General features: G+C 34.0%; 18 protein-coding genes, 1 long non-coding RNA gene and 3 pseudogenes across 25 annotated transcripts in view; 12 read left to right on the top strand and 10 right to left on the bottom strand.

Moving 5' to 3' along the window:
- The window catches only part of LOC125830832 (serine carboxypeptidase-like 45), a 3335-nt gene extending 2282 nt beyond the window's left edge, over positions 1–1053 (top strand). Inside the window, exons 8-10 of the mRNA XM_049510011.1 lie at positions 71–163; positions 294–411; positions 521–1053. Coding sequence (XP_049365968.1) covers positions 71–163; positions 294–411; positions 521–670 — 361 coding nt within the window. The 3' untranslated portion in view covers positions 671–1053. The remainder of the gene's footprint in view (positions 1–70; positions 164–293; positions 412–520) is intronic.
- A 4427-nt stretch (positions 1054–5480) lies between these two features.
- Positions 5481–9118, top strand: LOC125828982 (transcription factor ICE1-like). The gene is made up of 4 exons (XM_049508277.1): positions 5481–6758; positions 7629–7865; positions 8065–8235; positions 8740–9118. The coding sequence occupies exons 1-4, from the start codon at positions 5655–5657 to the stop codon at positions 8821–8823; spliced, it is 1596 nt and encodes a 531-aa protein (XP_049364234.1). The 5' UTR covers positions 5481–5654; the 3' UTR covers positions 8824–9118.
- Positions 9119–9435: 317 nt separating this feature from the next.
- On the bottom strand, positions 9436–19823 carry LOC125828450 (probable alpha-mannosidase At5g13980). Its single transcript, XM_049507741.1, has 30 exons — positions 19430–19823; positions 18722–18805; positions 18529–18617; positions 18121–18295; positions 17818–17937; positions 17588–17674; positions 17432–17503; positions 16823–16936; positions 16410–16510; positions 16242–16335; positions 15974–16141; positions 15788–15877; positions 15432–15497; positions 15233–15289; positions 13980–14199; positions 13655–13794; positions 13314–13391; positions 13168–13227; positions 13015–13086; positions 12592–12639; positions 12350–12469; positions 12210–12275; positions 11634–11746; positions 11415–11499; positions 10650–10760; positions 10478–10573; positions 10322–10369; positions 10077–10145; positions 9769–9977; positions 9436–9662 (listed from the first exon to the last, which is right to left on the bottom strand). Exons 1-30 carry the CDS (start codon positions 19637–19639, stop codon positions 9638–9640), a joined length of 3087 nt encoding a protein of 1028 aa, XP_049363698.1. The 5' UTR covers positions 19640–19823; the 3' UTR covers positions 9436–9637.
- A 6487-nt stretch (positions 19824–26310) lies between these two features.
- On the top strand, positions 26311–30914 carry LOC125831886 (uncharacterized; annotated as a pseudogene).
- A 1037-nt stretch (positions 30915–31951) lies between these two features.
- LOC125828534 (protein BONZAI 1-like) lies at positions 31952–42462 on the top strand. The gene is made up of 16 exons (XM_049507836.1): positions 31952–32203; positions 35798–35845; positions 36747–36895; positions 36977–37025; positions 38007–38063; positions 38526–38714; positions 38800–38934; positions 39821–39882; positions 39968–40070; positions 40152–40266; positions 40792–40868; positions 40951–41088; positions 41180–41344; positions 41775–41888; positions 41982–42075; positions 42186–42462. Exons 1-16 carry the CDS (start codon positions 32054–32056, stop codon positions 42272–42274), a joined length of 1734 nt encoding a protein of 577 aa, XP_049363793.1. The 5' UTR covers positions 31952–32053; the 3' UTR covers positions 42275–42462.
- Positions 42463–44711: 2249 nt separating this feature from the next.
- Positions 44712–46020, top strand: LOC125828781 (ethylene-responsive transcription factor ERF114-like). The gene is made up of 3 exons (XM_049508107.1): positions 44712–44982; positions 45123–45509; positions 45809–46020. Exons 1-3 carry the CDS (start codon positions 44712–44714, stop codon positions 46018–46020), a joined length of 870 nt encoding a protein of 289 aa, XP_049364064.1.
- Positions 46021–50405: 4385 nt separating this feature from the next.
- LOC125828865 (mitochondrial import inner membrane translocase subunit PAM16 like 2-like) lies at positions 50406–55960 on the bottom strand. 2 transcript variants are annotated; one of them, XM_049508184.1, is made up of 5 exons: positions 55891–55960; positions 54871–54942; positions 51476–51563; positions 50933–51063; positions 50406–50830 (listed from the first exon to the last, which is right to left on the bottom strand). In XM_049508184.1, the coding sequence occupies exons 2-5, from the start codon at positions 54871–54873 to the stop codon at positions 50708–50710; spliced, it is 345 nt and encodes a 114-aa protein (XP_049364141.1). In that variant the 5' UTR covers positions 54874–54942; positions 55891–55960; the 3' UTR covers positions 50406–50707. The 2 variants fall into 2 exon arrangements, with proteins under 2 accessions (XP_049364141.1, XP_049364148.1); XM_049508191.1 differs by having other exon boundaries at positions 54871–54934; positions 55888–55957.
- A 2441-nt stretch (positions 55961–58401) lies between these two features.
- Positions 58402–60920, top strand: LOC125828543 (pentatricopeptide repeat-containing protein At5g50990). 2 transcript variants are annotated; one of them, XR_007443053.1, is made up of 3 exons: positions 58499–58683; positions 59116–60772; positions 60828–60920. XR_007443053.1 is itself a non-coding variant. In XM_049507847.1 (2 exons), exons 1-2 carry the CDS (start codon positions 58530–58532, stop codon positions 60630–60632), a joined length of 1671 nt encoding a protein of 556 aa, XP_049363804.1. In that variant the 5' UTR covers positions 58402–58529; the 3' UTR covers positions 60633–60811. The 2 variants fall into 2 exon arrangements, 1 of the variants encoding a protein (XP_049363804.1); XM_049507847.1 differs by lacking the exon at positions 60828–60920 and having other exon boundaries at positions 58402–58683; positions 59116–60811.
- Positions 60909–62646, top strand: LOC125828962 (uncharacterized). The gene is made up of 2 exons (XR_007443064.1): positions 60909–60967; positions 61828–62646. It is a non-coding gene; the product is annotated as an uncharacterized LOC125828962 (long non-coding RNA).
- LOC125828761 (uncharacterized) lies at positions 61912–64452 on the bottom strand. The gene is made up of 6 exons (XM_049508092.1): positions 63413–64452; positions 63043–63304; positions 62885–62921; positions 62547–62652; positions 62353–62463; positions 61912–62196 (listed from the first exon to the last, which is right to left on the bottom strand). Exons 1-6 carry the CDS (start codon positions 63707–63709, stop codon positions 62080–62082), a joined length of 930 nt encoding a protein of 309 aa, XP_049364049.1. The 5' UTR covers positions 63710–64452; the 3' UTR covers positions 61912–62079.
- A 1559-nt stretch (positions 64453–66011) lies between these two features.
- LOC125828901 (uncharacterized) lies at positions 66012–68416 on the bottom strand. The gene is made up of 3 exons (XM_049508213.1): positions 68265–68416; positions 67040–67074; positions 66012–66272 (listed from the first exon to the last, which is right to left on the bottom strand). Exons 1-3 carry the CDS (start codon positions 68399–68401, stop codon positions 66205–66207), a joined length of 240 nt encoding a protein of 79 aa, XP_049364170.1. The 5' UTR covers positions 68402–68416; the 3' UTR covers positions 66012–66204.
- A 3946-nt stretch (positions 68417–72362) lies between these two features.
- On the bottom strand, positions 72363–73562 carry LOC125831882 (uncharacterized; annotated as a pseudogene).
- A 5373-nt stretch (positions 73563–78935) lies between these two features.
- Positions 78936–82329, top strand: LOC125828703 (probable beta-1,4-xylosyltransferase IRX10L). Its single transcript, XM_049508046.1, has 4 exons — positions 78936–79493; positions 80451–80839; positions 81031–81272; positions 81536–82329. Exons 1-4 carry the CDS (start codon positions 79388–79390, stop codon positions 82047–82049), a joined length of 1251 nt encoding a protein of 416 aa, XP_049364003.1. The 5' UTR covers positions 78936–79387; the 3' UTR covers positions 82050–82329.
- Positions 82330–85527: 3198 nt separating this feature from the next.
- LOC125828810 (chromophore lyase CRL, chloroplastic) lies at positions 85528–88916 on the bottom strand. 2 transcript variants are annotated; one of them, XM_049508139.1, is made up of 9 exons: positions 88535–88916; positions 88387–88436; positions 87548–87608; positions 87419–87454; positions 87140–87190; positions 86559–86651; positions 86193–86297; positions 85988–86083; positions 85528–85849 (listed from the first exon to the last, which is right to left on the bottom strand). In XM_049508139.1, the coding sequence occupies exons 1-9, from the start codon at positions 88730–88732 to the stop codon at positions 85712–85714; spliced, it is 828 nt and encodes a 275-aa protein (XP_049364096.1). In that variant the 5' UTR covers positions 88733–88916; the 3' UTR covers positions 85528–85711. The 2 variants fall into 2 exon arrangements, with proteins under 2 accessions (XP_049364096.1, XP_049364102.1); XM_049508145.1 differs by having other exon boundaries at positions 85988–86080; positions 88535–88889.
- Positions 88917–90997: 2081 nt separating this feature from the next.
- LOC125828826 (uncharacterized protein At4g14100-like) lies at positions 90998–92198 on the bottom strand. The gene is made up of 2 exons (XM_049508154.1): positions 91716–92198; positions 90998–91298 (listed from the first exon to the last, which is right to left on the bottom strand). Exons 1-2 carry the CDS (start codon positions 92182–92184, stop codon positions 91117–91119), a joined length of 651 nt encoding a protein of 216 aa, XP_049364111.1. The 5' UTR covers positions 92185–92198; the 3' UTR covers positions 90998–91116.
- Positions 92199–92969: 771 nt separating this feature from the next.
- LOC125828751 (uncharacterized) lies at positions 92970–95952 on the bottom strand. Its single transcript, XM_049508083.1, has 4 exons — positions 95727–95952; positions 94424–94682; positions 93623–93817; positions 92970–93371 (listed from the first exon to the last, which is right to left on the bottom strand). Exons 1-4 carry the CDS (start codon positions 95816–95818, stop codon positions 92976–92978), a joined length of 942 nt encoding a protein of 313 aa, XP_049364040.1. The 5' UTR covers positions 95819–95952; the 3' UTR covers positions 92970–92975.
- Positions 95953–97758: 1806 nt separating this feature from the next.
- Positions 97759–101159, top strand: LOC125828940 (uncharacterized; annotated as a pseudogene).
- A 2084-nt stretch (positions 101160–103243) lies between these two features.
- On the top strand, positions 103244–109570 carry LOC125828621 (calcium-dependent mitochondrial ATP-magnesium/phosphate carrier protein 2-like). Of its 2 annotated transcripts, none has more exons than XM_049507940.1 (4): positions 103244–103838; positions 107907–108695; positions 108792–108882; positions 109017–109570. In XM_049507940.1, exons 1-4 carry the CDS (start codon positions 103394–103396, stop codon positions 109192–109194), a joined length of 1503 nt encoding a protein of 500 aa, XP_049363897.1. In that variant the 5' UTR covers positions 103244–103393; the 3' UTR covers positions 109195–109570. The 2 variants fall into 2 exon arrangements, with proteins under 2 accessions (XP_049363897.1, XP_049363904.1); XM_049507947.1 differs by having other exon boundaries at positions 103637–103838; positions 107893–108695.
- Positions 109571–111279: 1709 nt separating this feature from the next.
- LOC125828891 (40S ribosomal protein S27-1-like) lies at positions 111280–112099 on the top strand. Its single transcript, XM_049508208.1, has 4 exons — positions 111280–111350; positions 111439–111549; positions 111655–111683; positions 111772–112099. Exons 1-4 carry the CDS (start codon positions 111348–111350, stop codon positions 111914–111916), a joined length of 288 nt encoding a protein of 95 aa, XP_049364165.1. The 5' UTR covers positions 111280–111347; the 3' UTR covers positions 111917–112099.
- Positions 112100–114160: 2061 nt separating this feature from the next.
- LOC125828571 (calnexin homolog 1-like) lies at positions 114161–117269 on the top strand. The gene is made up of 6 exons (XM_049507883.1): positions 114161–114306; positions 114426–114495; positions 115512–116635; positions 116733–116804; positions 116886–117005; positions 117132–117269. The coding sequence occupies exons 1-6, from the start codon at positions 114214–114216 to the stop codon at positions 117267–117269; spliced, it is 1617 nt and encodes a 538-aa protein (XP_049363840.1). The 5' UTR covers positions 114161–114213.
- Positions 117270–117809: 540 nt separating this feature from the next.
- LOC125828598 (uncharacterized) lies at positions 117810–122393 on the bottom strand. 3 transcript variants are annotated; one of them, XM_049507920.1, is made up of 10 exons: positions 122356–122393; positions 120722–120841; positions 120266–120490; positions 120094–120176; positions 119901–120001; positions 119599–119722; positions 119349–119503; positions 118685–118980; positions 118326–118559; positions 117810–118040 (listed from the first exon to the last, which is right to left on the bottom strand). In XM_049507920.1, exons 1-10 carry the CDS (start codon positions 122356–122358, stop codon positions 117900–117902), a joined length of 1482 nt encoding a protein of 493 aa, XP_049363877.1. In that variant the 5' UTR covers positions 122359–122393; the 3' UTR covers positions 117810–117899. The 3 variants fall into 3 exon arrangements, with proteins under 3 accessions (XP_049363877.1, XP_049363870.1, XP_049363886.1); XM_049507913.1 differs by lacking the exon at positions 122356–122393 and adding an exon at positions 120935–121069 and having other exon boundaries at positions 120722–120836; XM_049507929.1 differs by lacking the exon at positions 122356–122393 and adding an exon at positions 120935–121033.
- Positions 122394–123424: 1031 nt separating this feature from the next.
- Positions 123425–129555, bottom strand: LOC125828526 (respiratory burst oxidase homolog protein D). The gene is made up of 12 exons (XM_049507823.1): positions 129042–129555; positions 128749–128911; positions 128589–128637; positions 128340–128453; positions 127821–128249; positions 127092–127475; positions 126840–126935; positions 126627–126742; positions 125967–126069; positions 125526–125584; positions 124048–124553; positions 123425–123582 (listed from the first exon to the last, which is right to left on the bottom strand). Exons 1-12 carry the CDS (start codon positions 129490–129492, stop codon positions 123473–123475), a joined length of 2580 nt encoding a protein of 859 aa, XP_049363780.1. The 5' UTR covers positions 129493–129555; the 3' UTR covers positions 123425–123472.
- Between the last annotated feature and the right edge of the window lie 9929 nt (positions 129556–139484).

Here is a 139484-nt window from a genome sequence, read left to right as displayed (position 1 = left end):
TTTTTGTAGCTTTAAAGGTCCACCTATTTTGTGAGTATTTACTAATTATTTTTTCCTTCTACTGCAACAGCATTCTGGATTATCAATTGCTTGATATAGAGATACCAACCATATCTATAGTAGGATTGCTTGTTAAGGAGAGAATTCCAGTCTTAATTTACAGGTACGTATGGAGTATAACCCGACATTATAATCTTCCATCAAACACCAATGCTAATAAATAGATCTGTCGTTTCTTGAAATCTCTCTTCTGATTCAAGATCGTAGTATAACGTGTAATATCTTGACAACAGTGGGGATCAAGATTCTGTTGTTCCATTGACTGGAAGCCGCTCCGTTGTACATCAACTAGCAAACCAGATGGGACTGAACACAACTGTACCCTATAGAGTTTGGTTTTCAGGACAACAGGTAAACAAATTGCATTTGGTCCATTTTGCGAAATGACAAAAGATAAATTTTAATATTACTTTCATGTAGAAACTCATTTTCTCTTCTTTTTTTGTTTTCATCATTTTAGGTTGGTGGATGGACTCAAGTTTATGATAATATCCTTTCATTTGCAACCATTAGAGGTGCTGCTCATGAAGCTCCTTTCTCTCAGCCAGAGAGATCACTTGTTCTGTTCAGGTCATTTCTTCAAGGCAAGGCACTTCCTGAAGTATTCTAAGTTCCCAAATTGATGATTGGACAGCCAGAGTAAATAGATCTTTCTTGTGCATACACTTCACAGTTAAATGTAAAAGGTTCCTTGTTTTTTTTCGCTTTTGCTCTGAAAGATTAGAGGTTGTGGAGGTGCGCGCAAGCTTGTCAGAACACCACGATTATTTGAAAAGAAATGATTAGAAGAAGACTAGAAGAGTCTGAAAAAAGTATGATATTAGGGCCTCCTTATTGTGAACTTAGTTTTAGTTTTCATTTTCTTTCTTTAAATTTTGGCTGGCATGCAAATGAATGCTGGAAGAGCATCTGTAAGCTTTGTTGAAAGCAAAAGGGTCCACCATCACTAAATATTTGTTCTTTCATAATCCATACTTCATGTGTTGAGTTAGTTGATATCATGTTTGTTCAGTAAGTAAATTTGACTACTTAATATGTGAAATTTATTGAATTTAGAAGTAACTGAAAAAACAACACCAAATTAAACAAAAACCTCAAACTTTATGAAATTTCAACTTATAGGTTTTACAAACTAATCTGATGAAGTACACTAATTATGGATGAACTATTCAATCATCTAGTTTATAAAATACGTACAATATATATATGTATATGTGGGGGACTCTTATGGATATATACCCATTAGTCAACTAGGTTACCAATATGATTGAAATTTACACAATATATCAGTGTATATGTTGTGTATATACATGAGTCAACAACTATGCTTGGTCGAATCCAATTAAAGGTCCAAAATGATGAACAGTCCAGGCCCCTTACTTTATAATGACATGCAAGCCCAAAACTTGAAGGGTCCAAATGGATGGGGTGAAATATGGGCTTCGGGGGGGGTCTTAGATTCGATATTATGTTTCTCGATTGAGTTCATTGTATGAGGGTATGTGGTTTGGGCTATTACACTGAAGCAGGGCTATCCAAAGTGCAATTCAAAAAATAGCAACGGTGAATTTTCTTATTATCCAAAAAAAAATCAAAAAATAGCAACGGTGAATTTCCTTATTATCCAAATAAAAAGGGGAAATTCATCAATATACGAATTCAAAAAATATCAAGCATATTTTGCAGTTTATTAGTTTGGTGTGATTAAATATCAAATGCGTAGAATTTTTTTTACTCAGTTCATTTAATTGTCTCATGCTTGTTTTGGAAATTGGGTAATTTTGAGGAGAAAGAACAACAATATCGCAATTCACGAGCAAAGGGAGGAAATTGTGAAAGCTGCTTCTCTATAATTAATGGTTCTTCTACATCATTGTCCTACGTCCGTTCAAATTATCTATTGTAATTTTTAAAAATAAATATCTCAAATTTTGTATCATTTTAAAAGTTCAACATAATATTCATTATCTTTTCTCGTTTTATACTTAGTATTGAAACTCTCAGTAAAGTAAATATTTAATGGAAAAAGATTATATCTTAAAACATAAATGAAGTTAAAATAATCAAAATCCCATCTTAATTTATATTTATTTACGAACTTGTAAATGAAAATCACGATACATAATTTGGGACATAGGAAGTAATAACTCAATTCTGAAACACAACTATTAATTAAATACCCCACCCCCACCCTGTATGGTTGTTTGAAAAGTTCATAAGTTTTGGCCATAAATCAATTCCCTCTACGACACGATGTAATCCATTTTAATAGCATTTTTTATCCTTTAGTTATTACTAGGATATTATAATTTTAGTCTTTATAATATTAAATTAAAGTATATTTACTCTTTAATTATTGAAATATTTTTTAAATTCTTTTATTTGTAAATATTTTCAATAAAAAGAAAGGTGAGGGAAGTAAAGCAACAAAATCCAGAGAATAAAAGGGTGTTTGATGTATGAAAAAAGAAAAGAAAAAATGAGATGGATGGGGCACCAGAATTTAAGTCTATAATTGAGAAATTGGGTGCGGTAAAATTGAAAGGTCTCACGAGATTCTTGGCTCTTTATAAAAATATTTCCTACTTTGTTTTTAGTAAATAAATTAATTTAGTGGCAAAGGACGGATACAGAATTTGAAATGTATGAATTTTAGATTTTTATCTTTTTAAATTATGAAGTTCTTAATTAACAATATTTTTTTAAATAAATCATAAATTTAATCTAAATCGACCGATTCTATTGTAATCTAAATAAAAACTCACAGTTCATTTGAGTTGTCAAAATTAACTCGAAAAGTAGCCCATCTTTTTTTACTTTGGAATACATGAAGGAAATGAAACTTCTGCGTCCTCTCGTTTTGCGAAATAATCAATTATCCGAGTTAACAACTTGTTGGATCTAAAAGGTCTCGTTAGATTTACGTGAACTTAATAATTTTAAGTATATTTTGTAAATATTTAATTGTTAATTTAATTACTATTATACTATTAACTCGAAAACATTGTAAAAATTAAAATAAATAAATTATTTATTACGTTTTTATACATCCAAAAAACAAGTCAAGCATAACCCATAAGGATAGCTAAGTTGATTGAGCAAGAAATCTCTCACATACATTCTCATCAATCTCGTCTCGCATACGAAATCGCCTAATATTATTTTTCTCAATTATTATATTGAAATGAAGTTTACCCGATATTTATATAATCTACATACTATTACATTGGAGCGAGGTTTATTCCGTTCGTACATGAGGTAATAGCAATTACGATTTGCCTGGTGGTAAAGAAGAAAAAGCACCTTTTATTCTTATTGTGACCAAACATTTGAGATTGGATGGTTCTTTTTGCTAAGACAAGACAATCACATGCACTGGCTGCTACCAAGGAGTTCAGTCTCTATTTTCTTTTGTTCTATCATTTCACATGTTGATTGCTACTTATTCCTATAAAATAATGTTTGCATGACATGACCTATTAAATTACAGCTCACAAAAGAAATGTTGAATTCAAAGTAGAGTGGTAAAAAATTGATTCTATCCAGTAAAAATTAAGTAAATCATAGCGTTAAGAGGTAATTACATCATATTTCTATTCTTTCCTAAATTATAAAAATTCCTAAAAATTATAGAATTTCAAATACATCAAAAAAGTTGTGGATACATAGCTAATAGCTCATGGATTGTGAATGATACATTACTTAATGGAATAAATGTATCAGAGAGGGGGTAGAGATGTATCTGAGTTAATTACATCATATTTCTATTCTTTCCTAAATTATAAAAATCCCTAAAAATTATAGAATTTCAGAGAGGGGATAGGAATTTTTTGTAATTTTTTAAAATGGTAGCAATTTTAGAGATTATGATAAAATAAAACATATATTTATGTAATTTTTCCCTAAAATGTAGCCTATATATAGCGGTGAATTTAAAATCTAATGTTTTTTGGTTTCTATTTTAATCTCAAGTAAATATAAAATAGCAAGTGAGTTTATAATTAAATAAGACTGTATTTATGACACATAACTATAACTTCAAGAAAATTACACAACATAGTAGTTACATTTTGGATTGCATAGAAAATATACACATGCATACTGATATAGTATGTAATGATACTATTTTTTCCCAGTATTTTCAGCTTGATATACTGATTAAAATTCGCTTGCAATAGATGATATCGATCACCTAAATAACAACTTTATAATTGATACTCACTTTATATAACTTTTCCACTTAATATATTAATTATAACTACATTTCATAAATGCACAAATTAAAACTATGTTTCATAGTTCCACTCTAAACTATAGTTATTTAAGAAATTTTCCAATATAAAATTTCATCTAATAATACTAGTGGCAAAATACAGGCATTTGAATTCAAAGTAGCAGTTTTGGTCTTCATGGTGGGGTAATCTGTTTTCTTCATCATTAAAGAGATTTGGCAGTTTGCTAATGATTACTTTACTAATTATTATTACTGATTACAAGAAAATTAAACAGAAAATTCAGATATTAAGCAAACTTTATTCACCTGAAACATCCCAACATTAACACAACTTTAATAATTACGATGTTCGGATATAATGCATGATATTAGCCAGTGTTGTTTAAAACTTAAAGGTAAAATATTTATGTGATTATATATCATTTCATTAAATAATTTTTTTTAAATTAAATTATTATTAAAAATAAAAATGTATCATTTTTCTTTATACTTGCTAAATATAAGTATTACATAAAATGAAACAGAAGAAGCGTCGTATTAAAAATAGGAGTCATTGTAATAAACTAATACTTTCATTCTAATTCATGTGATATTTTTGACTTGATATGAAACTTAAGATTTTTTTTCATTTAATTTTTTTTTTATGATCTAAAACAAGTTCTATATATTTGTGTGATTATAAATTATTTTATTAAGAAAAATTATAAATTTAAAAATTAAACTATTACTCTACGAAATATAAAAATGTACTCCATCTGTCTCATTTTATGTGACATACATTCCTTTTTAATCCATTCAAAAATAATGTTACTTTACAATAATTAGAAATAATTTTGCTTTAAATTTTCTTTTTACAATGATTTATCATCACATAATTTTATTTTTTTAAAATACTACTCTTTTTGTCTTACTCTATATGACTTGCTTTCTTATTTAATCATATTTAACAACAACTTCAAAATGCTTGTTTTAACTTTAATAAAATGATTCCAAACCACACTCTTATTTTAGACCATAAGTCTCAAAAGTTTTTCTTCTATTCTTTCTTAAATTTTATGCGAATTCAAACTAACTCATATAAATTAAGACAGAGAAAATATAAATATGTTAAAATTAAATGATGTCACGTAAAATGAGATGGATGCGTATATTTTTACGTAAATTTTGGGACAGAAGGTGTAATATAATGATGATAAGAGTCTGATTAAAAACGTAACATTCAAAGGTGCTATAAAGTGTCATCTCTAGAAAGGCCATTTCCCTTTTTCCCTCTGCTGCTTACGTCTTCTTTCTTCTTTGCCTTCCATTACTTTCTGTATCCGTTTAACACCCTCATAATCCTTTGAATCTAACCAAAAAAATGCTCTCAAGAGTTAACAGTATGCAGGTTTGGGATATGGAAGGCAAACAAGAAGAGGAAAAAGAAGAAACTTTTACCAACAAGGAGAATACCACTAATGGTGAGCTCGAAAACAAAGAAGATATGGAATTGGGTGCACTTTCTACATTCAAATCCATGTTAGATGGTACAGATGTAGACTGGTATCACAACAACATGCAAAACCATACTGAGAATATCTGTTTCACTCAGAATTTCACTGAATTAGCTGAAAACAGCATGTTTCTACAGCCAGTAGTACCAGTGGATTCTTCATCTTCTTGTTCACCATCTTCAGTTTCTGTTTTCAACAATCTAGACCCATCTCAGGTACATTACTTTTTAGCCCAAAAGGCTATTAACAACAGCCCTTTGGATTATGGTTTTAATTTGGGTTGTGAAAATGGTTTTCTTGAAGCTCAAGGTATGGGTGGTTTGAATAAAGGGGGATTTCTTCTTGCTGGTGGTGGGTTTCATGATTTGAGCTCACAGAACCAAATGGGTAACCCCAATTTGAATTCATTTACTCAATACCCATCATCCCATTTGCCCCAAAATAGTAGTACTACTGGGTTTAGTCCACTAGGGTTTGTTGATGGTTCTGCAAATGAGAACTCTCTGTTTCTCAATAGGTCTAAGTTGTTAAAGCCACTTGATAATTTTGCTTCAAATGGAGCACAACCAACCCTTTTTCAGAAAAGGGCTGCTCTTAGGAAGAACTTAGCTAATAGTACTGCTGGCAGTTTGGGGGATTTTGGAGGTGAAATTGGGCAGAATTCCATCAATGGAGAGGGTGAAAGGAAGAGAAAGTGGGGTAATGGGGAAGAACTTGACGATGTGAGCTTTGATGGGTGCACATTGAGTTATGATTCAGATGATCTTACTGAAAATGTTACTAATAAGGTGGGTGATAGTGTTAAGAATGGTGGAAATAGCTCGAATGCAACTAGCACCGTCACCGGTGGGAATCAGAAAGGAAAGAAGAAGGGACTGCCGGCTAAGAATTTGATGGCTGAACGACGACGTAGGAAGAAGCTAAACGATAGGCTTTACATGTTGAGGTCTGTTGTACCAAGGATTAGCAAGGTAACAAATTTTTTACATCAAATTCTCGTGAATTCCTGTATGATTATATTATTCTAACATGTTTTAGCTATTCAAAATTGTCAGCCTTTAGCTTCCTTTCCCAAGAGAATGAAAAAAAGAAAAGGCGAAATTGAAATACAGTGTTATTATTTCTTCTTTTCTGTTTTGAATGTACTTCATTTACTCTTCTTAAGGTATGCAACTTTGTCCTATGCATAGTTCAAAAAAATATTCTGGATTAAAGCTATTTGATAGTCGCATTAAATTCACTCACATGAACTATATGAAAAGATTTCAAAAGGATCTTTTATTTTGGACCACACAAGAGAATAGACATCACTAACTTTCTGTAAGTCTTTTAGTTTGAGCGGTAACTCTTATATTCTACTTTAATCTCTCTTGTACATATCTGCTTCAACTTGTTTCTTCATCCCTCAGGGGTGGGGGGAGAGTCTATTTGCTGTCCCACTACTCCTCCAACAGCTTGGATTATTGTAAATGGTCATAAATATATGCTTAATTAAGATGTCAAAGTTTATGGTATGGCAACAACATGGTACTTGAATTTCAGCACTATCATGCAGAAACATTTTTACCGCAGCTCTAAGAAACCAAGACATAGGAAGTTATCTTTGATAGACCGCGATGCAGGAAGTAATTGCAATACCTTGAATGCATTCATGCAAATTCTTTCTAAATGAAGTGAAATATGTTTATGCATAACTTGTGGTGATTAGAGCTGAAAGCTAATTTGCGTCTTAATTGAGATTTAATTCCAAACAACCATTGGACTTGATATAAATCTTCCTGACTACCCTAATATCAAAAGCTTCTTCTTGGCATGCAATTTGTGAATGTGCATGTTCACAGATGGACAGGGCTTCAATCTTAGGGGATGCAATCGAGTACTTAAAGGAGCTCCTACAGAAAATCAATGACCTGCATAATGAACTGGAGTCCACGCCGCCTAGCTCCTCATTGACCCAAACAACAAGCTTCTATCCTCTAACACCAACTGGACCAGCTCTGCCAGGCCGCATCAAGGAAGAACTCTATCCGAGTTCATTTGCAAGCCCACTGTCTAGCCCGACTGGACAACCTGCAAGGGTAAAAAATCTTTAACCAACAGTAATGTTTCATCCAGAAGAAACTTATCATAATACAAACATATGTTTCTAGTTAGATGTGTATACATATACATTGATTGCATTGAGCACTATTACGGTGTTCTTCATGGTGGTTAAGTCTAAAAGTCATCATGTTATTGGTTTGAGATGATGTAATGCAGATTTTGTTTTACTTTTAGGTTGAAGTAAAGGCAAGAGATGGAAGAGCTGTGAATATCCATATGTTTTGCAGCCGCAGACCAGGCCTCTTACTCTCAACAATGAGGGCACTCGACAACCTTGAACTGGACATCCAACAAGCTGTTATCAGCTGCTTCAATGGGTTTGCCTTAGATATCTTTAGAGCTGAGGTACTTGATTTTCTGTTTAATTGACAATGTTGGACTCTTCGATTGGAAAATGCTTAGCAGAAGTTCATATATAGAAAATTGAAGTTTATCAATCCCGGTAATGCACATCCTTCTGGAACGAACAGAACCTAAAACCATATTAAGCTTTTAACATGCGAACGTTGAAGATACGTTAAAAGAAAATAATATATAAAAAAATGTGATTAAGAAATAACCTTTTAGAAAGCTGGTAGTCCAAATTACTCATGGTAAGTTGTGGCACCACTTCAATGAGCTCCACCATGATTGCATAGATTCTGATCTGTTCCCTCCTTGATTGAGTATACCAGTCTGCCTCCCTATCCAGAAAGCATGTTTTCTCTTTGCTTGTTCCGACCAGTGTTGGAAAAGATAAAATAGCAAGAGTTAAATGATCTGTGATTTAATTGGATTGTTATCCTTTCCAATTTTATGTGCTGTGGAAGTGAATTCTTCTTTAGATGATCGTTTTTGTTTGTGTCTCAGCAATGCAAAGAAGGTCAAGACTTTCATCCTGATCAAATCAAAGCAGTACTGCTGGATTCCGCTGGTTGCCATGGGATGATATAAGCTTCTATGATTGACAAAGGGAAACAATGTAGCCACAACTTTCAACTTTAGACTCTAGTTGTTGTTCTTAGCCAATTTCCTATGCTCCTTTTGTATTTCTATATTTCATCCAGTAGGCTGTTGTTTTGTGTTACAACTCACTATTTGCTATTCCATGAACCTTTGCTTACCTTTACTAGTTACTTAGCGAACCGATTAACTAGCAGTTTTCTCAATTGTTCTGCAGTTTTAGTGTATAAAAAGCATATGCAAGGAAAATTTGAATGTGTCAATGAAATACACTCATTAATTCTGATATTATCTTGATTTATTTTCCACCTTGGGATGTCGTGAAATAGTTGTATTGCATTCACCTTCAACTATACATCCAGATTCAAGTTCTGGAAATGGAAAGTTTTCCGTTAACTACTGGATGGTTAAAGCAAAAAAGGGAAAAAATTGAAGGGTAATTAATATCCAGGCTTGTTTTTCTACATATACAGTGCTCGGTCATCTTTATTGGGGGATCTAAGATGGTCAAAGTGCTTCTGCATTTTTCTTCACCAGGCCAACAAACCATAAGATGGACTGCATACATAAACTTCTGATCTGCTAAGACATAAATTATTCTCTTCAACATCATTATTATTATCATTATAAGTTTATTGTTCTGTCAAAGAGGTTTTCATTCCATTACAAAAAGGATAACACATCTTCTAACAAGAGACTCAATGCTGCATCCTCAAGGTGATATCAACATAGGCAAATAGGTCCCAAGTAGGTTTCAAGCTGCTCATACCCTTTTGATGTCTTGCCGATTCGGACTGGACTGCTATCATAGGGACATATGTGACTTCGAACTGAAAACAATGCAACAAAATCAGAGTGTGATGAAGTTGGCAAGAATAAATCCATTATTACAGTGTTTTACATGGCGAACGCAATCAAACGGCTTAAGTTTCTTACCCTTCTGGCACGCTCTGGCTGAGATCGATAACAAAGGTGCGGATTTCCATTGGGGCAAGCTCTACCACCAGCTTTGTAGGATCAACAGGTCCTCCTCTAGCCACGTCTCGTGAATCACTAGGAGCCTCTGCTTTCCACTTTAATCTCTTCTTCTCCATTTCTACTCTTTCTTGGTTGGCAGATAAACTCATCTCTTTAATCTTGTTTATCTGGAATAGATGTTTTTAAGGAGTTGGTAGAGTCAAGTGAAACTTGTTTTCCTAATTACAGCCAAGAAATAGGCGGTGAATGGATGCATATTGTTTTACCTTTCTCTTTGGGAACAATCGTTTCAATTCTACACTTGCCTTGGTGGATAGATCCTTATCCTCATCAACCTAGTAAAACGTAATAATTTATCATCACGGAACGCTTGGACTTGGAGCAATTAAGACTCCAAAGAATCACATTATTAATTTGTAACAGTGAATGTCAAGTGACCAAGAAATGAATGAGGAGTGAACCAAAACTTAAACATGTATAATAGAATCATCGCAAGAAGGAACTCATAAACCTCGTATAAATGAGCCAATCTCAGGAGGACGGTGTGATCTTCAAGCTCCTACATTTACCAAGGAAAAAGGTAAATAGGTAGATAACAAATAGTAGTACTACAACACAGAAGTTGCTTCCAAGGTACTAAATAACGCTTCAGATTGACATTAAATACCTGAAGGGTGATAATTGCAACATTATCAGGCAGACTGTAAGATGGATCTATCCCTGTAAAGGTTGGAACTGGAAATTTTGTAAATTTATCTCCATCCTGTAATTATGAAACATCACATGAAAATTAGGTGGGATGCCGCATAAGTGAAGAAAAATGCTGGAATTTCCATAACCTGCTCAGTAAAAGCTAGAAGCAATGGAGAATATATCTCCTGTCCAAATGACCGCCGCCACTTCGCTCCCTCTCCAAGAGAATCAATCCGGATATAGTACTTGCCTTGGACCTGGGGAAATAAGTTAACATGCTTAACGAGTGGGCTGTATTAGATTTAACATACAATGAAAACTAAACATTGTTTACACAAGGGTTTCAGACAATGAGGTTATGGAAATATAGGATAGGGAACATTCCAAACACTACCGATCTATGCTGCAGAAGAACATAAAAGGTGAAAGCCGGGACTACTGTTATTATTTATTAGGAAGAAAAAGGTAAACCAATTTAAAATGGGTAGCCATGCATAAAGAACGGATGGAAACAATATGATAATGGCATTGTATCATATGAAGTTAAAATTATAGATACATACCAGACATTTGAGCGTAGAAAACTAAAGCAATAATATACACAAAACCAACTTTAAATCCACAATATTCCAGTACAGTTAGTGTGTTTTCATTTACTCTCCTACCGAGGAACAAGAAATGTACAAAATATTATGAACATGTCTTTGAAAGTTTACTAGCTTCTTATGCTAACATAGAAATGTTAATATCAATCCTCGATCTCTTAGGCTTCATTGGCTGTCTCTTTATAGGTTTAAGCGAAGAATTTGCAACAAGAAAATAAAGAAAAAATTGCATTCACCATATTAAGCAATAACATCAAGCATAATTAGAGCCACAATCAAATTGAAGTATAGTGTGATGGTGCTCACAGTCAAGCCCATGCATTTTCCAAGAGCACAGACGGTTTCATTCAGTGCTTCAGCAACACCTCTTCCATCGTCATTGAGTAACCTCCTACAAAGAAGAAATGTACAAATCGTTTACTTTGAGATTCTGCTATTGGTAACTTCAAATAGTGATGATTTAACAGAAGAAAGAATGAAATGATAAAAGCGATAAACATAGAATGGGAAATGAGCAGAGCAAACCGGTGAAGCATTAGCTCCAATTGGCCATCAACAAGGCTGGATCCACCTACAGATCTATCAACCAAAACTGAGAACTCGTTGTTGTTATCCTTTAGGAAAAGTCCAAGATTGATCTGTAATGGGTTAGCCAAAATAACATAATTAACATCACCAGTAGGTATTCTAGCACAGAGTAAGTAATAAACAGGCTACTTTATGGGAAAGATTTGTCGAGTTCTCTGAAAGAAATTCTTATGCAAAATAAAGAAAAACATGTATATATAAGAAATTCACAACGATTTGGAGGTGCGAAAATCCCGAGTAGACTTTTCAAAAAAGAACATAGTAAAACGTATGGAAGGTCTAAAATGTAAGCACCTCCATCCCCAACCAAAGGTAGGACAAAGGAACTTCTGCACCACTTCAGGTTTCAAAATGGTTTGCTACAAATATTTGGATAGGCAAGTTTAACTCAGAAACTAGATTAGAAAAATAGTAGATTCAAATCTTGACATGATACTTTAATATCATAAACAAATGCTATCATAGATCAATTTTTTAAAGGAAAACAAACATTTTAAAAGTCTACTAACATACAGGATAATAATTTCCAGCAGCAGGTTGGTTCACTTGAAGATCCCAGTCAGCTCTATAATCCCGAATCTGCAGATATAAATGGAACAAAATTTGTTATTTTTCTAATGACTATTATGCTAGAGGGAGAAAATTCAACTCACCCTTTTGAGGAAATCACGTCCATTAGAGTCGGTGTAAAATGTTTTGTTGCTTTTGATGTCAGTTTGAATCTGAGTCACCAGCTCTTTCCCAATTCCATTGTCAATAGGTATGGGGCCAACCTGAATTCAGGACTGCTTAATCACTGGAGCTTTGAAAGCTTATACATTCAAAGCATTTGGATATCTTATCTCCACCAGTAAGAGAGACAATACAGGTGAAGAAAAAATGAGATTTAACTTACAGTGAACTCAACTTCAACGTGCTCCTTTTCCTTGTACACTCTAGTGATCTGCTCATTTACATGTTAAATCTGTGTTAGAAACATGATTAAGATTGTTCTCAAATTGTTTGTCTATCGTGAGAGTAAGATATTGTTCAGATGACCAGATAATTCTTAATGTTTACCAAGTAGAATATCCAGAGAGATAGATAAAGCGAGCGGAAGAAAGAAATATTGCAACCCGATGTTCTTAGACAATCAATGGGATCACATCCAGAACATATATGCATATTTCAGATACTATAACTACTTCCATTATATTTAAAGGACTCAATGCATCAAATGTCGTCTTTGTTCTTACATTGTACTTCTGTGAATAGGACAAAGAGAACAAGTATAGCAATAAGTCTGTAAAAGCTCTTCGATATTAATTAATTGAACAACCTGATATATCCATGAATTGATATTTTGATGAACTTCATCTAGCAACGGACCTCTTAGAATGGTAACTGGGACCTGATCAAGAATAAACAGCTTTTAGTTATTTACTTGCGAATTTAATGGAGCAAATTTGATGTTTTAAAGGGCCTGGCTAACCTTTCCCTCAGGGTGGATGGGGAATGAGCCATTTGGGCGAAACACATATGCTCCAGAGGCCTTGCAAAATCAGGATAAAACATTTTAGCTTATGTGTGAATGAAATGAGATAATAAGAACAGTACTGAATCATCAGACTCTACTACCTGAATGTCTTTATAAGCATCCTTGCTTCCATCATCTGCAGAATAATAACTGAATGATTGCTCCAGAGAGCTTCTAACCTTCACACACAACATAAAAAAATATTTCCATCATCAGTATCTTCTAGTGTAAGAATGGGAAGCTGAGAAAAGGCTGATGTTGGATGGGGAGTGAGAAGAAGGCAAGCCATCAGCCCACATCTAGCAAAACTATAAAATTCTATCATGTGAATGTTCAAATCTGCATTGCTGGTTATTGTAGAGGAACAGAAAAAGTTTCAAACAAACAGACGACGCCCATTTGAAATAGGACAAGCATATACTGACTGGCCAACAAAAATTACCTGGTTTCTCTTATTAAAATATTGAGTAAACTTTCCCCCATTTGCAGAATATAACAGTTTCAAGTTCCCTGGCCCCACTTCTACAGCATCACTTTGACTTCCATCAGTTTTGTAGAATGTCTGTGGTATTGAAGCAGCAACTGCATGTGTAATGTATACAAGAAGAGATTTATTTTATCAACCCTCTAAACAGCTAGAGACAATTACAATCATCAGTTTGAATGTATTTTATTGTGATATGCTGTTCAGATGCTGAAGAATTGGAAACTATTAAGATCACCAGCTTGCATGTTAACTTTCATGATATACCAATCAGATGTCTAACCTGCTTGTTTACCACTTGTTATAACATAGGAGCTAAAGCCCAAAGGTGGAACAGTAGCTGTAAACACAAGCCAATAATTGGGGCTTGATGTAGGGGATTCACCAACATATGCTGTAGCATAGTAGTTCCTTATTGCTATTGATTCTTTAACTATTGGAAGAAGCTGTGATTCAATTTCTTTTCCAGTGGAATCCTGAACGATGACATTTTTATTGACAACCTGTACAAAATTTATATAAAGGTTGAACAGAGATGTCAGTGATAAATGATGAGTTATCCATTTTATGCATAAACATTATCAAAAGTTGAAAAAAATCAGGACTGTTATCTACAAACAACCATCACACAAAAGATGATAAGGAAAGAGTAATTTTGTGCCAAATAATTTATCAAGTTTTGCTTTCTAGTTTACCACTTCTACTTCAAATATATTTTTCTGGTAATTTCTTCTCTTCATCTGGAACGACAAGACAAATTTCATAATACTGAACCAAGAAATCAAGAGAAATGAAGTGCTCAGAAGGACAAACTGTGATAGCCTGATTATTCCTCTAAAATTTGAACCCAACTAGTTCATTACCCAAAACAGGTCTGGGGCCAACCCTTTAGGACCAACCGCAGACTTTGAAACTTGGAGACAATGGGCCCACTCTACCCTTCTCCACTTATATACTAGGTTTAGTTTGCATGGCGCAGAGCTCAAACATGTGACCTAAGCCACAAGTCCCTCGACCTTTGTTAAACTAAGCCCTGGGGGAATTTTTAAAGTCTATTCTTTTGGTACCATGGGAATTCTTAAAAATCTAAAGATAAGCACCTTGGAATTTTGGTTTGGCTCCTTTGAAAGAGCTTACCCTACTCTCAACTCGAGATTTATTTTTTTGGCTAATTTTATCTCATTCAACATGTTACAAAACATCATTCCAGGAGATCGATGAGCCTATGCGACAAACTGACGCCATTTTCTGTATGTCTTAATAACTCCTGATAATCATATAAATATACTTCTTCCAGGTTTTGTTCAGATAGGTCAACTGATGCTGATTAAGTAAGTATATGCTTTTGTGCAAGAGTTGAGATTCTATGGTGAACGATTGAGATCTAAAGAACTCTTAAATACTGCCATACACCTAGCGCTGCTGCTCAATAGTTAAATGAGAGGACATATTTTTGTGCAGGGAGAATGAGAACCAAAGCAGCAAATACTTTAAAATGGATAATGATCTAGGGAAGGAAAAGATTAAATTACTCACAGGGATTCTGACAACATCTGTTCTTTTCCACCCAAGAGCATTGTACACGACAACCACCTACATAAGTGGAAATAATGATTTGAAAATCTGCTCGTTGTTTTAATTAGAGCTCAGGTAGTTTTCCTCAGTTCCCACCACACAGAAATGTAATGTGAAGGTTTTCAAAAGTATGAAAAGATACTGAAAATAGACTACTCACTAATTTTTTGCCTGGAGCAAGATCAGCTTCGGTTGGTGGACAATAACTTATATTCAACAATGGGCACTGGAAGAGAATAGAGCAACAAAAGAGTTAACTCAGAAAAACAAAAATTAAAATGCCTAAACTGCTTGCTTTGGAATTGAGTTATGCAACATAAGAAGTGTACAATGGAGCCAACCCAGGACACCAACTTGAATGTGCATGAATGAACTCAATCATCAGATGCAATAATGCATTCAGCAGTAGCAGGATAGGATTACTGGGGGGAGAACATGGGGGTATAGCTTAATAAAGACAAATGCAAATTCAATAAGAAGAAAGTCTATATTAAAGAATGGGCTCCAAATGTTTACCTGCTTGAAATTTATCCGAGGATTCTTGCATCCAGATGCTGAAGACGATTCCACCATACAAGCAAGTGAATTAGACACTAAATCCTCAGCCTGCAAGTAGTTTTTGGTAATTATAATCATTTGAAATACAAGTTCACTGAATCCATGCAATCACAAGTTCTTCCTAGGAGTTCGGAGCAAATTCACCTGCTTGTAACCTATGAACAGTCGTTTGGCATAATCATCAGCGACATGCTGCTTTGAAGTGCCACTGACAGCATCATGATGTTGAGCAATGGCTAGGGCATCAGCCAATATTTCGGTTGTTGGTCCTGTCTCAATTCTTCCTTTAAAGAATTCTAATTGCCTTGCTGCCTATATTACAAAAAGGAGCCAAGTGAGAATTGCATATTCAAAATTCTGTAGATGGTACAGCTTCTTAATTTCAGGAAAATGGAAAAGCAGCATGGCCTACCAAGTAATAGCCACTCATCATTCTAACATAGAGTTTGAGAGCAGGCCTACTTGTAAAGTATCCAGTCCAATAAGCATTAATACGGTCTGCGTACCTGATACAAAATATGCATCAAGCTCTATCTACTGAGATTAAAATTACAATAAAATGCTTAGATAGAACACTCACGGGAAATAGTCATCCGTCTTGAGAGGCCATGACTCGTCCAAAGCATATTTTGCATCAGTATAAATTGAAGGGCTCGAATATAAAGCATTGACACGACCATCCTGCGATAATACATATATGAGGAGGAAGGATTTATATAAGAACCTATCTTGACCAAAAATGTAAGCTTTTATTTTCCAGGCTCTCTTATTGATTCCAGTTCAATAATATATGCAGATTCAAGAAATATCAGAGTCCCCAACTTTTATGGTGTATTCATGTATTGCTAACGAAACATGCCAATCCTGATTCTCAATCCATAAAGAAACAGTAGTTTCAGGCTGTTCAACCAAAATGAAAGGAAAATTACAGTGTCCATAGTTGTATGTGATTGTCTAAATTCTGAATTACAGCAATGACAGTGGAAAACTCACTTGGTTTACGTAGTGAATGAGCTTGTCCATATTCCGAAACCATGTATGAGCATATTGGTACTTGAAGTCGGTTCCCATGGTCCACATTATATGATTTGTGCGAGTGATATTGGCCTGCAAGGGAAACAACAAAAAGTTAGGTGCATGAAACTCTTTGGAGAGAGTCTAGAAACAAGATTGGCAGTTTGGCATTAAGGAGTAATCTTGCAATCTCCTTAAGTCTTTACTGTGAACTTTTTTGTTGGACAAATCTTTATAAAGACTTGCAGTCTGACACATAATTCCAACTGCAGTTGAACGTTGGCTTGTCAGTTGAGATTGTTGACTTTTTTACTGACAGAAATATAATAAAGAGTACCAGCCAAGCAACTAGGTGGCTTGTATTCTCACTAACAGAGTTAAAACGAGTCTAAAATACAGTAAGATGCATTAAGCATGTCATGACATACACACAACGCCATGGCATGTTTAACAATCTGTATTTTACTTTGACTCCCTTGCTACCCTCAACTTGATTGCTATCAAATAAGATGAAAGCAGACTATTTGGGAGAAGCAATTCACACTCATACTGACATCTCCTATAACATGGTCTGAGAGTAAAACTTACTTGGGACAAAGCAGCAGCAACAAAGTCATTGACCCGCTCTTGGACATTGTAGTCAAACAGGTTGACATCATCCTTCAGTCAATAAAGAAACACATCATGTGCATGCCCTTGCTTAAAAGTTAAAGAGCCTAATGTCTTAATCTATCAAAGATTTACCTGAACAGGAAGAGAATCATCATCATTCACTTCAAAATAAAATTTACTGGGAGGTTCATAATTCTGAGGGAATGCACCAGAAAATATCTGGTATGAAACAAAAGGTAATAGTCAGTTGCTTAATAAAATCTAGAGAACAAGAGATTTATAAATAAAAATATTAAAAATAAGGAAGAGGAATGACATTAAACATGTATTACAACTTATAAAGATTTGAAAGAAAGGCGTACTTGCGTGGATGAACTAAGACTCTTAGAACCCCTCCAAATGACCTCAAGGCTCTTCTCAATTTTCCTCTTTTCTCTGTCTTGGTAGTCAATGCGTCCAAAGAAAAGAGAGTCGAATCCAACCTAAAGCAGTAAAATGTATAAGGTCAACATAGTTGTTTAAATGTACTTGGATTTTAGTTGCACCATTTTTCAGCAGAATGTTGGGAAATTGCTTATATTTCAAAGGCGGCCTCATTATCAATTAATGAAGCACAAGAGTAACTATTCATATTTCCAATTTAAAACAGTTCTGCAGATTGGCACCTCTGCTCCCAGAAGGTATGCCTGAACAGCAGAATGTCCAAAAGGGTCGATTTGCCAGCCAATTCTAGGAGTAACATTGAACTGTTGTTTGATGTATCTGTGTCCTAGAGTTGTCTGATCTATCATGTCAATATAATGTGTTGCTGCCTCATCATGCATGCACCAACCCCCATTTCTGCATAAATAGTGAATAAGATACCATTTGTCTAAGCATTCCGACAAAGAAGAAGTAATCCACCCACTATCCTACACCTCCAGGAAAAGAAAGAGAAAAAATGTATATGTAAAATCACACAAAACATCAAGATTATCGAGAGTACAAAGCAACTTTTGTCCACAGTACTATAATCCCTCTTTTGATATTTATTTTTTTACAAATGTGTGGTTTTAGCTTCTATAGTTACATACATGAACTCAAGTTGACCCGAGTTGACGAGCTGTCTGACTGTGCTCTGCATTCCGGGGCTCTGATTCCTCCACCAACGCTGGAAAAAAGCCTACATTCCAGTCCGGAGGGAAAAACAAGCATTCATCAGTAGTATATCCCAGAGATACACAAACATTAACACACACTGAGAAAAAGGTGATAGTCAGGACTTACCTGTTCAACATAAATGAACTTTCGGTTTTTATCAGCCAATAATGCTGGAATCAATGAATCCAAGACATTTTGAACACAAGCCACCTGCCACATTACAACTCAATTTTATAACCATGATTAATGAATTTAAGATGAATGAGCACCTGAACTGTTGTCTATATCCATCGAAAGTGGAAATTACTTTTACAGTTTTCACTGCAACTTATGTAATGTATTACTCACTCCGTTTCAATTTGTTTGTGTTGCTTTCCTTTTTAGTCCATTTCAAAAAGAATGTATCTTTACTTCTTAGTCAACTCTTAAATTCTAAATTGCCACATAGCATATTCAAGACCGATTAAAGGGTATTTTGATACATTCAACATATCTTCAGTTTAAGAACACAATATTCAAAAAAAAAATCTTTAATTTGTTGAACTCTATGTCAAGCCAAAAGTAGACAAACAAATTAAAACACACGAGTAGTTACTCACCAAAATCTCAATTTACTACCCACATTGCCTATGAAGGTAATAACTAATTGACATATAGCAGTCTCAAATTCATCAGCTTAAAAGTCAAAACACTGAAGGGAACCTCGGAGAAACAGTAAAAGTATATCCATAAGCAAGCATCAGGATGAGCTACCTTCATAATGCTTCGTGCACCCGGCTACCTTTTTTATAAAATTCAAACAACAATCTGTCAATACTATGAAAAAATAGGTACCTGAATGGAATTGTTGGAACCAACATAGTACTGATCGACAGTTTTCAACCAGCCAACATCATCGTGAGTGTGAGGAACCAAATGAACATTAAGCTTCCCTGAAACAATTCCATGTGATGTATTGTAAACCATATACTTAGCTTCCACTACCCACAACCCACAAACCATCAAAATCAAGAACCAAATTTCAAACTTCCCCATATCTTTCATTTCCACAATTGCTGAGAGTGTTCACTGAAAGAGAATGTACTAAACCATAAAGCCCAAGTCTTTATAAATAGCCTAAATTTTGTAGATAAATCAAGAAAGGGAATCAAAACCAAAGGACCTACAAGATTAATTGGAAAACTTAATAATAAAGGGTCGTTTTCAAAATTCATGATTTGTGAAGTCTTAGATAAGTAATGTATTAATGATTTTGACGATTTTTATATGATGGGTTCTTTGCTTAGGATTGACTTGGGTGCTGACAAAGCTAAGTGTTCATAATTGTTTAAAATAAGGTTAAAAATTACGTCTACTAGGAAATTACTCGCTCCGTTTTAGATGGACACTTTCTATTTTATATTGTGATTAAAAATTATTCATTGCTTTATTATTTTGCTCATCTATATAGAATGGGAAAAGTTAAACTTTTAAGACGACTCTTATCTTATACTCCCTCCATTTCTAATTACTACTAATTTTTGGATTGACACATCTACTAAGAAAATAATTAATAACATAATGATTATTATTTTATCTCTATTAATTATGAAGCGGATAAAAAGTTTTATATTTTTCAAAGTAATTAATCATTTAATTGAGAGTATAATAGGTAAAAAAAAATTGTCATTTCTTAATTTGTCAAAATATACAAGTAATTAGAGATAACTATAAAAAAAAAATGGACAAGTAAATAGAAACAGAGAAAACGAGTGGTGTTTATCCATGCCAGTAGTCCAGTACTATGTCGTATTCAACATATTTTGTTCTTTTCTCCTTACTTTCTTTCTTTATTTTTGCAACTTTTATGGGGTAAAGGGAAAAGGCTATGTCTTTTGCGTTGGATGGCATTTGATTTGTGTGTACTGATAATTGCAGAAATCTTTTATTTTAAGAAGTTCCAAAATTTGCTGCGATTCAAATTATTTCTGACAAAGGCATGTGAATTTATTATAATAATATTATAATAAAAGTACTTTAGGTAAAAAAATAAAAATAATTATAATTATAGCTAAACGATAGTAAATAAAAAAAAAGAAAAAAATTAATTATAATATTAATTTGGTGCAAATGTATTGACCCATGGCATGTGCCTAGTTCTCTGAACGTTTGATCAATGATCTCTTCTTTAATTAGATTTTTAATTTATAAAAGAGCAAAGTATTTATTTAGTTCGTTCCTTTTTATGTGAAGTTTTAAGTTATTACTTATGACATATATTTATTAAAAAAAAATGTTTTGTAATATTTATATAGAGGGGTATTTGTATTTATTATTCATATCTCATCTTTAAATATTTGTCTTGGGTAGAAATAAGTAGATAAGAAAATTTTATTTGATTAAAAAAGAGAGTAATTAACAACTCATATGGTGAAGGTAACATCTCTGTCATTTCACTTAAGAAATTTCGAAATTGTCATTATTTAAAATTAATAAACTTAAGACACGTAATTTTCTCAAAATTTTGTACAAAATTCAATTACTAGAATTGTTAAAGTGAGTTTGGACTACTGGGTCGATATATATTTTTTTTACTTGCCTATATAAGAATAAGACTTTTTAGTACACTTCAAATAAGTTTTTTGACCGGTAAAATAACAAAAGGAAAGGTGTTTAAACTGAAATTGTACTTGGGTCATTATAATAAAAAGTCCCAAAAATGAAGTCTTAAATTTTAAATCAAAATTAAGTTAGAGAAAATGATAATATAAGTACTTAACAAATTAACAATTTTTCTAACTGCTAAAAAAAAATCATTCTTTCTCTCGCAACTACCTTTTTATAGTATTGGAATGATTAAATTATGAACTTAAGACATGATTAACAATACTATGTAATGTTACCTTATACACCCTGAGTCTCATATTAGTTGATCACTTTTTATTTTTATACGGTGCTTGAGAAATGAAGATGATTTTACTAATTCGTCCTTTAAAAACTTGTTAGGAATCTTACAAACAGATGTGAATACTTTAAAAAAGAATTAATTACAAGGGTAATATAAAAAAAATTAATAAGGTGATCAACTAATATGGAATAACTATATTTAGTATAATGATAAACTAATATGGGATGGAAGAAGTATATATTTAAGTTTTTGGGATAAGGGTCTAAAAAATATCCCAACTTTGGTCGGATTTGTTGTTGCGATACTAAACTTTCATGAGGACCTATTACCTCCCTAGACTATTTAATACCGTATTTTAAACATATATATTTGCCCACGTGGACATAAAAAATAATGCAAAATTATAAATAGTAATGTGTCCACGTGGGCACATATATACCTTTAAAATACACTATAAATAGTTCATGGGATAAAAAATACGGTATTAAATAGTCTAGGGAGGTAATAGGTCCTTATGAAAGTTTAGTATCGCAACAACAAATCCAACCAAAGTTGGGGTATTTTTCAGACCTTTATCCCTAAGTTTTTTGTAAGTTTAGGCTAGAAATCATATCATATCATATTATTATTATTATTATTATTATTATTATTATAAGTAGAAAAATTCAAAGCTCAAAGTTGAATTACTATTTTACCCTTATATAAATTAATTAAAAAAAATGTTATAAAATATAATTTATTATTATTATTATTATTATTATTATTATTTATATTAATAAGTGGAAAGATTCAAAGCTCAAAGTTGAATTACCATTTTACCTTTATATAAATTAATTAAAAAAAAGTTATAAAATATAATTAAATATTTAATAAATAACTCATTTAAATCGGTGCATGAATCAAATTCACATAAATAATTAATTTCTCATTTGCTGTAAAGTTCAAAAGTATTTGAAGAGTTTTTCCATTAAATAAATTTGATATGGACTAAAATCATTGAACTAATTTAATGCAAATTAATTTTATCTACTCAAAGGTCATCCTAGCTACTGTTATAAAATGTCTAGCATGGTCTTCATGTAAATGATAAGAGGAGGATGAGAGATTATCAAACAAAAAATTAATCTTGCTCATCATTTTGTATGTGCAATAATTTCCTTTTGTTTTTATCCACTCCTCCTTGTCCAGCCTAAGTATTTTGTATGTCCTTTTTTAATATTTTGATATACTTTCTTATGATTTTGTTTTTCTATTGGAATATCTTGTGTCCTACATGAAGAAATTAGTGATATACAATTCATGTTCCACTATATTTTTTAATTATTGATGAAATTCATAATGAAAGATTAATCAATTAATTTAATATGTGATTCTCGATAGAGTGTTTTACTTTAGTATAAATATATTTTCAAGATTATTATTTATTAGTAGAGAGAGGAATAACTAAATGAGATTTAAAAAAATCCATACCCTAAAATAAAATGGGCCACCGAATTAGAGATAAAGGATGGATCATAATATGTGATTTTGAGGTTGTATTTTTATTTAACTTTTCGTTTATATTGTATAATCTATTGACCTTATTAGTCTATTATTTATTTGTGGAAACATTCATTCCTCAAATTGACCATATATCTAGAATACATCATTTTAAAAAGTTTGTGTTGTTCAATTTATATTTTAATTATTCAAAGAGAATTTTTATGAAAAAAAAGAGTATTATTCTTTTCTCTCCATAAATCATATGTACAGTACTCCTCTAAGGTTAAAAAGAAGATGTATGTGTGATATAATAATAAAAATAATTGACATAATAATTTTGGTGATGTCTGCAAGTGTGTTTCGTAATATATCAAGTGTTTATATCATTTGCATATGTACCAAATTGATGAGGTCTTTTAGAACTTATAAATTATACATCAAACGTCTATTTGCTGTGATGATAAGCTATTTATTGTTGATGTAAAATTTTAACTATGGCTGGAAAATTGTCAACCCTCCAGTCTTCAGATTATTGGCTGGACCCATAAATAGTTAGGTACTCCCTCCGTCCCATTTTATATGTCACCTTTTTACTTTGCACTTGCATTAAGAAATGATGTAGTTTTACCCTTCTACCCTTATTTAATGTTTTCTTAAGTCAACTTTATTAATAAATGACAAGATTAATTAACTATTCTATCAAGGGTATAATAGGCAAAATATGGTAATTTATGCATAAATTTTATAAAATGACAAGTATTATGGTCCAGCTATTTATAAAAAGGGATGACATATAAAATGGGACGGAGGGAGTAGTAATTATCCAAATTAGAATGTTTACTTTTGCCTTAGAGATATTATTTTACTTTAAGAGAATGTGATATTCTTCTGCCTAATTATTGAATGTTAATTTTTACTCACCCATAATTTTTTAAAATTGAAAGTTGAATATGAAGAGTCAATTCTCCACTATTATGTAAAAACACTTTCAAAATTAAAATTTCAATATGTTTTTTAAGAACCAATTTACAAAAATTGATGTTACAATAGGAAGAAAATTGCACAATTCAACATGAGAAGAAAAGAGAATGAGAAACTGCAAATAAAGGATAACAAAAAATGCTCGAGTATATCATCTATTTAATATTCTTCTTCATAGTATATTTTTTATTATTTAATGAATAAAATATAAATGGTAAAACTATTATTGTTAATTTCAGCATTTCCTATTTTATAACTCAACTTTTTAGTAAATAGAAATTTAATAATAAGGGACAAACGTGCAGCGTTCCCGTAAACTAGTACATTAAGAAATGGTGACCAGGCCTGTCCTAGCTCGCGACCCTTGTATGAATGGGTTAGATTGATTGTTTTGAGGCTCACTGAAATAGTGGGCTGACTTAAACTTTGTCCATAAAATATCAGTTTGTTTGGATGAATGCATAACTAAAATTGAGAAAATTTCACAAATAGCAAAGATAACCGATATAATAATGCTTTACAACTATAGTTTTTGTAATTGCGTTCTATAGCTATATTTTTGTTTGCTATGGAGGTTGCAATCTGTATATTTCGCTTGCAAATATACAAACAGGGTAAATATATACAAATGGAGGCTACGTTTGTATATTCGCTTGTCAATATACAAACAAGGTAAGTATATACAAATTCTTTATTTATATGTTTAGGTTCTGCAACGGTAAGAGCACTCTCCATGAAGCTCGTGGTTATAGGCCATCCATGCTAAGCACTTTGGAGTTCATAGACTCGTTGAGATTCCACAATGGGTGGAGGATGAACGTGCTGCATTCTAGTCATATATGGATTCTCCACAGAAGTGGACATCGAGGAATACTTACTAGTCCACGACCTACTGTAGCAATAAAAGAACCCATAACAAGGGATGGATAACCAAGTGGTAAAGACCCTCTACCTCCATATACAAGATTAGTGGTTTGAGTAACCAAGGGAACACAGTGAGGAAGGACAACAGTTGGCTCCTGAGTGGGCAGTTTTGAGGTAGAGTGACCACATACAAAATAATCATAATAATAATGTGACGAATAAAGAAGCCATGATATGTTGTTCAAAAGATCAAAAGAAAAAAGGGAAGCTATGATATGTCTCTTACTAAAACGATATGAAAGAATCACTCATCAACAACAATGTCAGGTGTTTATTGGTCCAAGACTCTAAGTGGTTGTTTGGTTGATCGTATCAGTATAATTTATCTCAACATAAAACCCAGTGTAACTAATGAGGCATTTGGTTGGCCACATAAAAAAAAAAAATCTGCATAACTAATGTAGTGTTTTGTTGGTGGAAATAAATAATATCTGCATTAAGTTACACAAGAATTTACGCATTAATTTATGCAGGATAAAATATGGAACAAGAATATGATACTAACAGTACGAGGATTAAATTATCCAAATACAAAAATGTCCGTTAAGTAAGTAATCCTTGCATAACAATCCCTTCATTATTAGTTACTGCTTAACATTTCCTTCATTATTAATCACTGTATGATTCAAAAAAAAAATATTATTCACTGCATAAACAATCTCTGCAATTTTTATAATACACATATAACTAGTGTCCAAATCAAATAACCTCTAAGTTCAATGGTCAATTATAACATCGGTGTTTGGTAGTCTAAGACACTAAATTATCTACAGAGTAAAATTCAGAAACAAACTAGAATTAGAAATGCATAATCATGTATAAGTTGAGTAAAAGGCAACATATTTGGGATGTAACAATTTAGAAAGTATCTTAATAATATCCCTGGGACTAACAATAACAAGCTACAAACTTACACTGAAGACACTTAAGAGTAAACAGAAGGATGTGGAATAAACTAGCAATGACTTTCTACTGATAGTGACAACATCATAAAAATAAAAGCATCATGTGGCTCAAAGCTTCTTTATCTTTGGTATTATTCACATCAAAGCCTACGTACTTGCACAATGACTTGGAAAGATTGGAGAAGGGAACTTCTTAAGCTTGAGGGATTAAGAGCCAAGCAAATCATAAATGCAAGCAGGATGAATTTAAATCACATTGTGCCCCAAACCCATTTGTTACTATCATCATGCATTAAAAAATCAAGAAGTGGACAAAATTTTAAATAACTGACAGCAAACTGATTTACCTGCGCTGGAAATTTGCCTCCAAAAGCAAGTGGTTCCAAGTTTATTATTCCAGTGGATGTTGCCTCATAAACACCATACAAAAGCTTTACCTCAAAATCAAACAGGAAAAGCTTTGCTCCTGACTTAATCTTTTCTATCCTTTCTTGTTTGTTCGAAGGAAGCCCAAAAACACGGAATTTGTAACAAGCATGCTTTGTATTTCTACCACACATGAATATAAAGATTCCGTGTTTTTGGGTAGAAATACAAAACATGATTGTTATAGATGCCGTGTTTTTGGGCTTCCTTCAAACAAACAAGAACTGATAAAAAAGATTAAGCCAGAAGCAAAGCTTTTCCTGTTTGATTTCGAAGCAAAGCTTCTGTATGGTGTATATGAGGCAACATCCACTGGAGTAATAAACTTGGAACCACTTGCTTTTGGAGGCAAATTTCCAGCGCAGGTAAATCAGTTTGCTGTCAGTTATTTAAAATTTTGTCCACTTCTTGATTTTTTAATGCATGATGATAGTAACAAATGGGTTTGGGGCACAATGTGATTTAAATTCATCCTGCTTGCATTTATGATTTGCTTGGCTCTTAATCCCTCAAGCTTAAGAAGTTCCCTTCTCCAATCTTTCCAAGTCATTGTGCAAGTTCGTAGGCTTTGATGTGAATAATACCAAAGATAAAGAAGCTTTGAGCCACGTGATGCTTTTATTTTTATGATGTTGTCACTATCAGTAGAAAGTCGTTGCTAGTTTATTCCACATCCTTCTGTCTACTCTTATGTGTCTTCAGTGTAAGTTTGTAGCTTGTTATTGTTAGTCACAGGGATATTACTAAGATACTGTCTAAATTGTTACATCCCAAATCTGTTGCCTTTGGCTCAACTTATACATGATTATGCATTTCTAATTCTAGTTTGTTTCTGAATGTTACTCTGTAGATAATTTAGTGTCTTAGACCACCAAACACCGATGTTGTAATTGATCATTGAACTTAGAGGTTATTTGATTTGGACCCTAGTTCTATGTGTATTATAAAAATTGCAGAGATTGTTTATGTAGTGAATAATATTTTTTTTTTGAATCATACCGTGATTAATAATGAAGGAATTGTAAGCAGTAACTATAATGAAGGGATTGTTATGCAAGGATTACTTACTTAAAGGACATTTTTGTATTTGGATAATTTAATCCTTGTACTGTTAATATCATATTCTTGTTCCATATTTTATCCTGCATAAATTAATGCGTAAATTCTTGTGTAACTTAATGCATATATTATTTATTACCACCAACAAAACACTGCATTAGTTATGCAGAGATTTTTTTTTTTTATGTGGCCAACCAAATTCTCATTAGTTACACTGGGTTTTATGTTGAGATAAATTATACTGATACGATCAACCAAACAACCTCTTAGAGTCTTGGACCAATAAATACCTGACATTGTTGTTGATGAGTGATTCTTTCGTATCGTTTTAGTAAGAGACATATTATGGCTTCCCTTTTTTCTTTTGGACAGCATATCATGGCTTCTTTATTTGTTTTGTATGTGGTCACTCTACCCCAAAACTGCCCACTCAGGAGCCAACTGTTGTCCTTCCTCACTTTGTTCCCTTGGTTACTCAAACAACTAATCTTGTATATGGAGGTAGAGGGTCTTTACCACTTGGTTATCCATCCCTTGTTATTGGTTCTTTTGTTGCTGCAGTAGGTCGTGGACTGGTAAGTATTAATTTAGCTATTCGGTTTTTATCTGGTATTATTGACATGCTTGATATATAGGTTGTTTGGATTCACAATTATCACTTCATCCACGTAATTGGCTTATGCAATTAGTTACGAAGATTCATGATACTATTGCTCTCATTCAGGTGAAATTTCGAATTTTTAAGGAATGTCTTCCCCTGCCAGAAGCCTCTTTCAGACACGCTATAAAGGGCAATTATCGTGACAGAAAGTTTGAACCCGAATTAAAAGATCATCAAGTAAGTGATTTCTTTCTTAGAGATGGAGTGCCGATATATTTAGCATTAGTTGGTGTCTTGCAAATGCTTTAAAGCTTGCTGTTCATTAAGGGACTTCAAAAATATACAGGTGAGGAATTTATTATCTTTATTTCATCCCCTACCTGCATCAGTAACAGCAACAGCGGTGCCCCATCCACTGGAAAAAGTGGGCCAGTCTTTTGCTAATGTTGACATGCCAAAGATTACACCCGCTTGGGCTATGGAAGACCGGGTTAAGTTGATGTCCTGTCCCCAGGCAAAAGTGGGTTCATCATTGGCCAATGTTCCACCACCAAATACAATTCCTGCTTTGTATATGGAACATCATGCTAAGTGTTCCTCGATGCCCACTTCTGTGGAGAATCCATATATGACCAGAATGCAGCACGTTCATCCTCCACCCATTGTGGAATCTCAACGAGTCTATGAACTCCAAAGTGCTCAGCATGGATGGCCTAGAACCACGAGCTTCATGGAGAGTGCTCTTACAGTTAACAGTTGACTGCTCCCAGGCATGCATATTCTCATCAACCATATGTCACTCAAGGCATTTCAACTGATATACGGAATCCATATCACAGGTTTTGTGTCCTTTGCCTTCTTTCTTTTCTTTATTCTCTTCCCTTCAGTTCTTTAAGCTGTGATATAAATATAAAACAAATGAACAAAAGTAATACATATTCTTAAAAAGTAACCAAAATAGTATAAACACTATCATGAGTAACGTTTTATCTATTATTTTATTCATAAAAATTAATGGATAAAAAACAGGGAAACCAACTACCGTTAGCATAAATCGTTACTGTTGATAACGTAACATGAAAAACTACACTTTTTGAAAAAGAGATGACAGTTGTACTTGTAATATTTAGTTCACAATATTTTTTAAATAGTGTTAATTAAATATTTTAAATATTTTATTTAAAATAAATTTTATATATATATTTGTGTGGTAATAAATCATTTCAATAATTGTAAAAATAATTATTTGATAAATCTTTTATTAATATTGATAAATTTTAAGTGGTGTTGATTAAATAATTTAAATTTTTTTATCCAAAATATCTCTATATTTATGAATTAAGATAAAGGTAAAAACAAACAACTAACTATACCTTGATTTATTTTTTTAAATGACAACTATTTTGAACCAATTATTTTTCACAAAGACAACAAGTAAAGTGATTGGAATAAAATACAGTGTAATTTTTATTATTTTAAACAATCAAGTCAGTATAATTAAAATCTTAGTAATTAGGTCAAATCTAAAACTACAAAATTTACCTTGAATTAATTTTTTATTTACACCATTTTAAACATAGAGAAACTGATAATATTTTCACAATCCTAACATATGCCAACAAGCATAAACATCGAAGAATTGATATTATTCATATCCATGCTAAAAGTAAACGAATAAAGAAAAAGGATAAATTTAATTAAAAAGGAAAAATTAGAATGCAAGCAACTGACATAAGTTGAAGCAAATTCGTTACTGCTACTAACGTTTTATGTTAACGTCCGTTCTTTTTACACTTTCTGTCCGTCAATTTTTTATGAATAAAATAATAGGTAAAACGTTACTGATGGTAGCGTTTATACTATTTTGGTTATTTCTTTAAAATGTGTATTACTTTTGTTCATCTGTTTTATATTTGTATTACTTTGGTGAAAACTTCGATTTTCAATTGCTTGTTTAACATTAGGATAGTAATACTTCCTGCTGTTAGCAATTGGGTGTATATTTGCTATTCAGCAATGATGTTCTTTCTCTTTTCAAATTATCTTCTTGTTTTTGACATCTTTCTGGCTTTAGTTAAAGAAACTTTCTACCATGTATTAAGTTGACGTTAGAGTACTATTAGCCCATGTTTGAGAGTTTGTCTCAAGTATTCAAGAAGTAAGTGGTAGCAGCAGTGTGTGGTGCTATGATATATCACACTTGACAAACTAGAAACTGGAAGCCGTTTAGAGGTGTAAATGTAAATATCAGTTTGTTAGTGGCACAGATAAAGAAAGAAGTCATATAGAGAATAGAGTTTCTGCAGGGATCTAGGAAAGCTCATAAATGCAGATTACTGATTCAAAGGTTACGTATCTAGTTTTTTGTCTTCAGTCGGATGCCTACTTAATCATATTACCCCTTCCTGAAAGGTGGATATGATGTTAGGTGCTCTTTAGGTGTATTATTATTGTTTGTCTATAGTAATATTTCATAGTTATTACCAAAAACAAAAACAAAAACAAATTGCTCCCCTGTTTCTAGTTTTTTAGTGTATCAGTCCATTTTCAAACTTAATAAATATAGAAGGGTGATCTTAAATTGTCCCATTGGCAGGTATGGATCAATGCAAAGTGGGGTCGTGTCGCAGCCACATCTCATGGTGCTAAATGACAGGAATTACCAATTGTACTCGGGAGTAGAGCGAGGAATGCTGCCACCTCACGAGAGTAGTGCTACACACAACTACTTCTTTGGCCCTTCAGCTCCTTATGCTCCTCCTGTTCTGAAGCAATATGCTTCATCAGAAGCTGTAATACTGGAAGGGACTTCTTCCATGTCATACCAGCGTTCCCTTATAAGGCGTTATGGGTAGAGTTTTGATGATTAGGTTGTTATCGGAATGATATGCATGTGTAAGAATATCACCAATAGTCTCAACTTTCTTTCTGAAGACATCTGTTGTGCCCTGGAGGCAAAATGTAGATTACTTTTAAGAAGCTAGCCCTCTCTGTCTAAAAACTAATATTATCAGTTGTGTGGCTAATAGTGGTAAACTTAGAATTTGCTTTATTGTGATTTGAGGTTGGTATTTTGTTTCTGCTCCTCTGTCTGTCTGGTAATACGAATCTCTAGTGGTTGACCTCTTGCCTGCCAACACAAAGTATTAGAATATGTGGCTATGCTAGTCTGTTAAACATAAATAAGAAAGACAATGATATGTGCAGATTAGATTGCGCAAGTGGGTGGCATTAGTTCAATCAATTAAAAAGTCTGAGCAGTGATTGATATAATTATCATTGTATCATTACATGGGGTCAGAAGATGCTAGTTAAGATTTTTCTTTTTCAATTATAATACTTGTATGAACATGTACATATTAGAGTAAATTTATGTACACCTGTAACGTACCTAACACAAAATAACATAGGAGTTACTAGTTGTATTCCGCAGTTTTAGGCTTTTAACTTTTTCCTAAGGATTTTTTCTCCCAACTTTATTTAAAGAGTCTTCCACAAGTTAAAGCATGGTTTTACATTGCTATTGTAAAAATCAATTGACATGAACCTAAGTTGAACTTGTTGAGTGTTTATGTCTGGTTTAAATGTAATAGTCAATTGGGACTGTTTTCGTTCGAGAAACTCGTAGTCCATTCTTTGACTTGGTGGGCAGCCTCTTGAGTGTGCGGTGGCTATGTTGTGTATAGTCAGGGCTGGCTTTCGCTTTACAATATTGATATTGACAAATGATTGCGTATAGCAAAATGAGCATAACTTTAGTGAATTTAACAAGATTTTCATTTTAACTCCCAAAAAATATTCATTTAACACATAACATAATTGAAAACATTCATTTCTTTAATTCAATTAGTAAGACATCATTTTCAAGAATCTAACTAAGCTTGAAATAAAACCATTGATAATGATAAGCTTAATAACTATAGAAAAGAATCTTATTCTTTGATAATAGATTCGAATTCTTAACGTAGAGATAATTTCAATATATAAACGCGCTTTTATTTTATTACAACTTTTGGACTGACACAGCTAGTGTGGGTCCCGCTCCCTTCTTCCCTTTCTCTCTCTGCCTCTCTGTTCAAAAGTTCCCATTACATTATACAGTAAAGTTCAATTTATTAACCAAAGTTTCTGCGCGCACAGATATTTAGATTTGTAGCTTCCTGAAATTGTAGCAATCGGCGGCAGTAGCAGCCATGGGAAATTGCTGCTCCGACGAGAACGGTGGACATTCGGCGGTCGGCGGTAACGGTGCTTACGCGGCGAATCAAAACAACGGTCATAACGAAGCCGTCGACGCTCTTTTCAAGTCTCGCGGTTACCAAGGCCTCTACTCGCACGTCGAGGTTCTTTACTGTCTCTGTTTTTCTCAATTTTACTCTCATACAGGTGTAGGTGTATATGTATCACCAGATGACTAGTTTCTATTAATGAATGCGGATTTGTTCTATCCTGCTGATTAGAATTTAATTGGATCGGTTTTGGTTGAGTGTTATCTATAGTGATAAAATTCGTCTTAGATGAGCAAATGTAGCTGGATTTTGACTTTTTATTAGATTGGACTAGAAGTTTACTTGGCTTGACCGAAAGAAGATAATTTGAAAGCTGCTGTATTATTCCTTTCTGAATTGACAGCCTGAGTAGATATGTCCTCCAAATTTTCCCGTGATTTCGTTAGAGTTTATTTGGATCATTGTGGTTGATTAAGATCTTTGATGGAGAATTCGTGTTAGGTGAGGATGTAGTGCAATTTCTTGACATCTATCAGATTGGACTGCAAATTGAATTGGCATTGACTGTGGGCAGAAGATTCCAGGAAGTGCCTTATTACGTGATTGCCGAACCATCAGCTTGATGAGATGTCTCCCTTCACATTTTTGCTGGGACAAAGAAGTTGATATAGACACCTTAGATCAAAATTTTGTGACCAGGAACTAGTGCTGACTAGTTGACTGTTGTATATCTATGCTAAGGGATGGGATGCTTGTCCATAACAAAGAAACAATGTATTATGCTACTAAACTGAAGTATTTGGGGTTGGAGAGGATACTGTAGGTGTATCACAGCAAAGATTTTAAAGTGAATTGTTCACTTCCAAGTTGACGAGAATTGAATGTGGGGGTGGGTGCAAACATTGGGCGTGGAAGGAAGAATAGAGAGCATACAGTCACTTGATCAGAAAATTTGCTCATGTATTTGCATAGTTTTGAATGGATATATTGAGGAAGTATGGATGTATTGAGGATTGATACAGCCGATTCCAACTAATTTGCCTACCTACTTTTGCATGTGATATGATGTTTGATATGACTATATCTCTTCTTGCCTATTTCATGTTTTGTCATCCACTGTTCTTACAGGATTTACGAGAATGTAATGCAAAGAATATAGTGTGTACCTTATCCATGTTTGAATCTCTCGATAAGTGAAGAGAAGGAAAACCATAGAAAGAATTAGGGGAATGTACCAAAGTTTAAGAATTTTACATCCATTTAACCATAGAATGTTATTTAACTATTTTTGGTCAACAAAAATTTACCAATGATATACAACAGTCAAAAACTTAAGAAAGAAAGATATTCTTAATGAGTATGATTGAAATTTGTTGAGAACACATAGACGAGGCAATATACAAAATTTGAGGAAGATTGGAGGTGTTTTGAACTGGTTTGGAGTCATCATTCGTAGTTGAAAAGTTTTTTTGCGACGCATGTATCTCACAGACATGTAAACATGGATATACACATACATGGATACACATGGGGTATGAGATACACAAGCGATACACAGTGATACACAGTTATACATGCAAAGACTTAGTCTTCTTCCTTCGAACCATAGCTCAAATTTCAATTCAAACCACCTGAAATCTCTACCAAATCATCCCAAAATTGTTATTCAAGCTCCTTAACATGTACCCAGTCTATACCAACAACACCAACTCGAAATAAATTCCAATTTCAAAAACCTGAATTTTCAAACTCAAGCGTAAGAGAGTGTCAGTGGAGTTTTAGCTCATCTTCGTCACTTTCCAAGCAACCAAACAATATTCTATACATGAAATTAACTCCAAAAGATGTACCCCATCTATTCCAACAATACCCACTAGAAACAAAATCTAATTTTGGAAAATCGTTTCATGCTAAACTTAGTCCCTGTAGAAATGTCTAGGTGTATCATTTGATTTGAAAACGACTAATAAGATAAAGGTTGAGTTATATTGTATTTAAATAAAGTAAGTTTGATGGTGGAGATGAGATTTATTATGTCTAATAAATTGAATATTGGTTAGAATAGAAAAAACTAGTGATAGCATAAAGAAGAAAAACACAGCGGAGTAGAAAACGAAGAGAAGCACTAAGTAGAGACGGAATCGTCAGCCAATTTGTAATAAAACAAGGATTTAAGGCTAGTTAACAAAGAAAAGGATGTAAGGCTACTTTTGGTAGTTTTTTTGCTCCAAGCTGCCAAATTATGCAATTTTCTCGAAAATATACGCGGGAGAAGTCAGAAGAGGAAATGTTAGTTGACCTTAGTGCATCTCAAGAAGGAGCTAGAGATAGAATGATGCAGCTTAATAAGGCACTCAGTCTATGTATGTGATTAATGTTCAATATGAACGTGATCTATACTTTAATCAACAGGATTGAGATTCAAGCTCCTGGAAAGGTACTTTTACTTCGACACTTTCCCAATCATCGAGACCTAAATCGATCAAGTTTGATTGCATAGCTAAGTTGCTTGGACTCTTCACTTTTGCTGTTTCACCCATATCAACATAACATGGGTGTGTGATCCATCCCTGATTTGGTTAATCGATTTTGGATACTTTGACTAAAATTGTAGGAAAAATTCGGGACAAGATACAATGGTTTCTGGAATCAAAACAAATTTTAAGGTGAAATTGAAGAAAATGGAGTACCTTGTATATATAAATTTCTATATCAGTCCTCCTTGTATCACTTTTTGGGATTCTCCTCTTGATCAATATTTTCTCCTTGGAATACCTTGTATGTTTTCCACATTATGTCTCATAATTTAGACATATAACTCAATTTTTATATATTTGAATTATTTTTAGCCGAATCCCCGCACTTGGATTCGCAGTTTCGCACACCCAAATCTTAAAATCTAGACCATGAAGGATCGGACCTCTAGATTCACACCTTTATCGGACAAACGCACCCGAGTCTGACCAATTTAGCTTCAGATTAAAGCTGACCTATTTTTTTTTGAGAAAGTTAACTGGGAAGCTGACCTATTTAGTTTTGGTTCTTAAATTAAGATGTAGATATTACCTCAAAGGTGCTATGACCTAAAAATGCAGTCATTTTAAAACATTTACCTTATGCTACAAAACATAATTGCCTTCTATAAACTAAAAGGTCACCTATTTTAGGTATGAGAATACTTATTCGTTAAATCCAAAAAGATTAGACTGCTAACTAAATGTGTTTCTAAGCAGTTATCGTGCTGTTGCTTGATCAATTTGGTAGTTGGATATATTTTGTATCCTTTTACAGTTTTCTAGCGATGGTCCAATGGGATGACAGGGCAAATATAAATTTGAAGGTTGCCAAGTTGCATAAAAGTAATTGACCTACTGTTAGTTTAATAATCTTTTACAATGTGCTGAAAAGGAAGATAAAAGTATCAGGCGTTTCAAATTGATGATTAGATCTCTAACTTTTGGTTTCCTATAGCGTAAATATCCCAATGCTGTTACTTTGACGTAAGCTATATCAGATTGTGTGAGGTTCTTATTAATCATTTTTCTGCTTGAAATCATTTTGCAAGCCCATCACTATTTACAAGCTATTTATCCATTCTAGTTCTTGGCTAGGAGCCTATGACAAAACTAAACATCGGCGATTAACTGTGGATATCGAAATCTTCCTTTTACAGTTGTTTTTCGTCTTAACTATTCTATTTACTTGCAGTTATCTCTATCTGCTACTGGTTTGCGTGATCGCGATGTGCTTTCCAAGGTTTGTTCCTTATTCTTTAGAGTTTGGTAATGTGAATGAAAAATACTGACTTTCATGTGATTTGATTCATGGTAATACTGCTTCAATATTATTTGTTGTTATCAATATACAATTTCTGTAACTTCATTTCCATAGTTGGAGCAAAGCATTGAATGTTTACACTCAGAATGTTTTTCATTTCATTAGGCCAATCATTTTAAGGATCAAGTTTCGTGTTAATGCTTAAGGTTAGACCCAGAAGACTGGTCATGTATTTTCCATAGGATATCCTCCAAAGCTAGCTTCTAGAGACAAACTAGTGTAGTGAAAGGTTGATGAAACTATACTTCCAGAACTGTGTATCAATCATCTAGGTTGTTGTTCATGTGATACGAATAGTAGTTGTTGCTCCTTTCTATTATCTGATATCTTCCATTTATTTCTATATTAGCTTTAGAAATATGGTTTGTATTATCAGGCTCACTCCAGAGTTTGCGATAGAAAGTAATTGTCTGTTGTTGTAACTTCTATAGCAGATATCACAAGTTCTTTTAAGAAATTTCCCTCTTTGAACTGGCATTTTAGAGACTTACTGACTTCTGTATGGTTTATGGTTTATGCATGCATTACTATGATGTTGAATAATGTTGAATCCACCTAACTAAGAAGTATACTATTTCATTACACCGAATAATTAAATGATGCACTTTGTGTATTTTTCTTCTAAAACTCTTAGGAGTGTATTTATTTTGTATGTTAGTAGTTGCATGCCCGCCCTTTCTGTTTCTTTCTTTTCTTACTTGAATGGCTCTGTTGTTACTTTACAATACATTTTATTTGCTAGCATTATTGTCTTGGCCTAAAAATGTGTTTGACTTTACCAAGTTATCATGCTCTGTTCTGAATCTCTCATTGTTTACAGAGCGATCCTATGGTAGTCATTTATTCAAAAGGAAGAGATGGTTCATTGCAAGAGCTTGGTCGTACTGAAGTAGTTCCAAACTCATTGAATCCCAAGTGGATTACAAAGTATACTATTGCCTATCATTTTGAGACAGTGCAGAATTTGGTGTGAGTCTTGACACTTCAGAATCGGATGTTTCTGTCAATTAGATACCTCTTTTCAGTCTTACAAGATTCTTTTTATCTCAGGTTTCGTGTCTGTGATGTTGACACTCAATTTCATAATCAAGATGTCAAGGTATATATGTGTGTCCTCTTCTAAAGGATTTCTAAGGTCAAAGTTACCCTAAGCAAAAGTTGATGTTTATCAAACTATCCCAACAGTACGAACAAAAAGTAACCTTCTGCACCATCGGCAATACATTTTTGACTGAAGTCTAAAAAACATGCTTCTCTTTGTTTTGTTATTCTTTTTTTTACGGTTCAATGAAATGAAATCGAAAAACTTATGAAAGTCTCATAATTTACATTTAAATCATTATCTATATAAATAATACTAATTATAAAGTGATTTTTTACATGTTCTCTTTCAAAATTTGACTTTACTTTAGCCAATCATAAGCTGCTATCATTCGAAAGTACCTTTTTGGTGAAACTCCATTTGACAAAAAATACTTCATAAAATAAGCAGATTATGAAAGTTGGCCAAGTTTGCTCTTTTTCAAGAGCGTGAGGTTTTCTAGATAATATTTTAAATATAACTTCAAGTTCATGGAGTTACTTTGTTTGGTATAACTTATCCACCCTGTAGACTACTTCTGTAGCATCCCAGGCACTATGGTCTGGGATATTGACCAATCTTCTTGTATGAAAAAATATGTTCTTCTTGAGACTTACTAGTATTTAGTTTCAATATCTTGCGTATGGTAGTTTATATGATCCTTGTATTCTATGACACCTAATATTAGCCATGAGCTTCTCCTAAGTCACCTGAGCTTGCTGTATAGCAGTAATAAGATAAACATATAAAGCGAAGCGTTTCTATTTCCATTTTCTTCACTCTGCTACATTGTCATCTGTACAGGTTGCTGGACAATAAATTTCATATCTTACTTGATGAGTACATGTCATGTGCTTTGCAGTTCATTTATCTGTTCCATCATTTACTGTCTATGGGCAAATGAATAAACCATTTTACTTTTCAAGCAATATTAGAGGATACAAACATATATAATCATGGCTCATGACTAATATGTCAAAGTCTGCATAACTTATGCAGATGCTTAAACTGGAGGAGCAGGACTTTCTTGGTGAGGCTAGTTGCACATTATCTGAGGTGCTGATCACTGTCAATTCAATATTTTATTTTTTGAACTTATAATGTCAGCGTAGTTTCTTACTTATGGTGTAAGAGACATGACTTAATAGTGAGGCTGTAATTGGTATGTGAACTGAAGTGCTTAGAGACTACACATTTTGCATTTAAGGCTCTATACTTTGTGTAACTCGGTTATGCATATCTCACCACTGGTTTTCTTGTGTGTTGGTTGGTCATTAAAACATTGTGCATTTGCTTCACAATCATCCAATTGCTTGATTATTTCGAGAGGTTATTAATGTTACCAGCAAGATAATAGCCACATTTGATGCCTGCTTTAAAACTGCTTGATATATTTTTCCTGTTTAAGTTCTTGCGTGCAGTTTTTTTTATTCCAACTAATGATTTCAGAATCAATATAGTTATACGTATGAAGTTAACTTTTCCTTATTAATACTAGATTATTGAATTTCCTTGTAGATTGTATCAAAGTCAAATGGGTCCCTGACCTTAGACCTTATACGTGGAGAACAATCTTCTGGTCCAAAGCATGCCCAAAAGTCTGGTAAGCTTACTGTTTGTGCAGAAGAAAGTGTTGCATCAAAGACTACTGTAGAGTTGAAATTGAGATGTTCAGAGTTGGTGTCTAAGGATTTGTTCTCCAAAAGTGTAAGAACTCATCAGAGTAGTTTTATCTTTTGTCGTTCTGAATTGTGTGATGGATATAAGTTCAATATCTTATTGCTCGTGGCAGGATCCCTTTTTGGTGATATCTAAACATACAGAGAGTGGAATGGTGGTTCCAATTTGCAAAACAGAAGTTATAAAAGATGATCATAGTCCAAAGTGGAAACCGATTACCGTGAATATTCAACAAGTTGGAAGTAAGGTATAAAAGAAATGTTCCTCCATTTGCTTCCTAAAAGAATTTCTGAGACCCTCCCCCAAAATGTAGAATCTTGGAAGGGAGAAAACAGGGAACCCTGTGATACAGATACTGCAACAAGCTAGAGTGCCTCTTTCTATGGGACCATATGCTATTCCATGTGAATCAGATGTTGGTATGAGCAAGTGTGAAATTGTTAGAATGTTCAATAGAATTTTGAATTTGGTGCAAAAGAAATACTTTTCATGTAGTCATTAACCATATTTTCTGTGGATTGCTAACTCAATCATAGATATTTGAATTTGAAGTGTAGCTAGTTATCTTTTACTCATTGATTAGTTGAGGGATGCCTGTACAATATGCACTACTGAGTTTTGGCAGATCGTGTGCTCTCACTTAGAAGAATTTCCATGTATTTGCTCTTTAATCTGAAGGGGAGTCATGGAGCAATGGTAAAGTTGTCATCGTGTGACCTATAGGTCGGGTTCGAGCCGTGGAATCAGCCACTGATGCTCAGGGTAGGCTGCCTACATTACACATCTAGGGGTGTAGCCCTTCCCTGACCTTGCGTGAATGTGGGATGCTTAGTGCACCGGGCTGTACTTTCTTTTTTTTATGGCTCTTTAATCTAATATGATATTTCTGATTTTATCAGCTAGTTAAATAATTTTATCATCAGGATTCTTTAGAAGTGTTTCATGCATTAACCATTGCAGAATACAATCAAAGGTTTCTCATCTTATAGGAGTCATCTATAGCTTTGACTTGAGGGCCTGTATCTCTAATAATCATACTAAATTGGTGGGGATGTATCTGCTAAATAATAACCATTTTTTCGAGTATGTCGGGAAACTTTATTATGATATCAATAACTTTTGAACAAATGCAGGACAGTCCATTGACAATTGAGTGTTATGACTTCAATTCAAACGGAAAGCATGATTTAATTGGGTAAATGGTCTTTCTTTCATCTTTCTGTCATTTCTGACCTTTACAGACTGGAAACTGACTGTCTTTCTCCTATGCCAATTGTCAGCAAGGTTCAGAAATCACTAGCAGATTTAGAAGTGTTGCACTCGACTGGTTCGAGTGCAAATCTTTTCACATCAGCTGCTGTAGGACAAAATTCGCAAAACAGGGTAAAAATCTCTGTTGTCAGGAAAAGATGCTTCTCCTTTTAAACTTTCTGCTTTTGGTCATTGAGGTCACAATTTCACCAGGTCCTAAAGAGCCAGCTTTTTGTGGATAGCTTTTTCGAGAAAACGCAGCATACATTCCTCGATTACTTGGCATGGGGTTATGAACTTAACTTCATGGTGGCCATTGACTTTACTGGTACGTATTGGTCTGTGTATATGTTTTATATCAGGTTTGAGCAAAGTTGCTTATATTACTGTAGCTATGCATGGGCATATTGTGTTACCTTCACCAATCTTATATCACTATCTCTGATGCCTTTTCCATTTTTGGCATTGGGGGTGTTAGATTGAGCCACCTTAGGGGCTTGAAGTTCCTATTCTTGGAGTGCCCATTATTCTGTATACTCTGATTGTCTGTGTGACTGACTGTATCTGTATCATCCTAAATCTAGCTAATTTGTGGCACTTTACTCCACATCCACAGGAATTCTTTTGTATCATTACACGAAGAATTGCTTGGATTAACTGAAAGATGTAATAGTATGACAGAGTTTGATTTGCTCCTTCAAAATGATATGCATCTATAATGTTGATTCTATTATTTACACTTATATTTATTTGCTTCTCTAAGCTTTCTTCTGCTATGGACATTGGATATTTCTTTTTTCTTATTTTTCATCTCAGCATGCATTTGTTCTCTCACACGAGTTGTGTTTGTCAGCTTCTAATGGAAATCCACGCTTACCGGATTCATTGCATTATATCGATCCTTCAGGACGGCCAAATGATTATCAGAGAGTGAGAAACTGGTCTTGTACACAATGATCTTATATGTTTCCTTCATATGAATAACTTCATTAAATCGGAATTCAAATTTCAGGCCATCTTGGATGCTGGAGAGGTATTGCAGTTCTATGATAAAGACCGATGTTATCCTGCTTGGGGTTTTGGAGCGCGCCCAATTGATGGCCCTGTTTCTCATTGCTTCAATCTAAATGGCAGCAGTGACTACTGTGAGGTATGTCCAAATTTTGTTATATTTTAATGTTGTGAATTCCCTTGTTTCTGATTATCATCTTATTTTACTAATCAGTATTTTCTTATTCTAGGTGGAAGGAATCCAGGGTATCATGACGGCATACATGAGTGCCCTTTTTAATGTTTCACTTGCAGGACCAACTATATTTGGACCAGTTGTTACGTCAGCTGCAGATATAGCAAATCAATCCTTGATGAAGCGCGAGCGGAAGTACTTCATTTTGTTAATAATCACGGTACATCTTATTTCCTGATGGTCGTGGTTTTTAGGTCAAGTAAAATGTTAACCATGTTGTGCTAGCACGTTTGCTTTCCATTGATTAGAGTTTTAGCCAATCTCTTCTCCACGATCAGAATTTATTGGCTTGTTAAGTGGGAGTTTTTCTTTCTATTCAACGAATGAGTTAAGTTTGAACCTTGCTTGGTAGCATGTGCCTGAGTTCCTATCAAACCTTGCTCAATTAAGCTAGGGGCAAATGGCAGAGTACATGTAAATATTCCATTGGAATGCATAAAAGTGGTGGGGAAAACCTTTGACTTGAATTTCACTTGAAGTGAAGCCCCTCTATCTAATTTTGGTTGAAGCTGAATTTCACCATGCTTCTTTTGTGTGCAAATTTCATATGGTTATTTCGATATGCTGATTACATTATTACAAAATCCCAGGACGGAGTGATAACAGATCTCCAAGAAACAATGGATGCCCTTGTTCATGCTGCGGATTTGCCATTGTCAGTTCTTATTGTTGGGGTTGGAGGAGCTGATTTCAAGGAAATGGAGGTGTGTATTTTCTCTTTATCCAGAATGCAGTATTATCAACAGTAGTAAATCGTCTAATGGTGTAAAGACAATTCCCATATTGTATGTCCACAGATTTTAGATGCTGACAAACAGAGACTTGAATCAACGCGTGGACGTGTTGCAGTGCGTGACATAGTCCAATTTGTTCCCTTCCGGGATGTACAAAGTAGGTCATTTTAACACGTACCTAGAGCCTTCTCTTATTGAAGAGGAGGATAGATGCGAATGGGCTTAATTTCTCTGTATGTAACCTGATTCCGTTGCATTGATTTGTAGGTGGAGACTCGGTCCTTCAAGCTCTTTTAGCAGAATTACCTTCCCAGTTTTTGGAATACATGCGGCTCAAAAGGATCCAGCCAACTTAATGATCATACAAGAATTGTACATACAAATGTTGATTCGTGTATTGTGTCCTGTGAAAATCGCCATTTTCTAGCTTGTTCCTCAATGGTGTCAAAAGTTTTGTTTTTGGATGTCTCATTTCGTCTTCTCTTTCCTATTTCCCAGAAGCTTGTACTTAAATTATATTTCTTCATAATCATGTTCTTATTTATTTTGTTGATAAAAATTTCAAATGAAGCTTGTTACCTTTGTACTGATTGAGTAAATGTAATCTCGTCAGGATGAGAGGATGCTGCAAATACCTTCCTTTTGTGAGTATCTTCAAATTACATTGCTATTTAATTCCAAATAGTTAAGGAGCTTGCTGCTGTGTTTTGATCGTAAAGGTGGTTTTCTTAATTGGTGAAATAAAAAAAAATCTCACACGGCCGTGTATCAACTGTGAGAAGACAATATGAAATTGCAAGAGAAGCCAGCTTTTAGTCTGGTTTCTTCTAGTAACACTTGGCCAGTCTACTTTGTTAAGTCCAAGCTATGTAGAGTCTTTCCGTTCACACAATCAAATGTCCTATTTTAGCTTGTCTTATTCTCAAATATAATATCAAATAGCAAGACCATGCATTTCACTCTTTTTTGTTTATTCCCTCCTATAGGTTTATAACTGGATTCTTTGAAAGATACTCGTGAAAAACTTCCAAATTTGGCGTTCTTTTCACTTTTATCAATAGTCCCTTTCTATTTATTTATCAAATTTAGTAACAATCACTATGTCAACTGCAATGTAAGATAAAACTCAGACTTCCATAATTTGTTAGTCACTCATCTGTATCTTTGTTAAAATTTGATAAAATTACCAACTACACACACTCATGGTCATATGCTACAATCAAATTTTGAAGATTAGTTGAATTTCAATTATCAAGTTCTGCTCCACTGGGGTTGATTGTGACAATAATAGAACAAAAATCAATAAATTGGAAGTATTTCTGTTTGCTGACCAAGTCTTCCACCACTTCTTTTTTTTCTTCTTTTCTATTATCTAATTTTTCCCATATATGACTTCTTTCGCCTGATTAGACAAGTATTGACTTGACCTGTAACATCAATAATGAGCTATCATTGGTTAACAGTACTATACTCAATTTTCATTCTTTACCCTAAATTCAGAGCATCTCCCAATCCAAAAAGAAGAAAATGTATTGTTTTTGCTAGTGCTAGATATAGTTGAAATATCATGAGGATAAACATGTACCAAATACATTTCTAAAAGAGTGAGTGACAAAACATATCTAGAACTATCCATTTTTTAGTTTCACATCTAAATTATTCCGAGTTTGAGAAATACATTTAAACTATCACTAATAAGTTTGAGAAACACACCTAAAGTAATATGTGATGATGTGTGTATTACTCTCTTTTTCTAAAAAAAAGTAGTCACATAAATTGCCACATGGAAAACAATTCCACCATGGTAAAAAATGACGACAAATAACTAACACATGTAACAATCCCAACTGAAAATATAAATTGAAATACATAAGTTAACTCTTAAAAAATCCATTGAAAATATTTTTTTTTAAAATGAACAAAAATGTGTCAGCAAAAAGAAAAATGCCATATGGATAAAAAATTCAAGGCTAAATGCGCCTGAATGTGTGTATACACACATTTGGTCAGTATTATGCGTATAGGTAATAATTTAGGTGTGTGTTTCTCACGTTTTTAAAAGTCTATATATAAAATCGAAAAAAAAATAGTTTAAATATGTTTTTTATACTTAATTGACTCTTTCTAAAATAATCACATAAATTTCACTGTTTATTATATTACAGGTGGAGAAGGAGATACATAGAGAAAATTGTACATATATAATTTGCATACACGAAAATACCCCCTTCAAATACGCCCTCAAAGCACGCACGTGATACCAAATATGCTTTGGTCCGTCTTGACAAGTGAGAGTTTGTATCGGTCCGTCTAAATAAGGCTTGCTCAAATAGTTGAGTACCTTTATCATATCATTAACCAATAGATTGAAGGTTAAGTAAACATACTATTGATCCTCTATCATAGGTTTGAGAAAAAAACTATTGGTCGATCTGTCTCGACTTGATAGGTCTCAAAGATTTTGTCCACCAAAAGGGACCTAAAAAATGACATTTTTTTAATTACATTTCGTATATATACACTATGAGCTCTTGAGGATGACATCCATTTTCGAGTATAGTCGACTCCATTGAAAAATCATCAATTAACGACAAATAAATTAGTATGACCAAAAACAACAAATATTCTAATTATAACTTCCCCACTCAGTCTAGATATAGACTATCAGTTATAAACCCTAGCATTTCATTCTTCAGTTTCTTAGTTTTCTCTTCTTTCCGTAGTTAGTAATACACAAAGTTAATAAGTTTGTACATATGAATGAATCATATATATAGTGAAAGAATAAAAAAAATGGATCGAACTAGACATGGGAAGAGGCCCTATGAATCGGAGGAGAAAGAAGATACGAATAATAATCAAATGTATTCATCAGCTCGATCTCAACATGATATGTCTACTATGGTTTCTGTCCTCTCTCAAGTTATTGGCAACAAAAGTACGACCAACACAAATTCTTCTTCTTCCTCCTCCGCACATCATAAGCAATTATTAACCCTAAATCATCGGTCTAGTACTACTGCAGCTACGCAAAACCAATTACCTCAGCTCAATCAACAACAAGGTACTCATATATGTATATCTTCGATCATAATTCATAACCAACCAAATTTATTATCTAGGGTTTTATTTTCCTTAAGATTCGATGACTAATTTACACAACAAACGTATTTTAAACTGTTTTTATTTGTGTATTGTGTGAAGGGAATAATGAAAGGAGAAGAAGACAGTACAGAGGTGTGAGGCAAAGACCTTGGGGTAAATGGGCGGCCGAAATCCGTGACCCGGAAAAAGCTGCTCGAGTATGGTTGGGTACTTTTCACACTGCGGAAGATGCTGCAATTGCATATGATGAAGCTGCACTTAAGTTTAAAGGAAACAAAGCTAAACTCAACTTTCCAGAACGGGTTCAATCCGCAACTGATCAATTTGGGACATCATACCTAATTACTACTACTAATCAATTTCCAGCCAATAAATTTCTCCCAAATTTTGATCAATTACAACATCACTACGCTCCCGCAGGTGGAAGTAATCATAATGCTGATGATTTGAACTTTGGCGTCTCGCCGAGTTCTTATCACCCTACAGGTAGAGTACTGTAAATGATTTGAGTACGCAGTAGCAGAATTTTTTTTCCAGAAGTTGAAAGTTCCTTAGGTATTTGGCTAAACATAAATTGATGCTCAAAGTATTTTTCAAATTGATTAAGCAAACATAAAGTACTACTCTTCAAACGTACTTTTTTGAAACACAGGTTTTGTGTGTGTAACGGTCTTATCTAAAAATTTAAGTCATTAGAAACAACATACTTATATTTACTTAATTTTGTATTCATCTAACTCTAATGAATCCCTATTTACTTGTTTTTCACACACATATATATATAGCAGGGTTCAATCCTAAAGCACTGAATTTTGTGGAACCTTTGAAATCATCATCGATGACATATTTGGTACAACAAGCATCTCATGACGTACAACAAGAACCAACGTATATTAATCACCAGCAAGAAGATGAAAACAATCCGAGATTTTCATCTTATTTTGGCACTTGTTCAAGCTCAGCGCCTACTTTGGGGGAGTTTGAAGATCGAAAATAATTATTTTTTTCGACCAACATGAAGGTATACAATTTCTCGAGGATATATGCTATTTACGTACTATATATTAGTAATAAGTTTTTTGGTTCTAAAAGTGCCCTTTAATTTCTTTCGTTTGCCATGCAATTAGTTGAACAGGAACTATATAGTTATGTACTATGAAAATTAATATAGTGTGGTTAAATGTGCTCAACTCTTTGAGCTCTATAGGGTCACAGTTTGAGTATAAAGTGTTATCAGTTCGAAGAATATTGAAGGCTTTTTGCAAGTGTATATCACTTAATTAAACTTAATATTGCATAGTAATGTAATTGAATTTTATATATATACATTTTTAAATTAAGTCATTTACCTTCCGTTGTGATGGAGGTTTGACATTGACTCCTAACTTGTACTATAGCATAAGAAATATTTCCAAAGATGTATATACATTTGAACGTATAGTTGCCTAAAATATTAGAGTACGGTATATATCATCTCCATTATTCGTAACTAAAGCTTGATTCCTTGTGAACATATACACAATAGTACAATTTTATACTCCCCTATCCCAATTTATGTGACACGTTTTATTTTTCGAGATTCAAACAGTTTAAATTTGACCAAAAATTTGTGCATAAAATCTTCAATTTTTTTGAAATGAAATTTATATATGTGTAAACTACGTAAAAAGTACTATAAGTCACCATAATAGACAATCTAAAATATTTAAAAGAGATATGAAAAAAATTTACGATCAACGACAGACTTGTTGGAATCTCAAAATTTGAAACGTGTCACATAAATTGAGATGGATGGAGTATATTTATTGGCAGGAATTACAATCTTAGTATATAATGGTTCCGGCTCCTCTCCATTTCTCTTCTCTCCATTTTCCTCAAGTTCTAGCTTGGATTGGAGACATATGTCATAGTTTAGAATTAATGATTGAGATCTAATTGATTAAAGCAAAGTCCTGTATAGTTATTTACTTTCATATATTTGCTTCTTAAATATTTTTGCAATCCAACAATTCTAGATTTACATTATATTTGTCCTAAATATAATTAAAATAATTTCTTTTCTTAATTACTTGAGTAATTTTTTGCTGATATTTTACTTTTTTTCCCTAACGTTTTCCTTTTTCTCAAATAATATTTGCCAGATAAAAAAATTAAAAATTGTGACCTGACATTTTTTTTTTAATTTTAAGAGTAAAATAATTTTTTTCAACTTTAAATTCTTTCTTTTTCCCTAAATGGAGTCTATATTGCTCTATAGACATTATAGCTCTTAATACTCTATTAGAATATTAAAAACGTTTAACTGTATTATAATTTTTTTCAAAAAAAGTAAAAATATTTAGTAAAAGTTTTAAATATGTATGCAGGGCGGTAAAGATTTTAAAAAAATATATTTAGGAAAAATATAATGGATTGCAAAAATATTTAAGAAGCAAATATATGGAATTAAATAACTATGATTAGAACTTTACTTTAATCAATTAAATCTCAATCATTAATTCTAAACTATGACATATGTCTCCAATCCAAGCTAAAACTTGGGGAAAATGGAGAGGAGCTGGATTTGCCGTATATAATGTTCTCAAAATCATATGTATTTTATGGTCTAAAGATGGTATAAAATATAAATTATATTCTTGCTGAGTTTGGTCTTTGTGAGACACGTCATCAGCTTCTATAGATATTCTTGTTATGGAATCGAAGAAACGGGAGAGAAAATCGAAGAAAGAATAGATTCATTGCATTGATTTATTATATTGTTTCTTGCAATAGAAATAAAAGACTATATCACTATATATAGGGAACAAATGAGAATAAAATAAAGGAAAATATGTTATTTTCCTTATAGATATTAAATTAAAAGAAAGTAAATTGTATTATGTAATTAATGAAAATTCTAGACTCAGAAAGAAAAATAAATATTCCAAAATATTTCTAGATTAAAAATGAAAAAAAAAATTCTACTATTAACCATAAAGTAGAAGGAAAGTAAATTTTAACAATACTTATAAAGGATAAAAGCAGCAGTTCTTTCCTTTTTTAACAGCAATGCACGTAATATTTAGTTTTGCTTTAATTTGTCAACAAAATGTTCCATTTGCATTAGAGAAATAGATAAACTGACAAAACAAAATTGATGACAAAGACTTCAGGACATATATATATATATATATATATATATGGGAAAAATACTGATTATATACTTCTTTATTATACAACAAGCCATTTATTTAATACTTGCAGGTTTTTCTGAGAATATTTTGTAGGTAACTCAGTCTCTTTCGAAAACTCACTTTATTTCACAAAAATATACATGTTTCTGTTTATACGAATTTAAATTAAAATAAACTGATTTTTTGTCATAGAAATAAAAAGTTTTAGTCAAAGCTATTGGATTTTGTCAAACCTGTAAGTCCAGGGCCAAAGCTAGAACTTCAGCTATGAATTCAGTCGAACTCAATAATTCTGATTCAAATTCTGTATTTATCTTCCGAGTGAACCTATAAACTTTAAATCATAACTCCGTTTCTTCCGGTAACCTGAAGTACTCTAGCTTTGCTGCTCACGAGTATGGCGTGTGCTATTGCCTGCTTATTACAGTGATTTATACATTTGGATACTAAAATCTCCAAGTTCTGCATTCGCTATATATGAAAGGAAAAAAAGAGCAAATGTGAAAGGAATTATGCTAAATTCAGCTTTTATTGACGATGTCAAACATGCAAAATACAAACAAGTGATTCCGGGAGCGAGCTAGGTAGGGTCAAGGTCGAGTTTATTCAAACCTTTTTTTTAGTGAAAAAGTAGTATACGGTATGATTTAAATTATTTTTTATGTATATATATATTAGTGTTAAATTTTCTTTAGCTTCTTCGTGTGATTATATTTATATATATATATATATATATATATATATATATTTTGAATCTCTGAAAATTCAGATTCCTCTTCCCTGACTCAACTTGGAAGTTATATAGAGCCATCACGGGCCAAACACACGTACTTAAGATTAGGGTTGACCCTTTATGAATCGTTGACTGTCTCTTTCTTTTTGTTTCAAGTTGACTCTTTGAAAATTAAATTGAAGATATATTGTGTTTTTTTTCGCTTTGTGTGATTATACTGATTATGTTGTTATTATTACATATTTGTATTTCCGTATTTGGTAATGAACAAGATAAAAACTCACCCGATTGATGTTAAAGAAAGATCTCAGTGCATTTTTTTTTTTTGAGTAAATAACAAACGCACACTATATATGTTCGTTCACTCACGCATATTCATATTCATGTTATTGTATTGCGAATAAATAAATACTTTTAACATTCTTAAAACTAGCATTTTAAGGCCTTAAATTTCAGACCACATGTCTTGAGTCAAGTTTATCGAAAATAATCTCTACCTTTTCTCTCTCCAAACTCTACTTAAAAAAATTATACTTAATATGTTATTAATGTTATGGTGAATCCAAATCCCATGTATCGTCCTAAAGCTTGACAAAACTGTATGGGAAAACTAATAAAAGGGAAAATGTGATTAATGGAAGTGATGGGTCCACACGCCAAATATCTATCCAGTTCCTCACTAGTCAAACTTTCCGGTTTTTCCCTCAATCAGCCAAGTCAAACAAATGAACTTGCAAAGTCAAAGCCGGCCCCAACTTTTTGGAGTTTTTGAAAAGTTCAAAAGAATAAGTTTCAAAGTTTCTAATTCTTTTTTCTTTCTAACAAAAATATTTTTATACCAACACTTTTTTAAACAAAAGTGTTTTTTTTGGGCATTAGAATTCACGCTTGGAAAGTCCCGGAGGTAAAATGCTACCTAACAAAAATAGGAGACTCGAACCCAAGACCTTTACCTTACTTTTGTTGTATTATTACTCCCTCCGATTGGATTTTGACACACTAATTAAAAAGAGTTGTTTCATCACATTTATATAAAAGAATTATTTTACTAGAAACTCCTTTATTTCTCATTTATAGTTTATGCATTGGAAACTATAAAGAAGTGTCAAAGACCTTCTCAGAAGTTTATTCTAATGCACCTGTATTAGACAGAATTGACATCAGCCAGTACACGAAAACCACTACTCCCGTTCTACTTTGGTGAGAAGCTTTTATTGTCAAGCACATGCTATAACATGTTTGTCATATTTAAACATCATAAATTTCAGAATTTTATATTCATGCAACTATTATGACATTGAAGACCACAAATTTTAGTGGTTTTCCATTTTTTATTAGACATTGTCCAAGTCAAACTACAACAAACAAGGAAAAATGGAGGGAGTTATCGAAGTTCTAAAAGTTTATTCCTGTGGGAAGAAATTATACATGACAGCCAAATTACACACAATTTATTTCATTTTGTAAGACATAAGATATTGCATTCCGAACTTTCAATTTCACGACCCTCTTCCATCAAATCTGTGGTAACCGTACAAACGCATGAAACAATAATGAAGCGTGCTTCTAAGCAAAATGACAGAAAAGGCAGAGTGATGCAAACTGCACGAATGATTAATTTAAGTGCTTCTCTCCAACAGGCCAAAATTGAGGATTGAATATGTATGTAACATAGCAGGAGAACATCTGGTGGTAGAACGCAATTACCCTCTACTAAAAATACTCCTTACAAGAGCCCAGAATGTCTCTAGCTGCAATGCTGCAGGAACTTCAAAGAACTAATTTGGGCCCTCTGCTTTACTTTGGTAAAGAGATTCTAAGCATTCCTTCGCTCTATGAACTTTTGATTGTAGATAAAAACTTCCATTTTTAGCATTACTCTCAAACAAGTTGTCATATTTCTGCAAGAAATGATGAAGAAACGAATTAAGCACTTTCAAGTGTCAATTCAATGCATTAAACCCCATAGGGAAAATGATCGCATAAAAATACCAAAGACAAACCTGCAACACGTCTTCCCATGATGAATGCTCTGCAACCCCAAGAACTTGCCTAGCCTCCACCTCTGTCATAGTTTTGCTTGCTCTTCTAATGTTCTGTACTGCTTCTTGAGCAACACCATTTTTTGATGCATCTACAATTAACCAAGCACAACTTGATTATCAACCCAAGCAAGGTTGCAAGGAGTACACAGGCAAAGCTTCAAGTGCATCAACTAATGGGATATTAACCTATCACATACTATATGTTTTGTTTTGGAATCTAGGGACATTGTTGCTTCAAGAACCATTGTTTTCCAATCTAGGAGAACTGTAACTTGCAGGAATCAAAAGGGTTTTGTGCAACATTACATGGCCAAGATTCACATTTACACTTCTCCTCAGGTAAAATCGTGTTTCCATTTCAAAAGCAAGTGCCATAGAAAACTGCCAAATTTTCTTCTCCCCTCCCCCCAAACAAAGAAAAAAAACACTTCCAGTAGATAAAATGCCAAGTTTGGTTATGGAAGGAGAGGATTACAGGGGCGTACGTCAACGAAAACTTACTTGTGAGAGCTTGGCGATATGCCTGGGCAAAGGCCCTTGCCATTATTCCAGAACCCATAATAATTATGTTTGCAAGGATTCTCGCAGCCTGCAATGAGAAAGTAATGAAAGGGGTTAAGTAACAAGTTCCCTTTGTGTAAAATAGATACTTCTAATATTATAAGTCAACCAAGAACAGAGATGTGTATGAAATGTCTATGGCGGTGTCTAGATTCCAGACTAATTTCTGCGGGCTTCCCATTTCCTTATCCAAAGAAAGACTAAAAGTCGAAGCACCCAAGGGTGTGTGTGCTCTAGTTGTCAATGAAGTGGGTTGAGCACCATGAGGTTTGAGGTTCAATTCCCAGAGACAAAAGTAGGTGATTTCTTCCCATCTGTTTTAGCCTTGATAGACAAAGTTACCTAGTACCTGTTGTTGGTGGGAGGTCGAGGTGCGTGCAAGCTAGCCCAAACACCACGATTATCCAAAAAAAAGAGACTAAAAGTTGAAACCAATGTCACTTTCTGGAAGATTTTGCAGGCTAAAATGGAGCTTGGAAAAGCAGCTGAGGCTATCTTTTAGAATTCCATTTACATGAGATGCTTATAGAACATAGATATGTTAGATGTTTAGTTAAAAATATAAAATTAAAGGCATGCTTATTTATATTTAAAAAGCATGAACCATTCAAATGCATGCATCTTCTATTGAAATATGATAGTAATTTTCTTTTATCAAGAAAATGGTCATAATTGCTTCACCTCAAAAAAATTCTGCCTCAAGTCTACATTCAGCATATTTTTTTCTCTAATCTAGGGTCAATCTCCCTTCTCTTAGAGCCTTGGAGGTGGGGGTGCTGATAGGATGGAAATGAAATTTAATATATGTTACTTACTTCGATGTATATTTTTTCAGTTTCTGTAGGCTCGCAATATACTGATGACATAGAGTGAGTCCATACAACAATAACTACACAAAAACTCCAAACTAGGAGGACTCAGCTATATTCGAGCTATATAAATCCTCTATATCCATTCTGCTCTGCTTATGCTTGTATCATTCCAACACTCAGCCTTTAAGATATATAAGGAATTCTCTAAAACGAGATATTCTCTGCTTCTCACACCTATCCATACAGTGACATACCAATTGCTTACCAAACTAAAAAACAATCCTAACAAACATCTAACTTAATGCAGAGGTACCAACAACCTCTAACCTTAATCCCATTTAGTTGGCATTGCACTATTGCTTAAAAGGATCTTTTACTTTAATTGTGTCCAAAACTACATGAAATTTGAGAAATTATAGATCTTTTGAGACTACACCCTTTAATGTGATTTTAGTCTATCTTGACTGTTTCAAGAACACTTGCAATCAGCAAAGTATCATTCCTATGGACCAGTAAATTCTAAAGTCTTTGAAGGATATGGCCGAATCATATCAGACAGTATTTTCTTATTTATTATTTTATTATTCATGTGTGTTACTTGCATCCTACGTCCGAAGTGATCATTTATAGTTTTGTCTAAATATTGTATGGCCGCACATCCATCTACACATTCATATTTTCTATGACACTCATCTTATCGCTCCCATGTGACATTACTCGTCTCAAAATCCTTCATACTTATCTTTTTACTTTGGTGGGGTATTTCCCATGGCATAGATCATTTCACACTCCTTTTTATCATCTTATATTATTTCTATAAGCTACATTTCTACCCTGGAATACCAAATCTATACATTTGAATTTTCTGCATGTACGCACTACAATCCTATCTACCTAAAGCTCGGGGGAATCCATCCAATGGTAGCGTTTCATTTTCATTCTGTTAAGCAAGGTTGATTATGTCATTTACCTAAATAAATCAACAAACCAGAAAGATGAAAATGAATGAAAATAAAAGGCAAAGAACAATCACACACAATCAGAGTTCCTATTTTGGTATTCAGAACTCAGAAGAACTTATGCATTAGCCAACTCAATCGAGATCTCCTCCTTGATGGAAGATTGACATGAACACGCTGGGAGCCAGAATAACACGTCATTTCATGCCAAAAGAAAATGCTACAAACATTTGGCTGAGTATTATCAGCAAATTTGCTGACAACCTCAAATCATGTCAGCAAACACTCAATTTAAGCACCAAATCAAGAGTCCAGCACCCTCAACCTATTTCAGAACTCAGAAGAACTCATGCATTAGCAAACTCAATCGAGATCTCCTCCTTGAATAAAGATTGACATGAACACTCTGAGCCAGAATAACACGTCATTTCATGCCAAAAGAAAATGCTACAAACATTTGGCTGAGTATTATCAGTAAATTTGCTGACAACTTCAAATCATGTCAGCAAACACTCAATTTAAGCACCAAATCAAGAGTCCAGCACCCTCAACCTTTTTCACCATCGCTATACGTGTTCCAAATCCCCTTACCAGCATGAGCACATTGCGTTCAGGGTAGCAATGTTATTATAGGCAAAAAGCAATGCAACCAATATAATAGTTAAGAGGTTTTTGGCTTAGGCTAACATGTCCACTAGAAACCAGGACTTGTTTACATAAATTGTAAATTAAGGTTGGGATTTCCTAAAGTTAATAGGGAATTTGCTAATACTGACAAAATGTTAGCAAGAGATGATTTTAAATGGCAAATGGTTATCCGTGAGGATTTTATACCTGACTTACTTATAATGGACTAAGGCATACTTGGTGGTGGTGGTGGAGGTAATACTACAAAAATATAGAATGTTAAGGCAAATACAAAACCTCTTTACAAATTAAAGAAACCTACAGCCTCCTTCACCATATATAGGTCTATCTCTTTCCCCTCTTCCATCTCTAACAGTGATTCCTTTTCCCATCCCTCACCTGCATCAATCTCCCTCTCAGTTATTTTCTTACAATCAATTTCAGTATCTTAAGATGTGAAGTGACAAGCTTAGTCATCCAACCATTCCAACATATTTTTGATTTGCCACTAATTATATGTCGAGCACTGAGCTGAGCTTCGATCCGAGTTCTAATGTTTGTCCTCACTGCTTTCTGTTTCAGGAAACATAACTAAAGATTGTGTGAAGTCGCCTGGCACCATAAATGGCCAAGAGTTTTCTATTCCTCCACCACCACCCAAAAAAATAAAATAATATGTAACAACTTCCGCCATATGCATTTTTTGATGTTTCTGTTTTTACAAAATTGCCAGATTCCATCCAAATCGAGAAAGAAAGAAAAACCGAGTCAAGTCAGACAATCAGCTTCAAGATTCCAAAAAAAAAAACTCACTTCAGACAGGAGATTTTAAACAAACTATCAATAAAAGTCAAACAAGTGGTCAGAACATAGATAAGGCAAATTAGACACGATGATCGGAAGAGAGTATTGGAGGGAAGTTTAATATTGTACTTACCATTACGGAAATCAGAAATATAAGTATCCAAACTGTTGTAGCAGCACTCTAACAAAATTTGAATCAAATAACCTACAATAAGACCAAGCATCATTGAATAAATCTTTGCCAAAAAACAAAATATAGTATGCAAACAGGAAAATCTGTTTATATCTGCATTTAAAGAGGTTTAAAGCATGAACATTCATTTACACGCTGCTACTACTTCCATAGTTTCATTGTACATGTACTCTTTGAAAATAATAAAAGAAACTATTTTGTTATTGTCCACTGAAAAAGAAAACTAGAATAGCCTGCTGGATACAGTTCTCACTAGGCAAAATCACATTTTTGCTAAGTATTTTTTTAAAGTCCATACATTTTTGTCCTACCTTTTCTTTTCTTATTATAACATATAAGAAATTTGATGTCAATTGATGAGTTGTATTCACAATAAAACGGATAAAAACAAGCAAAAACAGGCTTTAAACCTAAAAAAACTAACATCCTCAAAAGGCATGAATTTCTCCCATCTGAATTTTTTTGACATTACAACAAGATGTAAATGTTAAAATTAGGTATTAAGCCCACAAAATATGCACAGTCCCTAAAACTAGGTACCAAATATGCAATTTATGTCTTAGTTAATTTTTTAAAAAAACTAATGACACATACAAAAATGAACAAAACAAAAAACTACATTAAAAAAAATAGCAAACCATAATAGAAGTACCTACTTCCTTTTTCAGAATAAAACTAGAACTAGCTACTGGCAGGCTGCTAAATTTCTATCATTCTATGGTTCGCCAAATAATCCTTGAGAAATCCATGGTAGCAACTTCGTTTCCTACCTAAAATATGGGGTTTTTACTAACATACAGCTAAATAAAAGATTTGCAGCATTTAAAAAACATGTAAAAAAAGGAAAATCATTACATAACAGGAATCAGAATGAATCGGTACACCAATTTGCATCGTTTGAAACTCAAACTTGTTGCAGGAAATAAGAAAATTACAGTAACGATAGAAGAAAAACTAAACCTGCGTTCAGGCGACGGTGACTTTTGAGCAGCCGGAGAAGGGTGGAATGCACACGAAGTAAGAAGAAGACTTGCGCTATGGAAGGAGGAAAAATAAAAGCCTTTTTACATAAACTGGTGGCTTGTGAAATAAGCCAGCCTTCAGATTTCGGAGGCGAAGCCGTATGGTAACTATTTGTTCATGAAGCCCAATAGTTCTCAGTACCCAAAAATAAATAAGGCCCATTTCCTTTACGTGCAGCAATTGCATCCGGTAGCCTATTGGACACTCCGTTAGGATGAGTCAACCGGTCAATAAACAACTTCTAGGATTGGTCAACTTATCGCAATTGATTACTCACACATAATTAGGTTAGATATAGTTGGGGAAGTGATCTGAATCACTATTGATATAATAATGTTGGGTTGATTTGGTGACAGTAAGAAACTTGACTCCGACCTTTAAAAAAGAGGATCTTTTTTTACGGACAGAAAAATCTTTGGCCTGGACAATTCAACTTGGGATCCGCTCCATTTTGATCCTTGCCTACTAAATAATTGTACGTTGGAAGAACCCCACGATCCTTTCGCATGGAAGGTGTGAAGCGAAGACAAACACAAATACTTAAAAGTGGTTCATGAGACTCAAAAAAAAGAGAGCCTGGAAGGAGCTTTCCAAGCAACGGCCAACAAATACTTTAAATGTGTTAGCTTATCGGAACCCTTTAATTGCGTGAAAGAAAAATAAAAAATTAAGAAGGAGAAATATAACTTGTGAGATATTTTAGTGCTAAAATATAAATTATGTCCCCCTGAATAAACTTTGGATAAACTACTTTATTAGACATACATCACTACTATATATACTAATATTATCTTTACTTTCAAACAATTACATATATTACCACTTTTAATATTTTATATCATAAATTAATAAATTATTTGAAGATACAATTAGATTATTAGATACCCACATACCTTAAAACTAGGATTGATTAATTATCTGTTTAATTAACTCTTTCACTCCAAATCAACCACTATCTCTTAATTCTCCCCTCCCATATTTATCACTCTATTATGTCTCCTCCTTTATGATTTAGGAATTTCATCGTACAATTTCATTCCAACAATAGCTAATCTACTCTCTTCTTCTCAAGATATCATCACCATGGCCGAGAGACAAATTCTCCTGAACCCAAATATTATTTTGTATTGTTCATTTATAACTAAATCAAATCAAAGTAACTGCTACAGAGAAAACTTTAATTCAAAGTGGGTCTTGATTGTTTGTCTCCGGAAGAAATGGATCTTAGTTTTGATTATGTTATGCCACAACGCAAAAGGATCAAAAGGAGTATTGTAGAGACTTTTTGTTTGCTGGTGTTCTTCTAAGGCTTTCTTTGGTTACCATGACATGGATTTGGTAGTACCAATATTACTTTGATATTGCCCTTGAAACATGTGTATCCAACAAGTAATAATCTTAATTAAGATCTGAGTTGTATTTTTAGTAATGGGGTGTCTGACCATGTATATGTATCCACCATTAAATTTCGGACACATGATTTTTAACAACACAATGATATTAATGATACGACAGATACTCTACAATCGTGATTTGTTCATAAATTCATGTGATTCACCTACATTTCATATTTAGATGTACATAATTAAATGTATATGCTTATTATGTATTCGAGATACATGTTTTTGGATATAACGTATGAAATTTAAATACACATAATTAGATGTATATGCTTCTTCTTTTGTATATTCCATATTTAGATACACATAATTAGATGTATATGCTTACTATGTATTCGAGGTACTTGTTTTTGGATATAACATATGCAATTGATACTTGATACATCAAATTAATACTAGATACATATAAAAGATACATGAAATTAATATTATATATATAAATAGATACATAAAATTAATACTAGATACCTATAACAAATACATGAAATTAATTCTAGATACTTCTATGATACATATGAATGTACTTGCAGGACACTCATGTATCTAAGTGTTTAGTTTGTTGGATACATCATATATTGATATAGATACATCAAATTAATGAATTTATTATTTTAAGAGTAATAATTTGAAATTAATCAAATTGCATTACCAAGATATACATGTTTTTATCTTAAATTAATAATATTAATGAATTTACTATTTCAAAGAATAATAAAATGAAATTAATTATTTATTTATTTTGAAAATCCTCAATTACTCCTCTAATTAAGGAAATCAGTTCCAACCAATTAATTTAAATAAATAAATTTTGTATCTCAATTTTAAAATTCGACAGATACTGCATGTATCTCATGGATTCAGACTCATGTATCCTAAGCATAAAATATGTTACAAGAAGTAATATTTGAAACTATTGAGAATCTTAATAATTAAGACCTAAATTAGTGGGATTTATGTGGTTTGCCCATAAACTTTTGCAGCAGCACAAAACAGGAACAGTACCAAAACACGAAAATAAGCATGGGCCTCTTACAGACCATTTACTATCCGGCCCAATCATGGTCCCCAGGAATGGAGAAGCAACAGCAGTAGTGGCACTCTTGAAATTCTCTTCAATGGAGAAATTACAGAATCAAAATGAACTTGTGCGAATGAACATAGAAGGAAATTGAAACGATGTTCAGGATTGCCGGCAGTCGGAGGAGACTTTATTGCTATTATTCTTCTTCTTCTTCCTTTTTTTCACCGTGGCTTCAGAATCTCAGCGCTACTTTTAGCACAGGGCTACTACACCTCTCATTATCTCCAACAGAATCTCATTATTCACAAGGTTGAATAACTTTCTTATATATTCTTACTAACTTTTTAATAGTCTAATCACTATATACACTAGCAAAATTGGTTCTTTGCGTGTTTTTTGGACTGTTTTGCCTTGAGCTGAGGGTCTATTGAAACCGCCTCTATACCGCTAAGGTAGGGTAAGGATTTCCCTCTGGAGACTCCGCTTATGGTGTTGTATACATCTTAATTTCAAATTAGTTGGGTTTAGGTATATGAATAATGTTATGAACACAAATAGTCTATATGAATAATTCAGAGTCATCTTTCTGCCCTTTTTACTACTAATGTGACGAACTTGGTTGAAAAATCTGAACAGAAAAAAAATATCTTTTGTTTCCTTCCTTTTGATAACTGGCAATTTCTGTTGTAAATCAAAACTTTATGCTTAAAGGTTACTTTTTTATTTCATGATATCTTGCAGATTATCACAGACTATTATGCATTCTTGAAGCATGTAAGGTGTCACCAAATTTGAGAACTATAGCTGGCGCACATACTAATATTATTAAACTTGGTTATGGAATGTATCCTTCTCTTATTTCTTTGATGGTAGTGACATATGCGTCTTGCGATAGACTCAATCTTGCTCGGCAGCTGCTTGTTGAAATTCCTACTGAGTATTTTGATGCTGTCTCTGCTAATTTAATGATTGCTAGATTTATGAAGATGGGGGCAGTTGATGTTGCCAAGATGATATTTAACGAAGTTCCCCTCCGGGATTTGGTTACTTGGAATTCACTGATTGGTGGTTATGTCAAAAATGACATGTGTAAGGAGGCACTCAGTGTCTTCAGAAAGATGTTGAGGTCTAATGTTGAACCAGATGGATATACTTTTGCATCTATCATTACCGCATGTGCTAAACTTGGAGCCATTGATCACGCTAAGTGGGTGCTTCACTTAATGACTGAGAGAAGGATTGAACTAAATTACATTCTTTCTTCTGCTTTGATTGATATGTACTCAAAATGTGGAAGAATTGAGATAGCTAGAGGAATATTTGATAGTGTTGAGCGTACAAATGTCTCTGTCTGGAATGCTATGATTAATGGATTAGGAATCCATGGTCTTGCTTTAGATGCAATTGAGATTTTCTCACTGATGGAGCCAGAAAATGTTTCACCTGATAGTATTACTTTCATTGGACTTCTAACAGCATGTAGTCACTGTGGCTTGGTTGAAGAGGGTCAAAAGTATTTTCAACTAATGAAAAGTCTGTATTTGATTCAACCACAACTTGAGCATTATGGAACAATGGTTGATCTACTAGGCAGAGCTGGACTGCTTGATGAAGCTTATACTGTAATCAAGGAAATGCCAATAGAGCCTGATGCAGTCATATGGAGGACATTTCTCAGTGCTTGTAGAATTCACAAAAATTCTGAGATGGGTGAAGTTGCTAGCACAAAAATATCTCATCTTGGTAGTGGTGATTATGTCTTGCTGTCAAACATTTATTGTTCTACTAAGAAATGGGATAATGCAGAGAAAGTTAGATGTCTGATGAAATGGAAAGGAGTTCGTAAAAATAGTGGGAAAAGTTGGGTTGAAGTGGGTAATGTCGTTCACCAGTTCAAGGCAGGTGACCGGTCACACCCTGAAGCTGAACTAATAAATAGAACTTTGAAGGAATTATTTCATCGAACCAAATTGGAAGGATTTAGTTCAACGACTGAGTTGGTTTTGATGGATATTTCTGATGAGGAAAAGGAGGAAAACTTGAGTTACCACAGTGAAAAATTGGCATTAGCCTATGGGATCTTAAAATCTAGTCCTGGAACTCGTATTCAAGTTTCGAAAAATCTTCGTACTTGTCCAGATTGCCATTCTTGGATGAAAATGGTAGCAAAGGTGTTAAATAGGGAGATCATTGTGAGGGACAGGATCCGCTTTCATCACTTTGCAGATGGTTATTGTAGTTGTGGGGATTACTGGTAGCATTTCTTTGAAGTTCCAATTGAGTTTGGTAATTGAAGCTTAAGTAGATATCTTATGGTGGACTTCATAAAAATGAAAGACATCTTACAGTGGATGTCTCAAAGATTCTTGTGGCTCTTATCTTGCCTGTTTCTAGCATCGTATCTGCTGTCTGCACTCTTTGTACAAGCACAGCACAACGATGACCTCCTTGAGTAGTAGTTCAGTAAAGTGCATCTGGTTACAATCAGTGTCAAATGGTTTATTTCCATATGCTGCAGCTCCAAGCTTTGAGATAAGATATCACTGAATATTACATCCAGGCGAGTTCTTAAGTTTATTTACTGGTCTTTGAGGTATGAAACTCTCTTTCCTGAATATCCTGTTGTTGTATAATTGTTTGAATCTTTTATGAGTAACTTTTTCTTAAGTGTTTTGAGTCTCTCTCCTTGTATGGAAACTGGATTAGATTGGCTACTTGGACAAACTAATGCGAAAAAAAGTACAGATTTCCTCAAGAAAACAGCAGACTTGAGTTGGTCACCGAAAAAAAAAAAAGCAATGGCCTCAAGTGACCAGTAGTTCATATAATTTACGTAGTAGCAGAAGCTTCATTGCAGGTAGTGCAGTAGTTTTGACCGTATGAGTTACTTGGACAAGGTAGGATAGTGGCTTTTGTTGCTCCAGAGAAAACATTCAGTAGTTATATGAAAAAGATTACTTCTTAGAGAAAGGACACATTCAAGTAACTGTTGAATTGAATTTGCACCTAGAGTTTTTGACGTGTCGAGTAGTTACAACATTTTGGATTGTGAAGTAAACTCTTTCTGCAGTGGTGTCTCAATCTTCTTAAGCTTCACTTTAGTTGGAATTTAGCCATATAAATACATACACACACACATATCAGTTGATTCATGCTTATTGTATGTGGGAAGTAGAATTTTATTGTTCTTTCATTAGAGATATTGTTTCCAGAATGCAAGTTGACATTCAAATGATGCAGCAATTTCATTGTAGGCCTCTCCAATAAAAGGTGGTTCTGCATTGCTGGATTTGGACATGTTAAAACCAACTCATCTACCAAATTTCATTATATAATAGTGTATCTGTATCTTGCTTCAAAAGAAAAGCAAAGGAAACAGTGATGCGTTTAAGAGCTACAAAATATAAAACGGATTTGATTGAAATCTGTATTACTCTTTTTCACTTGTTGCAGAATCAAGATTGAACGTCATCCAGTTTTTCATATCAAAATGATAGATAGAGATGGAAGCTGGATTCATCAAGAACACCATCAAACTAGCAGATCAGGTGGAAAATATGTCATTTATTTTCTACTCCATGTAAAAGCTGAATGTTTAGTAATGGATATAGATGTATATTTGCTATTTAATGTTTTTCCTGAAAGCTATTAGAAAGAAAGCACTGTCAACTTGATCAAGTTGAAGCTTTTAGTGCAATTACTTGCCTAGGCGTCCTGTATAGGAACTAATTGCATTTTGCCTCCGTAAGTCTCCGGAAGCTGGCTTTCATCAATATCTTGAAGTAAGGTTGCTGTCAGTCGTTTGTTTTCCACAAACATGATCTGTGAAGATGGAAAATAGTTTGGTGAGGATGATGTAATACAAGTTGTAATCAAGTCTCTCACAAAGTTATCCTCGACATCAACTGCAAGTATGACTTAACTCTAGAACTGATTCATCCACCTTTTATGTGAAACACAATTATTTTAGAACCTCACCTTTTTCTTGGTGTGGTTGTCTATGAAAGGATACAAAATCTTCCATAATGTGCAAAATATGTAAGGAACATGAACAAGAAGTACTTTGCCAAGTCTTTCCGGGTAGCAATCCTGCAAAATAGATGTCTCTTAGATGATGGACAAAAACAGGGTAAGCCTCTATCTGAATAACTAGACAGTATTGGTGACTAAACCTGCACGATGGATAGGGCCGCAAGATAGGCACGGACGTCACTGTTACAATAGCCAAAATTTTGGAGATCTCCGATTATTGTGAACTTCTCTCTTCCTGGTGAGGTCCTGATTCATAAATAAAATCCCATAAGTTGCCGTCCAAATGATGAGCTGTTTTTATCCTCTATATTTATTCTGCCCTTTTTAGTTACATTTCAGTACTCAATGATTTGTTGTTTTTAAAATTAAAAACAGGTCTTCCGTCCATGGTGGAGCTTGTTGCTGATGTTTTCCGCTGATTTTGGAAAAGTAAAAAAGGAGAGGAATAAAGCTGCTACTATTATTCTAAATGTTGTACCTTGCACACAGTTTGTCCAGAGCAAAGACTATAAAACCTGAGGCATCAAAGAAAGACTTGGATGTGAGAAATTGACTGGTTCAAAAGCCAGTTTCACTGACCATGAAGCAGTAGGCCATGTGAAATTAGGTGGGGAAAAGTAAAAAAGGAAGTCATACGTTTGAACTCTTCAACACCTCCTAATTTGTTTTGAATATGCCTGCCACCAAAAACTACAGCAATAGGACATCCCTGTTTATCTTCACCTTGCATGAACATCTTGTTCTGTGCAATCTCGTTTGGTATCTCACTCACTGAAATGGACCCTTTTGGTACAAAGCTTTGCCTCCATTTAAGATATTTCAAGAACATTGCTGCAGATTTCTCTATGTCCAGATCGCGAGCTCGAAGAAACCTTCTCAAGGCATAGTCATCTACTTCCTGCAAACAAGGTACATGGAAATCATTCTACTTTTGTTTAAAAACTATTGATTTTTATAGTTAGAAAGGGAGAGAAATGCTGCAATGCTGCAGAAAATTGTATAATACCTTGGAAGAAGGATCTTGCTTTTCAACAAGAGCCCTCATTAGTTCAATTTTGTTCATCTCTTGATCTGTAATTGTGTCGTCGCATCGCATATGAATTCCTTCTTTTTCTGTTGCTACTGCTTCCTGCTTCATTCTTTGTTTAGAAAGAAGTTCATCATCATTTGGCTTCATTGCGTCGTCACATTGCATTTGAATTTCTTGTTTTTCTGTTGCTGCTGCTTCTTGCCTCATTATTTGTTTAGAAAGTAGTTCATCATTATTTGGCTTCATTGTTACTGCCTCTGCTTTCCCCTCCATCAGAGTCTTCCTTGCACCTATAACTAGTGAGATAAATAGCAATGGAAAGCAGAAGCTTCTACCCCACTTTCAAGATAACTAATTTTCCTCTTGTTTGTGGAAATTTCAGCCTAGTTGAAGAAGGAAAATATATAAGGGGAAGATGGGGGAAGTTAGAAAAATCAAATCTTTGAAAGAAATAAGTAAAGCCAATTGACCATGATAGGTGTATTTGACCGACTGATGAGTTGAAATCTAGATATAAACTAACTTGAAAAAAGTGGTGAGAAAAAGAAAGACTTGCACCCTAGGAGGGTGGTCGTGCCGTCAATGCAATGAGTGAAAATCATGATGAAAAATATTTTATTTATAAACTCAAATAATTTTTCACTATATTCCTCACTAGAAAAGAGCTAGGAACACCTCTATTATTAATAGTGCAGAGCATAATTTAACTAGAACTAGAAAATCTGTTCCTATATTATTTAGACTAAGCATCTGTGCTTGATCATTGGTAGTAACTAAACTAGGATAGCGATTATAATTCCGGTATTATAATCTCAGGATATCCTTGGTCCTAACCAAACAACCATTTAAGGTGATGGCTTCTCATTGACTTAGCTTTGCAAGTTGGAAATAGCAGGTAATTGATGACATATTTGATATGCGCGCAAATTAGACAAAAACAAAGGCCAATTTAACCAAAAAGAAAGTGAGGTATGTACATCAAACACGATACCGACGTATAAAATCACAAGTACAGTGTTCACTTCTTCAAATAATAATAATACATAAGTGAAGTGTTGCGTAGGGGACTTGATTGTTTTACCATATTTGGTAACAGACTTTGGGGGTTCACCCACTTGCTTCCTCATTAATTTGATAGATGACTAAGAGCTACTTCTTGGACACCTAAGCATTTATTGTATCCAATCAGCACCACTACTTTATTTTTTGGATTACCAGATATATTTGTTCGGTGTTTGATATCTTTTTCTCTACATAGGGCTCGTTCGGCGAAGCGTTTTTCAGATACCGGGCTCAAAATTAAAATCTTTGATTAATGAAGGAATAACTTTATTCACTACATCATATTTTTTATGGTCTATTTGTATATTATCTATTTTGGCATAACCCATCGGTGACCTCCTAAAGTTGGCACTAATTTTCACTTTGACACCTTAACTAAGCTTTGTTCATTTTAGACACTTCATGTCATACTGCATTGTGTCATTTTAACACTTTTTAGTGACATGACAATTATGAGAAAATGTGGTGCAAATAACCAACTCAATCGAGACTAGTTCTTGTACTCATCTTATAACAACTGGATAATTATTATTACAAAAATGCTGCATTTATAGCATTGATAAAAGACCTTTCATTCATATTGCAACAGGTCTAGGCCCCTAAGTAGCCTCCTCTTCTTTAATTTCCCACCTGCTTTATAGCCACATCATTTTCCATAATTAAGATACTTTAGTTGATATTAAAGCTACATTGGCTGACGAGGGTTATGATGGAGTGATAAGTATCCATTCATCCTTAATCAGAGGTCTCGAATTTGAGTCCCCTAGGTACGAAATTGTCTTTATTAGGGAGCGTTTTAACCCTCAATATGACACTTCATGGCGTGATTTAGATTTAGTTGGACTCTAATATGGTATTGAAATGAAAAAAAAAACTAAAAAAAACTATAGGAGTTACTTACCTTTTCTTGGTCTTCTAGTTTTTTTTGTTCTTTTTCATGCATTTTTCTTCCCGTAAGATTTATTATACAAATATAAGAAAATTGAATATATTTATCATACTAATACATGAAATATGTTGAATAATTTATAGGCACAATACATAAATATGTCATTTAACTTGGTCTAATTTCAAATTTATGCCCTTCAACTTTGGATGTGCACGAATAAACACTTAAACTTGTATAAAATTAAACAAATAAACACATCCTATGTGGCATCCTACATGACAATTTGTGTTCTACATGTATTAAAGGCATATAATGTATGGTACTCTAGTTTTTTTGGTGGAGCTGACCAGAAGACAAACCAATTAATGCTTGGCATAAAAGAATGGACATCGATTTTGACAATATTTTCCAACTCAATTATTCATAGTTTCTCTTCTATTTTATTATTTCTATGTTGTGGATGAGAGGATCCACTACTACTTCAAGAAGCTGTAGTTGATGCAAATGATGTGACATGATTGATGATACTCATCATTTAAACAAGTAGAAGACAGCATCAGACTTCTTGACACAAATGTATAACTACACCAGTAAAATAATTAGTCTAAAGAAAAGTACACAACAGAGAGTCCAACATTGTCACAATCCAAAATTCCACACGACAAAACTCAGTTCATGATCAAGAAAGTAGTGTTGGTCTCACATCAAGCTTCGTGCCATCTTTTAATCGAACAGATCATTTGATGAAAAACAGATTCAAGTGCTAATTTAAGCCCAGCTGAGAGTGTACGCTCATGAATTACAAACAGTTGTTCTCTCAGAAGAAGATTATTGAAACACCCATCGTCAAGCAGCCCACTGCCACCCAAGGACTCAACCGTTCACCTGTCCACATTGAAGCATCATAGGCCTTGTCAAATTCATGCATTGGTAGAATAAATGGATAAAAGATAAAATTTATTATGGTAGGACGGAAAAGGACATTCACTATATTCTAATGCAAGTAATGTGTTTTAGGATACATGTAATTACAAATTTTAGGTAAAGGAGAATTTTTGGGAAGAGCAATTTTTTTCCTCCACTTTGTTGACTTTGGAACAAGTGAAAAATGTTCAAAGAATAAAAGCTCTCTAAACAAAAAGAAAACCCCCCAACCAGCAGAAGATAAACAAGTTAAGAGTAAAAGGATGAAGAACCACCATGAAGATAAATAGGCATATATGTGACGTTTTTTTGATTGGTTAAATAGGCATCTAAGCAATATGAATCACACAAGCAGAAAACAGGGAAGGGAAAAGATCATTATATTCCAAAATATTATGAACTGGTCAAGCAAGAGAGAATTACAAGAATAACTTCCTATCAAGATGAGGTCTTATGAGAGAATTACAATGCATAGCCAGGAAAATGTTATTCGTTTTAGTCAAAGTATGATGCCTAACTATCAACTGTATGTCCTCATATCGGCAGTGATTCAGCATTTCATCAACATCTTGTTATATGGTGTGGTTTCACTAGGATACAGGCCAGTAATGGTATAAGAAAAATGCATGCAATGTTTTTAACAATCAGCAAAATAATTTTGATTCTGTAAAAACGATGAGGAAATTAGTCCAGACAATTCTTCGCTGCAAGCAAATGAGATAACTTACCTATTCTAGCAGCCTTCCAAAAGAAACCTCGAAACCTGCCAAGTTTACCATCTAGTTAGGATGTAGAGCAGACAGGGAAATTAATTAATAAATAAATAAAATGAAATAAGACATAAAATAAAGTAACAAGCCACAACAATAGGGGGAGATAAAAAATATTACAGAACTTTCTTAGCTTCAAAAAACGTGAAAATTCAAGCAAAATAGTCGATGCCTAGATGCCCTCAACTTAAAATGGCATGTTGAAACCCCATTAAAAGCCAACGAAAAAATTAGATCCAATTAAAAGTGCCCTTGTTATCTTTTCTCCTCCAAAACTAGCATTATGTTCAACCACAGTGAGAACATTTCAGATAAGAGTTTCCCATCTTTTGACCTAGCAAAGCCATTTTCAAATGAAAAACCATCTACACATATAGGTGTAACAACTAATTTCCCCAGAGAAATAGAAGTACATCTGATACCCTTAAATCCTCATAGCCTCTAAGTACTATATGATGCATAAAACGGGTTATATGGCTTGTCACAGTGGATATGTAGCTCAGGAGTAGGATAATTGCATGAAGAAAATCATCAGTCTTGAGTCGCTAGTACATAGACCATACTAGAAACTTCATTTTATGGTGTTAAACTTTCTGAAAGACGGAATATGGAAAAGGATAAGAATTTTGATATCACAGAGCATGTACCTCTCTCCTGAACCCCACTTCTTCTAAGATATTTCTTCCAATCCTAACTTGTCTCTCTACCCCCACAGCCCTGTTTTTTCGTTGCAAAAAAGAATGAGGGAGGGCATTAAAGGAGGAAGGGAGAAGGGGGAGTCCCAGAGGGAGGGGTGTGGAGAGGACTAATGTGTCTTTATGAGAACGGAGCCCATCCAACGACAGAATGTACCATCTTGTAGGTTTACATAGTACCCAGTAACAGTAGAACAGGCCTACTTGCTGCCTAAATGTGATCATACATGAAATTCCAACCATGACAAAATAATAAAAACATGGGGTAGAAGTAGCATAAATCCAGAAAATGCACTACAAAAAGATATTCTCCAACAGCATCCACACAAAAAAGGAAATAAAAAACCAATCTTAAGCCTTTACTAACCAGTTAGAGGAAACAAAGGACCTCCTATATGAATTATTAAGAATCAACATAGGTAACATTGACACCAATGCCAAATTCCTATACTGTAGCTACAACGAACTTACTTATAGAGAAGACTTACCCAGTTCTCTGTTCAAGAAGTGCAGGAAAATGCATCTTCACATAAGTGCATGTACAAATCCCTAACAGCACTACTGTCAAAAAGGAGTGGAAATTGAAGAGTGCCGACTGAAAATACCAGCAGAAGAAAATGAGCATAGTACTTGTAAATTCAACAACAAAAATAACAATAATTATAGTCTAACTTGCCATTTCTGAATTTCCTCTCTAAATCAGTTTTGCCTTCCACCAAGCCTATACACAGTAAAGAAGCATCTGTCAACTCCTCTCATACTAGCGGAATGTCAAAACATTAATTGCAACAAAAAGTTTTGTTGTTCCTGCTCTTTGTTTTTTGACCAAATGATGAAATGGAATAAGGAAATAATGGATGACCATGAGCACCTTACAACCAGATCAAAATGAAAAGGATACTCCACCACTAAGTTGACACTAGATTCATTAAGTAAATAAAACCCTACAAAATAAAATAAAAAAATTGTAGAAGCATAAGCCATTAAGGTTTCATGAGCAATGCTTTTGAAATAAGAAAAATTTGAGTCTCTATAGTAGCTTTCTGCACTGAGCAAGAACAGTGCTCTTATTTTCTTCTCACGTGTCATCTTCTGAATTATTCAATCTTCTCTATAATCTTACAGTATGCATTACCCAAGGTTGTAACTCTTATCTATCTACTCAATGACCTTAGAGAAACATTTAGACCCCCGAAATGAAAAGCATATAATAGCAATAAGAGACTTTAGCATAAAACATATAGCTGCCAGGAAATTAAATCTCCATTCAAACTCAAACAGGAATAATTTGTAGTCATATTTTAAGTTGCAACTGTATTTATATTGCCCCTTCCAGTCAAACAGTAATGACAGGTTTAACTCTTGTCATTTATCAGGAAAAGAAACATTCCCAACTCCGTGATGTGTGATGCTGAAGAACCAAGGTTTGTTGTTGTCTAGAGTTTTCTCTCCCCTTCATTTTTTTTTGGGAGAGAAGACTCTACGGTTTACTATTGCATTTACCACTGAAGCTTCGTTCTTCAATGTTAATGATCCTAGCCAGCTGCTACTACACAGCATATTTCAAGCAGACTTTCTGCAATAGCCTGCCTGTTTAATACCTCAACTTTGGCCTCTGGGTTACAGATAACCCAGATTAACCAGTGTAAGACTTAAGACATCATTTACTATTCCAATCTCTAAGATGCCCCAATGCCTGTTTTCTGCAACATCTTTCATTGCAATGCTCTACAATTTTCTAAAGTACCACAGTCTACATGTTCAATAGCGTATACCACCATAGGGCTGGCATGTAATGGGAAAAACTGAGCTTGGACACTAGGACTGTCTTGGTTCTATAATGGAGTCAGATACTCAGCTATGGTTATGCAAAATTTACAGCATGTAAGCTCCTTTGACCACACAATACTTAAATTTCCAAGTTCCGATTGATGCCTCATTGCCGAAATTTCATTAAACTCGAATGATATAAAATCTTCTTATCATATTCTTGCAAGAAAAAGCTTCCAAAATCCACATTTGTGCTTTGATAATTAACTTCCAATACCACATTGTTTCATAACTTAAAACATATAAGAGGACATATAACTTGATATCATACAACTGTTAACATTAAGCAGCTAAAAGCAACAAGAAAATGGATCATGAACAAAGTCTATCAGAGCCCAACATGAAGCACAATTACCAAAAGTTCTGAAAACTTATATAAACCAAACGAACTGAATAAGTACCAACATTAATTGCGTAATTCATTTCCTAGGTACTTTCGAAAGCAAACAGCAAGCTAACTAGAATCCTACTCTAAGTATAAGTTTTCATACTCGGGTTGGTAATTTTGCATGTTTTTTCTGGGTGTAGGGGTTAAAAGAAACTGAAGAAAAGGTTCAAACCCTAACCCACCAAATTAAACCCGCAGACCAAATTCAACCAAATTTAGTGTTCAGACCAGAATTCCTCCTTCACTTCATTTTCCCTCAATAAACCAAAATTTCTCCTTATCAAGAACCTACCCAAAAGGATTTTTTTATTGTAAAAACCCGAACTTTACATCCATTACGAAGTGGCAGTCGTTGTATATAAGGCAATTTAAAATCTGCAATAACAAAAACAATGAAAAGGGTATAAAAAAAAACGGCGGAAGGGGTTGTGGGTTACCTTAAATCAAGAGCCCAAGAGCGAAATTGCAGTGAATATATGAAAAATGAGGATTTTAGAACAGTATCTGATCTCCAGATCCAATCCGTTTGTCTCCGATCTCGGAGAATACAGCAATTCGAGAGTCAGTTCAAGCTAAGTCACCTCTCGATAACCAAAGAAGCTTGATTGAGAATCTATGAGTCGGAAGGATGAAGAAGATTAAGCAATGGAAACCGTTTGTGTTATATTTGGGAAACAAGGGGAAAAAAAAGAAAACAAAGTTTGACATTGTTTGAAATATGTGAAAAAAACAAATTAAATTATTATTGAATTTTTATAAAATTAGGTATAAGAAGTTTGTAATTGCAAATATTTATTTATAAAAATAACATGGAGATATGTGATTTTTTGATGTGGCGCCTTAGGATAATATGATATCTTGTTTATGAACTATATTTACCTCTTTGTCAATTGTACCAAAGGGTAGCTCAATGGTTTGGGCTTGGGACTTCCATGTTGGAGGTCTCAAGTTCGAAACCCCTTGCCAGCAAAAGCAAAGGGTTTTGCCTTTTGGGTCGAGCTCGTCGCACAAGGCTTGCCTAGTAGTGCATTTGGTACAATTGAACTTATAAATTTTTTTATGTTTATAAGAAAAAATCTGAATATAAATAAATCTAACTTAAAAAATCAAAATTGCATGTTCAAACAAAACTTCAACTTCAAATTAGTTTGATTCTAAATCATGATTCATATCGCATGTCCAAATGGATCCTAAGAAAGCCGCATTAGATTTTTCTCGATTAGAATATGTACTTTATGTAGGGATGGCAATGGGACGGTGCGGTGCGTGGCAGGCAGGTTGAGTTTACCCCTCAAAATTTTAAACCGCCACGCCGCGTATAACAATTTTTTTCATTTTCAATCCGTCCCATCCTGCTTCACATAGACCCGTCTCACATAATTTTATTAGTATTTTTTTTCTAGTTAAGTTTGATACTAAAAATAAAGAGATAAGTGGTTAAAACACACCTAAACTATACCTTCTTTTTTTTTAGTTCCATACCCAAACTATTGAAAGTGTGAGAAACACACCTAAAGTATTACACTTTAGTTTTAAAAACACACCTCTGTGCTGACTGGACCAAATGTGTGTGTACACACTCTTTTGCGCGTGTGTGGCCTTGATTTTCGTCCACATGGCTTCTTCTTTTTCAAAAAATAAAATATCAAAACACACCTAAACTATAAAATAGTTTGACTACTTTCCCACCTAAACTATTAGGAGAGTGAGAAACACACCTAAACTATCATTCATAAATTTGAGAAACACACCTTAAATTATATGTTACACTAGTTGCTTAAGCTCACTCAAAAGGGACTGATATTTGAATATCAATGATGCCATACAAGGAATCCACGACGCCCTTTGGTAGCTTTAATAATTTGAGGGGTGAGTAATTGTCCATGACATCAGATTCTATTTTTTTTTTTTTTTTGTTTAATAACTAGTTAGACTATATTTGTGGTATCATTATGCCACCAAATAGAGCATATTTTATTTCTATTGAATTGTCGCTTTTTATAGACTACTTCATTAATCATTTTCTGATTACGATTATTTAAACAACTATGAGTTGCTAAGGACAGAAGTCACCAAAGCATTTTTAGTAGCTCGAAGTAAAAAATTGATCGGCTCTAGTTTGTATAGTATAGAAACACTGAAATCAAGTAATGCTTCAATTTGCTGAGCAACTTACAACGATATTAAATTACTTGGGCTGCAAATCAGTATACCATCCTATTCACAACCAAAATTCGATATCATCCTATTCACAATCAAAATACACGACTTAAGAACAATTCGAACCACATGAAAAATCAGTCACGATGTTTAGTAGCTTACAATAACTACTTGGGCTGCAAATCAGTCACCGTATTTAGGAACATCAAAGTTCACAACTAAAAGTCGATATCGTCCTATTCACAACCAAAATACGTGACTTAAAAATAGTTCGAGCCACATGAAAAATCAGCCACATCATCCCTAAACACCTTCAGTTCTTGCTGCACCTTGTGATGGAATTTGTGACTTGATGTTCTTCTGTCTAAGCAAAGAACTTTTATATTGAAGTTGTCTTCCTGTGATAGCATTTTTCCCCTTCCATTTAAGACCTTTACTTGGTGCATACCCAAGGTCACCGGTGACAATAGCTGAACTTATCAGTTTCTCTTGTGCTCCACTCTTGATTACCCTACTAATAGATCTTCCTTGTTGTAAAGTAATAAATAGTCGTTAAATTATTTTTAAGAAGTTTAATCAAGAATATAAGCTTATTAACTCTTGTTTTTACCTCGGCACAAATAAAATCATCTTTGCTCACAAATACTCCATGACCCACTACTTTTGGCCTCTTAAATGCATTATTTGCACCTTTTCTATTACCAATGTCACTTTGCACTATTGCTTGAGATGGTTCAGAAGATTGAGATTGTTGTACTGCTTGAGTGGGGTGAGATTTTTGCTTGCCACTTCTTTTACTACTGGCAGATGCTTGTGATGTAGTAATAACCTATGCAAAGAATAATTTTGAAAGTGTTAACGGTATTAATACACTATAAATAAACGTTAATAGAGCTCAAATGTACATCTGAAGTGGCTGGAGGTTTGTTTGGACATGTTCTTATATTGTGACCTTTTGACTTACAAGCGGAGCAACTCACAGTTTTTCTCCTCTTTGGAAGCTTTTCAGAACTTGTACCTCTCTAAGTTCCTTCTTTCTTTTTTTACCAGGCCTTCCTAGCATTTTCCTAACAGGAGGTGGCTTAACTTTTGAATTCGATGTCTCGGGCCACATCTTCATGTTTGTTATTGGTTGTAAAAAATGTTTATAAGCTTTTAGGTAGGTTTCTTTTTTGTACCACTTACAAACCGAGTCAAGGAGATTAGCTTCATCGTGATGTATAGCTGATATTGCATGTGCACAAGGAATCCCTTTCAATCCCCAACTTCTACAAGTGCAAGTTCCTTGAATTAGGTTAACCACATGTATATATGGACTATCTTTCACTTTATACCCAATGTCACCATTCCAACTAATTTCCACCCTCATTAACTTCTTCACATTTGTATTTAGCACCAACATTGCCATTGGAGATATGTCATGAGTCCAACTATTTACAAATGTTATCACTTTAGTGAATCTATTCATTACCTTTTTCCTTATTTATTCAAGCATACTGATGATAGTCTTGTGCCTAGCACCCAACACCCAAGCATTAAAACTTTCAGCCATATTGTTATCCACACCGTCACATTTTGAGGATGTCCTAAACTGTGCTTTGGACCATCAATTAGGATTGAAGTTTGCCAAGTCATTAGAAATATCTTTGCCTAATTGTGCTAATTTATCCAAGTTCTTCCTGAGTTCAGCTTCAAATGTTGATCTAGCACAAGCCCAAAACCTCTTTCTTTCCTCAACACCTTTCCAGTTTTTTGACCAATTTGCAAGTATATGTCTTGCACACATTCTTTGTTCACATTCTGGAAGCAACTCCTGAACAGCTAAATATAATCCCTGAAAAACTTATGTGGTTAAAATCACTCAAAACAATAACTAAAATATATGTTGCTTGGACTCTTCAAAAATGTCAATGAGGGCATGTTGAATTAGCCAAAAGTAGTGTATTTTTTGTTAATCCAATACAAGTGTGGCATCAAAAGTGAAGAATACGCACAACTAAGACTAAAATCACTTAACAACTAAAGCTAAAAGGGATGAAAATAGTAGGAAAAAAAACAGTAGCTAAACAAGTTGAATAACAAAGTACTGCTAGAGTTTCTAATTTTGTGGACAAGATAGAATGTTGTTATGGACTATCAAAAGGTCCCTACAAAATGCTAAAATCAATAGTTAAAAACTACTTATAACACATCAGCTATAAAATCATGAAATCAGTAGTTAAAATTGGATTATAAGAGATGAAACAGAGGTTAAAAAAGAGCTTAAATTAGTATTTAAAATTACTTAAAACACATTAACTAAAACTTGTAAATTCAGTAGCTAAAAAAGCTGAAAATAACAGCTAATATTGGCTAAAATAACTGAAACCAGAGGCTAAAAATCGTACATTTTGCATATCACTTATGATAGTCAATCCTTATCCTTCATCATTAATGTCCAAATCAGATTTCAAGATTCTCAAAAACCAAGTCCAAGTTTCTCTACTTTCAGTTCCAACAACAGCCCATGCTATTGGGAACATCTGATTATTCCCATCCTTTGCAATAACAACAAGTAGCTGGCTTTAAATATTTCCTTAAAAAAGCAACCATCTAACCCAATGCACTTTCTACAACCCTCAATGAATCATTTTTTCAAAGCTGAAAAGCAAATATAAAAGGAATGAAAGAAATTTTTTCCATCATCACAATTTGTCACTTTCACCACACAAGTGCTTCCTGGATTTGATTCAAGAAGCATATCTCTGTAGTCATAGATTCTACTAAACTCAGCAATATGATCACCCATTATCTCTTTCAACACTATTTTTCTGGCCTTCAAACACACGAACTTACCAACATACAATCCCATGTCTGTCCTGATCAAATCTTGTATTTTCCATCCCTTTATGCAAGGTTGAGAAACAATTCTACTTTTATAGTACTTAGCCAAAAACTTAGAGTTGCACATTGTGTTGGTATTGGTCCTATAACACTTATGTCTAGGATTGTAGGTTTTTATAATGAAATCAGAAGATTTGAAATCTTTGCTTGCATAAAGTATCCAAGGACAACCATTAGCTTTACATTTTACTTTGACCCTTCTTTGATCATTGTGGATCTTATCCAGTTGACAACCTCTCTCAATTGCATACTTGCTCAAAGCTTCTCTGAATTTTTTCACATTTTCAAATACCATATTAAGTTTCCACACAACTTTTTTCCATGTTGGATCATATGAGACCTTTTGTCCTTCTTTCTTGCCCTTAAAATATCAGATCTTTCAACATCTATTTCCCTCTCACTTTCACTTTCAAAACTATCGGCATCAGAACTGTCGTAAAAAGGCTCATCACCTACTAGCTTACCAGTTAAATTTTTCTTAGGTTTATCAATGTCTTCAAAACCAGGATCTATGCCAACTTCTCCCAGAAAACACTCAGCAATTTTTTTTTCCTTGGCTCTTTTTTTTTCTTCAAATATGCTTTCAAATCCTTCTTAACTATGCTCAACTCTTCATGAATATCACTCTCATAACCATCCTCGTCACTAGAAAAGTCAACATTCTCATCACTTTCAGCATCACTATGCACAATAGTTTCTACTTCATCTTCCTCCGAATCTTCATCTTCACTAGAAAACTTATATTCATCTTCAACTTCATTTGTGTTTCTACTGCCATTTACTATCAGATTTGATTGTTGAACCCCGACAATTTGATCTCTACCATCAATAAATGTTATTTCTGTCCCTAAAGGTGCATTGAGACCTTCACCAGCTTTGTTGGTAGATTCTTTATTAGGTCTATCAACTTCATTGCATGTGGTCTCAAAAGACTCATTGGTCACATGTGTTGTTTTGATAAAAACTTTCCCTTTATGGCAGATATAAATGTCCATAGTACCCCCAACAACCAATAAATTGGCTAAGACCAAGAAATCCCTATCTTTAACCAATTCTACCAAATTGCCAACTTGAGCAGCTTCAATATATAATTTTTCTATATTGGTAACCCCAAAATCCCTGCAATAGTCATTCACTTCCGAAATAGACAAATGGTCTATATCAACATTGAAGGCATATTATTTTCCCCCCCAATATAAGCAGGTCTTACCTCACTCACAAGTATACCACCAATGTGAAACCTCAAATTTACGTACTTAGTGCCCATTACCTTAGAACAATTGAAATATGCAAAGTTTAATAAGCCAACTATTGTTCATGAAATCAGTAGCTAAAAATTGCCACTAGTACGAAAATTAAGTTCAGGAGTAAAGAAAGAGTACCTTATGTAGTCAATTTCTTCTCCTTTCAACTCTTTTAAGATGGTATGAATCAAAACCTAAAAAATTATACAAAATCATTAATATTTTGAGACAAAAATAAGAACCCTAACATTTTTTGACAAATGAGTAACTAACCTTCAAACCATGATGAATTTGTGAATTAATAGTTAAAACCTTAATTTTACTCAAAATTTTCACACACCAAAGAGACTCAGCTGAGAAACAGAGAAAGATGCTTCTACACGTTGAAGGTTAAACTTTAATCTTTTGACATGGTGGAATTTGTTTCCATGTGGCAATCTATGTGGCATTTAAAAAATAATAATTGAAAGAGTGTAATACACACACTATCATATTTTATTTGAGGTGTGTTTTTCAAACTAAAGTGAAATAGTTTAGGTGTGTTTCTCACACTTTCAATAGTTTGGGTATGAAACTCAAAAAAAAGGTATAGTTTAGGTGTGTTTTAACCACTTATCTCAAAAATAAAATATATAAAAATAAATTCATTTCTTCATTAAGTTGTATTAATTTAATTGATAGTGACTTGAAAATTTATTTTTTAGAGGTCAAATTGGGAAACGTGTAAAATTGTACTTTTCATTTTATGGAACTATTTCCATTTACTATCTTCAATATTTTAGTAGGTTTAAAGAAATTATCTCAATAAATAATGTTTTATCACTCTTATAATATATAAAAAAAATTAAAATTAAGTTTGAACACACATAAAATCACATATACCTACAACCCGCTCCGCGCCGCATTAGTTTAAAAAACACCCACTTCAACCTGCCTCACATCACTTTCGCTCCGCACAATCTTAAACATGCACCACTCTGCCTCATTGTCATCCTTAATTTTATGGCTAGAGCCTATTTAGATTGACTTATGTTAAGTGCTTTTAAGCGAAAAGAACTTTTAAACATTTTTAAAATGTATGGGTAAATTTAGATGACGTTTGACAAAGAAAAATAAAAAGGATAAGGTTTTCCTCTGCGAAGTACTTGGGAAAAAAAAGAAGCAAACTATTAATAAATCTAACTATTCAAAATATTATTTGCACTAATCTTAATTCTTATAGTCATTTCTTGTAGCATAACCTCTTGGCATCTTTGGTTATGCTTCTCTGTCAATATGTGGTTGCAACATCCATGTTCTTCAACTCCTTATCATTTGGTAGGATGCATTTCATTTTGTGTATTATTAATACTTTATTTAGTATATATTTAAACTATACGTATGAAGTACTTAAATATTTTATTTGTGTATCATGTTACGTATAATTAATGTATGCAAATCATGATATTAACAATGTATAGATTTTTAATGCATGTGTTAATTTGATTAAATATATAATTGCTTTCAATTTCTTTTTAATATATCAAACTAAAGTTTCAGTATAACTAGTATCAACATTCCTAATATATTATATCAAATGAGCCTTAAATGGTGAAGATATTATTAATTTCGAACCAGCATCGAGTTATTTGCATAATGGAATTGAGAACATTAGGAAAAATCCAATAGTAATACAATATTTACCTTACTTAACACGTTAGAATTATTCAGTGGTCATATTTACGCTAGAAAATAAATGTTATACCAACTTAATTTATTTAGTAAAATAAGCTCATTCATTTGGTAGTTACATAAGAAATTAGTACAATTAATATAACCACATTTTGTAAGTAACGGAATGTTTCTATGTTCTCTGGACATACCATTTTTTTCTCTATGCAAAGAAAAAGATATAAAAATTAAAATAAATTTATAAAGGATTACAAAATCATTTATTCCGCAAATGATTTAGAAGTAAACGTGCTTAATGCATAATAATCTATTTACAAAGCAAGCTTAACCCACATTTTCTAACTTAACAAGGAACCACATCGACATCTAAAAGCAACCCATCTCCTTAATCATTTATTAATTTGCTTATTTTTTCTTTATGATATTTTATATTTTTTTCAAAAGGGAATCAATAATTCACAATTATACATTGCACCTACTGTTCTTTTTATTTTATGATAATAAATGAGTTTAATACAAATATATATAAGCTAGTATTAATTCTATTTATTTGCAGCTTGCAATAAAATCTAAAAACTATAAATAGTCAAAGTGGTCAAAATAAAAGAGTTAGTAGTAAGTAGTCATATTACCAATCTAATGCTTAGGCATTAAGAAGGAAAGACATTTCTAAAGGCAAAAAGCCCATGTGTAATTCATGAATTTCCAGTTGTAAAACTGTATTCAAATATTCAAACTTCCTAACTAGTTTATATATTTTGAATTTTTTAAATTTAGCGAACATAAATCTAATCTTTATGAAATCTATTGAAAATATTTATAGCAAAATAACTTAACGGTATTGAAATAAGATCTACGTATACCTCACCCTCTCTCAACCTCTCCAACAAGGCAAATCTAAATTATCTAGTGTGGACTTTTGGAAATTCAATAAGATTATTTATATTGAGAAATTCATCAAATGTACCTTCATTTATACAATATACACTATTCCAGTGGACCAGTACCTGATACATCCAATATAATATTGCCAAGTTTTTCAAGAAAGTTGCTTGAAAATTGACATCCAAACCAAATCCCCCCTTTTCTCCTTCCTCTCTGTTTCTTGAAGCAAATTCTTACAAATCCCATTTCCTTATCAATCTTTGTTCTTCTCACAGTATACAAGAATCACCAAGATTTCATTTTTTATTTACTTCTCTCTTCTTAGCTGTCTTTGAAAGAACCCCAGTAGCAAGAAAATACTACTAACAACTATGAACTACCCCAGCTAATGACATTCTAACTGTTGATTCCTCCTACCCATTATTATATTAATAACAAATTTCCAAACTTTCTTTGTTATTGGGGCATACCCATTAAATCTCTGATCCTCTTTTGTTGTTTTGAGCCATTTTAGAGTGTTAATATTTTCTGTACAGGGAGATAACAGAAAATGAGGAGTTGGAGTAGGGGCATTTTTGTTCTTCTTTATCTTGCTTTGTTGTTGAAAATTGAAGGCTTGGAATTTCATAGGTCTGAACATACTGAGAGAATATCAGGTACATTTTCTTTTGGGTGCTAATTGTTGTGGTTTAGCTTGGAACTATGTGTAATTTCATGTCTTACTGAGATGGGAATACTTTTTGAGCTGGAGCTCTATCAGAAACGGTCTCTCTACCTTGTAAAAGTAGGTGTAAGGTCTGCGTACATCTTACCCTCCCCAGAATCTACTAGTGGGATTACTTTGGGTATGTTGTTGTTGTGGCATCGAAAGTGAAGAGTACGCACAACTTAGGTTGTTACTGAGATGGGAATACTTATTTGTTATAGTAAATTAGGTTTTTCTGATATTGGGTACTTCATACTTGTATGAATTTCTTTTGGGCTTTTTGTTTTCAATAAATATGTCCAGATTCAGCTGGTTCCTGCTCTGAAATGGATGTGTTTTGGGGAAACTTAGGCAATGTAGGAGGTTACAAGTATCTGGTCTTAGAGGCACTGCTGAAAATTCATGTTAGTGAGATTGATGATATTAGCTTTGATTTCTGTGTAAGGCTTTTGTTTAAAGGCTTCAACATTGTTGACGACTTCAGCTGGCTTCATTAATGAATTTTAAGTTCTATAGGGATATAGTAGTGGTTAACCCGTAAGATCATTCCTATGAGGAATCATTATAGTATCAATTATAACAACTGTGGTCACCTTAGAGCTAACCCTGTATAAAAATGAGGTATTTATTCTCAAAAACTCTATGATCTTCTGCATTTGTTTTTTTTAAGCTAAATGAATTACTTGATTGAAGACTTTGGTAGGCTATAATTTAGATGTTTTAAGGTTTGTCATAAATTTCCAAGGGGTATTTTGAGACTCCCAATAGAGCAGACTTCCAAATTCTTCTGAGCAGATAAAAATCATCTTTTAACTTGTTTAAATGGTTTTAGCCTATAATGATTTGGATACTTGCTTACAACACTAAGTATTAACTTCTTTGTTTTCCTTGTATTTCCAAAATTCAGGAAGTGCGGGTGATGTCTTGGAAGATAATCCAGTTGGGAGATTAAAAGTTTTTGTCTATGAGCTTCCCAGCAAATACAACAAGAAAATTCTGCAGAAAGACCAGCGATGCCTCAACCACATGTTTGCTGCTGAAATCTTTATGCATCGTTTCCTATTATCTAGCGCTGTTCGAACTTTTAATCCCGAGGAAGCAGATTGGTTCTACACCCCTGTTTACAGTACTTGTGACCTTACACCAAATGGCCTTCCTTTACCCTTCAAGTCACCACGTATGATGAGGAGTGCAATACAACTTATTTCTTCTAACTGGCCTTACTGGAATAGGACAGAGGGAGCTGATCACTTCTTCATTGTGCCACATGATTTTGGTGCTTGTTTTCACTATCAAGTGAGGATCTCTCTCTCTCTCTCTATCATACACACACACTCACATAATTGGATAGAAGCCACGGAAAGGTTACCGACAAATATCCCTTAGGTTCATGATTATCGGTTTTGTTATTTTCAACTGTAGTTTTCAGTCATTACTTTCAAGGGTGTTAAAGATGTTTTGGTTACACTGGTTTTGCGCCATTGCAGGAAGAAAAAGCTATTGAGAGGGGAATTCTTCCATTGCTCCAACGTGCTACCTTGGTTCAAACTTTTGGACAACGAAATCATGTTTGTTTGAAGGATGGCTCAATTACAATTCCTCCATATGCTCCCCCACAGAAAATGCAGTCCCACTTGATCCCTCCAGATACTCCCCGGTCTATCTTTGTTTATTTCCGAGGCTTGTTTTATGATGTTGGAAATGATCCAGAGGGTGGTTACTATGCGAGGTATAACCATGGCTTATATGAATAAATCACTTTTTTTACACTTAAAGCTACTTATCAAAAGGCCCTAGTATTGATGCTTAGTTAATTGATTTATTCATTGTGATTCTGGGATTATAGAGTTCCTCTTTTCCCTGAAATTATGAATGAAGATTGTTTAAATAAATGATGACTGTAGAAGTTGACAAATAATATTCTCATTTAGTCTACTGATCTCCGAGACATGGAAAGACAAAATAACTAATTATGATTATTTCTCACTTCAGAGGTGCCCGAGCAGCAGTGTGGGAAAACTTTAAAAACAATCCTCTCTTTGATATTTCTACTGAGCATCCAACTACTTACTATGAAGACATGCAGCGAGCTATCTTTTGCTTGTGCCCTCTAGGATGGGCACCATGGAGTCCGAGATTGGTTGAAGCAGTTATATTTGGATGCATCCCTGTTATTATAGCAGATGACATTGTCTTGCCATTTGCTGACGCAATCCCCTGGGAAGATATAGGCGTGTTTGTAGCAGAGAAAGATGTTCCAAATTTGGACACCATTCTCACTTCTATTCGACCAGAAGAAATATTGAGGAAGCAGAGACTGCTTGCCAATCCTTCTATGAAGCAGGCAATGTTATTTCCAACACCTGCTCAATCAGGTGATGCTTTCCATCAGATCTTGAATGGACTTGCACGTAAACTGCCACATGACAAGAACACTTACATGAAGCCCGGGGAGAAGTCCTTAAACTGGACTGCCGGTCCAGTTGGTGACCTCAAACCTTGGTAGAGGCTGGCTCTTGACGATGATTTCACTCTTTTGTTTGGTGTCAAACCCTTCTTCTGTGCTAAACTTGCTTAAGTCATCTGAGTTGTAAATTTTAACCATGTAGTCCATGTTCATTTTTGGATCAGTAGGGTTCTGCATTAGAGATATGGGTATGTTCACTTGCCTACTCGCGTCCTTATGATATTAGGATGTTGTCAAAATTTTATTTCAGTTTTTGTATTGCTTCAACATACAAGGTTATTTCAGCATCTAAGTATTCTTAGTTACAAGCTTATGTTGATCCCTGCTTTCCACCTTTTTATGTTTCATTCCTTGATCTTGACTCTTGAGCAAGAGTTACCCAGTATCATCCATCATAGCATTTTCATCCATGATAGTCGCAAAGATTTAGGTGGATCTGAGTGCCTTCTGTTTGGGCGCTGTGTTGGATTGTCTTGCACTCATTGATTTGAACGTAAACACTGAATGCTTGTAATATTTTTCCATACAAGATGTCCCCTTGGCATGAGTGTTTTAACTTTGACATTTCTGCCAACTTTTAAGATACCAATTGGTTGATGGGCAACTGCACATTTCTAGACAAAGGCAGGAATGCACCAACATGTTAAATGAATAGAATGAAGAAAATACTGTAAAATATTATGAAGGAAGTACGTCAAGAAGTAGAGAGGATAAGAAAGAGGTTCATAAAGCAAAAAAAGTGGTTCGAAAAGTTCCCTTGGTCTAATGATTTTTGGTTTGTTGAACATTTCTCTAATTAGTGATTTGCTATTGTAGTATGTGGTGCTCCAAAACGTAGAATCTGACCTTATGTTCTGAACTGAAGTAGCTACAAAAAGTTAAGGACATTATGAGTCTTGCCTAAACGAAAATTCACTCAGCAATTTGTTATTGTATCCATTCTTTCTGTAGAAATCCACTTTCACAGAGCCAAATTAAGATGCGGCATTTCTAATTTTGTATTGACCCCAAATTCTCTCAATAACACTATATCAGTCATACATTACAAACATCAATCTTAATTCAAAGGGTGATTACTATTTCCCTTCAACCCTTCAACACCTACACGACTCTTCCATTACGGCGTGTCTGTGCCAAACGGGGACACCGTAAATAAACCACTGCATATTCATCTTCAATTTTTTCAACTCCATGTTCCTGCCCACCACCTTCCATACCTTTCCTACAGACTCTACGAAAACACTCTTAAACCAAATTCCATCGTTCTCCATGGCTTACTTCAAAACGTTGTTCAACGTCGTGCCAAAATCTGTCGGCCAAAAAGTAAACCTTTGCTTTTGGGGTGATCTTTGTGTCACAATCCGTTATTTTCCCGTTGGTAGGTTTTGTTGGAATTGTTCAGTTAATATTTCTGCTTTATGATTACAATTTTGTTGTCAAAACAATTTGTTAAATCGAATCATTTTTCATGTTGAGTTTCTCTTTCCAGGTTTAGTTCTATGATCAAGTTTTCTCTGTTTCGACAATTACACTCAAATCTAATCTCACCAATTTGTGTTTTCTGAGTTTTACTCTTCTTTTAATTTGCTTAACTTTAGTGGCACTTGACATATTAACTGCTATAGGGTTGAATTATTTGCTACTTCCTCTTGTGTTCTGATTATTTATTTGTGTCAAATATATAGAGAATGCAAATCAATGAAGGCTGCAGATGTCACTCTTGAAACTTCCAAGCTTAAGGTGCTATATTCTTATACTTTCTTTATAGTTACTGTGCATTTATGATTTTCCGGTAATGAGTGAGAGATTGTATATAGACGTATTACTAGCATGTTGCAAGAACTTGTTTTATTTATGCTTGAGGTATTTATTCTCTTGCTTTTTTGTTTTGTTAATTTTGTAGTTTTGTATTATAGGAAAACAAATAAATTAGGATTATTAGAGCAAATGTATCCAAATTTGTGCCAACAACTTGTATATATATAAAAGAGGATCCTAGACTCACCTATCTGCACACACCACAACTAAGAAATTCCAGTTATCGCTTATCTAAAATTTTTAGCCTTTTACTTTTACAAGAATGAAAAAACATGTTTTGTTAAATTTTGGATTTCGAAACTTTGCTTCGATTTTGAACATCTTGTTTGTGTTCCCCTGCTTCTTTTTTCATAACAAACCAAACAAGTCTTCTTCTTTCTGAGAATTCCAGACAAATTTCACAGCCCTTGAGCCATACGGTTGATGGGAGAATCCCTCTCCAAATATCTCACATTCCCAAGATTTAGATTACAACATTGATGTTCATGAAGTGAGTGCTGAAGACGATGAAGTCGCCTACATGTGGTACAGGTTTACCCTTTCTTTTCCTTAATTTTACTAGAGAGATTATAAGTGTACCAGGGGTGTTGAAGACCTTAGAAATCGTTCATAAGACTATCAAGGCTCAGATTTGGGACACTGCTTAGGTGATCAGGCTAGGTAATTTGACATTGTTAAAAATAGATAGCTTTGATATGTTTTGTATTTGACTGATAAAGTTATTTCATCCGTGTAAATACATATATGATAACTTTTATGTTAGAATTATCAAGAAATACAAGTTTGATTATCGTCTGATTAGCATATTTTATATATGTTGCTCCTCAATTTTAATCTACTTTGTCAGTGTGTTAGATTATCTACGGATAATTCAATGCTCTGTAACAGTAATTTACCTTTTGATGTATCCCATATTTATGAAAATACTAAGATATTACTTTGTAGGATATCATATGTACAAGTATCAAACTAACTCAATAACTTATGACATACATTTGATGCAACACATTGATAGTCAGTTGATAGATGGCCATGAAAAGTTTAAAGTCGAATAGTTCTAGAAGACACAAACTACGCGACATATCTAATAAGGATTTTCTCATGTAAATCACACTTTAGACCCGGTAATGATAAGATCACAGGTACAACATGTCTCTGACTTAGTCATATTAAATACAGATACTTGCCAAGTGGAGCATATAGCAACACAGACAATAGATATATCTCAAACTCTCCACATTTGTTGACACTCTTTTTTGTATGATTAGGGAAATCCGAAGCCACTATCCTTTCGGTGCACACATGGTAAAACCTCCCTCGCAACCATGCAACCATACAAAAAAGGTAACCGGCACGAGGCAAAGTTCGGTGCGACAAGCTCGATCTAGAAGGAAAATCCCTTGCTTTGATTGACAAAGAGTTTCGAACTTGAGACCTTCAACACTTCTGGCTATTAAGGAATCTGATCCAGTATTGGAGCAGTTAACTGTTGGGTATGTAGCAAGAGTTAATGGAAAATGGAGAGAAGATGAAAGAGGAACTTGAAAAAGTTGAGAACTTGGAAAGTTGAGAATTTGTACTTCTTCATTCTTAATTTATGCGTCACAAATTGAATTTCAAAAGTTAAATAATTTTACTTATGACCATGAATGCTTAAATGAAATCTTAAAAACAATGATTTGAATTTCAAATCATTTAATTTCTGTTGAAATGTTCTTAAAACCTATTAAAATTTACTCTCTTTTTATTTCTTACAACAGTCGATTATTGGAAATGTTGTTCAAAAGCCTTGAAAGATTAAATTACCTAGTTGAGTTATAATTTACAAGATGTGGGCAGTTTGTTGGGGGGGGGGGGGGGGGGGAGGATTATATAACAAGAAATCATTCCTGGAGGACAAATGAACCCTCTATTCTTTTCCCCAGTGGTTGTGAAGCAAAACTCAAAGGATTCAGCACATCGTTAAAACTTGAAGAAGGAGCAGGCTTGAATTCATAAGGACCTCCTTTTACACCCCAAACCTGTAATATTTGGAAGGGAAACAAGCCTTGTCAGAGGCTGTTGGTTCATCAAATAAATGGATATATAATCGAGACAAGATTCACAAGACGGGTTATAACTTCCAAGGAAAAAACAAGTACGGAGCATATGGAACTAACTTGATTGCCATCATCATCAAAACCTCTATCCCAGGCATGTATCTCATTATTCTTCAACACAGCAAGTTCTGAGGTACAGTATGTCGCACCATTCTGCTACACAAGCAAAATAAACTTCCAAAACTTAATAGAAAAGGAGAAAACATCAAAGGCTATCATGATATGGATCTCACCACTAAAATTAATGAAAAACTTAGGGAAATACCCATGAATTAGGAAATCCATCTGCTGGTGTTGAACCTTCATATAAGCATCGTTTCCCACGCTCACAGCGCTTTAGATGAATGGTAGTCAAATGTTCAGCAATATCCTGCACATAACAATAGAACTAAATTGACTTCCCAGCAAATTCCTAAATGTTTCCTCCAGGTTACCGTGTGTTCTATAACAGTTTTTATTTGCATAACAATCAAACTTCTTTTAAGTATTTACATTACAATCAAACTAGGAATATATAACAGAGACATGAAATAAGAGAGAACATATCTTACAAAGGTACAGACTGAGTCTTTACTCAAATGTAAAACATAAAGAAACAATAGATTCAATCATAATGTATTTGAATATTTACCCCAATAACTTCTTCGGGTTGTGGACGCTGATCTCTAGGGCGATCACAGAAGTTCTTGTACTCCTCTGCATCTCTGATAGCATATGTGCTTACCTAGATGTTTGTACAGGAAGATAAAGAAATCTTATTTGCAACGGTTAATGGAATTAAAGGCTGCAACATTATTACCACTACTTGCTTTCCATCACCAACTCACCCCACACACACTCAAAAAAAGGGAAACTGCAAGGAGAGTTGTTACAGGAATTCTAGAATTCAGCCGCAAAAAAAGAGCATTCTCCTATCAACCAGACGACCATCTTCATACCTTCATGCTACTACCCAGGCTCCTGATAATCCTCCTCACCCTCACCCACACCCACCGACAATAAATTAGAATGAGTAATTATACAAACGAACAAGCCTGTAAGTGAAGCAGAATTGTGCCCAATCACATTATAAAATAAAGGATGATGGTTTTACACTAAATAATAAGTGTTTAAATTTATGCTGCTCATGCCAAACATAAGTGTGAAGAGGCTTAGCAAGGGGAGTAGAATTCAGAGCAAACTTTAGCCACATAAATATGAATTTGGACCAACCTCAACATCACATTTCAACTCCTTTGCACAAGGCTTGACCATGAAAAATCTCTGCAAAAGAGTTCTGTTAGAATTCAAGTACTAAGGTTCTCTCAGCTGTAAGAGCAACTAATCAAATTAAAAACTTCTGCCCTCTTGTGTGATTATGTATGTTTCAGCAACCAAAGCAAACAAGATTACATTATTACAAGACAGAGAAATTTGACTACAGGTATCAGGTCTATAATGCAAGGGATTGAAATGTCAAGAGCAAGAAAAAATTTATTGGATGTCACTCACCTGTCTAAAGGGTTTATGCGGTGTTCGCCAAAATGCCTACAAAACAAAATTATAACCATCATAAAACAGATCATTGTCAGTTCAAACCAGAAGCATGAAAAAAACAAATCGAGATATAGAGATACTTACCTGCTCAAAATATAAAACCTTAGAGCCATCTACCATGTCTGCAGCAGGACAGGAAAGCCATCTAGACATAAAAATATGAAAGGTGAATAAAAGAAAAAAATTCAAATAACAGAACTTCCACCATGTCTTTTCTACATGAAGAGATGATCATATGCTAGAGCCCAGAAGCAAGGCTCCTGGAGAGAAGCACACTTACATGCCTGAAGGGATCATTGGGAGATTGATATCCAAATTATGAAAGGTATGCATCCTAAAGTTTGTGACTTCCGCACCCAAGGGAGTGACCTAGTAGTGATCAATGAAGTGGGTTGACAATCATGACGTCTCAAGTTCAAATCCTAACAGAAGCAAATCCACTAGGTGATCTCTTCCAATCTACTGAAGCTTTGATGGATAGAGTCACTCGCTACATGTGTTGGTGGGAAGTACCCCATGAAATTAGTTGAGGCGCGCACAAGCTAGCCTAAACATAACATTTCTCAAAAAGAGAAGTTTGTAACTTTGCAGGCCAATCGAGCACCAACAGACAAAAGTGCCAAAATATCAAACATTTAATACTAGATGTGTTCTTCTCCTTCTACACCTCTAATAATAAAATCCACTAAGCCTCAATACAGACCAGTTGGAGGTTTGTTGTTCTATCAGCTCAATTCGAGCCAATCTCCTATCATGAAATTGAAGTTAATAAGATTCAACACAAATTACATTTCTTAGCTATTATACAGCTGGGGAACCAGCTACGCAAAACTCACACAAGCAAATTTGGCAGCAACAATTTCTAACACAAATCCAAAATCAAAAGAGGAAACAGTGAAAACTTCAAACTAAGAATGCAATACCTGAAATTAAAATAATTATCAGGATCCCTAACCGCTTGCTCCTTTGAAAACTACAATAGAACTCAAAAATATCATTTATTATCACTTGCACAGTTCTAGAGACGTAAAAGATAGCAGAGATAGAAAGCAGTAAGTCGCAAAAAAGTACCTTTTCACCGTTAAGTGACTCTGCGACAATTCGAGCATGGTCCCAACGTGTGGTCGACTTAGTTAGCCGCCGGAGCAATAAGGCGCCTCCGACGAGCACCAGCGACTTGAGGACCGCTCCACGAGCTCGGCTCCACCCGTTTGAGTCGGGATCCGACTTAGAATCCGAACCCAAACCCGAGTCCGACCCCGTACACATGCCGGCGCTTAACACTTACAGTGGACTCTTCAACAGTAGATTATTTAACCGATAAATCATCTTAGCTTCTGCTTCTCAGCTTTCTGCAAAATCTGAACTACTGAAAATGGAGTAATTTGTATAAACGTTGCCTCACGCCGTCCGATCAATTACCACCACTGGTTTTTTCAGATTCGACGATACAAAACGACTTCGGATAGTAGAATCTTACACTGGGCTGAAGCCCATATCATTAGCCCAATCTCAAAGGCCCACTTACTACATCAATACTCCTTCTGTCCCATATTTGATGGGCATCTTACTAAAAATATTGGGAAAACTAAGCAAATATCTCATAAATACAAATTAATTACAAATATATACCTCCTTACTTTGATGCCCAACTAATAATTTCGCTTAACTAATACTAAATCAATATATATATCGTATTGGTATCATTAAGATTTTTTGTTCACATCATACTCATTATATATAAAGTTGGGTATCATTAAGGTTTCTTGCTCACACCTTATTAATTAGTCAATGATATTATAAGAGTATAAATATATTCTTGTGATATTATTAAGGTTTCTTGTTCAGAAATTAATCAATGATACTAAAAGAATATATATATATAGGTATATACTGCTGTGGTATTATTAAGATATATACTGTTGTGGTATTTCTATGTTTTCTTCAATAGGAAAGCGAAACAAAGTTATTCCAGATCTCTAAAACGAAATGGGGACTTTTATAAGGGACTGTGCCAGTTGGACTATTTCTAAAGACCCAAAATTATACAATTGACACCCTTTCCTCTTTTAAACTTGATTCCAAACATTTGGGAAGAAGATGATGTTTGGCTCAAAAAGATTTTTTTGCAATATTTTTAGTTCTGCAAAATATGATTTATTCTTTTTAACCAAACGTAAGCTATTAGCTTAGTGGGGATGGGATAAGAGAAAGGAAAAAGGTTCAGTGAAGTCCAAAAATTAGTAAATCCTACCCCAGAAACAAACGAAATACAACTATTATCTTTCCACTTTCCAGCTCCCCTACTTGTATTTTCTAATGTGAAAGGGAAATTTCGCCTAAACTAAAAAGGGGTATGAGCTGTAATTTATTTTGGGTGAATGAGTTTTTGCTGAATTAGTTTGGATTAGACTATGAAATTGTAATTAATTTGTAGTTTGTGGCCAATTTATGCAGATTCCCCAAAAATATTTGTCTCATATTACTTGATCTCTTACTAAATCAAGCTAGTATTAATTAATTTTTTTCATTTTATCCCTAAAATTAATATGGCCGTTGAAAGTTTAAACAAATTTTGAATATCTAAATTTTTTATTTAAGAGGCTAATTAATATGAACAAAGGGTAAAATAGTAAAGTTGATCAATTCATTTATAATTTCTTAATTACTGTGTATAATAGAAAGTGTCCATCTAATATGGGTCAGAAGAAGCAACTTTGAGAATTGGTGATTTTGAATCTTTGATCACCTTATGGCTTATTCCATTGGAAATTTTTAAGGTTAAAAGTTAAAATTTGTTACTAGTATCATAAAAGTTTACTTTCATCCTTTTCCCGAGGTAGCTACTTTTTTTTTTTTTTTTTTGCTTCTTAAGTTAATGTTGACTTGTATATAAGTCAGATGTTGGAAAAGGAAGCTCATATAACGTGAACTCTTTGATAGTTTATGCATGAAACAACCGAGGTAAAAAATTTAAGATCGTTTAACTTTAAAATGATTGTTGTAAACCCCTCAATAAAGTCTCCATTATATTGTCTTAAAAGACGTTTGGACATAACAAATGTGATATTTTAAAAAAAAATTTGAAATTTTGGGAATAGAAAGATTATTTCACTTGAATGACCAATTTCTATGAACAAACGGAATAATAAGGCATGCCAACAAATTTTAAGCTTCTTAATTAAAAAATAATCATTATCATAAAGTTTCAAATTTCACGTCATCATGAAGTATACATTGTATTAACTAGTTAAAATAGGCCGTACTTGAAATTTTAAGAACCTCGTCATCACGCGAAATTTTTACTAAATATATATGGATGGCTAAAAAGCAAAATAAAATTTGTAGACCTTGTAAAGATAGTAAAAACAAGTTTTAAAGTGATTTTCCAAACTTATTGTCTTCTCTTCACCATTAACCATTCACTTCCAAACTTCCACTCCCTTACGGTATTTTTTTTAGATTACAAACAAATAATTTTGAAATAGTATTTGTGCAATGTAAATCAAACACATACAGACCAGTATGCCATATATATGAAAGTGCAAGTGAAAAGGGATGCGTATGTATTTGGCCCAAACTATTAGCATTACAAACTCAAAACATGGGCATATCCAAGTAGCAGTAGGTATATTGTTGTCATACATATTCGTTCATTTGTCACTTTTAAATCTTCTCTCATGAAACGAAGTGAGAAGTGAGTGGTCTTGAACTTTTTGATATTGCAAAGTTTTCTTTCCCTTTTCAATCTCCTTGAAGCAGTAAGCGGGGGCTTGCCACTTAGAATCCTCCAGCACTTTCCCCACCTCAAAAGTCATAATATGTTCGATCAATCCTGCATTATTTCACATATATCCAGCATTAAATTACTTCATCACACATGAAAAAAATTAACATATGCAGAGAGGCTGAAAAAGGAAATGACTTTTAAACTTAACACAGAAGTTAGCTCATGAAATGAGTATTACCCAAAAACTATATAAACAGATACATCATACGTTTTAAATCATTAAACAATGTGTTCTAACAACCTGCAAACTCCAGAACCAAATTCGGAACACGAGTACGGAAAAATACTGATTTTTTGTTGTTGTTGATGAATACGGAATTTTGTGAGTGAAAAATTATCTGTGGGCAAGCGGACACTTAGACTTTGATATATGTAATTAAATGAATCATGAGTCTAACTCAATCCGAAATTAGCGGCAATTGCTCAAAATCATATAATAAAAGCATATTTAAATGGGCATACCATCATAAAAATGCCAATAAACAGGTATCTGGGTAGCAACATCTTCATAGTAGTGTATGAAATCAATCTTATCCCAAACATTACAGAGGAATCCATCTTTATACCTCTGGCCCATATAATTTGCACCTTCAAGCCAATTAGGTCTCAAAATCCCCACAGGGAAATGCCTGATTGTGCACTCCTCGGTAGAGTCCAAAGTGAAGTAAAATGAAGTGCCGTTCTGCCATTCAACTCCGTACAATTTTTTCCCCAATTGGTATTGGTTTATATGCAAGTACCTTTTGTTAGGCCAATCGTACCAGAGATCCACTTTCCGGAGACCTCCTGTGTAGTTCATGATGGTAGTTGCATGGAACTGGTGCGGCCATGGTGATGGAATTGGGTCTGTTGAATCTATTTCCAATGCTTTTGAAGGAACCCAGAAAGGGGATAAAGTGAAAAGGAAGATGAAGTTGATTGGAAAATACATTTTGTTCTTGTTTCTCTTAATTTAATTTAATATTTGGAAACAAAGAGAAAAGGTGAAGTCAGAAATCAGTAATGAAGTGTAATCGAAACTCAGAAGGGAATATGTGGACTATACAACACACACAATGAAGTAGATAAGGCATCTGTCACACTCAAAAAATAAATATGGTACCTGTATGGGTGGCTGAATTGTGGTATTCCTAAAACTCGTCGGCTGAGCTTGCCTAGTATAATTTACATATTTTGTGTAATCTGCAAGCTATTGCATAGGAGCGGATTTATTCAATGCACACCCATAGTGATTGCGAATTCTCCATGGAAAAAATAAAAATATATATTGGTCAAAGAACTCAAACTAGAAGGCAGAATGATATTTCTTTAGGAGTATGTGTGCGGTTCGATTTAGTGATCTTTTAAAACAGCTAATGCTTATAATTAAAGATTAAAGAAGAATACATATTTTCAGTAGTTAGCTAACCAATATGCTGTAGTATGCATTGCTAATCTGTACTAAAAGTTACAAATGGTACACCAAAACATAGGCAAATGATCTAATCCAGGATGTGTCGCTGTGATTATTAGAAAATCAGACCACCCTTTCAGCTCCTCCCAAAGTTAACGAACAACTTATACTGATACATATTGTTTCCAATCAGCAATATCAATTTTCAGTAGGCTCTTAGTAGCATCTTGTAACATAAGTACTCTAGCTTTTATCTGTACTCATATCACATTTTCGTTCAAAAGCAAAAGAAACTGGGCTGATTCTTGAATTTGTTTTCAATGCCCACTTTAGAAGTTTATTTCACGCCTCTCAGCAAAAAACTTACCACTCACAAACTGGTCTGAGATAAGAGCAAGCCAGACTGCAGTATCAGCAGCAACTTCGGGAGATGTATGCCCAGCCCAATCGGTCATGGCCGTCTTCACCCAACCTGGGCAATAGCAATTCATATATATCTTATGGCCCTCTGGCTGGTCAGAAAGTATCCTCGCCATTAGCCTGGTGTAAGCATTAGCAGCAAGCTTTGACAATGAGTAGTCTGTGAATACTTGTGGCCATCCCGCAGATTCCCATGTTCCATTTTTTACTTGTTCCAAAAATGAGTTCACAGTACTATCAATCAGTTCCTCTGATAGGGAATCGTTATCCTCCAGTTGTTGTCTCAAGCTGACATTTGCAATTCTCTGGTGGGCATCAAACAAAAGTAGATCATTTTGAGATGCGAAGATAAAAGCTATTTGCATATTAGAGAACTCAAGAAGTTATTGCTTTTGACGAATAACAAATATCTTCTACGAAGCATTATAAGGGTGCAGTATTGAAAAAAATTGACTACGAAGTAAAAGAACAAAAGGAATACTCTTCCGACAAGATGAACAAGGGCAATAAGAGTGAGAAGAAGAATATGAATGAAAAGGAACACTAAGGCACTTACATTCCGTCTGCCGTTAAGTCTTCCCAGTCGTGAGGTCACATTAACAATACGAGCGCCAAAAGGAGAAGGCTTCATTAATGGAATCATAGCTTTAATCATACTTTTGGTGCCGAAGTAGTTGGTCCGGATAACAGTTTCTGCATATTCCACTGAATTATCTGTGCCGAAATTGAAATTGACTCCTGCATTATTGATCTAAATACTTCCATATCATTAGCCGAAAGGGCCAGATTTGCCAAAACAGTTAACAGACAAAATTGATTACCACATGAAAGTAAAATAACACCAAATATAGCGTAATGCCCCTCCTTGCTCCCCCACCCCAAGCAAAATAAAAGGAAAATGAAAAAATAATAACTAAGAACACGGTCAAACTGTGAAGTACAAGAAAAATTAGCACCTGGTAGTAAGCTATTGTAACCAGTACGGTTCTATACAGTAGTGAAGCAAGGATTTTCACTAACGGGAGTCAACATATAGAGAAGTAACCACACGAGGAATTGAAGAGATTCAACATATAGTATATAAGCATTAAAAAAATCATATCTAAGCAATGTCATTTTCCAGTAAAGGCGAGTCAATTGACACCGCATTGGACAAGGTAGCTCTGCAAATAGATGTATATGCGACTGGATCAATGCTAGATTACAACAACTACGTCTCAGTCCCAAATAAGTTGGGGTCGGCTATATGAATCCCCATTTCTTCATTTAAGCTCATATCGTATCATCATCATAAAGATATGATAGAGTAGACAAACCAATGCTAGATTATAAAGAGAAAATAGAGTAGATGGATTACCAGTATATCTAAACCATCATAGTTTTCCTTTATCCAGTCAGAAAATGTTTCAATTGATGCAGGGTCCACAATATCCAATTGATGAAATACCACATTCAAACCTTTTTCTTGCATGATTTTTGTTGCTTCTTCACCAACACGAGTCTCTCGTGATGTAAGAACTACTGTTAAGCCATGTGATGCCAGTTGGTGAGCAATTTCAAAACCAATTCCTCTGTTTGAACCAGTCACGACAGCCATAGTTTCATTTGACCACCATCTGAAAATCATCTTCTGTCTATAAGTGTAATGCTCAGAATCAACATCCTAAAGTAAACCAATTTTAACTGGATGAACCATATTCCATCTCGATAATTATGCCATGGAAATAGTGATTATCCAGACCATCTGATAACTAATAGGAACTATTAGCCAAAAGATTATCAAAACATAGCGGAGCGTCATCTTAGTTAGTTACCGAGACTGATTGGCAAGTAATCAAAGAACTAATAATTTTCCAATGATACAGTTACTTTAGGTTATGATTCATAGGAACTCTTATAATATGTTGCATAGATCATAGATGAAGTACAGAGGCAGCTTTGGGAGAATGGAAGTAAACCAATTGTACACCAAATCATTATTCTCATATTTCTTCTCTAAATCTGCTATTAAGCTGATTATACAATCAACGATGTCATTGTTTCCCATCTAACAATACTAGAGCAAACATGCAGAAATAATGCACCAAGCATAACCGTTTTAGGTTTCTATTCTTTGAATGGGGTTCTAAAAACACCTCACATCTTTGCATTTCTAATTTCGTTGTAGCAAAAACATACTTCTAACAGTACAATATTAGAATCCAAACTGCAACATTTGCACTTCAGAGCTGTCTGTCCAATAAGCATAAGAACACACAAACAATCTTCAACCTAAAAATATTTCCTAAAATACGGAGTACATGAAAGTAGGAAAATGAGCTGCTTTTGAGTTTGTCATCCTAACTATGATATTCTTGTATCTCATGCATAAGATGCTAAAACTGAAGATGCCTTTTTTAATTAATAAGTATGCCAAAATTGAATACGCTAGAGTCTGTTCCATTATCTACACATAGTTTCCTCTCTTGTTAATTTAACTAAAACCCAATGCTTAAGCTACACGGCAAAATTAAGCACTTAACAGTTAGACTCTTTGACTTGTCATTTTTCCTCTGAATCAAATGCAGAAACCCTCAATCCAGGCACGGATATTTTCGACTCAATTCAGGACAAAATGCAAAGCATATCAAGAAAGTTTTTTTATGGATCAAAGAACTGACCTTTGTTGATCAGAATAAGGAATAGTACGGAGAAGAGAGATCTCTTGGCGTCTCTGCTCTCTTCTCTCTTGCGCCCTCTCCTTTTTACCCATTATTTCTTCGATTATTAGGGTTCAAAGCTCAAGCTATTCTGCAATTTGGTTCACCCACTACTCATTTCCAGATTTTGTTTTGGTTTCAGAGTTTTAGAGCAAACCCTCGTATTCATATGGTGAATAGTAATAGCATTTGAAGAAAGAAATTAAATTAAATTCTTGTAAATTAGCTAATCTATATTATATGTCTTTCTTTTAAGATAAGAGACATTAGTAGATTTAAATTTTTAAATACAGAATTTTTTTTGTTCCTTCTCACTTGTTTATTGCCCTTCACTAATTAAGAATAGATTTAATTTTTTAAAACTAATAAATACTTTCTTTTTTTGAGATCTCATAAAAATAAGCAATTACTATTCTTAATTTCTTATGGTCCACACCGATAAACCTACTTCTGTGGAATAATTGGGAAATCACATGAGAGATGTGAATTGTATTAAGTAATTTTGATGCGACGAGCTCGATTGAGAAGAGACCAGCTAGGAGAAATTCAATCGCTTGAGAAACGACGAAGTGAGACTCAATCATTAACCTCCTTTATGGGATATCTCGGTTACACCAATTCAATCACCTTTAAAATAAATTTAATTTGGCAAAATAATTACGGGATCGTTTAGTTTAGAAGTAAGTTATGTAAGGGTTGATAATGTGAAGATTTTTACTATATAATATTGAAGTAATTGTCATGCATTTATTGATGCAGTAGTATTTATTTTCCATTTTGGGTGTTCTTCACATCTCAAATTGAAATAATGGCATTTGTCATTAAGACTTGGAAAATAATGCGACTGCTTCTCCAAGTGACACGTTTGTTCCTATGTACAATAAACGGAGTCCAGTTGTCGCCGTCTGAATTCTTGAACTTCCACATATATACTCTTTCCATGTAAACCTAGTTCAACTTTTTAGTTTACTTCGCCTATGCTTCGGGAAATTCTACCGTACGTATGCATTTCGAAGAAATAAACTCGTTCCTTTGGGTTGTTTTTTAGCCCTACACACCATATATCAGGTGAGTTTATCTTTCATCTCGTTATGTTTCCTTTATATGTGTTTAGTATGGATGAAAACATGTTATGGACCTTAGTCTGACTCGACCGCAAAAGTTAGCCCAATCACATGAAGAGTTTAAATGTGGGACACAACACTCTCTCTCATACTAAGGGTTAGAGAGTTGAACATCTGGAGCGTGAACAATTTAATATTGGGACCCAACATTAGTAAATTATGAATTGAGATGCGCTTGACTCTGATATCATTCTATAGATGTGGATATTAAAGCCTTGTAGATAGAGTTGCCTAGTATTTGTATTTGTGAGAGATAACAGGGTACTAGTGCAATTAGTTGAGGTGTGTGCAAGACAACATGGTTGCAAAGAAAATAGTTTTCCATGAAAAATAAAAGTAATGTGGAAAAAGTTCTATCCAAGTGTCATTTTGTGTTTGTATTGTAGGTGATTATATACGATTATAGTGTTTTGATGGAAATGTTTTATATTAGAGAGGGATAAAAATGACAGAATTGTTGATTGAAGCAAGTGATATGGAGTTTGAGGGAGGATATTTGTAAAGGAAAATGACTCATCCAATTGCTCTATGTTGGTGGAAAACATTTTCCTCAGAGAAAAGACTTTCCACAATTCAAAGTAACCGAAAATTGTGAAATGATCTTGTTCGATAGATACCCTTTGTCTCTACGTAGCGTCAGTTAACCGGTCTAATGTCTCTTTCTTTTCTTTATAATCAGTGATAATAAACAAAAGTCGATGAATTGAGTAATCTACTAATCTGTCTAGAATGTACTGTTGTTCGATGACAAAAATGTGTAGACTTTTTTAACTCACAGATACCTCTAAAACTTAACCTATGGATTTTTAACTGGTTGAAGTGTTGTTGCCAGATGTATAAACAAGAAGTGAGTTGTTAAAGTGAAAAAGATGGCATTCAATTCAAAGTTCCAGTTGCTTGTGCTGGCAGTCCTACTGCTAATAACGATTCGCCCAAGCTTACAGACTCGACTAAGAAATGAAAACAAGGTTAAAACTGCCACTTTCTTATCACCAAATTTTGTGCTCGAACCTGGATTAGTTGCTAACAAATTTACTACAACATCGATTTCCCTAAAGGCCATATTGCTATCAAAAGTTTTGATGCTGAAGTAGTTGATGAGTCAAGGAATCCTGTCCCCCTTTATGAAACATATCTCCATCATTGGCTTGTGGTAAGATATTATCAACACAAAGGTTTGGAGGTGTCAAAGTACCATGACGATCTGGGGTTTGAACAGTCAGATTATATATTAGTGAGGAACTCAGGGATATGTGGAAGGGATCTTTTTCAATATTTTGGCCTTGGGTCTGAAACTCGTAAAACAGTGAAATATGTTCCAGACCCTTATGGGATAGAGGTTGGTAATCCTTTAGAAGTACCTCCAGGATATGAAGAAAGATGGTTGCTTAATGTACATGCAATTGAGACACGAGGTTCCGAAGATCAGATGGGATGCACAGAATGCAGGTGTGATCTTTATAATGTTACAAAGGATGAGTATGACCGAGATATAGAACCAAATTACATTGGAGGCTTGAGATGTTGTCATGATGAAACAAGATGCAGAACAAGAGAAGGGTTTCAGGGTCCAAAGAGAAGTTTGTACCTGAAGTACACAATCAAATATGTTGATTGGCATGCCTTCATTAAGCCTGTTAAAATATATATTCTTGATGTCACTGATACATGGAAAAGGCGGAAATCAACAGGACTTAAGCTGTCAAGACATCATTGTCAGGTGATGAACACTTCTAATTTGGTTATTTGCTTTCAATCACTCAGTCCACTGTACTCCTCAATCCCAAACTGGTTGGAATCAGCAATATTAAATCCTCTCTAGGATATCTACATAAACTTTTTGTTGGTTTCCTTTAGAAAGTATTTCCAACTGATGAATGAATAAGAGAGTGATATTACTTATTAAAAAAAAGAGTAATATTGATTTCAGAGGCGGAGTCAGGATTTGAATCTTATGGGTTCTAAATATTCAATGAATTTTAAAGACAAATATAGAGTTTGAACCAAATCTATTGGCTTTCGGCCGGCACTCTCCCTCCACCCCCATAGATTTGACGCTTCAGTATATAAGATCCTAGGAATTGTGCAATTATTTGCCTATGTTATTATTATTATTGTATAAAATGAATGGTAATTGGATTCATAAGTTGCAATGTTTTTGAACCCTTTATCCCCTAGATATTGCGGTCAATAATTTAGTTGAACTTTCTTGATACAGATTGAATTAAAGTTGAGTCATGTTCTGCTGCTGTTGCTAATAATGGATGCATCCATACAAAAAAGATAAGTGTAACTTTGCCTAATGGTGGAAATGTTATCTATGGAGTTGCTCACCAGCATGCAGGTGGGATTGGTTCAACCCTCCTTGGAGAGGTACTTTGAGATGTTAAATTTTTTTTTTTGGTCATAGTCAGCTCAGAATCTAGTTAATTCCACGACTTCCCACTTTGCTAATTTATGCACCTAGGATGAAGTTTTTCTTGGTGATACACTTGTAATGTTGATGGACTGTATCTTAGAGAGGTTGTTTCTGTTTTACTAACCTGAATACAGGAGATTATTGTTACACAATATCAACGCGTCCTGCTTCAAATGTATTTGAGGTGAGGAAAATAATCAAATTATAGTTTCTGTTATGCCACACGGCGTGAACTCCCCAATATTTGGGTCTCCCAGGGGAATTTTCTTCCATCTCTATGATTTGATCATTCATGCATCAATCCTGTACTTCTTTGGTCTCCTTTTTCTCTCGATTAAGAAAGTGACATAGGCTTGGCCAAATTTCTTCAGACCTAAAAGTCAAGTTCCCTTGTAAACCAGTCTACTGATAAAGGACCTGAACGATGCCAATGGGTCGATCTTAAGGCAAAACTGTCACAAGCATCAAACTTTTAGGGACTCATTTTGTTGATTGCAATTGTTATCTAGATCCTAAAAATTGTAGAGTATTGCTTTGTTTCCTCTTCAATGTCTGGGAAAGCTTAATAGCTGTCTCTTTGTTGTGTGGTTGAGATAATTTACTTAATCAAACCTTTGAAAGTTAGTTGATAGGGTGTCGCCTTCTGTGGATTACAAATCCACACTCCCTTTGCGAGTTGATTAGTGGATGCTAGTCCTTGGTCAATCTTCTTGGGGCTACGAAGTTACACGTGAAGCTCTCACAAAGGGTTGGTGTTAAGCTAAGCACTGCTTGGCTCCTTCTTTCTCTGTGTACTGTGTTTATCTGTATCACAATAAAATCCTCAATCAACTTCAGTACTATGGTTAGTGAATAAGGTGACGATAATGATTTGTAGCGTATCTATTTGAAGTTGTCTTGATCGTCTTGTGATCGTTTCGATTCGTCAAAGGAATGCAAGGTCTGCTGATTACTGTTTCTTGTTTCTCCACTAAATTGGTTCAGGATGGACGGGTTATATGCTCATCTCTTCCAATCTATGGAGAAGGAAAGGAACCAGGAAATGAGGCTGGTTATATTGTTGGTATGTCCACTTGTTATCCCAGGCCTGGCTCTGTCAAGATATCCGAGGGAGAGACTCTGACTTTATTATCAAACTATAGCAGTGATCAAAGGCATACAGGAGTTATGGGCCTGTTCTATATATTGGTTGCTGAAATGTCACGGCAATCTAGCTCTATCCTGCATTCCAGAGACAATGTAAGATCTTGCTTCATGTTCTTATCTGAAATCTGTTCAGGTGATCTGATGTAATGAACTTTCAATTAATGTCTAAAAGCTGAATATAAATATTGTCTGTGTAGATAGTTGGTATGCTAGGAAGGTTTTGAGAGTGGGGCTATAGCTTGTGAGGAAAAAGATGTCTGAGAAGCCACTTCGTCGGAGCAAAGAGTCTGGGGTTCGGGTGAGATGGCAGAAGCTGGTTGGTTTTTGGTGTGAACTTCACCTGTTTAGTTTCTGGCTTACAGTCAACAATAAGTTCAATAGGTACATTATCAGTATATGTTAGGTGTTCATCAATAAGTCACCCCTCTAGTTAAAGTGTGTAGATGAAAAAAAATCGACAAGCTTAAGTAGCCATCTATGTATTCTGCCCATCCATTTTATTGTTTCAATGGCCTCCTCTCAAGTACCTCAAAAGATCCTAAACTTAGTGTTCCTTGTTTCTGCAGATGGGTGATATTGTCATACTACATAATGCTGTTTTGGCATTAGCAGGGTTTGGAATTGCAGCACTTGTTGCTGCAACGGTAACTTATCAACATCAGAGCGAAAGAGAAGAAGGGTGTGAATCGATCCTAATGTGAGGTTCTTTCAGCCTAACCTCTGGTGACCGGTATAATGTACCATGTGATCAACTGTTTCGACTCAAGTTGGTTCTTGGTACATATGCTAACTTTTAGGCAGTTAAATTGTAGATATTTTAGTCTATGGGGTGCTTGCTTAGTTTTCTAACTACATGTTGCATATAGTGTATATATATATATCTGTTAGATAGTGTGTACTTGAGAATAACTTTATAGAGATGTAACGCGTCCAAAGCTAGCACAATCATATCTGTAGGGTGAAACAAGCCTCTTAATGAATAATGAGAGTGACCACAAAATGAATCTCGGGGCCCAATTCAATTCGAAGTTAGCTCAACAGGTGAGGTGAAGATCGTTTAAGGACTATATTAAGAAGGAGATTATTGTCATTTATCCGCAGCTTAGGTGTGACACCTGGATTGTGGATAACATAACATTATAATATAGAAACTAAAAAAAAGTGCACTAGGGGCGACTCTGTCAAGGTGAAAACTTAATCAGACAGAAACTTATTGCCTTGAGTCACACTGATCAATTTTTATTGATTACTCAAACTATATTATCTTTGATATTTTATTCTTTCTATACCATTTATTCCCTGAAATAGATTTTTATAATAATAATAATAATGGGGTCTTCGCAATGCAAACGTGTGGTCATAATTTTCTTCCTTGGCATAAAAATGAGTTGAAGTCATCAAAATTGTCGCTGTTCATCCTTTTGCACCCAACAATATTTTAGATGCTGTGGGCCAGCTAATAAATATATTTAGGGTTAGATTATTTCTAAAACAAGGTTATACCATGATTACAACAAAGAGCAATATGCACCTTCTGCATGGACAGAAATTTTCATTCAGAAAATCCCATATTTTAGTGAAAAAATTATCCCAATTTTAGTTAGTACGCATAATTAAGTACTAATGGACACATTTAATCTTCTGATATTTAATTCAGAACGTAAATAGAAAAACCAATGGACTTTACTCTATATAAATATTTATTACATTTAACTGTGCCCAAAAATACAATCAAGCTCTGTGCTTCTTTCACTATATGCTATATAATAATCCAGGGATAACTCAACAATTTGAAAAAAAATTGATCATAAAAATTGCAATAATTAATAAGGAATGAATTGTCACAATCACGTCGTCTTTATTTCACCTAAAAACAATAAACACGTGGTTTGACATCTGACATCCTTCCATTGGTCCACGATTGCTGCGTTTTATTCACGAAACCAAAATTGGGCCTTTCACCTTTTTCCTATTGATCTTCTCTTTTTGTGGAAAATAAAGCTACCACTCTTGCTTACTCCCTCCGTTTTTTTCTACTTGTCAAATTTTAATTCGATATATCTATTAAGAAAATAATAATTGTTATAGTAAGTTTATCATATTTTAATTCATAGGTCTCAAATATATTTATTCACTACATATTTCAAAGACATTAACTTAATTTCCATGATATTAATAAATTGAAGGTATAATAAGAAAATAATTATTTTTGATTTATCGAAAATAATTATTTTTGATTTATCAAAAATAAAAATAAAAAAAATTAAATTAAAAAATATTTGACAAGTTTATAGAAACGAAGATAATACAAACTTATAATCAATCAACTTTACTCCTAATTATTTTATGGTAAAAATTTCGAAAGCCAAACAAACTTGTTAATCATCATTGTTTCGAAAAGAAAAACATCATCAAGATTACCTTCCTCGCACTTCGGAATATTATTAAAGCAAGAAACTTTTCAGTTACTATTAATTGACCCATTTCAGCTTTAGTGTAAATTAAATATTTGATTTTTTTGCTTTAACTTAATAAAAACAAATTTAATACTTATACTTAAATCGAGGATCTATCCTTGTTTGTGATATTATACTAAGTATGTTATTATTATTGTTGATAAAAAATCAATGTAATAATAGTGTTTAGTCTTGATCTTAAATTAGTCACGTAATAAACGACCTTAAATTCAGAAACTTCGAATTTTGACCCGAATAAAACCGGGTCTATTCATCGGGTCACTCTCAAAGAAGATCCTCCACAAATATTCTCTTCTTCTTCTCCCCTCTTCCAATAACAAATCTAATAATTTCTTCTTTTTCCTCCACTGTAAGGTACCTTCTGTTCAAAGTAGCGTTAGATCTGTGAAGAAAAGATCCATTAAAAAAAATTCAATCGTTTTGCCTATGCTGTGAAAAAATCGGAAAAATCAATTTTCTGGCATGTCAGTGGCTGGAGAGGCAGTAGAGCATGTGAATTTTCCAGCAATGGCAACAAAGGACCGGTCCGGATGTTGTAACCCGGTGAAGAAGGCCGGCCCGGTTTCGTTGGACCATGTGCTATCAGCTTTAGGTGAGACCAAGGAAGAGAGGGAGTCGAGAATCAGAAGCCTGTTTAGTTTTTTTGATTCTGACAATGCGGGGTACTTGGATTATGCGAAAATTGAAAAGGGTTTGTCTGCTATGCAAATTCCAGCGGAGTATAAGTTTGCTAAGGAATTGTTGAATGGTTGTGATGCTAATAAGGATGGAAGGGTTGATTATCAGGAGTTTAGGAAATACATGGATGATAAGGAGATGGAGCTGTATAGGATTTTTCAGGCTATTGACGTGGAGCATAGTGGATGCATCTTGCCAGAGGAACTATGGGATGCCCTTGTAAATGCTGGTACTTTACTGTTATTCATTCTCTTAAAATGCTTTACCTTCCTGGTTCCTAGATTAATGGTTAAGTATGATATTGACCTTTTGATCACTGGGGGAGTAAGTGGTTTGGATGTACAATACAACTGTCTATTGTGGTTCATAAAAGGAATCTATCTTATTGAAAATTTGCACCGTTGAGGTCCCAGAACTAGTTTGATAAGTCCTGATTATTTGTTCAGATACATATTTGAAAGTTTGAACCTTAAATGGATCTGCTATTCAAATTGAGGTTAAGGGATCAGTTGCCAAACTGGACTTAGTTGGAAGTTTGTGTTTAATGTATGCTCTGTTGGGAGCTGTGGAATGAAACACACTGGAAGAATAACCACAGTTACTTCATTAGTATAAACAAATGAATGAAACCCAGATATAACGTGGAAAATCCTTCTGAGCTTTGCACTTGTTGCACCAACATTACTGTGTTAGAGAATTATGCACTAGGTAGTTTCAAATATCACAAAGCCCTCGAGAGATTTACCACCCAAAAGAGGAAACTTTCCTCCTGTACCTGATGCATCAAACTTCCTTTCACCTTACTGCTCTCTGGAACTTTCTTTTATTGTAGTACTTAACTTTTCTGCTAAGAAGCTTGTTCTCGGTATTTTCTGCGCAATCTTTGTGGAACATCTGAACTTGTCTCCCAGTGGTTGTTCTTACACCACTGTATATTGCTCACTCGTTGAGAAGATATCACTAGTCATCATATGGATGTATAGGGATCTCATCATCTTCTATCCATCATAACCTCACTCATGGTTAGGCGTACAGGGGTTTTATTTTTCCCGTCCACAACTCCACCTCATACTTTTATCTCAAATTTTCAGAACAGATACTATGAACAGTGACTTTACATGAAGAGTTGTCCATAAGTATGAATAATGATGTTAGGTATTATACCCATATGTGTAGATATAATATATATGTATCTATTCTGTGCTTGTACTTATCAATAACACTCAGATGCTTCAATCCTTACGTGCCAGTTGTTGAGGAATGGAAAGTAAAATGTTCATGATAAACTTGAATCTCAGAATTTAGTTATTTTCTTAATAAGCTCCCCATCTGATGAATTTTCCATGATCTGGATATTCAAGTATTTTTGTCGAGGAGCTCTGCCTTCATAAGGTAGGGTTAGTCTACGTACACACCACCTTCCCCCGGACCCCACTTGTGGGATTTCACTGGGCATGTTGTTGTTGTTATGTTCTAGAGCTTTGGAGATTGTGGTTGGCATTTTGCTGAATTTGCTTTAGAAAAGTAGTGATTGGTTGATACAAAATCAATCTTTAGAATTTTTTCTTTTTGAATAAAATGATAGAGCACTGATCTACTGGTCTGGGTTGGCCTTTCTCTGTTTATTATTTGTATTTGATGAATAGAGGACTTCAATCTCAATAGTATAAAGGTTCCAGAAGTGTGCTACCACAGTTTTACAAAGTTACATGTATATGGAGTCTTACAAATTAATAAAATTCACTAAGTCATTTATATCACCTATGTAAGAAGCTGTTTTAAGGCTTCAAGCAACTATGCTTTAAAATCTCTCCAACAATCAACAAGTTATTTCCCCTCATAGTATCTCCTGGTTTATTACTTCCATAAGGACCACACAATGCATAGGAGAGTTGTTCCCCTCTGTTGTTTCCATGCACCATCTTTGCACTTTGTCTCAGTGCATGGTTGCTATCAGAGGCCACCTCAATCTATTCTCCTTTGTCCTGGATCTCCACTAGTCATTTATTCAGTAGATAGGAAATGTCGTGGGATAAGTAGTCCCGCTTAGCTGACTTGTTACTTTGATAATCATGTTGGTGCATTATGCTATTTTAGTTGTTCAATTCTTGCTTTAATGAGCAAGATGTTAATGTTTAGCTGTTCGCAATAATAGTAGTAGTAGTAGTATTTTGATGCACTGAGGTGCCACTTCTCTAAGCTCAGATGGTTTTTGGTTTGTCTTCAATTTAGCTAGTACGGTTTCCCCACTTTTAGTCTGATTTTGAAGATGCTTTTGCACTTTCTTTTCTGGTGCCTGTGATATATAATTTTTCTAGTTCTTAATTTTAATTCTTAGACTATTTCTCACGGGACTTCTTCAATTCTTTGATTTAGAAATATGCAGAGTAGATTGTCAAGGCTTATACTGAGCTAAATTATGTGGTTAATAAGTTGGCTGGTTGATGATGATATGATGCTAGAATTCATATTCTTGTAGCTATAGGATGCTTAAGATGGCCATGATGTTCTCTACAAGTTACTCATAGTTGAGGAGAACTGTCCTTTACATTGAAATTAGTTAACTCTTTCTTTCTCTCTGCTCTAGACTAAGAATTACATTTAGCTGAGTTTGAGTTTACCGTTATGTAATCAAGCTGGGGTCCAGCATAATCAGGTCAAGAGTTGGTGTTTTGAAGCAATTCTGTAAGCGTTAGGGAAACCAATTGTGTATGGATTGTGTGTTTTTTCCGTAAATATGAGCAAAACAACAGGACTACCCTTTTCCATATCAATTCTGCTTCTTTTGAGTCAGTTTAACTTTAACACTTTTGGAGCATGTTCCTAGCGCTTTTTGGTATAAGTTGGTCCATGCCCTTCAATATCAGAGATGCCTACACTAGTTGGAGCTCTATGGAAGTTAGAAAATCCATCAGAAAAATCTGGATCATGACCCCAGCTTGTATTTTTTGGGTTATTTGGAATGAAAGAAACAGGAGATATTTCGATGGAGTTTTGACTCCAATTGTAAGCTTAAGGCTAGTTGTTTGGTTAACCTTTTTAGTTGGGCCAACTTTTCCCCTGTAAATATCTTAGATCACTACCTGGACTTTGTCAGCTCTTAGCTCTATAAGTTATTTGTTCTTACTGAGCTGACAGATCCCCCTTTTGTATCTTTGCATCTACTGGATGCCTTAATGAAATCTCACTTGCTTCATCCAAAAAAAAAAACTTAATAATTTGTCTCTGTTCTCATATACTCGAGATTCTTTTACTCTCATGCTTATTCCGAACTGACTCACAAATCTCTAAACAAACTGACATTTGATAAATATGGGACTACTGTCAGCATACCAATAAAGATTGAAACTTATTTCCAACTGGTTGTTGTGCCTACATCTATACTTCAGTTGTTTTTTGAAAATAATGAAAATTTACTTGGTTAATTTTGTTTGTTGAAAAGCTTTTTGGGTTGTTTTAAAAACCTAAGATTATTTCTTAACCAAACAAGCTGACCTCTTATTCAAAAAAACAAGCTGACCTAAAAAAAATTCAATGCAAACAGGGCTTATGTTCGAATTGTACAGTATGAATTGGGTTGTATGTACCTTCACTATTACCACCACGTATGAGCTTCCCTATTAATTGTGGGAAATTGAGAGATTTCTCATGCAAGAAATAGGGTAAGGTGCCTGACAACTAAGTCCTTCAGATGGTGTTTTCCCGTCGTAATTTTTTTTTTTCTTTTTGTCCATTTTTTTTTTTTTTTTCGTTTTCCCTTATGCTACAGATTCAGTAATGTTGCTTCATATGATAATTAGCTATGTGCGTGACACTGTTGATACTTTGTGCTTTAATTAATTTTATTCTTTTCTAGAATCTAAATATGGGCACTTGGAAAATAATTATTTGTTCTTTCCTAGAGCATGGTTGCTCTACTCGTTGCCTTTGGTAAATTGTTGACACAAAATTTTAGGGCTTTTCAGTCTATTTTGGCTTGCCCATCAGTATTAAGTTCCCTTGCTCTCCTGGTCCATTTTTCTCTGTCTGCAGGAAAAGTACTTTTTTTCAATTTCATGCTTACTAAATAAAGGTGCCAAAACGATGGCCCATTAATGAATTTGCATAACAAATTCAAATTGGATTATCCATTTATTAGCTACATACTAATTTCTCCTCTGTTATCACTCAATGATTTCCTTTATGATTCTCTTCTCTTGGAATCTATTTTGTTTCTGGCTAGAGGAGTTTTCCATGCTCATTTCCATGTTTTTTAGTTGTCTTCCTCTTATAAGCTAGGGCAGTTTCTTTCTTGCAGGAATAGAATTAGATGATGATGAACTCGCACGGTTTGTGGAACACGTGGACAAGGATAATAATGGAATTATCACTTTTGAGGAATGGAGGGATTTTCTTCTACTCTATCCTCATGAGGCCACCATTGAGAATATTTACCAATACTTGGAGAGGGTATGTCTTGTAGATATTGGGGAGCAGACAGTCATTCCGGAAGGCATCAGTAAGCATGTTCATGCATCCAAATACCTGATTGCAGGGGGAGTTGCAGGAGCTGCTTCTCGTACTGCCACAGCACCTCTTGATCGCCTTAAGGTCATTTTACAAGTGCAAACAACTCATGCTTCAATTGGTCCTGCAGTCAAAAGCATATGGAAGGAAGGTGGTCTATTGGGGTTTTTCCGTGGCAATGGGTTAAATGTGTTGAAGGTTGCACCAGAAAGTGCAATTAAGTTTTACGCATATGAAACCTTGAAAAATGCTATTGGTCGTGCCAGGGGTGTTGAAGACCAGAGAGACATAGGAACTTCTGGGCGTCTTGTGGCTGGTGGAATGGCAGGTGCAATAGCACAAACTGCTATCTATCCCATGGATCTTGTTAAAACTCGGTTACAGACTCATTCATGTGAGAGTGGAAGCGTTCCTAGTCTGCGAAAACTATCAAAAGATATTTTTATACAAGAGGGACCTCGGGCATTTTATAGAGGATTGGTACCATCTCTACTTGGAATCATCCCTTATGCAGGCATTGATTTAGCAGCATATGAAACTTTAAAGGATTTGTCAAAGGTTTACATTCTTCATGATAGTGGTACCGCTTTAACTTGTGCCTTCTCAACTGTTAGTACTACCTATTTTCTCCAAGACAATGAAAACTAATTTCCTACGAATTGTGCATGTAATGCAGAAGCCGGCCCTCTCGTGCAACTGGGGTGTGGGACAATTTCAGGAGCCCTGGGAGCGACATGTGTTTATCCTTTACAGGTTATTCGGACCAGGTAAACCTGCAGTTTGATTCTTGGATCCAAACAATTGCCATTTTCTTCCCCTTCTATTTATTTGGATGGTGTAGCTTTCTGGTTTATCAAGTGACGTGCCCTTTTTTTTTAACTCTAAATTGTATTCTTTCTAGAATGCAAGCTGATTCTGCATACAAAGGTATGGCTGATGTGTTCCGAAAAACAGTTCAGCGTGAAGGCTTCAGGGGATTCTACAAAGGACTTTTTCCAAATCTTTTAAAAGTTGTGCCAGCAGCAAGCATAACCTATCTTGTATACGAATCAATGAAAAAGAGTCTAGATCTTGATTAGCTGACATAGAGTCAGCAACAGATTTAAGGTTCAAACTGCTGATGCTGATGCTGATGAAGATGATGATGATGATAATGTGACATTAAATAAGATAAATTTAGCTCATTGGTGATATGATTATCAAAATCATACACCTGATTTTTGACTCCCCATTCGATATCGGCGGGGGTTGTAGTTATAGAGTTTTCTCTTGTAGATTCAACTGACAAATGACTACGTTGGCAACTGAGAATAGTCCTCTTTTACAATGTATGTCTGAGTTATAGGAATATCCATTCTACACTTTTTGCCAAGTAAATGTTAAATGAATACAGTGAGGTGCAGACCTTTAAGGTTTTTGCTATATGGATTATATGCAAGTGAGATTCAACTCTTTTATGTTCTCTGCACTTACTTTATGCACAAATAAAACAATTGTAATAATAATGGTAATTGTAAGTCAAGAAAAACTAACCTCTAATGCTCTATAAGTGTAAAGTAAGTTGTACAATCATCTATTTAATATGATCCTAAGACTTAAAATAATATTCTAGTTCTACAAACACGTGTTAATCAACGCATTAGTGCTGGTAAATTAAAGAAACAACAAATTGTGTGATTCACGGTTTAGAGAGGATAGATTGCACACAGACCTTACCATTACTTCATGGCGGTAGAGATGTAGTTTCCGAAAAGCCCTCGGCTCAAGTGCAACTGCAGATAAATTAAAGACGGAACCTTTTTCTTTTGGGACATGTTTTATCTGATGAATTACGAACATGCATTTTATGAGAGGTTTTTAATCTTTATGAACAGTCTCTCAATTAAAAACTTTATAGTGAAGTTTCTAGTTTTACAAAATAGCGAAAAGCTACTCAAATACTTTTTCATTTTTTTTGCAAAAAACTAAAATACTTTTTTTTCTCCAAATTAATAAAAATAATAATGATTCATCGTGCTGGGGTATATTTTCTTGCAGTTTGGATTGGACAAGAGTTGCATACGTTACAGGAGTTTGTTTTGCTTATTTTACTTTACTCACTAAAATAAATAAATTAATTGAGAAGATTTACTTACTATATTTATTATTATTGGGCCGAAAATTTTTCAGACTTTCTTTAGAGGCCCAATAGGTGAAAGCTAGTAGTATAAATTTAGCCTATTCTACCTCACAGAGGCAAAGAAGGAACAGAGCTTAGGGTTTTTTTATTGGAGGTAACTCTCGTTTTCTGATCATCTCTTAGAATTGTATTCTTTTTATCTTGTACTTGCATGCGTGATTATTAGAAAATATGAATCTATATGTATATTTGAGCCGATTGTGTATAAGGATTACACTGGGTGGGTATGTTGTTGTTTGTTTGTTTAATCTATCAGTGTATTGGTCATTGATCCCTAGGTTTAAAATTTATGTAAATGTGTAAGCAGAATACATTTATAATGCAATATTTTTGGGGAGCCAGTCTATGTTTGTATCTTAGAAAGATCCCCATGTTTGTGATAAATTGTTGTTTGAGGGGAAAGAAAAATGAGTATTGAAACCTTGGTCATTAACTACATTATTGTGCAGAATTAGGCAAAATAAGTTTCAGCTTTTATTTTTATACGTCTTGTAAGCCTATGAGGACTGAATCTGTTGGTACATGTACTCACTTGGGCATGCCTTACGTTGACAATTGAGTATGCATGCCTATAGGGATGAACTATTCATACCAGAAGGGTTATATATCCATAATGAGATCTGAAGAATTCATAGTTTTAGGATTAGGGGAAGGCAAATGCCAATGGGTGCGTGTTGGATTTGCCAAAATAGTGTATTTTTTGTGGATTCGCCAAAGTAGTGTATTTTTGATGAATCCAACAAGGGTGCTGCATCAAAGTGCAGAGTGTGTGCAACTAAGGGCAAGGGGGTTCCATTTTATCATGGAATGGGCTAGAATATAGGTAAATTGATGTAAAAGATTCATAGCTGATTTTATTGATGAATGTGCTATGTCTTTTAATTGGGTTTGTTTCTCGAAGACATGACTTGCTGATCTTGGCCCCCCTCTATTACCTACTGCAATTTCTTTTATGAATGTTTTGGTACGATCTCTTAATTTTCTTAGTTTCTGCTTTCATTTGATTGACAGCAACTTGCAACATCTGTGATCGTACAAAAGCTTCAAGACAATATGGTGAGTGACCACTTGAAATTCTTCAAGATTTTGACGTTGGGTTAGTTGGCAATTGTGGTTTCATGTTCTTTTCCTGTGGCTTTATCAGGGTATTCCAAAGATTTCAAATGACACGGACTTGCTTCACCCTCCTGCTGAGCTTGAGAAGCAAAATCACAAGCTTAAGCGTTTGGTCCAATCACCTAATTCTACTTTTCTGGTAATCTACTATCAATCACTGATATTTTAGATTTCCTTTGATATATGTATTTACATTATATGATTCCTTGCCTTGCTCTTGTTTAACGTATATATACTGTCGCAGGATGTCAAATGTCAAGGCTGCTTCCAAATGTAAGTAACTGAAAATTAGTGGTTAATATCCTCGTTTTTACAAGCGTGTTACTACTTATGTACTAATAATTTTATCTTATTCTTACAGAACAACAATTTTCAGCCACTCACAAACCGTGGTTACATGCCCCAATTGCCAGCAAGTGCTATGCCAGCCAACTGGTGGCCGCGCAAAACTTACTGAAGGATGCTCTTTTAGGGTTAAAGAGAAGGATATGATGGTCTTGGGTTGATACTTGCTAGAGGTGCTTTTCAGCTATGATATATTTTAAACTAGGTTTTTAACGAATGAGTTGGACAAGAGAACTTTTTCTTTGCTCGGTACTTTTTTTAATGGCATTCTGACTATAATATTGTCCATCTTGTTAGTCTTGACACATTTTGAAGTAATTAATCTTCTACTCCATGTTTGCTCATTCATGTGTTGGTTTTGATGTTTAATGCTAGAACTGCATCTTATTCTGATTTTGTTGAAATAAATGGCTCTTAGTTCCATTGTGTATACATGCTTTGAGTCTCTCTGTTATGATTCAAACACGTTTCTTTATAACTTGTTTACTGGTGAAGACTAAAGTGTGCCAAGAAAGTAGTGGAATTGGGGAGAACAGGATGACAGGAATCAGGATACATCGACACGATAAGGTAACAAGAATCACTGTATTAAGAGGAACTTCAACCCAAAACAAGCATACATTACATATACAGTGAAACTTCAAGTGAAGCTTCAAAGTCAGCCGAACATTTGAATGTATATGAAAAACATTAACCCAAAACACAACAAAGAAAAAAAAAAGATCTGGAAGAAAGGCATAACCTTCCCTTTGCCACAATGACTTGCCTGTGAGTCCTTGACATCCACTTAGATTAGATGCATTAAAGGGGTACTTGTTTTCATTGTCATCCTTGATTTTGTCATATTCTTCTTTCTCTTCTTTCTCCACATCTTTGTTGTGTCTTAGTTTGAGATGATGGTTTCTTTTGGGCTCAAGAAGACTATATGTATGGATAGTGGAGTTGTGGAACCCAATACTTCCTCACCATGGTAGAGAAATGACAATTCTAGAAGGGTCACTCTCCTAGAATTATTATGTTTATATATATTAGGTCCTCCTGTTTATCTACCACATGAAACAAATGTGTGTCATCTCTTTCAAACACATATTTTTGAGATTTTATTTACTTAAAGACAAGGAAATCTATCCACTCTCCATGTGGAGAAAAAGCAAAAGATTAAAGAAAATACCATTTGGAATTTGGGGGGCTAAAGTTAGCTGACAAGTGGAGAGAAATGGAATGTGCCTTCTCAAAAGGTGCAAGTTAAAGAATACAATTAAAGTGTGGAAAATGTTAGAGGGGAAAACAGTTGTAGCAAGTTAGCACTTAGCAGCCTTCACAAAAGTAGAGTATTTTATTTTTATTAATATAAGTAGGTGTTTGCATAAGGTTTTGCTTATCAATTCTGCTTAAAATTTAAGCTTTAATTTAAATCACGATTTTGAATTTCAAATTTTCTAAAAGGTAGGATTTCAAAGTTTGCAAAAGAATTGTTCGTATCGTTTGAAAAGATTATATTGAAGAATAACTAATTAGTACTATTGCTGACTATTTGATCTTTGTAAAATTATGTGTATTAGAGAGTTTGTAATAACAAATGATCACAAACATTTATTCATAAAAGAAACATCAAAATATGCAATTTACGGATATGACGTTTTAGAATATTTTGATACCTTGTTTATGAATGATAATTTACTCATATGATAAGATTGTATAATAATTTAATAATTATCACATGAACTTTTATGTTTATTAAAAAAATACAACTTAAAAAATTCATTTTTACGTCCAACTAAAGATTCAATTTCTAAATCAGCATGATGTTAAATCATTGATTTCAAATCACCACTTGAAATCATGTCCAAATGCTTTTCTCTTTATAGATTGCAAGCAGTTTGCACTGTCCACTTCTTTTACCCAACACTTTGAACCCTCAAAAGTTGGAAGAATCTTATGGAGCTCCATAGCCAGTTAGCAACTATCAAATGAATTATTTGGATTTGAAAACTAAAAGTTGAGTATTAGAAAAGTTTGCATATCTAATAAGGTATTTTATGACTGTATAAGATGAAATTCGAACCAAATTGATGGATAAACCATAAAATGATATGTGTGGTTTCTGAATATCATGACATAAACTTTCGATGAAATTACGTAACAATATAAAATAAAACATTATATAGTTGATGAAATAATGAAAAAAAATTAGAGCCACCAAATTGAAGTGTACACAAAACTATCCCAGTCGTAGATCCAACTTCCCCTGCGGGTGTTCGTTGAAGTCGCGGCAACCAACGTGTCATATATTCATTGGTCCACTTCACGAGGTATGAACTGCCCGAACTGGTCGCCACATTTATTTATACTCTGAATTTCTCCTCCCCGCAAATTTCACTCTGTTTTCTCTTCTTCTTCTATACCTATTCAGATCTCTGCTATTTTTTTTTCTTCAGTGAGTATTCCATATTTGGTTATGGAAGAGCGGAATCGGAGGATGTGGACGCAATTTGCATTGTTATTATTGGCCGGTTGCTTCGTCTCTCAACTCTGCGCTTCTTCGGATGTGGTAAGATGTATATCTCTAATTGCATTTGTGATCGTGTTTGTTATCGCAATAGTGTGTCTACTGGATCATGTTAATGGTGCATGTGATGCGTTGGCTGAGAATTTGTTGTTTGATTGTAGAAATTTTACGAGTCGTTCGATGAGGCATTTGATGGGCGTTGGATTGTGTCGGAGAAAGAGGAGTTTAATGGTAAGTGTTTCTCTGGATCTGTTATAAGTATTCCGTTGGAATTTGACAGATCATAATACTTGAAAAGTTGATTTGTTTAGAAAAATTACACCGAAGTTTAAAATTTGGATGTTGAGTTTTCGATGATTAGGGAAGTGTATATAAAAGAAGCAGTCATCCAGAATGCAACATAAAATGAGATCAATTGGTGTTCTCTTTTCTTTAAAATTGTAGTTAGAATTTTGAATTTGGGCGGATGAATGAGGGTGACGAGGTTCACTTCATCTGTTTTATGATCTTCTCTTTGACGGTTAATTCTTATACTGTATTGGTATATGCTAGTTGTTCCTACTATGATCCGCGAATATCTTTCAGATTCATGTCATCATTCATTAATTTGTATGGAAATTAAACAGCAACTCTATGGATAATGCATTATTATTAGCCTTGACTGAGGGTGGAGGTAGTGAAGAAAAAGCCAAAATATCAAATAGAAACTTAAAGAGTTATGCTGATTAATGTGTTCAATGCTTATACAACTAAAAAAAGGAAGGAGGGATCTTCAATTTAATATCTTTATTATGTTGCTTGTGACAGCATCTGTCTATACCTACATAATCAAGGTAAAGAAGGTGATAAAAATGCTCAGTGTAGTCCATTGAATATATACCATTATTCAAATCCATTAATTTTTCAAAGGTGTACTGTATATTTGCCACCCCACCAAATTATGAACCTGGAGTTGAAATACTTTATGTTTATGCTGCAGAACTCTGTTCCCAGTGACAGATATGGCTCAAAATCCATTTGTTTCGAAGCATATAGAATTCCTTGCTTATGTGTCATATTAGCCTGTCTTAGATATTTGTGCGATATCTTTATGTCTATAATGCTAACTCAATCTTTGATTCATAATAAATTTCTCACCCTCGAGCGTGCCTTATAACATTGTGCAATGTCTTTATTTCTACAATGCTGAGTCGATCTTTGATTGTTAAAGTTTCAAGTGTTCATATGGAGTTCAAATTGTGTCTCAGGTGTGTGGAAACATGCCAAGAGTGAGGGACATGATGACCATGGGCTTCTTGTGAGTGAGAAGGCAAAGAAATATGCTATTGTCAAGGAGCTTGACACTGTTGTCAGCCTCAATGATGGAACTATGGTTCTTCAATATGAAGTTCGCCTCCAGGAAGGACTTGAATGTGGTGGTGCTTATCTTAAATACCTCCGCCCCCAGGAGGCAGGGTGGATTCCCAAGGAATTCAGCAATGAGTCTCCGTATACTATAATGTTTGGACCAGATAGATGTGGAGCCACAGACAAGATACATTTCATCTTGAAGCATAAGAATCCTAAGAGCGGGGAGTACATTGAGCACCACCTTAAGTTTCCACCATCTGTACCTTCTGACAAACTAACCCATGTTTACACTGCGGTGTTGAAACCCAACAATGAGTTGTTAATCTTAGTTGACGGGGAACAGAAGAAGAAGGCTGACTTACTCTCAGATTATGATATCGAGCCACCTCTTATTCCAGCAGAGACCATTCCAGACCCAGATGATAAGAAGCCTGAGGACTGGGATGAGAGGGAAAAAATTCCAGATCCAGATGCTAAGAAACCAGATGATTGGGATGAGGATGCACCAATGGAAATTGAAGATGAGGATGCTGAGAAGCCTGAGGGATGGTTGGATGACGAGCCTGAAGAGATCGATGATCCTGAGGCAACAAAGCCTGAAGATTGGGTTGACGATGAAGATGGTGAATGGGAGGCTCCCAAAATTGACAATCCAAAGTGTGAATTAGTCCCTGGGTGTGGGGAGTGGACAAGACCAATGAAGAGAAATCCAGCATACAATGGAAAATGGCATGCTCCACTGATTGAGAATCCCAATTACAAGGGTGTTTGGAAGCCAAGAGATATTCCAAATCCCAACTACTTCAAACTCGACAGGCCCAATTTCGAGCCTATTGCAGCAATTGGCATTGAAATCTGGACAATGCAAGATGGTATATTATTTGACAATATCATGATAACAAGTGATGAGAAAGTTGCAGAATCGTACAGGATGACTGCATGGAAGCCCAAGTTTGACACAGAGAAAGAGAAACAAAAGGCAGAGGAAGCAGCAAGCACTGGTGGGCTCAAAGGATTCCAGGTAATTGTTTACACTTTCTTCAAGATACATCCCATTGTTCTTGATTTTTCTTTTCATTCCATCACTTGATCTGAGATATATTTGGAACACTTGGCAGAAAATGGTACTTGATCTCCTCTACAAGGTGGCTGACATTCCCTTCTTGGGCGAACACAAGTCCAAAGTATTGGTGAGTGAATGACCTGGTGTTCTGACGTTGCATGTTGTTTCATTTTTGTATGTGTGACTAATACATAGACTTGTCTTGTAGGATCTTCTTGAGAAGGCTGAGAAACAGCCCAATCTCACAGTTGGTGCTGTCATTTCAATCATAATTATCATTTTCACAGTTTTCTTGAAGCTCATCTTTGGTGGTACACAGCAGCAACCTGTAAGTCTGAACTCTGCCTCAGCCCCCCAAACCAGGCACACACAAGGAAATAGGAAACGAATGAAACTTGTTTCATGTCTGTTGGGTATGTATGTTTGTTAAAATAACCACTTCTTGCTTGTGCAGGCAAAAGCTACTGGAAAGGCTAAGAAAAGTGATGGTGCCGAGGCATCAACTTCAAACAAGGAAGGAGCCACGGAGAAGAAAGAAGACCAGAATGAGGACGCCGCTGCTCCTCGTAGGAGGACTAGGCGTGAAAATTAGAGATTCTGAAACAGAAACTTGTGCCTGCTAGAAGGACTTAGATACTTGAGTTAGGTGTCATGCTCTTGTTTTGTTTCCCTTTGTTACTGTTTTATTTTCTTATCCCTTCTTGCCTAATGGCCAGGCGAGCAAACATTTCGCCAATTTTTGAGATTTTTCCTCTTTAACAAGAAAAATGTATGACAATGTAGATTTAGACAGATCCATATAAGTTAGGTATTCTTCCATAGTTCTTGAACTAAAAGTCATGATAAAGTTGCTTATATAGGCTGCTCCTGGATGCCTTTTGTTTATCAATAGTAGTACCATACAACAACTATTCTTGATCCTTTCTTCGATTTAAAACGTCAACCCAGGGTTCTATCACAAACTATTGGCAACAATGGCAAGAGGTATATAGCCAAACTATCGACTTTTGAAAAGTGCTACAGAATGAAACGAATATACCAAAAAAGAAGCCCCCAATGGTGGTCTTCTTTAGCATAAACAAAAAGAGAGAGAAGTATTTTCTTCCTTTTGTCACTAAGCGAAGATGATTCAACACAGCTTTGACTACTACAACTAGTGGTATACATCTATAATAACAAGTTAAAAGGACAACACAGAGTGACATTGAACACCCTTGAGAGATTAGTAATCACGTAGTTGTCTCACGGGTACAGCGGAAGTGGGTGGGTTTGGAATTGAATCATTTGGTCCAATGTCGTCAATTGGAGGGCGCTGCTTATGATGGTTGGTCACTGACTGATACGCTATTGCCAATGCTAAAGCCTGCGCATAAAAGGAACACACAAAATCAATATAAGGGTGGGTTCCTTAGCAGCACCAAAACTCTGAATACATGATGCTTTTGCTAGAATTCTAGAAAGTCACTACTACTACACTTAGACAAAGGTCATAAATCTTGCAACAAGGACGGATACAGGTTCTGAGCTGAACTCATTACTTTCCACTCTAACCATGTGTGCGCGTTCACATATATACATATGAGAAAATTAAATTCATTCTGAATGTTCCTATATCCCAAACACACAAGATAGAGGATTAGAGCCTTACAACATGATCATGGTCAGGAGGAGCATAAATGCCTGTAGTTATTGTTGTCTTCCTGCGAGTATCATCAGACGGTGCATTGGATATCTTCTTAAAACCTGTTGGAATCACCACTACTGGCATACCCACAAGATTGCCCACACAAATTTTCTCCCAGTCACCCGAACCTCCAATAAATGCATCAACTGTGAAGTTCTCTTTCACTTCCCGAATCAATTTGCTTCGACCTCTCTGTGCCTGTGAAGTACAGCTTCCTTCTTTAACGCTATACTAAATATTTGATTGGTAAAGTGGATAGGGCTCTATCTAAGGCAATGTGTTTTAACATCTAGAGAGGATATTTTCTAGATTGTGACATATACCTGAATATAGTCTACAGCAGATATTACGCGGGCACGACGAAGTTCAAGAGGCCATTGGTCTTGAGCTTCAAATTCATCATCCTGGTTCGAGCGCTGCCACTCGTCAAAATGAGCTAGCATGTCAACATCCATAGTGAAGCTAACAATACCTTGAGCACTATCAACACTGTAATCCAGATTAAATGGAACCATATTCACTCCCTTTGATTTAAGTACACCTGCAGTAACACCACACCTAGTAGCTGGGTAGGTAATAGACCCAACAGTTTCTGAACCAATTGCAAATGGAACTAGACCTGCAATGTGAACACACCATTGTAGAACAATATACTCTGCCTTACTAATCTTATTCGGTACCGCCCATTCTATCTCTTCTCAGGGTATTCTATTAGGAAAAAAAACACGAAGTTATGGTTGACTCATCTTCCGTATCACCATTTAGATACTGCATTTATTTTTCTCGTTTCTGGTCATATCTATAGAACCAATTTCAGGACTGGGCATAGTATGCAATATCTGTTAGATTCCATTCATTTGGATCAGTAAATGGCTAAAGGTTGGTAAAAATCCATTCTCTCACCCGTGCAGATAACGAAACAGATGTAGGTACTAAGGCACTTAAATTGGGACGGAGGGAGTATTAGAGAAAGCTAAGTCAATATACCTGCTGAGGTGCTGGAAGCTGGCCCTGCTGATGAACCAGTAGAAAATTCTTCGATATTCCAGGGGTTTCTTGTTCTACCACCGAACCAGATATCATCATAAGCTAAAGAACCAGAGACTAATTTTGCAACAAGAACTGCACCAGCACATTTCAGCCTGCATCAACCGTATCTACAAATTATTATACAAACACATGTACAATATATGCTGGCTTCGGAATGTGACCTCTACATTTATTAATTTGTAAGTACCTCTTATAAACCCAAGCTTCGACATCAATAACTTGATCTTTGAAAGATTTGGAACCCCATGTTGTGGGATAGTCTGGTACTGCAATAATGTCCTTTAGACCATACGGTATCCCATGAAGAGGACCTATAAAGAACAGAAGCATCTGTGGTCCTTTGAATTGAAATTTCAATTTTCTCTTTTCAAACACCTCACTCCATAAGAACAAATGTTAAAAGATTTTTCTCATGACATCCAAAAACTAAAATGCGGAGAAGAGAGACACGAACGAGGACCAAGGGGAAGAGAGGAAGTGGACTTGTACCCAAATATTTGCCTTTTGCAAGCACTTGATCAGCCTCTTTTGCTTGTTGAAATGCTAATTCTTCAGTTATTGTGATAACAGATTCAAGGACAGGGCTGTACCTTTTAACACTCCGGCATAACACATCATTTTCAGAATCAGAGTATTCAATAGTATGCAAATCAGATAAATGGAAGCAAAGCATCCACCATACCTTTTTAATCTGTTCAGAAAAATTCTAGTGAGTTCCTCGGATGTAAGCAGTTTTGCCTTGAGAAGTTGCCCGAGTTCAAGAACCTGATAAACAATTTCAAATAATAAAATTAAACAAATGAAACATTGGAGCAACGCGGCTCCTTTAACATTAACTAATAAGGTGCACTTACACTCATGAAAGCAATATCCTCATCATTTTTTGGCCTTTGAATACCAGAGGATGCAGGGTAATTGAACTTGTCTGTTACTCGCTTTGCTTCTTGGGATTTCCATGCAGAATTGAAAACTAAAGGACACGAGTCACTCAAACCTCCATTCTCAGTAGCAACTAACTTCCGGTTCGATCTTATTATAGGAATGTTAAAATCTTTTGCGCCCTTTTGTATTTCAAGCTTCTGAAAAGAATCAGCACCAGACACAAAAATAGCCTTACTCAGTTTTCCAATTAAAGGCAAGAGTACTAACAAACTATTTTGCTCAGGCTCTCCAAAAATGTTGGGAGCACTTAGATCCTCCAAAAAAATGTGCTACTTTTGGAGGATCCAAAACACAACACTCGGCATTCATGAATAATCCGTGCAACATAGCTAACAAATTGTTAAGTGAATTTAACTCCATCACAGTACCTTACAGTCATTGAAAAAGCCAGCATCCAACATGTCGAATCCACATTTACATACCGGAAACTCATTTTTGGCTTGTTCCAAGTTTTCGCCGCAGTTTTTAGGACCTAATTTCCCACTGTCCTGAGCAATGACTATAGATTATCAAACAGAAAGTAGCAAACAAATAACAAAGATCACTATTTTTATCGTGGATTACGAATTTGAATGTACTACCTTGAGGTGAAGTCCCGGGAATAAACCCGGGTGCTCTGTGGTAAAATTTTGTAGAACATTCTATAAATTCTCCCCTGCTTTACAAATGTTAGTTTTGAGGAAAGGCATAGCTTGATGATTAAAGATGAAACACGAATTAACCATTTTGTCACTAATCACATTTTCAGCTTCAATTACATCATGGTGTTTGGCTGCATTATACCTTACTCCCCAAACACCAAAAAATAAGTAAAACAAACAAACAAACATTAATTTTCCAAAAAAAAAAAATTTACTTTCATGAAAAACATATTCCTTCATACCAAACAGCAAACATACCCTAAAACTCTTCACCTTCTAGTCTGATATTTCAGTTCTTAAAGTGTTAAACTATATTCAACAATTTCTAACTATGTTAAATGTTAATTGTCTATGTGCGATAAAAATTATTTTGCACCTCACACACACCTACTATAAAAACAAATATTTAGTGGCAATAGATTTTCCTTGCCGCAAATACATTTAGTGGCAATTGAGTTGATACCATTTATAAAGTGTGCAAACTATAAATACTCATATATATTATTATCACTTAAAGATAATAATATAATGACAATTATATTATTACTGCTAAATAATTGCTGCAAAATTTCTTATTTGTTGCAGTGACGACCAACACTACTTGCCTAGACCTAAAAAAGTTAGTAGTTCTCTGGAGGCTTAAAAAATTTGTCTACCAACATATGAAACAAAAAAGAAGCCTCACACAACTCGCATAGTTGGGTGAGCTATGCACAACTAGGGGTGGCAATTGGGCGGGTTGGATTAAATTTGAATGGGTCAAAATGAGTCAACACAATATACGGGTCAAGACCCAACTTAACCCAAATTTGCTTGGGCCAAAATGGGTTAGGTAGCGGGTTAGTAATCATAACCCAACCCGCTCAATTTTTACTAAATTTTAATAGCTTTATTTGTTATTTTATAAATTTTTAATATCTAATAATTTTTTTTTTATAACTATACAAAAAAAGAAAAATAAAATAAAATAAAATAATATATATATATATATATATATATATTTGACAAGATTTCTGAAAAATCAATTTGGGTTACATATTGATCCAATTTTTAATGTGTTGAAATAAATTGAGCTAACAAATGTGCGTATCAATAATCAACCCAACCCTATGAGTTTGATTTTACCACCCCTATGCACAACTAGCTAGCTTGCAGCGGAAATTAAACAACAAGTTGCATTCAATACAGTAGTAATCACTAATCAGAACGTTAACAACTATCATGTTAAATTGGTAATGATGTAAAAAGTACTGTACCATTTTAAGTAAACACTATAAAAATAAAAAATGAAACAGCAGAGCCACAATTTTGAATTAAGAAAGAGGTGATAAAAAAAAAAAGGGAGAAGAGGAAGAGTGTACCATATTTGTGGGAAAATGCAAGAAAAGCCCAATATTCTAATGGGGATGGTGATGAAGAAATTGGAGTAGCAAATTTTTTTTAGGGACAATTAACGTAGCAATTAAAGACAAGAAAAAAACTGAAAAATTAAACGTGGATATATATATATAATGGAAAAGAACCATGGTGTCAACGTGGTTAGCCAGTGATAAAAGTCGCATGGACAGCTCGCCACGTAATTAGCCATGAGGACGAGACCGTTCGTTTCACTGATGTGTGTGTGTGGATTCATACGTTTGTTCTTGCGGTGCTCGCTAAAATTTCTAAAAGTTTACTTCTCTTTTCGGCTGGTGTATTCTTACGGTTCGTTTGATCACATGAGATAAAATCATGATATGAAATAATATAAGATGAAATTAAATTTTTATTTGAATATACAGTTTTAGTTTTTAAATTATATTTTTTACTCTAAACATAAAAATTCTAGAAGTTGTGAAAACCATATTAAAAAAAATGCTCCAATTTTTTTTACAATCTTATTAAATATTCATTTTGTCTCAATTTATGTGGCACTTTCCAGGTTTTGAGATTCAAACAAGTCTATATTTGACAGTAAATTTTTCATATATCTTTTAAATATTTTGAATTGTGATTTATAGTACTTTTTACGTAGCTTATAAATATACTATAAATTTCATTTCAAAAAATTTGAAGATTTCATGCAAAAATTGTCAGTCAAACTTAAACTGTTTGACTCCCGAAAAACGAAAAGTACCACATAAATTATGACAGAGAAAGTAAGTAAAAATTCATAATAAAATATAACATACTATCACAAAGCTATGCAATATTTAAATTGGATATTATCGGGGACATTTATTATCGTTTATGATAAATCAACATACATTTATCTTTTACAAAACGAACAAATTGAAATAAAAGGATTATTTGAATTGGTAATCCAATGCAGTGGTGTGTGGACCTACACAAAAATAATTGCTATTCGTATAACAATACAAAACCCAACTTATTAACAAAAACTGCAAGATTTTCTATACAAAAAGGTAGTGGATATGCTTCTTTTTTTAAAAATCGTTCTTATCTGTTTGGTTTGATCCTTTGCTTATCCATGGTTGGTCAAAAATTTTCTTTATGGAAATCAAACTTTGTTGATGTCTTGTGGGAAAAATCTAAGGCCAGTTGTCCAAGAACTTTCGTCAGTGCTGGTGCCCCACAGTAGAAAACTCCTGCAAATTTTACAAGAGCAGGTGTCACTTGAAAGTGATCTCCTTAGTGCCAATTCCTTTTTTGAAAGGAACTTTAGTGTGGAAAATGTCACCAAAATTGATATTTGCACATGCATGTGTGAATCATTGTTTTTGGTCCATATATAATGCATAAATTGGTATCTGTGCTCTTCAATTTTAGGTGTGTATAAGTAGATAGTTAAACTTATATAAAGTTAAATAAGTAGACACACACATCTTACGAGACATAATACACATAGGACGCGATATAGGAAGCAGACTGTCTTGTAAGACTCATGTGTTTACTTGTTCAATTTTAAATAAGTTTTAGTGCACACCCAAAGTTGGAGGACATAGATTCAGCAGATGTCAAGTTAAAAAGCATGTTTAATTATTGTGCCTATACATATATATAGTTGAAATTCTTAAAAATATATAAAATTATACTAAGTTTCAAGTACATACCAACTCTTGCATCAGTGTGATTAAGAGCAATGCGTTTGTAGACATTTCTCCAATTAGGTCTAGCAAAATGAGTCTTAACTCTTGTTCCAGATACAATGTCTACGCCATTTTTGGCATGATTGATAGACTGAAGCATCGCGATGAGAGCAGAGCGAGCATCACCTTCTTCATAAACACTTGTACAGTAATTATGCATCTCGATTATTCCATCACAATCCATTACAGCTAACTCATTCATTAAACCCTTGAACCAATCAAATGAGCCTTGTTCTCTAGTAACCCAATAAAAATATACCCTCTTGAAGTTTGATCTTCCACTCCCTGACACTGTTTTTTTCTCCAAATCATGATCATACTTTTCTTCCTTCATGTTGTTCACTATGTCTTTAACAATACTTATCATAGGGGTGGCTCCAATTCCTAAACCTACCAACAAAAGCACCTCATATTCCTTATAGTCTTGTGCTGGTGCTCCATATGGGCCATCAATTAACACTTTTGGGTAACTGAAATAATTAAACGTGATCATAACCAGCTATGCTAATAGTTTTACGGTCGTCTGGTAGAGTATATTAGAAAAAATAATGCATGTATTAGTTTTGTATATTAGTGGTATCTTGTTTAATTAGTGCATTTTTTCAACCTATGTATATCTATTGTGTATTGAGTTGTATATTACTAATACATGAAAACTCATGATATTAGTAATGCAATGAATTTTAATACATGCATTAGCATGATTAAAGATCTTATTGCCCCTCAAAACATTTTTTTTTATATCTTTTCCATCATAATTATGGAGGATATTATTGTAAAAAGTATTTTTATGCAATAAATACTATTTTTAAAATACTAAACCTAACAATATATAAGAAATAATCTATATATAATTAAGGCAAGCATTCCTAACGTCCACATTTTTTTTAACTTATTGGTAAAGGGAGGAAAAGAAGAGTTGTGTTTGTAGGAAGGAGAATATACCCACGTTAAATACTCCCTCAATCCCATTTTTCGTGGTATAGTTTGACTTGACACAATATTTTTTAAAAAAAATTGAAACTTTTGGTCTAAAACAGTCATTAGATATTTGTGTTATTGCAAATCATTTCATTAAAAGTAAAAAGAGAAATTTTAAACTAATTTTTTTTCTTATTAAAGTAATGAAGGTGACATATTTTTGGGACAAACTAAAAAAAAAAAGTTTTCTGTCATATCATACACATTGTATACAAATCTTGTCAATTATGATCATGGAGAATTTAAATTAGTAAATTAACCTAACACTATTGTACCTCACAGAGAGTCAACATATTTTTAAAAAAGTCAGTAATATTTGATTAATAGAACAACGAATATTATGGCTTTGTCAAAACGAATAAACTAAGTGAAAATGAAGGTTTAACTAACTAATGCGTTGTTAAAGTGAATCAATTTTTGAGTGTGATTGGGGGCACTGTATAATAAAAAAAAAGACTCACTTTATTTTGTCTTGCAAGTAGTCAGCTTTAACGAGTCCACTTCTTCCTGTTGGTGATGGCTGTCACGCATATATAATAATAAAATATTATGTTATGATTAAGAAAAAGTTCAATGATTTGAATATTAAAATAGTGGAAACATTACTTTAATACTCCCTCCGTCCCATTTTATGTGGCACCATTTCCTTTTTGGTCAGTCCCAAAAAGAATGTCACATTTCCTTATATGGTAAATTTATAAAGGTACAATTCCTCTTTTATCCTTGTTGGTCCCACTTAATCTTAAAATAATACTCCAATACATTTATGAGGAGAGAGAAAAAAGAGTCTACTTTTTAAAGGTGTTAATTTGGTAAACATTTCAAAGTCTTCATTTATTTCTTAAACTCCGTGCCCGGTCAAGTGTTGCCGCATAAAATGGGACTGAGGGAGTAATGCTTACCTCTGAGAAAACATCTCTGAGTTTTGTAGTCCAATCACCAACAATTCGAATATGTACACTTAGATACTCATCTCCAGGCGCTGAAGTAATAGAAAATGGGTGCCTGGTATATATATAACATGTGCCAAATCACAATAGCAGTATGTATATTGAGTTAAAAATCAAAGAAATTCAACCAAGTGCAGATAAATAATGAAATTAATTATGACTCTTTTAACGTAGTTAAATGTCTTGTCATCTAATTAATGATGCGCATGAATGGATTAATAGGAAATGAACTTTGCAGAATCAGCCTACTATTTAAAGTCTTTTGCACAATCAATGTGATTAAACATATTTTTACACCTTTTATGACATCGTTACCAATTTTCCCTTTCATATAGATAGCCTTTGGATCACCTAATACTGAAAAACGTTATTTGAAACGTAAACTTCTATGACCAATTAGTTAACATGCTATCAAGTTAATTATCTAATTCTGCTGTAAATATTTTTTGTACTATTAATGCATATAATATTAAATTCAAATCAGTATAGATAGACAATAGAAGATTGATTGCCCCCACATTTCCCTATTCAAGAAAAGAAAAGGAACAATAACAAAATTAAGAAACACATGACACTTAATTAGTAGTAATTTATTTATTAAGCATCACCTACCATTCAAATGGTGAAACTGCAGCACAATTGACAAACATGTATTGCCCACTTTTATAATTGAAGCCCTGTGGCTTTGACATTTGAAGTGTCAACACATTTCCAGTATACATAGCCACCTAGCTCCATATTAAGTGTAAATTTATCATTTGTCTCAACAACTTTGATATTATCAAGAATAACTAAATTATATGTATAGATTTGGACTCAACTTACTTTCAATATTTTAACATCCTTGACGCTTGACCTGAATGCCCTTAGTAATCTTTCACCAGAATAAAGTATGATTGGTATTGCCAAGTACATCCATGTCTGCAAGTAGGAAAATTAGTCCGATCCCATTCTTTAGTAGTTATTACTATAACAAAGTTGTAAGTTGATCTAATAGTTGTGAGTGTATAAAAGTTAAACACATTAAGAAATTATAGTTGATTTCACAAATGTAAATTCAAAGATGAGTAGACTAACCGTCTTCTTGTACCATTCTTTGGTTAAGTAAAGCTCGATACCATGGACTATGAGGAGAGAATAGACAATGACAAAGAGGTGGTGGGAGTACCAAAAGGCATTGAAACCGGTGAGCTTGTTCAATGGTCTTGGTAAACGAATTTTGTTCCTTCTAAATCGTTGGCTTGCTAGAGTGAAAGCTATTGACATCAAAACCACCATTATGATCCCGGACACTCCTTCCACTCCCTTCACAAAATGCCAATAGTTTCTTGGTTGATCTCCAAAGTATGGCTCCATTGGTTTATACTTTTCCGGGCTAGCATTTAGAAGCCGAGGAAAATCACAAGTCATATGAGCAAGTACGTGTATTCCAACACCAACTGCAATTGCCCCTGCCACCATCTATACAAAGGGAGAGAAACAATCCGGTACTTGATACAAAATTTCAGATAAAAACAACAATTATTCTATGGCTAGTTTTTCTTGTGTAAGCTTGTACACATAATCAGTCTTCACTCCAGTGGCAGAACCAGGATTTTCATTAAGGGGTTTAGAACATAAAGTACACATAAAGAAGTCAGGGGATTCAATGTGCACTAAATATACATAAAAAAATAATTGACCATATACACTATGAATCGCCTTGCACCCTCCTAGCTCTGTCCCTACTCAAGCCCAAATAGATGAGGGTGGCGATAAGTTGACAATCAGCATAAATTGGAAGAAGAGAAAAGAAGAACAGCTTACTTTGTGAAAATTGATGTTATCATCAAAGGGAACAGCACCACCTAATTTAGTCTTGTTTCGAAGCCAAGTGATAGTGTTTCTGCAGACTGGGAGTAAAATCAGTGCCATGTTTAGCTTAAGTACCTCGGCAGCCCCTTTCGCCACACAAACACAATGACCCATGACATTAAATGCTGCTTTGTTTTTGTACTGGACATACTTGTAAGCAAATAAGCCAGCCATGACACCAATCCATAATAACAGTACCCAAACTCTTCGCCAATTGTCCAGCAAAAAGTACTTCAAATTGTTATACCATCTTTTTATGGGATTAGTCTCCAGTGTTGGCTTAAGCTTCATGCTTAGCATATGACTTAGGTTCCTGTTCAGGCCTTTTTCTCCATCTGATTGAATTGGGGTTTCTAATAAAAGCATTTCCAAGTTCTCAAGCTGTCGAATTGAATCAGCTGATCAATAGTTGAAATGATACTATTGATTTTCAAATTGAGATCATTGAACATGAAATAAAACTAGTCTAACCATGATGTATCCTTTTTGGTCGCGATCCAACTCTTCCATGATCAACGCTGCGTATTCTGCAGCTTGTTTTTGGATATTTGACAGCTTGTTAGCAGATGCGCTAAGGCAAATAATCTGCCAGGATAGATTTGTTTTAGGCCAGGCAAATATAGTTTTGTTTTTTCAACTTTTTATGTGGAAGTTTATTCATACACCAAAAGAACATTGTACTACTAGATAAGATAGATAAATATATGGAATCCCAAATACCTCTCTGACTTCTTCTTCTGTAAGTCTACCATCTGCATCTTTATCAACCCTGTATTACATCCTCACAAAAATCAGAATCCGAAAATTAATTTATTAGAGTGAACAACTACTGTACAACTACTCGATCAAAAGACGTGATGGTAATATTTTAATAAGTTACATGTCAAAAAAGGTTCGAAGCCGGGAATCAAAGCTTTGGTTAGCAATTTGGTCCCAAAACTCTTTGAGCTGTTCTTTGCTGATGCAACCACTTGTTATATTTCTCCTCCGAGCTAACGCATCAAAAAGCTCTAGTGCAAATCCCTCAGATTCCCTGTTCATGCCTATCATTGAAAATCATCAACAACAACATATCCGGTGAAATCCCACAAGTAATTATTTACCCTATATGATCAATATTTACTTGTACTTATACATTGTCAGTGCATAAAAGCTAAACTCGGGGCCTTTTACCTATGCATTCTCCAAATTTTGCCCGAGGCAGTAAGCTATCTGAGGTGGCAGTAAGCTCGTCGAAGCGCTGTTGGACGGTGTCCCATCCAGAGCCACCATCAGTCTTACTGATAAATTTGAAGCCTTTGAGAGCATTCTGAGCTGCTGTTGAACTCCTATCAAATGTCCGAGGAGGATGCGGTTGTCTCTTGAAAGAAGGCAACCGCATCCTCATCGAAACATTTCTGACGATTGTGGCCCCAAAACTGCACTTTTTCTGCAGGTTTTTGCCCAGTGCCTCAAGCTCTGCTTCCTCTGCTTTAGTCTTAGTGGCATTTTTGACACTGTGGACTGCCATGGTGTCATCACGGATATCAAGGGTGATTTCGACATTCTTGTCATCGTTAGATTTGGTGGTGTTTGAGGGACTACTAAGCTCCCTGTCAGAGTGGTGATCTTCTGGATTTTGCATTTTGATGACTAACAGAATTTTGGGGAATGAAGAAATTAATGAGCAAAACTGGAGGTGTATGTACCATATATATATATATGGATGAGAAAAGAAGATAAAAGCTTTGCATATTGCCATGTATGTTTGAATTAAGAAAAGTGATGGATGTTGTGAGTAGTGACAAAGGGAAATTTTAGGTAACCAAATAAAGTGTTTTTTCTCTTTTTCATTCGGTATTCAATATTCGATACTCACATTGAAGTTCGACTAAATTTAAATTCGTACCGGAAAAAATCATATTGGGGTAAAGTAGTGCTTAACAAAGGCGACTTCGTACCCAAAAAATAGGAAAAAGAGTATATATTCATTTATTTATGTCATGTACATACGTCCATAAAGCACATGTCAAGTCTTATGCATTGGTTACAATTTCAGAACCTATATATGATGAATTGAATTTGAACTTTAATGTATCTTATTTTAAAGCAAAAAGAGTGTATACCATATTGTTTTTGGGTCTTCTTTACAAGTTGAAATCCTACCTGACATCTTACCTCGACATAACATGACGAGATAGGACCCTCATGCAGTCATGCATAGTCAAGTTTTTCTAAATTAAAAAAAAAAAGTTTTATGGAAAAAAACTTGGTCATTAATTTCAGCTATTTCAGATTAAAATAATAGAAAAGCAATTATTTTAGTATCATTTCTCAGTGTGTTTAATCTCTCAATTATTTTTAGGCTGAACCCATTGATAGCCCCTTAAAGTTGGCACTAATTTTTACTTAGACACCTTAACTAAGTTTTGTTCATTTTAGACACTTCATGTCATGGTCCATTGTGACATTTTGACACTTTTTTAACTATCAGTCAAATATATAAAGTGTTTGTAATACACTCGCAGATGATGTGTCAACATGACGAATTAAATAAAAACACGTGGCATATATATATAATTCTCAAATAATGATTTTTAGTACAAAAAGGAAGTGACAAATGAGTGAATGACACGTGGAATTTTTGCCCAAAAGACTTTAAAAATAGAATAACCCAACCCCACCCAGATCATCTTCTCCACCCCACCCACCCCGACCCCTGTGTTTTCTCCACTCTTCCCCCACCCACCCAGCGTCTTCTCCACCTCTACCCACCCTAACCCCAACCCCTTCCCCACCCACACCATCTTCTCGAATAGAATAACAAACCCACACATACCACTACTCAAATCTAATTTGAGATTATTCATGAATTCATGACTTTCCATTTTTCTTCTTCTTTACGATAGTAGGGGTCTTCACATTGTCTACTTTTAATTTTTATTATATCATTATATTATAAGTCTATGGGTTCAAATTCATTTTTTTGGTCTATAGCATTATCAAATTTATTTCTCCATAAAAGGAGTTTAAGTTTTGGGAGATGATGGCAGAAAAATAGGAAGAAGATGAAAAAAATTAAAATAAAAACAATTAAATAAGCCTTTTACGCGCTAGTAATGAGTGTATTACACTCTCCATGACATGTCAACAAAAAGTGTCAAAATGACATAGCGGGATATGACATAAGGTGTCTAAAATAAACAAAGTTAAGTTGATGTATCTTAAGTGAAAATTGGTGCCAACTTAAGGAGGCACCGATGGGTTCCGCCTTATTTTTATAAATTTCACCTACTTCAAGTAACAATAATTGAACCACCAATGCATGTCATGAATAGGAAATAAACGGGTTAATTGCTTTTTAGATTTCTAAATTTCTGTGATTTTTTTAATCTTAACCGACAATATTATATAAACGAATTAATCCATTTTTACGAAATTAATGAATTTTATGAAAAGAAAAATTATATATATTTTTATCACTTTATTACAATTGATGTTCTATGCATCTATACATCGAACATCAAGTGTGATTTGGCAATGTCCAAAAAGTTAAATTTAAACCATGATAATAATCACAGTGTAATTTTTTCAAATGTTATTTGGTGAAAAGATAAATTTGACCATTTTTGCTTTTATCACTTCATACCTTTTTTTACGTATATATATGACGCATTCTATGATTACGTTGCTTCTCTATGTATACAAACTACTCCGTACAACTTTTTTTGGCACCACTTTTGTTACTACTTTCTTTCACAATTATTTTTCTCAAAAAAAAAAAAACACTTTTAGTAGTGGCAACTAATCTAAAAGAAAGGTTTAGTTTACCAAAAGTAATAAATAAAATAATGATAGTAATATTTTTTTTGTCCCACTTTATATATATGGTGCTATAAGTATATGTATACCTAATTGATTCCTCTTGCATTATTTCTATGTACTTTTAGAAAAGGTAGCTCATTTAAAAAGGAAAAAAGATAAAGACGGGACTAATTAGTTTATTGTTTCTTTATAGCTTATACTAGTGCACTTCAATTATTAAACTCATCGTAGAAAGAAAGGAGGAAATATTTTTTTATGGTCACTTGTACAATTTTAAAATAAAAAAATGATTTTTTCAGAGATCTCATATTATTTGAGATGTCTTATATGTAAAATATAAAAATCTTTTATTCTAAAAACACATAAAATTTAAAACCAATTTGTAGAAGACTACAAAATCAATTAAGTAGAGTCGCTTCAGAAATGGTTCATGTCTTTTTTAATTGAAGTTAATTGCACTCTACTTTTTTCACTTTTGGAATATACCTGGCAAAGAAGAATAAAATGAATTTTTTATTTTACTAAAATGGAAATTAGGGTCCAGATCTTCAACTTCAACCATTTTTGAAAATTAAAAAAATCACAGTTACAAAGGAATGAAGATAAAAAAAATTAAAAAAAAAAAAACGTTTTCCAATCGAACTTGTCGCACAACACTTAATCTGATCTTAGCAACAAAAAAAAAAAAAAGGGAGTACGTAACATCTAAATATTGTTATTTCCATCAATTCCACAAACCATAGTTAATGCTATATTATCTAACGTGAAACAGTATTCAATTGAAAAAAAGAGGAACTAAAGCGATTTGGAAATTTTACTATGATAGAATAATAAACATATAATGTTACCAAGTTGAACTCTCTCTTTAATTTAAATATTAGTCGTCTTAGAATTTATTAAAATATTTTACCAAAGACTACATATTTGACATTAAAGGGTGAAAATTAACAATTTATGTCCCTTCAAGGACGTCAAGTCACGAATCACAATAATAATCATGATATGCAGATTTCATGTTTGAATCCCCAAATAACAAATTATTCTTGAAGGACAACTTTACCTGAAAGTCTGAAACATGTGCTTGTGAATATCTATTTAAAGAGAAAATAATTAGCGTCATACTATAAGAAGAACTATTTATAACGTTCGAGAGTGCTGGAGAGAAGAGAAAGTGGTAAAAACCTCTCTTATTCGGTCACTGAAAAGTTGGACGACTCTTCAGTAACCGTATTTAATATAGTCTCATAAGTGGAACATGAGAAGAGTAGACCAGTGTATATATACAGACATGATCTCCATTTGTATGATATAAAAGTTATTTTCAATAAATCTTTTGAATAGGTTTGAAAGAAATATAAGAATTAAAAACTATTATATAAATATTAAAAAATATATTGATAAAAATATATATTTAGTGTGATATGAAAAATGTTTATTTGTTAACACATTTTAAATAAATATGTTTATGATGGGATGTTGCAAATATGCTTGACAGACTGGTGTTGGGGGCATATGTACTACGTCTTTAGTTATTTGATAAACACACTACACCAAAAATTATCTTTAGCCATATATAATTAGCGGTAATTGACATTTTTTGCAGGTGTTCCTAAATCCTATAACGACATTGAATATTATGACAATTAACTAATGTCCGTAAAGACTTTAGCACTCTTTGTTAATTTGTATATTTATTGCCATTAAAACTGGTTTTATTAGAGTAAATTATAGGAATAGCAAAAATAAAAATCATATTAGCGCTCTATAGCTACAATTTTGTTATTTGCATGCACTCCATATAACCAAATTATGTTTGCTATGGAGCATTTGATTGGTATAAATCGCGGCGATTTGTATAAATTGGGCGCTAATTCGTCTGTCTATGAAAATTGTGTTTGTATATGTATATGTTCTCTGTGTTAGGCTAGAGTGGCGAGCGAGATTGGGAGAGGGAGGAGAGAGGCGAGCAAGAGAGGGCACAAAGTGGAGAGAGGTAAACTGTATATGTAAATCGATTAGATAAGTGTATATATGTAACTACTATGTATATGTATCAATGATTGTATTTTGTATATCTGCATAAAAATTGAATTCTATACAATTGAATCGAGTTAAAACATTTGTATTTGTATAATTTGTGTTTGTATAAAGCAACAAAGAGAAAGGCAAAAGAGAACTGGGCAGGGAAAAAATTGTATTTGTATTATTATATGTGTATAGGACGGAGAGATATATATTTGTATTTGTATATACAGTCTCTCTCACTTTGTACAAACACAAATTAATTATGCATTTGTGTTTGTACAAAGCGAGAGAGGCGAGGGAGAGATAACTGAAAAAGAGGAGAGTGACGAGCGAGATTCCAGAGAGAGGCGAATGACAAGAAGTTTGTAGTGAATTCGATTTAAATGAAACTATAGCTATAATATTTATTCTGAATTAATAGTTTGCTATAATGCACAATTTCCCCTTTTTATTATAGTGATATTTGCTTGGTAATAAAATTCTCTAATTACCAAAAAATATTATTATTTATTATGATATAGATGACTATTGGAACAAATAGTATATATAAATTTTCATATTTTTCGATTAATTTAATCTAACATTGAAAAATTATTATTTTTTGAATATGTTTAGTTGGCAAAGACACTACTCCTAAAAACAATCCAATTAGGTTGCATAAATCATCTAAAGTATATTTTAAAATAATATAAATGTAATGGATAATCACTTTCAGATTTTTCTTTTTAACAAATTAAATATTCAAAGGAATTTCTTTAAAACAATGAAATAGCGGTATCCTAACCGGTCTGAGTTTGTCGTAACACGCCCCGCTCATACATTATACTTGCATCGTCACGTTGCCATCCTAACCGGCACACCCGTTTGTCCTAAGGTTCCGAAGTTTAATTTCACTTTGGGCCATAATACGATAAAAAGGAAGTGAGCACATCTTCTTTTAACACTCACAATTAGAAAAATTACCTTCAATAACTTAAAATCACAAATTAATTAGATTATTAACAGTTAAATTTGAAAAGGCGTGTTGTAATTTTCATGAATATCTAATTCAAAAGAAAAACAATCATGGTATATGATATTGTATGCTTTAGATCTATTTAGAATTATAAGTAATACGAGATACTACACCGGTAAAAATTGATATTTTTATTGACATACTCAATCAATCAAATGAAGTCTTATTTCTATTTTGAAATATTTCTACTATTTATAAAATATTTTAATAGTTTATATAACAATTGAATCAATTGAAAAGAGTTTCAAAATTATAATCGATAAGAAATTGTCTAAGACATAAACACTTTTGATGTTATTAGACGTACAATAATTTGTACATGTATACTAATGTCTTACAAAAGATTAGATTGGTTGACTATATTGATAATTGAAAAAAAAATTAACCTGATATAATTAACTACCATATATTTTAAGAAATTATGAGAATAAACACAAAATATATAAGAAAATTGGTAAATAAATTTAAGGTTTCTTTTAACATTAATGTCATTTACTTTTATTTGAACTGATAGAGTATAATAGTGCGAAAAATTCTATATCATTGCATCGCTTAGGCTTCCATCTTGGGAGAATCAAACAACAACCTCCTTTTCAAACATGGTTTTATACGTCGAACTAGAGACATGTCTAAATGAATTTGAAAATATGTTCGCAAGCATGTAATTCAATTAGTATTTTCTTGGATTGATTTTGCGATTGTAGTTTAGATTGTTAGATAATAAATCACATCTATAGAGAAGGTAATTATATGGCTGATTGTATAGCTAATCTAGCTTTTAACAGAGCTGATAGATTCAATTATTCTAATTTCATGGAGCTTCATACTAAAGCTAAGCAAATTCTCAACTTAGACAAGCAACAAACAACTAATTTGAGGATAAGAACAAAATGATTTAATCAATGCAAAATTTGGCATGAAGGCATCAACATTCAATGAAATCAGTGTTAAGAATCACGAAGAGCAGAGAAGTCACAGAGGCTCAGCAACAACAAGTTTAATCAAATAGATATGTGGTCACACGAAAAAGAAGCTCACCAAGGAATCAAGGAGGAACATCATCATAACATGGAATAAGAGACAATTATCCAGATCTAATGGTATCAACAGTTTACAAAAGAAAGCTTAGTCAAAGAATATATCCAAGTGCGATAATAGAAGAAATAAAGTTCAAAGATGGTCGGAACTTACATAGAGAAATGAATTTGAACATGGAGATTGAAGACTGCATTGTGGTGTAACAAAATCATATGAAGAACAATATCAACAATAAGGTAATCAGATGGGAGAAGAGATTTTTTGTGATGAAAATATGAAAGAAGATGAAAGGAACATTTGGTTTCCTTATCTGGGAAATAAAGGAGTTGATGCAGATGGAGATATGACATTGCCACTTCTGTCCAAATTTTATTTGTTGATGGGCCGGCCCTTTGCTTTAGTTTGTGTTATTGTGAACTTTAATTATATTTAATAAAGATCAATTTTCATATATAGCAAACACAAAATCATATTTGTATGTTATAGTTGTAGTTTGCATAATTGCGCTCCATAGCAAACTTTCGCTATACATATATACAAAAGAAGCTGCCTATTTCGCTATACATATATATAAAAGAAGCAATTGTATAGTCTATTTCGGTATACAAATACAAAAGAATCAATTGTATAACAAAAATATATGCATTTGTATTTGTATATACAATTTTTTCTCGCTTTATACAAACACAAACGCAATGTATACATTTGTGTTTGTAAAAAGTGAGAGAGGCGAGTTAGAGTGGCGAGTGAGATCTGGGAGAGGGGAGAGAGGGGAACGAAAATATATGTATATATACAATTTTCTCTCGCTTTATACAAACACAAACGCATTTTTGTACATTTGTGTTTGTAAAAAAGCGAGAGAGGTGAGCGAGACTGCCAACGAGAACGAGAGTGGCGAGCGAGATTCCACCAAGGCGAAATAGCAACAGTTTGCTATGAGGTACAATTAAATCAAACTATGTTTATAGCAATTAATTTGAATTAATAATTTGCTATTATAGACAATATTCCCTTTAATAGAAATGGTCATTATGACCACAATATTAAACCAAAAAAAATAAATTAATGTTAAACTCTCTGATCAGTCTTGGTTTTATACGTAAACATGCCAAAAAAGATTTGAAAATATGTTGCAGCCATATTATCCAATTAGTATTTTTTATACTGCAATTTTAGTTTTGTGAATAATAAATTTAGATATCATATCTGACGATCTAAAATAATCACACTTCTCAATTTTTTTTAGTTCAATTTCATATTTGTTAATTTTGTGTTGCATTATCTATGACATTCTTTTTTTAAAAGTGAAATTAATAAAAAAATATTTTAATTAAAATAATATATTTAATTAGTATTTGGGCTACGCCTACTTTATTTGCTAGCTACATTTAGAAAAACGCAAAAGAAATATTGATGAGATGATCATACATAAAGTAATTTGCAAATAAAGTTAAAATTCGAATCTAATAACTACGCTTAGAGAGTTGTATTCCTACCAATAACAATATATTTATGTTTAGTACAATAAATAAGTAATAATTTTTATTACTCTATAGTTTCATAATTGTTATAAATCTTTCAGTTTTATAAATATGATTTTGTATAGAATAAAAATTAGACCACACATGTACGTGGACAATCATAAAATGTCATGTAGAAGAACAAGTTAGATTTGATTCAATAATAATGGTGGACAACAAATTTATCTTCAGCCTCTGCTGAGAAATGAGAATATCAAATTTATCTCTAGTCTCAATCGAGAGAAGTAATTATATATATTCTTTGGAAATCTGAACCTAGGACACTTGATTCCAGTATTACAATACTAGACTTGTCTAACTTCAAAATTGTGACACTAGATATCGGATCATGAACGAATAGAGTAAGGATGAAACTTAATCATTATATTATTAAAAGATTTTCGATCTTTCTGATCAATCATTACATAACACATGCGAACATGAGCAAATACAAATTTTCGAGGGATCAAATTATGCTGATAATGCTTCATAAAGTTTTTATCAATTAATCTTCTATTCGTTCATTATAACTCGAATATTCCATTAACTAGCAATACATAGGAATGACAATGGCGCAGGCGAAGCGATTGCGGGGAAAATCCGCATAAACCCGCAAAGAGTTCAATCCGCCCTTGATTTCAACCCGTTCCATCCCGGTCCGCATAAATTCACCTCATCCCGCTCGTATAAATCCGCCCACTTCACCCCGGCGTCACTTTAGAATAAACTATTTTCTGTTTTAAATATATATGATACCCAGACAAATGAAGAGTAATATATATGAAATCCTCACAATCGTTTTTTAAGTAGTATTATGATAACAGATATTTCCACATTAATTTTGTGAAATGTTAATGTTTCCGCCTAGTTCTACATCTCTAAACCCAAATTTAATTGACATTGAGTTATTCCTTTGTTTTAAGTAAACATAGAATATGAAATGTTAAGTAATTAATATTATAATAATAGATACTGTATGATGCATATTTTAAAGGAAGCTTACAAATTAAAATCTTATTAATACTATTAAAGATTATCATAATAATGTACGACGTACTATATATAATATAATATACCTGATAATAAAAATTGATATTTGTATTTATGATTAATAATAACATACACTCAGACACGTATATTAACTGAAAATTAGAAAGCAAAAAAAGAGAATGAATAAACTTTTCTAAATTTTTGGCAAGTATATATAATTTTAATTTATTTTTTTGACGATTAACTAAGATATTGTTTTAATATGTTGTTAGATAATAAATCATTTGTCAATTAGTTGATATAATTTGTGCATTTGTGATTTCAGATTTTATCAATATAACTATTACAACGATTTAAACTTTTGTTTTGTTTAAACTCGCAATCTGTCCCGCCCCACATTAACTTTAAAAAAATTATTTCAACCCGCCCCTCCTCCTCCCCGCCCCATATAACCTTAAATCCGTCCCCGCCCCGTATATCCTTAAATTTGCCCGCTCCACATCCTCCGGCCCTATTACCATCCCTAGCAATACATTGTTACTCTGTATTATTAAGTTCTTCAACTTTGTTATTGTTCTAATTAATAAGATCAAGCTTATTCGATCAATTATTGACACCAGATCTTATACCCAGTCTATTTATTTAACTTAATAGTTTTGTTTCAATTATATATTTATTATTTCTTTCGTCTTGTCCACATTAATCTAGTAAGTTACTGTATATATACAAATCATGCATTTCGATCATTTTAATTTGTGTGTTTTCGAGCCAGGTTTTATAAATTTAACTGTATCATTTTAATGATAAATAATCTTTCAATTTGGTTAGTAAAATTTCTTTATTTTACAAAAAATAAATAAAATGAAATATATTCCTTTAACAAAAAATTCATCGGTAACCTTTTAAAGTTGACACTTATTTTCACTTAGACACTTTAACTAGGTTTGTTCATTTTAGACACCCGATGTCAGGCCTCACTGTGTCATTTTGACAGTTCTTACACAATCAACAAAAATATATAATATGTGTGTGTTACACTCGCTAATGACATGTAAAGTGTCAAATTAAATGACAACACTTGTCATGTGTGTCCAAAATAATTCTTAAATAATCAATTTTGAAAAGAAAAAAAAAAAGAAAAACCACCCAATAAATCGGTGACACATGGCATTTTGCCCACATAATTAAAAAGAAATTTTTTTACCAAATAATAGTATTTTT

This window comes from Solanum verrucosum, unplaced genomic scaffold (genome assembly GCF_900185275.1).
Source record: "Solanum verrucosum unplaced genomic scaffold, falcon-dt-bn FXZP01000102.1, whole genome shotgun sequence".
In the NCBI taxonomy this organism is placed as follows: Eukaryota; Viridiplantae; Streptophyta; class Magnoliopsida; order Solanales; family Solanaceae; genus Solanum; species Solanum verrucosum.
This window is presented reverse-complemented; position numbering and strand designations above follow the sequence as displayed.

Coding starts and splice junctions, on each gene's coding strand:
- LOC125828891 (XM_049508208.1), top strand. Junction 111,550..111,654: donor CACCTAATTCTACTTTTCTG/GTAATCTACTAT, acceptor ATACTGTCGCAG/GATGTCAAATGTCAAGGCTG. Junction 111,684..111,771: donor TGTCAAGGCTGCTTCCAAAT/GTAAGTAACTGA, acceptor TTATTCTTACAG/AACAACAATTTTCAGCCACT.
- LOC125828526 (XM_049507823.1), bottom strand. CDS start 129,492: ATGCAAAATCCAGAAGATCACCACTCTGACAGGGAGCTTAGTAGTCCC. Junction 126,743..126,839: donor AGGATGTTAAAATATTGAAA/GTAAGTTGAGTC, acceptor ATATGGAGCTAG/GTGGCTATGTATACTGGAAA. Junction 123,583..124,047: donor TCACACTGATGCAAGAGTTG/GTATGTACTTGA, acceptor TAAAATTTGCAG/GAGTTTTCTACTGTGGGGCA.
- LOC125828761 (XM_049508092.1), bottom strand. CDS start 63,709: ATGGAGGGGAAAGCAGAGGCAGTAACAATGAAGCCAAATAATGATGAA. Junction 62,653..62,884: donor CTGGACAAACTGTGTGCAAG/GTACAACATTTA, acceptor TTTATGAATCAG/GACCTCACCAGGAAGAGAGA. Junction 62,464..62,546: donor CGGCCCTATCCATCGTGCAG/GTTTAGTCACCA, acceptor TCTATTTTGCAG/GATTGCTACCCGGAAAGACT.
- LOC125828534 (XM_049507836.1), top strand. CDS start 32,054: ATGGGAAATTGCTGCTCCGACGAGAACGGTGGACATTCGGCGGTCGGC. Junction 40,071..40,151: donor GACAAAATTCGCAAAACAGG/GTAAAAATCTCT, acceptor CAATTTCACCAG/GTCCTAAAGAGCCAGCTTTT. Junction 41,345..41,774: donor TCATTTTGTTAATAATCACG/GTACATCTTATT, acceptor ACAAAATCCCAG/GACGGAGTGATAACAGATCT.
- LOC125828781 (XM_049508107.1), top strand. CDS start 44,712: ATGGATCGAACTAGACATGGGAAGAGGCCCTATGAATCGGAGGAGAAA. Junction 44,983..45,122: donor TCAGCTCAATCAACAACAAG/GTACTCATATAT, acceptor TATTGTGTGAAG/GGAATAATGAAAGGAGAAGA. Junction 45,510..45,808: donor GAGTTCTTATCACCCTACAG/GTAGAGTACTGT, acceptor ATATATATATAG/CAGGGTTCAATCCTAAAGCA.
- LOC125828450 (XM_049507741.1), bottom strand. CDS start 19,639: ATGAAAGATATGGGGAAGTTTGAAATTTGGTTCTTGATTTTGATGGTT. Junction 16,336..16,409: donor AAGACGGATGACTATTTCCC/GTGAGTGTTCTA, acceptor ATTTTGTATCAG/GTACGCAGACCGTATTAATG. Junction 12,640..13,014: donor TCAATTCATGGATATATCAG/GTTGTTCAATTA, acceptor GTAAATGAGCAG/ATCACTAGAGTGTACAAGGA.
- LOC125828703 (XM_049508046.1), top strand. CDS start 79,388: ATGAGGAGTTGGAGTAGGGGCATTTTTGTTCTTCTTTATCTTGCTTTG. Junction 79,494..80,450: donor ACATACTGAGAGAATATCAG/GTACATTTTCTT, acceptor TCCAAAATTCAG/GAAGTGCGGGTGATGTCTTG. Junction 80,840..81,030: donor GTGCTTGTTTTCACTATCAA/GTGAGGATCTCT, acceptor GCGCCATTGCAG/GAAGAAAAAGCTATTGAGAG.
- LOC125828901 (XM_049508213.1), bottom strand. CDS start 68,401: ATGCTCATTTTCTTCTGCTGGTATTTTCAGTCGGCACTCTTCAATTTC. Junction 67,075..68,264: donor CTTCTTGAACAGAGAACTGG/GTAAGTCTTCTC, acceptor TAAACTTGGCAG/GTTTCGAGGTTTCTTTTGGA. Junction 66,273..67,039: donor TTGGAAGGCTGCTAGAATAG/GTAAGTTATCTC, acceptor CAATGTGGACAG/GTGAACGGTTGAGTCCTTGG.
- LOC125828826 (XM_049508154.1), bottom strand. CDS start 92,184: ATGTATTTTCCAATCAACTTCATCTTCCTTTTCACTTTATCCCCTTTC. Junction 91,299..91,715: donor TTATTGGCATTTTTATGATG/GTATGCCCATTT, acceptor GAAATAATGCAG/GATTGATCGAACATATTATG.
- LOC125828810 (XM_049508139.1), bottom strand. CDS start 88,732: ATGTGTACGGGGTCGGACTCGGGTTTGGGTTCGGATTCTAAGTCGGAT. Junction 86,652..87,139: donor AGTTGAAATGTGATGTTGAG/GTTGGTCCAAAT, acceptor ACAAACATCTAG/GTAAGCACATATGCTATCAG. Junction 86,298..86,558: donor AACCCGAAGAAGTTATTGGG/GTAAATATTCAA, acceptor TGTTATGTGCAG/GATATTGCTGAACATTTGAC.
- LOC125828621 (XM_049507940.1), top strand. CDS start 103,394: ATGTCAGTGGCTGGAGAGGCAGTAGAGCATGTGAATTTTCCAGCAATG. Junction 103,839..107,906: donor GGATGCCCTTGTAAATGCTG/GTACTTTACTGT, acceptor TCTTTCTTGCAG/GAATAGAATTAGATGATGAT. Junction 108,883..109,016: donor TTACAGGTTATTCGGACCAG/GTAAACCTGCAG, acceptor TATTCTTTCTAG/AATGCAAGCTGATTCTGCAT.
- LOC125828543 (XM_049507847.1), top strand. CDS start 58,530: ATGTTCAGGATTGCCGGCAGTCGGAGGAGACTTTATTGCTATTATTCT. Junction 58,684..59,115: donor AGAATCTCATTATTCACAAG/GTTGAATAACTT, acceptor GATATCTTGCAG/ATTATCACAGACTATTATGC.
- LOC125828982 (XM_049508277.1), top strand. CDS start 5,655: ATGCTCTCAAGAGTTAACAGTATGCAGGTTTGGGATATGGAAGGCAAA. Junction 6,759..7,628: donor TTGTACCAAGGATTAGCAAG/GTAACAAATTTT, acceptor GCATGTTCACAG/ATGGACAGGGCTTCAATCTT. Junction 7,866..8,064: donor CGACTGGACAACCTGCAAGG/GTAAAAAATCTT, acceptor TTTTACTTTTAG/GTTGAAGTAAAGGCAAGAGA.
- LOC125828571 (XM_049507883.1), top strand. CDS start 114,214: ATGGAAGAGCGGAATCGGAGGATGTGGACGCAATTTGCATTGTTATTA. Junction 114,496..115,511: donor GGAGAAAGAGGAGTTTAATG/GTAAGTGTTTCT, acceptor ATTGTGTCTCAG/GTGTGTGGAAACATGCCAAG. Junction 116,636..116,732: donor GTGGGCTCAAAGGATTCCAG/GTAATTGTTTAC, acceptor AACACTTGGCAG/AAAATGGTACTTGATCTCCT.
- LOC125828865 (XM_049508184.1), bottom strand. Junction 51,064..51,475: donor ATATCGCCAAGCTCTCACAA/GTAAGTTTTCGT, acceptor GGTTAATTGTAG/ATGCATCAAAAAATGGTGTT. Junction 50,831..50,932: donor CATGGGAAGACGTGTTGCAG/GTTTGTCTTTGG, acceptor CATTTCTTGCAG/AAATATGACAACTTGTTTGA.
- LOC125828598 (XM_049507913.1), bottom strand. CDS start 120,993: ATGTTCTACAAAATTTTACCACAGAGCACCCGGGTTTATTCCCGGGAC. Junction 120,837..120,934: donor TCCCGGGACTTCACCTCAAG/GTAGTACATTCA, acceptor TGCTCAGGACAG/TGGGAAATTAGGTCCTAAAA. Junction 120,002..120,093: donor TTTCTGAACAGATTAAAAAG/GTATGGTGGATG, acceptor GAGTGTTAAAAG/GTACAGCCCTGTCCTTGAAT.
- LOC125828751 (XM_049508083.1), bottom strand. CDS start 95,818: ATGGGTAAAAAGGAGAGGGCGCAAGAGAGAAGAGAGCAGAGACGCCAA. Junction 94,683..95,726: donor CCTTATTCTGATCAACAAAG/GTCAGTTCTTTG, acceptor GATGATTTTCAG/ATGGTGGTCAAATGAAACTA. Junction 93,818..94,423: donor ATGATGGTTTAGATATACTG/GTAATCCATCTA, acceptor GGAAGTATTTAG/ATCAATAATGCAGGAGTCAA.